Source organism: Aplidium turbinatum, chromosome 10 (assembly GCF_918807975.1).
Source record: "Aplidium turbinatum chromosome 10, kaAplTurb1.1, whole genome shotgun sequence".
NCBI classification, from domain to species: Eukaryota; Metazoa; Chordata; class Ascidiacea; order Aplousobranchia; family Polyclinidae; genus Aplidium; species Aplidium turbinatum.
In genome coordinates, this window is record NC_137481.1 from 7,074,962 (window position 1) to 7,219,140 (window position 144,179).

At 37.6% G+C, this 144,179-nt stretch overlaps 6 protein-coding genes and 1 long non-coding RNA gene across 10 annotated transcripts in view; 5 read left to right on the plus strand and 2 right to left on the minus strand.

Moving 5' to 3' along the window:
• The window catches only part of LOC145778346 (GATOR1 complex protein NPRL2-like), a 20,161-nt gene extending 18,030 nt beyond the window's left edge, over positions 1-2,131 (plus strand). For both annotated transcript variants that reach the window (XM_082589814.1, XM_082589815.1), the window contains exon 8: positions 1-2,131. This exon is cut by the window's left edge and continues 557 nt beyond it. The gene's annotated coding sequence lies outside the window, so the exon portion shown is untranslated.
• Positions 2,132-10,842: 8,711 nt separating this feature from the next.
• LOC145778345 (elongator complex protein 3) lies at positions 10,843-15,906 on the plus strand. Its single transcript, XM_082589813.1, has 2 exons — positions 10,843-11,964; positions 14,584-15,906. The coding sequence occupies exons 1-2, from the start codon at positions 10,874-10,876 to the stop codon at positions 15,137-15,139; spliced, it is 1,647 nt and encodes a 548-aa protein (XP_082445939.1). The 5' UTR covers positions 10,843-10,873; the 3' UTR covers positions 15,140-15,906.
• Positions 15,907-15,912: 6 nt separating this feature from the next.
• On the plus strand, positions 15,913-26,571 carry LOC145778347 (putative tRNA(His) guanylyltransferase). Of its 3 annotated transcripts, XM_082589816.1 has the most exons (7): positions 15,913-16,259; positions 16,397-16,566; positions 16,744-16,829; positions 19,367-19,474; positions 20,640-20,676; positions 23,017-23,109; positions 25,925-26,571. In XM_082589816.1, exons 1-7 carry the CDS (start codon positions 15,913-15,915, stop codon positions 26,041-26,043), a joined length of 960 nt encoding a protein of 319 aa, XP_082445942.1. In that variant the 3' UTR covers positions 26,044-26,571. The 3 variants fall into 3 exon arrangements, with proteins under 3 accessions (XP_082445942.1, XP_082445943.1, XP_082445944.1); XM_082589817.1 differs by lacking the exon at positions 19,367-19,474; XM_082589818.1 differs by lacking the exons at positions 23,017-23,109; positions 25,925-26,571 and adding an exon at positions 21,217-21,865 and having other exon boundaries at positions 20,640-20,706.
• A 16,584-nt stretch (positions 26,572-43,155) lies between these two features.
• On the plus strand, positions 43,156-51,368 carry LOC145778264 (centrosomal protein of 41 kDa-like). Its single transcript, XM_082589720.1, has 11 exons — positions 43,156-43,274; positions 45,163-45,226; positions 45,352-45,399; positions 46,803-46,864; positions 48,049-48,103; positions 48,806-48,947; positions 49,416-49,576; positions 49,657-49,724; positions 50,076-50,190; positions 50,604-50,813; positions 50,885-51,368. The coding sequence occupies exons 1-11, from the start codon at positions 43,236-43,238 to the stop codon at positions 50,980-50,982; spliced, it is 1,062 nt and encodes a 353-aa protein (XP_082445846.1). The 5' UTR covers positions 43,156-43,235; the 3' UTR covers positions 50,983-51,368.
• A 46-nt stretch (positions 51,369-51,414) lies between these two features.
• Positions 51,415-71,957, minus strand: LOC145778883 (protein kinase C delta type-like). Its single transcript, XM_082590473.1, has 17 exons — positions 71,805-71,957; positions 69,599-69,693; positions 69,197-69,310; positions 68,927-68,987; positions 67,762-67,950; positions 67,117-67,202; positions 65,325-65,454; positions 62,361-62,476; positions 62,031-62,145; positions 60,269-60,471; positions 58,914-59,087; positions 58,320-58,461; positions 57,923-58,074; positions 56,436-56,624; positions 55,110-55,238; positions 52,607-52,672; positions 51,415-52,286 (listed from the first exon to the last, which is right to left on the minus strand). The coding sequence occupies exons 1-17, from the start codon at positions 71,920-71,922 to the stop codon at positions 52,179-52,181; spliced, it is 2,187 nt and encodes a 728-aa protein (XP_082446599.1). The 5' UTR covers positions 71,923-71,957; the 3' UTR covers positions 51,415-52,178.
• Positions 71,958-79,399: 7,442 nt separating this feature from the next.
• On the minus strand, positions 79,400-95,202 carry LOC145778247 (uncharacterized). The gene is made up of 10 exons (XM_082589703.1): positions 94,982-95,202; positions 94,496-94,654; positions 94,116-94,246; positions 89,481-89,571; positions 87,617-87,753; positions 83,337-83,589; positions 82,134-82,254; positions 81,297-81,429; positions 80,577-80,734; positions 79,400-80,093 (listed from the first exon to the last, which is right to left on the minus strand). The coding sequence occupies exons 1-10, from the start codon at positions 95,175-95,177 to the stop codon at positions 79,931-79,933; spliced, it is 1,542 nt and encodes a 513-aa protein (XP_082445829.1). The 5' UTR covers positions 95,178-95,202; the 3' UTR covers positions 79,400-79,930.
• Positions 95,203-122,246: 27,044 nt separating this feature from the next.
• Positions 122,247-126,887, plus strand: LOC145779128 (uncharacterized). The gene is made up of 3 exons (XR_014290510.1): positions 122,247-122,437; positions 124,501-124,574; positions 126,401-126,887. It is a non-coding gene; the product is annotated as an uncharacterized LOC145779128 (long non-coding RNA).
• The last annotated feature ends 17,292 nt before the right edge of the window (positions 126,888-144,179 follow it).

Genomic DNA, 144,179 nt, shown 5'->3' on the forward strand with positions numbered 1-144,179 from the left:
CTGCACCGTTGTTTTGGTTTTCTTTTTGAAAGAGAAAGTAAACTTTCATTGCGACTGTTGTGAAAATACTATAGAAGGCCTACAGTACAAGTAGGCTACAAACAATACGAACAAAATAGCCTACACTGGCACCATAAAAAATTAATTTTACAAAATACAAAAAGCAGCGTAAAACTGTAACTTATCAGTGAGAGAGTAAGTTAACTAAAATTAAAGCTACAGTTTTTTAACGTGGTAACATTCGATATTTTACGTTGAAGTAGTTGCTGCAACAATCGATATATTTTACGTTGAAGTAGTTGCTGCAACAATTGTGTTTTTACGTCTGAAATTTAATATTATTAGCTGATAGCCTGCTCTATTGCAAACTTGTGTTGTTGCGATCACCGTACCGTATAGCCTAAGTTACAATCTCAATTTTTGCAGTGCCAGTGTTTCATGTCTGAGCCAAATATAAAGGCTGGACTACAATAGAATAGCAAGTCTGGTTTGATCAGCATTAGGGAAAAGAGAACACTGATTTTCAATGCCGTTACATGAGAAAATTTGAAGAAAAGAAACAAAGTAGTGCCGAATAGCATGCAACGGTATTGCAAAAATATGCTTACTCAAGCATAGGCCCACAGTAAATAGCTTTATGGTGCACCAGCACCCATGGCTCAGTGGTTATCGTCTTCGGCTCTGGTGCTGGTAGCCCTGGGTTCGATTCCAGGTCGGGTCATACCAAAGACTTTAAAAAGGGTACCGATTGTGTTCTTTCTTGCATAATGCAGTGAGGATAAATCGGGTAATAATCTGGTGACATATCACCCTCTTCTAATCTGCCTTGAGCGAGCATGGAAGCAGTACGGCTCATAAAATCACATGGAAGTTGTCAAGTAACCCATGTTGATGCGCAATCTGCTGCAAGCGGAGATAGCGAATGATTAAATAGCTTTATTGCAGTTTTTGTAGCTTACAATTTTTTACTTGCTAGAAGCACGTAGGAATCTGCCTGAAGCACGACCATCAAAATCTTACAAACGCTGGAAACGCAGCCCTACAGCAGAGGTGTACAGATCCATGATTTTTAACTTTGAAATTCTGATCCTGTTTTTGCTTTGAGATCCGCCAATTTTATGTCAGAAATTTTATTATAAAAATGTTTTATCTCACGACAGATTCAAACTTTCTAAATTAGCTTATTACAAAGTAGATTCATGAAATGGTGCTTAGCTTAGACTACTACCAGCTCTGCTACTACCACACATCATCAGGGCCTCTGAGAGAAATTTTCACTAGGGGTACGAAGAGTCATTCCGGGCCCCCTTTGTCTTGGGCAAAACGCGTAATGTTTGCTTAGGTGTATTGCACACCATACAACTTTACAGCAGAATTGGACATCTGTGCGCAATAATAGTATCAAGCTGCAATAAAACTATTATTTAGTGCTTTGTGTTGTGCATATCATGTGATTTGTCCCACGCCAATTTGTATATCCTGCATTGAATTCGTGTGTCAGTTGTTGATGGTGCTATGGAGAGATGTCGCTTGTACAGCTTTAATGTAAAATTTTAAATTCATTTATTTATTTCTCTTAGATGTAGCCTATAATTATTCCTGAATCCTGATACTATAGTGGTGTCGAAATCGTTGGATTTGCAGGGGTCTTAGGTTTTGAATTAATCTGAAACGTTGAATAACCCCTTGGTAATAGCAGAACCGCTGCTGGGGTAACTACATTCTGTAATTACCTCTGCACAAGCATGTTTTACATATAATTCTTACTTCCAAGTTCAAAGCTCTATTCATTCTAATCTAAGAAACGCTAGTTCAAAAATTGGTGTTCTAAATACTGCAATTCGAACTCATGACATTGAGATTATGCATATTTGACGTAATAATGTAACGTTTTGCTAAAACGGAGAAAATTGAGCCATCAATCGCCATTGAACAGAATCACTGTTGAAAGCTGCGGTTGTGTTGTTGAGTGGAAAACAATTTATCAATGATATTTTTTCATAACACGTGAGTTTTTTAAGAAACACAAATATTATAGGAAAAAAGCATTTTGCATAAGGTTGAAAACACTGAATATTCATTATGGGTCCCTACTCCCTACCGATTTAGTAGTTTTTTCTTGTTTTTTTTTTGGTGTGTTTAATAAAAAATGTTAATCCGTCAACGTTACTGAGTGATATATGTATCTGGTACAACAAGTCAAGTGATTTTAACAGAACATTTTTGGATGTAAAGCATTAAAACACCACTTTGGGCCCCTAATTTGTGCGCAATGCACTCAATTATCTTTCCGGCCCCTTTTGCTACATTGCAGGGGCCCCCAGAACTAAAGAATAACAACTTTTATGCTTGATGTTAGTCGTTTAGGATGGTTTTAACCAAACATTTTTGCGCGTAAACTATAAAATCACAATTTCGGGCTCCCCAACAATCACAGGCCTGGGCCCTCAAGGGTACGCCGTACCCCCCTCTCATAGGCCTTGCACATCATGCATCACCTCTTCTAGCGTTTTTGGTCCAGTCCTGACTTGCCATGTGTGATCTGTCTGACTGGTATCCTGACTTTCTTCAATCAATTGCATGCTACATGACACAACCTCGAGTCGATGGTTGCTGAAATAACCATTCAGTGCAAAGCAATAACTAAAACATGTAGGCTGCATGGGCGTCCGCACGTAGGGGCAAATGGGGTCAGCTGACCTCCCCTGGAAAATTGTTGGATGAAAAGCGAGAATAGGCAATTTTATGAAAGGGGGGGAAAGGTGAAGGTGATACGAGTGATGACTGGCTGGTCAAGCTCTCCGATTGTGATCATCACCCTTTTTCGGGAGTATCCCACTTCCTCTATTGATTTACGAAGATGCCTACGAGCTACCCGTAATCGCGAAATTGAGCTCCTGTACTCTCAGAACCACATTACTAGTGCGGCACTGGCTTTATCTCACATAAATCTGAAGAAGGATAATTCACAGTTTCAGATAAAATCATCTCGTATTTCGTGAATTCAATGAAGCTGTTCGTAACATTGAATCATACAGAAAAGAACAATCAGCCACCAGTTTAGTTAATCAATTCTTGAATAAAAAGTGAAGTCGACGTGGGTCTTTGCCGAATTTTTCGATGACTTTTCGGATGAACGAATTTTGTCCGAGTTTATTCGGCTTCTGTGGACACTCATCATACACAGCCCGGATAGGCTGTCGTCAGACATAGTTGATCTGAGCCATGTTTTGACCCGCCTCATTGTGCTGAATGATCTTTCTACCGTACAAGTAGTGGCTGGGAGGGTCAGTAATGTTATCATCGCTTGACGTACAGCTGGAAAAAGTTTCATAGTTTCCACCAAGTCCACAAATTCCAATTCTTCCTGGTCTTCGGACTGAGGAAATTTTCCTTTTATGGTTATGTCATACCACGACACGGCGTCCTGCTGAAAATTGTCAAAGTTGTAGAATTGGTGTATGGTTTTGACCAGGGCTTTGTAGTCTGAACGGTCAATTTTCTCCATCTGCGCTGGATGCAGTCGGTATAACATGAATGCCGGCATGTTCGTCTCTGAGAAGCGGCTTTTCAGAGACTAGATTAAAGACTCCATGTCATCATCATCATTTTCAGCCTGTGAGAGCCCACTGCAGAGCGTAAGCCTTCCCCTTTTCATGCCAATTTACATGATTATGTGCTAGTTGGTACCAGTTGGTTGTATTGCATTGTTTGTCAATGTCGTCCCTCCATCTCATTTTCGGTTTTCCTTTCTTTCTTTTGGTTTCTCGTGGTGTCCATGTTGTTAATTTTTTAGTCCATCTATTGTCCTGATATTTTGCTATATGACCTGCCCAGGACCATTTTAGTTTCTTGATTGTGCTTAATATATCTCGTAATTTCGTTTGATTTCTGATCCATTCGGCTGTCTTTTTATCTCGCCATGTTAAACCCATCATGATTCGTTCATGTGCTCTCTGCATAGTTCTTAGTTTAAGTGTTAATTTCTTTGCAAGGTTCCAAGTTTCTGCACCATATGTAGCGGTGGGAAGGATGCATTGATCGTAGACTTGTTTCTTGAGAGAAAGAGGCAGTTTTGACTTAAATATCGAACTTGCTCTTCCGAAGGCTTGCCATCCAAGTGATATTCTTCTTTTGATTTCATCTTCTTTAAGACTCCATGTAAGGAATGTAAATGGTGCGGCGATAGTATTCCTCACTGGTGCCACCAGTAGGCTATTTGCTCTGAATACTTGAGACTAATTTTCAAGTTTGCTGTTGATATAATCACAACTCATAACTTTTTTCTGTGTAAGGTTTTAAAGATTATATAGACTCCCAAATACCATCGCGTAATGGAAATGCTTCTTTTTCTCTGTTCTTACTTTTCTTTGCTATTTCTACTTGGAGCTACTAGCAGTCGGTCGCTGCAGAAACCACACAGTTATGACAAAACAAAGTGCATTATTACCCCAAATGTATATATTACACTTTACGCAAGGTTCACTTGAGCACGATAATAGTATGCAATAAAACGATTATATAACTCTGATAATTTTTGCTCTGGCCAATTTGGATAAAAATCCGTAGAAATGTAAACACTGATAAAAATGATAAATTGTCTGGATAGTGTAATGGTCAAATTTTTAAAAAAATTTTGCCTCCGGCCGAAAGGGCAGAGTGAACCCACCTTGACCCCCCTAACCGAAAACCTGCGGACGCCCTTGGTAGGCTGCAATCTTAATGATAAAATAAAGTCTATCATCATTTGTCAACTTAATGTATAACTTATGCCTATAGTAGGCTACTTTGTAACCCATGCATATTTATAACAACATCTTAACAAGCAAAAGTGATTGAATCTTTATCCTCGGAAAGCTTAATCCTGGCAGTTTCGCATACTTGTAGACAGGGGCGCCGGAACGATTTTGACTGGGGGGGCAAGATTACGAAAAAAGGGCACTTTTGTTTACTAAAAGGCCAATTTTTTTTTAAATTGTAAGATATAGCGATAATGCTAATCTATCAGCTCAATTTTTACTGAGTAATGATAGCCTACAAGTGTTCGGTATACAAAGAAGGGCATCATGCTATGTTATAATGATGTAACCTACTGTCAAGCCTTAAAGCAGCCGGCGGCCATGGCCGCTAAGTAGTGCTTGAATGACCGCCGGTGCTACCTCCTCAATCGGCCAAGTTTGGCCGCCGGTCTCTTCTAGCCAATTATTTAATTTCGCAATAGAATGATCGTGGATTAACTGTCGAAAATATGTAGTATCAATGAGTGACGCAAAATTAGGTCAGCGCGTCATAATCGCCACTGTTGCATTGTGCGGGAATATTTGTTGTTGATGGAATATATCCATCTGCGATCACCAGCGCTGTAAGTCTTGTTTGTAGTTCGCGACGTTTATTTTAACACAGTCTTAATCCGAAGTGCTAATTTACATTGGCTGGCAATATTGTCGTTTTTATGTCGATTCGATGTTGTCGGACATTGAATCGTTGTTAAAAAGGAGAACTATAGGTTAGTTGACATCCGAGGGAAAAACATTTTTTGATCATATTTTGCAAAAATTATGCTTCTTTTAGTACCGGTAATGTCCTTCACATCATTGAAATAGCCTACTTATTTTATTACCTTGCCATCATCGTCAACACATGTCGAACGTTGTTTTTCGTTGCTAAAAAGAATTCTAAGGGAGTGGCGAACTTCTTTAAAATCAGCCACATTGGAGACACTCGTGCGAGTGTCGTTAGATGTTCCACAGTACTGGATTACAATCCCGATAAAGCAGTTCTGCAATGATAATAAAATATAAGCTTTCCCTAACCCTACTTTTTTTGAAAAGCTCTTGTGCACCGCAAAAATTAATTTAAAGAAAAAAAAATGTTTGACTTCGACGGGCGTCGGACCCTCGTTCTCACAAACACTAGGCAAAAGATGAAACCACTGAACCAATTAACCGTGCCAACGAGAAACTGTTGCATTCACACGGTTTTAATGCAAACTTTTACCAAAATATGTAAATGAGACAGAAAGTAGCCTACGTGGGAAAAAAAATTCGCGGCCCGGTCGAGGATAGTCTCGCGATTCAAATTTGGGTCGCGACCCACTATTTGCGGACCCCTGGCCTACACCTCTGTTCTACACTTATTTGTTGTAAACGTAAAAAAACTATTATTTGTGTTCAAGCTTTTGTCGTATAAATTATGGTTGCTGAGTAAAGGTTTGACTTTCAGCACTTGGGTCATTTCACTGATCCTACCGAGCATCGCCATGTCATCGTCAACACGCACACGCTATTCCAATCCAGTAAGTAGGCTATGCAGAGATTCTCTTTCTTGCACAAAGTTAGATAAACTTGGCAACTCTGACTCCTTATTAGAAAAAAAATATACCAAGCGGAAAATTTTGAGATTTTGGAAAGAAAAGGAAGAGGCCTAAGCCACCGATACCAAAAGTAGAAAATGCTTTTCATAGATTACGTCAAAGTTGGCGGAGTACCATCAAAGAATAATTTCAAATACGGTGTGCAAAGATTCGTTTGACTGCGTCTGGCAACACTTCTTCATGCTAAGCTCTAATCTTGCTTTGCCTTTTACTACTCGTAGTCGTAATGTCGTATATGTGAAATTTCAGCATTTTGACTGCCTGTGAGAAGAGTGATTGATTGAATCTTTATCCTCGGACTGGGAAAGCTTCTTGCAGAGCTTAATCTTGACAGTTTTGCATACTTGTAGAGGCTTTGAATCACTGACGCAGGCCCGGTCAGTGAGATTGGCAGAGTAGAGTTTCCGATTGTTGAAGTCTTGTTGCCAGGATATTGTTCCGTCCATTAGATGCCCCTGAATGGAGAGCAGTCCTTAACGTGCGTTGTTCAAGCGCACACCCCGAGAATCGAACCAGCGCCGCTTGATCTTGGAGCTTCTTCTGGTTGAATTTTTCTCAGATTGGGAAAGCTTTTTTGAAAGCTTAATCCTGGCAGTTTCACATACTTATAGAGGCTTTGAATCACTGACGCAAGCCCGGTTACTGAGATTGACAGAGTAAAGTTTCTGATTGTTGAAGCCTTGTTGCTAGGAAATTATTCCGCCCATTAGGTGCTGTTAAATGGAGAGCAGTCCTTAGAATGAGTTGCTCAAGCGCACACCCCGAGAGTCAAACCAGCGCCGCTTGATCATGAAGCTCCTTTGTTCACATGAAGTCACGCGCTATCGCTAACCAACTGAGCTATCGGAGTCAGGGTTGGTCAAGGAGGTTTCCCCCACTTTAGTTTTACCCGGGTAAAACCCTGGGGGAAACTGGGAAAAACCTTTTGGGGGAAACTGGGTAAAACTTGAGTTGTTGAAATTTGCAAATGTGAATGACTAATAATGATTACTTCTCATAGTTAATGTTTATTACCATCATATTTTGAATGAACCTATAAGATTTCCTGTGCTCATCCTACAAAAAAAGAAAAATACTGTGATTTACTAATATCTAATAATAGATAGGTCCAATCATTAGTTTACATAGATGAACATACGTATGATACTAGTATGTTATCAAGTTAGATGCTCACCTGTGCCTAACATGCAGTCAGCGAACAAAATTGTAAACATTGAACAACAAAAGCCAAAGAAAGAAGATTAAGAGCCGGTATAATCTCAGTCATTGATAACATGTCGACAGTCTTCATTGTCGACATTGAACAGCTCTTCATCTGGGGTTTCAGATTCTTTCCATCCAAAGTGTCTATAAACATGCACTAATTTGGCAACCCTCTCATTGCCCAGTCTATTTCTTTGCTTTGTGTGGATTAAAGCCATGCTACTGAACAAGCGTTCTATTCCAGCACTGGATGGTGGGCATGATGATATTGCAATCATCAATGAACAAAACTTCTTTACTGGCTCATTGTTTGCAACTTTTCTTATGTATTGCCAATATTTAAGCACTTGGTGACAATTTTTTCATTGATTTGATAAGAGATGTTTGGAAAAATGGATGTATCCTTAGTCCTTAGTTTCATATCCTGCCAGTAGGAGAATAAATTGTCATCTTTTTCAAAAACAAAGTTGCGTGCAGCTTCTTGCTCATCTGCAGACAAAGTCATATATTTTTGAAACTGATCAACATTGTCTCCTTCATTTTTCTCCATTTTTCTTCTCACTTTTCTCCTTCCCTAAGAGTAGCACACTAGACATCGTTTTTGAGGCCTTTCTTTTTTTTCTGTGCGAGGAAGCGTTTTAGGAAAGTGCTTACCACTGAAGGACTCGGACTGGGAAGGCTATGTGGACGACCTCTACTGCTTTCTGGCAAAGTGCTGGAAGATATCAGTTGGTTCGCAAGCTGCAATTTAAACTGAAGCAATTAGTCACAACAGCACAACACTGACTGGCGTGGTCTTTGAGCTGGGTCCACGTCTTTTAGGCGCTGACAGTTAGACGCTGGTCTAATAGGCGCGCACACTGTGGCGTCTGGATATTTAGGTGCGGAGCACTGTGGCGTCCGGTCATTTAAGTGCTATTCCTAGTGAAGTCTGTAGATTGTATCAGCTTGGCAGGGAGGGGCATAGGACAATGCTTTTCACACAAAATATTATATTGAACAGGAAAATATATTGTTTTGTTAATGCGTGTGCGTTGTTGGTCATGGCTTCAGTGAGTGAAGTTGCTTAAACCGGCAATGCTTTTTCACACAAAATGTTATTTTTTTGAATGCTTTTTCCGAAACCGACAATGCTTTTCACACAAAATGTTATATTGAACAGAAAAATACGTTGTTTTGTTAATGCGTGTGCGTTGTTGGTCATGGCTTCAGTGAGCTGCTTACGGAATGGCCCGATTCGGTGAGTCCGATTCGGTGAGTCCGATTCGGTGAGAGCCTTATTCGGTGAGAGCCTTTTTCGGTGAGAGCCCTATTCGGTGAGTATTTTTTTTAAATTATTGCGCGCCGTAGCCTAATTTTGTTTGTTTGTTTGTTTTATTATCTTTATCCTGCATTGCGGGAAAGCGGACTTGAGCGCTATGCATCGGTGTACGCCTTCCGACGTACACCTGACCCACGCTGCAGCTGACTGCAATGTCTGTTTCCGGTTGTCTACTCTACTTATCACTTAAATTTGGGACTACCCAATTATCATTGCCGTTATAGGGGTTAGGGGATAGAGGTTGGGGGTTGGGGGTTTTTGGGGATAGGGGGTTTTTGGGTTTGGGGGTTTTTGGGGGTTGGGGTTGGGGGTTTTTGGGGTTGGGGGTTTTTGGGGGTTGGGGGTTTTTGGGGTTGGGGGTTTTTGGGGTTTTTGGGGGTTGGGTTTTGGGGGGTTTGGGTTAGGGGTTTTTGGGTTAGGAGGTTAGGGGTTTTAATTAGGCTACGATACCCGATAATTTTCAAACAAAAATTAAAAAAAAAACACAAAAATCCCCAACCCCAAAAGCCCCCAATCCCTATCCCCTAACCCTATAACGGCAATGATAATTAGGCTACGGCGCGCAATAATTAAAAAAAAAAACTCACCGAATAGGGCTCTCACCGAAAAAGGCTCTCACCGAATCGGACTCACCGAATAGTAGCAGACCCAGCTGCTTAAACCGGCAATGCTTTTTCACACAAAACGTTATATTATAATTTTAAGCAAAAAGTTTACGTAATTTAGCCTACAGTCTTTTTGATCGAGAAATTCCAAAGTAAGGGGTTGCCTAGTCAGTTTTGACTGCCAATTCCAATGAGTGAAGGAAAAAAAATCCACTGCGTCCCCATCTTTAAGAAGTCCTCATCTGATAACTGCGCCGCCAAAATATTTTTTTTTTAATTAGCCAAAAAAGGACAGGCAAAGACTATGGATCTGCCATCATTTACATTTTTTTTGCTTGAAATAGGCTACTTTTTAACCTTGGACGTAGGGATACTTCCTTGGTCATCATGGCAAAAATCCCAAGGCGTGTGTATACGTCCGTGGTCGCGAAAGAGTTAACTAACTCAAATGAACTCTAATGTTCGGAAGCTTGAATAATTTATTGATAAAGCTTTCACCAACGCAAACTTGGACTAACAACAAATAAAACAATAATAAATCAATAAAACAACAACATATTTTTCTGTTTAATATAACATTTTGTGTAAAAAGCATTGCCAGTTTAAGCAGCTTCACTCACGAAGGCCATGATATAATTTTCTGGCAAGCTGCCAAGCTGATACGATCTACAGACTTTACTAGGAATAGCACTTAAATGACCGGGCGCCACAGTGCTCCGCACCTAAATATCCAGACGCCACAGTGTGCGCGCCTATTAGACCAGCGCCTAACTGTCAGCGCCTAAAAGACTTGCTCCCTTTGAGCTGGGGGTAGACCATCTGAATTCAATAAGAAATTACTATTGGTAGTTTGGTACTGCCAGCAGACAGTGGGTCAGTACGCATTGAGAAAGTGTCAAAAGAAAAACCTGAAATATCACTCTGTGATGATCCGAAGCTTTATCTATTTTATCTAAGTATTGATGCAATTCAATTGGAAAATGTCATGAGATAACAGCTAAACAGCTGGCTAGTCATTATATTGCATAAGAAACTCCGCAAACAACACATTTAGAAGTTTTAAAGGTTTCCCCAAGTTTTACCCAGTTTTACCCAGTTTCCCCCAGTTTTACCCGGTTTCCCCCAGTTTTACCCGGGGAAAACTGGGAAAAACCTCCCAGAGGTTTTACCCAACCAACCCTGATCGGAGTAGACAGTGTGGCGCTGGATTCGCTCGAAATGTGGCGCTGGATTCGCTCGAAATGTGGCCCAGGTGCAGTTTAAAATTTATACCATATTATCTTTGAAATCAAGTGTTGTTGTGGCCTAGTTAAAAATACCTATACCATTCAGTGTAAATTTATTATTACTGTAGTGTTGTAGTGAATAATAATGGGCAAAGGAAGTGCACCACTTGCAAGTCAGCAAGAATTATTAGCGATATCAACTGCTGAAATTGTTCGTGTACTAATTGAAGCTCATGACAATGGAAAAGATATCAATCTGAACAAGTTAAAAGGTCAAATATCATCCAAGCATGGACTGAAATCCCAGCCACGTCTTACTGATATTATTGCTGCTGTACCTCAGCAATATAAAAAGGCTTTGCTTCCAAAATTGAAGGCAAAACCAGTTCGTACAGCCAGTGGAATTGCTGTAGTTGCTGTAATGTGCAAGCCACACAGATGTCCTCATATAAATATGACTGGAAACATTTGTGTATACTGTCCCGGGGGCCCTGATTCAGACTTTGAATATTCAACACAGTCATATACTGGATACGAGCCCACTTCAATGCGAGCCATAAGGGCAAGATATGATCCATTTCTGCAAACTCGACATCGTGTGGAACAATTAAAACAGCTTGGTCACTCTGTTGATAAAGTTGAATTTATAGTAATGGGTGGGACATTTATGGCTTTACCAGATTCATATAAAGACTATTTTATTCGCAATCTTCATGATGCACTTTCAGGCCACACAAGTAACAATGTTCAAGAAGCTGTGAAATATTCTGAGAGAAGTCGAACTAAATGCATTGGAATAACGATAGAAACAAGACCTGACTATTGTCTCAAGAAGCATCTTAGTGAGATGTTATTGTATGGCTGTACTCGATTAGAGATTGGAGTTCAAAGTGTGTATGAAGATGTTGCTAGAGACACAAATAGAGGCCATACTGTCAGGGCTGTGACCGAATCATTTCAATTGGCAAAAGATGCTGGCTTCAAAGTTGTAGTGCACATGATGCCTAACCTGCCTAATGTTCCTTTAGAAAGAGATATTGCGCAATTTGTGGAGTTTTTTGAAAATCCAGCATTTCGTCCTGATGGCTTGAAACTGTATCCCACTCTTGTAATCAGAGGTACAGGTTTATACGAGCTTTGGAAAACTGGACGTTACAAGAGTTATCCACCTTCAACTCTGATAGATCTTGTGGCTCGTATCTTGGCGTTGATACCACCGTGGACTCGAGTGTACAGGTAATAAAAAAAAGTTGGTTTTGTAATTATTCATTGATTATGAGAATATCTTCTGACTGAGACAGTTTTTTTTAAGCTTAATCCGAGCAGCTTCACATACTTGTAAACTGTAAAGACTTTGAACCACTTTTGCAGGCCCAGTTACTGGGATTGACAAAGTGAAGTTTGTTGATCATAGGCAGAAACAGTCATACAGTCATAGGCGCCGACTTTTATTTTTGCTCGGGGTGGCGGATAGCACAATATGGCAACCTAAAAGCTTTCAAACTGCATGTTTTTGTTTGATTTATACTAAGCGTGTTTCGTAGATGCAATTGTCTTTTCACACCTGATTTGTAGCTCGATAATTTACAAAGTAAATTTAAAACAAAGCACAGGAGGTATGTCGTAAATTTTATTGTTACGTTGCTGCTCTGACACTTAACATTTGGCAAAAGTATTTTTGCGAACAGCAACTCTGTCAATCCAACTGTTAATCAACTGGTCAAGTTGTAACCGTGAAGCTTCAGCTTGATAAACATTTAAAATTAGGACGTGGTTCAATCGCTGTTGCGTCATGGTAGATCGCAAGCAGATTTTTATGCGCCTGAGTGCAGAAAACGATTACTCCGCCTCGCAGGTGGTGGAAGGCAACGATAATCTTCCACCTCCCTGATCGTGCTAACACCTTTTGGCAGTGGCACACTTTCGTTTCGTTTAGGAGTTTGGTCACTTTCATACTGGCGGAAATTCTGACTAGACTCAACAAAAAATGACTCAATGCCAATGGAGGGCTGCAATTTTGAACGCTTTTTCGGTGGCATCTTTAAGCTGAATTAAACTGGAATGTCGGCGAAAACTTTTACTGGACGACTTTTCGTAATTTTTTCTTTGACGTAACCAGCAACTCCTACGTCAGACCAATAAATTCCCGCCTCACAGTTTGTCACGCATTGACACGCAATATTACTGCATGAAGTAGATTAGTAGATAACAAAGTAGAAATTAAAGCATGAAGTAGATGACAGTTCACTCCAATTAAAATCGAAAAATATTTCAAAATGCAAATCTTGAGTAATTGAAAAAGGTTGCTTTTATTATTGGGAATTGGCAGGGGGTGTAGCTTTTCTCGAATAGAATCATGTAAACGTGTAAATTTGCAGAACGTTAAAACTGCTACTTTACTAAGTGCACTTTTTAAATAAAACTCAAAAAGTTTCAAAAATTGCATTTTTTTTAATAAAATTTGAAAATAGATATTGATTTATTAATTTAGGGGGTGGAGCTATCAATCATCGAGATAATTTTATTTCCAAGTATTTTATAGCTGTCATAATTTATAGCGATATTATGAGCAGTTTAAAATTAAAAAAAAAAGATTTTTGAGGAAGGCAATGGAAAGATTGTATTTTATTGATTATGATTAATAAATCCCTTTGTAAACCTAACAAATGTAACAATGACTTATGACAAGTAACAAATAAAACGATCGTAACAACAAGGAAAAAACTCGTAGTCCCGTGTTGCGTAATCTTCACGTAGCGTGCTTGATGTTACGCGAGTATCATGCTTGTGACAAAAACAATCATTTTCTTCGCAATACTGTATTGGTTCACCTCTTGCTTTACGTTGACTTGAAGCGAAAACCAATCATCAAAAAAAGATTTAAACGTCCGTTCAAATTACATGTATTTGCAGTAAGTAATGTAAACCAAACGGGGTAGCCGCCACAGCGGTTACGGGGTGGCGCGGCCACCCCGTAAGTCGGCGCCAGTGCATACAGTCATAGCCTAACTATCACTACAAAAATTGTAACCTCTCTGTTATCAAATAAACATAACATTTTAAGTGTATTCAATGTAAAATACATTTTCAATTCATTTTAAAAAAACTATGCAGTTAATATCTCTCAAATTAACAATGGTATGATTGTTTTATTATCCTATGCTTTGTCTGTTTTTGGTTTTCAAGTTTTGTATTCACCTAAATATTGATCTTCTACCTTTTTGTGCAACTGCGACACCCTGCGGGCCTGACTTTTTGGTTAACACTGATTCGGGTCTACAAAGCTGAACTTTTATTTAAATATGCATCTACTGTAGTTAATTTATTTGAAACAGAGCATGCATGAATAGATTGTTCGTGTGTTTTTTTAATCTGAAAATTACATATGAGTACTACACAATAAACATCCTGTGTTTTCATGCATTCATTTTTTAAAACTTGTCCAAGTGACTTGTTAAACTTAACATTTAAATAGCTAACACATAAAACATTAACCAAATCATATCTAGGTCAAATGTACTAATTTAGACGAAATGCTGTAGCCTATTTCTTTCCAAAAAGTATGTATATATGTATATATATACAGTAGGCTCTTTGCTGTGGTATCAAAACTTGTAATTTCATGTTTTGGTGACAATTTCATTCAATACATATCGTGTTTATCAATTTTTAACTACTAATTTTTTGACTAGGCAATCACTCATGTTCTATTCTGAGTGTGATATGTTCATGAAGTTTCAATAAAACTATCCTGGTTGTCATAAACTAAATATACTGCAAAAATTAATGATTATTTGCAGGGCTTAAATTGTTATTATACTTTATTACTTCACCTTCATTTGTCTTTGTTTTCAGGGTGCAAAGAGACATTCCTATGCCTTTGGTGACCTCTGGTGTGGAACATGGTAATCTTAGAGAGCTTGCTTTAGCTAGAATGAAAGACCTGGGGACTACATGTCGTGATGTTCGCACTCGAGAGGCTGGCATCCAAGAAATTCACCATAAGGTAAAGCCATACGATGTTGAGCTCATCAGAAGAGACTACACGGCGAATGGCGGTTGGGAAACGTTCTTGTCGTACGAAGATCCTACGCAAGATATTCTCGTTGGACTTTTGCGACTTCGAAAGTGTTCTCCAGATACATTTCGACCTGAGTTAAAGGATAAGGGTGCATCTATTGTGCGTGAACTTCATGTTTATGGGAGCGTGGTTCCTGTCAGCTCTCGTGATCCTGGAAAGTTTCAACATCAAGGATTCGGAACTTTGCTCATGGAAGAAGCAGAGAGAATTGCTGTAGAAGAACATGGTTCCAACAAAATTACTGTCATATCAGGTGTTGGCACGAGAAACTATTATAGAAAGTTGGGCTATGAATTAGATGGCCCATACATGTCAAAAGACCTGGTTTGATAACAAGATGTTGTTATGCTTGATTGATGCATTCAAATCGCAATACGAAAGTGAAAAATTGTTTATTTTAAATTAATAGGCTAAACGTGTTGTTAAAATGGTTGACCTCAATTGATAGAACAACACAAAATTGTACACTGAACAAATGCCTAGGATTAGATAGCAGTGACCTGTAAGAAACTGTTTAAAAATTCATTTTTCAAAATTTTCAAATGTTTTTTTTGCCATGCATGGAGTTGAAAAACGAGAAGTTGATATGCGAATACGCTAGCTTTAGTTTAGAGAGTTAGTTAATGTCATCTTGCAAAAAAAAATTTTGTAGCCAATGTCAAATTTCGTCGTATTACGCAATGCTTTTACTTTAAAAAGTACCGTACGTAAATCACTCTTTAAGCAAAACTTGTTTAAACTAAGCATTAAAAGGAGTAGTATATTGTAACAAGCTATCGCCTGCCATGTGTAATGTTTTATTGGTTTCATTGGTTTGATGGGCAACGTTCATTCGTACTTGGACTACAAGTCAAAGTTAGGCCGTATCTTATTGTACAAAGTGTAGGGCCGACAGTAGTCCCTGTAACAACAGGCATCTTTTACGACTGCCAGTTTTGGACGAGAGCGCAATACGTGTGAACTATGTTTGCGTTCTTTTTTTGACTGCTTGCTATTTTTTGCATTTTGAAGATTGTTTAAATTCTCTTGCTTCATCATGTTTAGTGTATTTTAATGACTTTTGCTATGGTGGTAATAAATTGAATTGTTTCCAGGTTTTCCTAATGACATGTTCACGTATAACTTCTTCAATTAGGCAATTTAGCTTGTCTTCCAAGGCCATTACCAAAATGGCGAATAGCCAGTTTGCTTATGTCAGAAAATTTGAAATTCCCGATCCTTGCCTGTTGAACTGCTGGCCTGTCGTCCGAATTGATGGAAAAAATTTCCACAAATTTTCTGACTTCCATGAGTTTCAAAAACCAAATGACGAAAGAGCTTTGCACCTGATGAACAAATCGGCTGCAAGCGTAATGAATCTGTTAAGCGACGTCATTATTGCCTATGGTCAAAGTGATGAATATTCTTTTGTCTTTAAAAAGTCAACTGAAACATACAACAGACGAGCAAGGTAGTAAAGGTACATTGTTAGATTTTACTTTAGATATTTCTTACGTATGTTCTTGTGTATTTCTATAGAGACGTTCGAAAGTATCACTTATTTGCTAATAGTTAGTCATTTGTAACTATTGTTGTTTTTCTTTTCAGCAAACTGTCTTCTGTTGTGGTGTCAACATTTGCGTCGGCCTATGTTTTTCATTGGAAAGATTTCTTTCCTGATACAAGTTTGCAGTATCCTCCAGCGTTTGATAGCAGGGTAGTTCTGTATCCGTCTAACCAAAACTTAAGAGATTATCTGAGCTGGCGACAAGCTGATTGTAAGTGAACGGTGTCTACCATGACCATGTGTCTACACAAATTGAATGGTTTGAATAATTTGATCAATATCTCCCAAGATGGAGCAGCAGCATATAGTTTATAACTTTACTCAGCATATACTACAACTAACTTCATTTGCCGCGGTTGTGTACTGCAGCAGCTATTTTTACTTCTAGGTCATATCAACAACTTGTACAACACTTGCTTTTGGTCTTTGGTTCATTCTGGAATGACTCCAAATGATGCACAAATAAAACTTAAAGTAAGTTCTGAAAAATTTTTACATCATAATCTCGTCCTTTTTATAAAAAAAGTTAAAAACCGCTAGGTAGAGCTATTAAGTTGTAAAAAATAACAATGAAAGTTAAAGGGCGGGGAAACCCAAATTAACTTTTTGTGAGTTTTTTGATTCAGCGTGATGTCATTGTGTACAACATGCGTTTTAGCAAAAAAAAAATCCAAATTTTGTAGCCCTCGTCTCGCTAAGGCCGCTTTTGTTTGATACTTGTTTGCGAGGTCTCGCGCGCATCAAACTGTGATGCTGTTCGCTGTGACGTCACAAGGTACATATAGTTGTGGCCAAAAGTTTAAGACCAAACTTGATTTATGACCATTTTTGCATTACTTTAAAATACTGCATCATATATTGTTTTAGTTGCATCATCTTTATGCATCATCTTATATCTGATGCAGTATTTTGAAGTAATGCAAAAATCGTCATAAATCAAGTCTGGTCTTAAACTTTTGGCCACAACTATATGTACCTTGTGACGTCACAGCGAACAGCATCACAGCTTGATGCTCAACGAGACCTCGCAATCGGGTATCAAACAAAAGCGGCCCTAGCGAGACGAGGGCAGCAAAATTTGGATTTTTTTATTGCTAAAACGCATGTTGTACACAATGACATCACGCTGAAACAAAAAACTCGCAAAGTTAATTTGGGTTTCCCCGCCCTTTAAAAGGAATTTGTCCGTATTTTGCTCAGTGGTTGCGTTGGCATATGGAGCCATGTCGTAACGAACCGGTGCCAGAGTTGCATGTTTTCAAAAGGTCAAACATTTGGAAAATCAGACATTAAAAACAGAAGAAGCGTGCCCCATTTGAAAACCTCACTTTTGATGCGTATTGTGTTAAATCTTTCGCTGAGTTATCGAAAAAAACCTTAGTCATGCTCACAGTTAAAAACTAGACAACAAATTGGTCCTTTTTACATTGATTGAACGTCCGCCGACGTTGTTCGTGAAACTGAACTGCAAAACTCCACATCATAAAACATGGGCTAGAAATGTTAGACCACTCGTCGAGGTAATAGATCGCAGAGTTGATTGGTGGTACAAAACCTGAAAATTGCGAGTAGAAGGTTGCACATAGCTCGAAGCTGCAGGCTTTCGTCTGACTGCAGCTTTGAGCTTTATGCAACTTTCTACTTGAAACAGATTGCATTGGATGTACTCAAGCGAAACGCAATAAGCTCAAACAAATTGACCATTACAAATCTACAAGAAAAGTTAATGTATTAATATGATTACTTATTCAGCGAATGATCATTCCGTTGAGTATTTGCGCTTTGAAGATTTTACTTTGAAAATGAACATCATCCTGACGTATGTGGTATTACTTGTGGTTGTATGTTTAATTGTTTATGGTTTTGTTTGTCGTATCCAGGCTTTCACCCGGTGGTTGAAGATTTAGATTAAGTGGACGGGAAGGCAAGGAAGCCAATCTTCGTGCCCGCCTTCAGGCATGCCTTTAAGTGTCCTGCCACAGACACAGCCGCATGCTCTTGAGCGGTGTCGAGCGGCGTCAAACTGGCGCCCTCTCGATTGCCGTTCCAGTGTTCTCACCACCATTGTTTATGGTGAAACTTTCACTTAAGCTTGATTGCGTTTGAAGCATGCTAAGTTTTTTAAAACAGATTAGGAGAAAAGCCATCTTATTGGCAAACCTGCAAGCGTGCAATGAGGTACTGCTTTGTACACAGATTTCATTGTTTACAAATCCAGCTAAAGAGGATATGTTATGGACAATAGGCTCTCTGTTACTTAACTGTGTGCACTCTAACCTGCAGCATTAAGAGTTAATTCTCACGCTGTGAGAATAATCATCGTTAATCGCCCAATAGTGAGTTTGTTTGTGAATGCGGTTGCAATCCGGCTTAGCACATCCTGTTTATATGCGCTTTCACACCGCGATCATGGTTAACGAAAACTCTTCTGTCAACCTAAGTATCTTACTACGATACATCTTTCAACTTTGGTGTTTTTGCATATGCAATTACTACTTCTATTGCCGGCTATACCATAAATAGAGACTTGCTGGAAATAAAACTTATCTATAAACCTTAAACTCAGTATAATGCAAAAATGATTTATCGTTTGAACGCTCAATGCAAACCCACACCGTTACTCAGAAAAATACCACCCATACAAATTATATCAATGAAGTTTGTAGTTTCCTTTCCAGTTCACCTTAACTTTGTACATTGCTTATTCTGAGTATATGCTTGACTTGGGACCAAGTTTCAGCTCGCAAGCATAGATTATTCTTTGCTCTGTCGGCGTCTTCATGCTCTCACTGTCGTTGCCTCGCACAGTAGATTTATTTTACAGACGTTTTATAAAAAGTTATAAAAACGATAGATTTACAATAAACACTAAATCTGAGCAGCTTGTTCGTGCAAGCAGAATCAACCACTTTCCAACTAATTGTATTTTGCCGTTTAATTAATAAGTAATTGTGGGCTTGAAGTAAGTTAAGTGTGCTCCTTTCTTTTACGAAATCTATCAACGTTTATAGGGCACTGTATCTGGAGATAAAAACGAACTGCTTTTCAAAGAATTTGATATAAACTACAACAATTTACCACAACTCTTCAGGAAAGGAACAGTAATAATAAGAGACAAGGTAATTAATGTTATTTGTCCGCTGCGTTTGATAGTAAACTACTGCAAGCTTCAAATTTCGAGTGCATTTTTTGTAGTTTAAAATTGTAACGCAGTTAGAATTGTTTCACAAAGTGGTTCAATTAATAATAAGTCATGCAAGTGGCCAATTGAACGTCGTTGCCAATTGATTTTTGACGATTAAAACGAAAAAGTACAAGTTGGCATGGCAGATTTCATCCACAAAGCGTTCTAGTGCGGACAATTAATGTATTTTTTGCGTATAGTGTAGCAGTGTAGTTTATACTTTTATGTTAATACCTTTCCGTAGTACGTTCAAGTCGTTCATTTAACCAGACATTTCTCCGAAATATATGCTAATATATGCTATCTCGCTAGATGGGATAAATACAAAGGCGTGCTTTGTAAGAAATATTAATATGTTTAGTTTACAGTATTTGCAGTGTAAGTTTTGCGTTCAGTGACAACAATCCAATTCTAGGATAGATTAAGAGTTGACATACTTGACAGGGTTACTTATAATGTTTTCACTCAGCGTATTGTATTTCTCATTGTTATGTAATGCTAACTTTATCGGAAGCTGAAAATGGATATACAGTCGACTCCGCTTAATTCGGACACTTTGGTTCCACTCACTTTTGGCCGAATTAAGCGGAGAAACGGCTTTGTCCGAATTAAGCGGAAAATCAATTGTTCGTTTCATGGTATGCGTAAAGGCAGACAACGCATTAAAAATACCGTTCTGTTGCGTAATAAATGAATTGCAGTTGCGATATTCTGCAGTAATTGGCACTGATCGCATAAAACGCACAAGAATTATACCTTCTGGTTAGATGTACTGTACAGTATTTCGATACCAAGCGATTCAACAAATATATTACTGTGTAACACACACATATAGGGTTGAAATAGTACAGTAATTCTTTAAATACTGTGTCCTGTGTCCGAATTAAGCGGAGAATTATCCGAATTAACGGGAGTTTTTTTACGTGCAATTTTTACTTTTGTTCCGTTCCCGAGCAGTTTGGCCGAATAAAGCGGTTGTCCGGGTTATCCGGTGTCCGAATTAAGCGGATTCGACTGTATATGCTATTTTTAATTAAAATATGTGTATTTATGAATAGTTTATTGATGCGTGTTCATTCACAAAACAAACTTGTTTTAAGGGTTCTGGAAAAGACACTGAAATCGAAAGTACAGAAGGTGATTCATCGGACATTGCTTTTTCGAAGCGTAAGAAAATGTTGAAGCCATTGTTGACTTTAAACGTTGACATAATTGGAAAAGATTTTTGGAATTCGTATCCGCATTTATTGGACAGTTAACCGACAACGCGCAATCAATTTAGCAGTTGTAGGCTACCTGTAGTTTTGTATCAGTCAGGACCACAGGCAAATAGTTCAAGCTAGCATGGCCTGGTCTTGCAATAATCTCCACATCCCAATTTGTCACTATTTCATGTAACATACATACTTGAAACATGGGTAAAATACATCTCTGACACGTAGGGCGTACGCCATACAACCGTACATCTACTGTATCGTGAGTAATCCAATCGCAGTTTGTAAACATTTTTATTTTAAAACATCACTTTCATGTGATAATATGTGACTTTATACATGCACTGTTGATTCTCCACATTGCGTTGCCATCAGCCCTTGACATTACAATGCAGATTGTGTCAGCTCAGTGTATGTTATACTTGCCGATTGGTGCTCAGTGCTCACACTCAATGTTTTTTAGATGGTATATCTTCACCTTAAGAGGAATCATCAACAAGTGGCAAATTAATATTTTTAACGTGTTTTCTGAGCTAATGCTGTTTTTGGAGTATAAATTTTTGTATTCATTGTGCCAGTTTCTTGCTTGTCACAACCATGGGCTGATAAAGGATAAACCTTCGGCGCCAGAATCTAAAAGGAAGAACGGACTCTTACACACGACATTGACATGACAAGATTTAAAACAAAATTAAATAACTTGATTGTTTGATCTTAATCTGTGTTCTTCATTGCATTCAAGACATTTTATTGATAGGAAAAGTTTATTCGTTAACTGGTAACAAACAACATAGGTGGCATTCGACCAGATTTGCAAAGAATTAATCGCTTTACCTGTAAAGTTTTTGCGTTGGAAATACCGAATTAACAATAAACAGCTTTCGCAAATGCAATGAATTGAACGCTTTGTAAACCAACGTTGACATTATTTTCGGTTTTTATTTATCTGCTTGCCTTCGATGAGGATGTTATTTGAAAAACTGTTTTAACGCCTAAATCTGGCAATTAAAACATGGCTGTGAAGTCGAAAGGATTTTGGCGTGTCCGGAGTCGTTAAAAAGGCCGAATCCGGCTTGATACAAAACGATGAACAATAAAATGTTAACAGACGAAATAAAAGGTGTCTCTCTCTCTCTCTCAATCTTTTTTCAAAATATTGTTTCTTGTTCTTTGTATAGAACTCTACAACTTCACCAGAAAATACTGTAGAAGGCTTTGTTCTTGTTAGTTTGTATGAAAGTTACCGTTTCAATTTCGATAACAACATAGGGGAGATTAAACTTTTTAAAAAAAGGGCAATGTAGCAATGCCATAAAACAGTGACCAAGCAAGAAAAATTGCCCAATGTTAAAGTGCTTACCGTGTAGGTCTATCTCGCACCCACTGAAATATAGAGGACAGCCAGATTTGGTCGGACAAAATGAATTTCTACAATTTTATGTGGAAAGCTTGCTATATCGCACTTTTAAATGTTTTTCAGCCTGCTAAATAACAGGAAAAATAGTAAGATTTTTTGCTGTGTACTTACTGTACATTGTTTTTTCTTGTTAATGCACCAGTAAGGCCAAGCTTCATTGAAAGTGGGGTAGCGTTTAAGTTTCCGCCCTGAGTGGTCGAAACCTACACTATACCACTGCAACAAATATAGTAGACTGCGGACTCTTGCGGAGATTATAATTTTGGCTAGCCGCTGGGTTGGTTTGAAGTTATTTGCTTGGTCTAGACAACATTGATAACAGCCGAACCAACCTTAGTCTACTGTCAGTGCCTTTTTCTTCTCAACACAAACGGCATAAAACTACGCCAAAAGCAAATCTTCGGTATTAGCACAGCTTTAATTTTAATCTCGGTTGAAACAAACCTTGCCAAGGTAAAGGTCTTTAGCAGCGTTTGAATTACTGTAATAAGGTAAGCAATAGGCCTACGCCCTACATATTCCTGGGAGAGTATTTTTGGCTTGATTGTATAAATAGAATTTAGACTCTTGCAATAGTTACCAAAAAATATATTTTTTGAATAACTCATTGTTTAGCATTAGAAAATAGTGAAGACGGCCTCTGCAGGCCACATAAGGTAAAATCCTGCAGAAGAAAACATAGTCTATTAAAATAATTAAACAGGCCTAGGATATTAGGATAATGATTAATTTAAAAGTGATTTGACTCAAACCTCTCTGGTGGAAATCCATGTAGGCTACTTCCTTTTGGAGATAAAAATTGACAAGGAAATAGAGCTTTAAGTTTAATTGAAACTTTGCTTGCAGGATGGTTTGGAACGTCAGATGCGCTTTTTCTGCACTCGTTCTCATCGTGGTTGTTGGATTACAGTTTGAAGCAACAAATGCTTACAGGCTTGGGTAAGATGCTTGAAAGTCTTTCTGTTCAAATCAGTTTTACTTGAATAAAAAATAATTGTCACTCGGTCTGAGCCTGTAAACTGAACAACATAGCCTACCTTGTCACTTTTACATTAGACTAGTTTATCATAGAAACAGTCAGTGGCGTAGCCAGGAATTTAGAAAAAAGGGGAGGGGGTTGACGGGCGGCGGGCAAAGCCCGACAGCGTCTTCGCCAAAGGCGACACTCAGCAGCGGGGGGTCTGGGGGGACCTCCCCCAGAAAATTTTGAAAAATTACTTTGAATTTGGTGCATTCTGAGAGCATTTTCAACAAACATGTGGGTATAAATATTCCTGTAAAATGGTACTGTCCGGTGGCATAGCAAAATGATAAGATCATGTTTTCTAGGGCATTTTTCGGTAATAAAGCTAAGTCTTTATGTTTTCTTGTTGCTAATTCCTGGCTGAGATGTTTGGTATTGGCAAAACTCGCTCTTTTAATGCAGTTTCGTTTAAAATTAGGCAAACTTTGTTTTAGAGACAACATTCTACCCAGTAGCGTAGCCAGAAATTTTGAAATGGGGGGGGGTTGACGACCCAGCGGCGGGGGGGCCTCCCCAAAAATTTTTTAAAAATTACTTTGAATTTGGTGCATTCTGAGAGCATTTTCAACAAAAATGTGGGTATGAATATTCCTGTAAAATGGTGCTGTCCAGTGGCATAGCAAAAGAATAAGATCATGTTTTTTTCGGCATTTTTCGGAAATAAAGCTAAGTCTCTATGTTTTCTTGTTGCTAATTCCTGGCTGAGATGTTTGGTATTGGCAAAACTCGCTCTTTTAATACAGTTTTGTATAAAATTAGGCAATTTTTTTTTAGACTAAGCATCAATCTCAATATCGTGACGTCACACGTGTGACAAAGGGGGGGGGTTGCAACCCCCAACCCCCCCTGGCTACGCCACTGATTCTACCACACCCTTAAACACACAATGTTTACAATTAAACACAAGAAAATTGAGTGTAAAACTGAAAAGTCAGCAAACAGAGCTAATTTAACATAATTTTTTCCAGGGGGTGCCAACGTTTTTGCAGGGGGGGCTTCGCCCCCCCTGCGCCCCCCCTAGTTACGGGCCTGGGCCACCACTAAACAAATAATCAAATAAAAACAAATTTCCTTTAAAAGACGTTTCGAAGCAAAATTCTTTTCTACAAAATAGGCTAGCCTACGTTAAAGGTGGGAAGGCACAGCTGATAAAGCGTTCGCTCACCTCTACCCAATTGGGTTATATTGGTGATTTGAGGCCAATTTTTGTAGTTCTTTTGGGCTGTTCTCCAGTAGCGCACTCAGAAAAAAAATTAGGGGGGGGGCTAATTTAGAAATGTCGGCCGAGTGATTTGCGACGATAGTGACAGTAGGTCAATGCCCATCCCTTAAATTAAAATTTAAAGGCACTCATGGCCCATATCCCACCGGTTGGCGATACATCAGGCTTCGTTCTCTCAATCAGATTAGAAGTTGGCCTAGTGAACCCCACGCTACTAGCACCATCAGCTTCCTCATCCCTACGTCCACTCTCGCAATCTTCTATAGACTCGACTTTTTCGTCGTGTATGGCAAAATAGAATGCCAACACAAACAAGTGCGAAAACAACAACCAGCACGAAAACAGTTTGAAACAAAACCCTAATGTTGAAAACAGTAAATTTGATGTGGACATTTTTCCTACTTACAAAACATTCAAAATTAGTTCGTATTTTCAATTAAAGTCTCAGACGTCTTCGTCTCTCTGCTCAAATGTCGTGTACAGTTTTACATGACCGTGCGATTTGGCATTGACGTATGGCACATCGGTATGTCCACCAGACATTTGACCACGAGAGTACGGAAGCATCTGAACTTTAGGGAGTTAAAGAAAAGTGCCATCAAAGACCATATCATGGAGTTTTCTTTTTGCACAGATCAAAAATTCTCTGCTGACTCATTAAAATTTTACGCAAAAGTAAATCCCAATTTGACACCAAAATTCAGGAAGCACTGTTAACGCTACAACCCAAATTTAAATAAACAATTATTTGCTGGAGGCGCGTCCATTCTCCTCAACAATTACTTGATGTAGCCTATCACGTTCCCTGTGGTGCAAATTTTTTTGTAGTTATTTATGTAGTTGCCTTTTCCTAATGTAAATTTACCTTCAAGAAGTTAAAATTTATTGCATTTTTTAATTATTTTTAGATTCCTGATGAGAGCTTAAAGTTAAGCCGAAAACGTTCGACTGTTAAAACTATTTGTAAATATGTAAAATATATTGTTATAATGCTCAGCCCTGTTGTATTGTTGTGTTTTATTCATATCTAAGCTGTAGGCTAAGCAAAAGGTATAAATGGGGAACATACAAAAACTTCATTTTTGGTGGCGGGTTTGGGGGGGGCTTGAGCCCCTTAGCCCCATGCTGGGTGCGCTACTGCTGTGCTCTGTAGGGGGATTAAATTATTCGCATGAAAGTTTGTGCTGGTCCTCCTTGCCTTGGTTTCATTTGCTTTTGATCACTTTTTATAGTAGAAGAGTTTCATTATAAACTGAGTTTATTAGATGTCGTATTCCATCTCCCACCAGAGACGTTTGCTGATTTGTTGAAGCAGGGAAGTTTCTCCTGCGCCTGCAAAACAAAAACCAACCTCACCTCAATGCGGTGCAGACGTAGAAACGCCGGAACATGTTTTTATCAGGCCAACGAGGGTCTTGTGAAACTAATAGAACCAATCCCCTGGTATGGCAAACCAATTATTGAGAAACGTCAGTTAACTAAATAAGTTAAATATTATTATTTTGCAGAAGACGCCAATCTGGGTTTAATTTTCAGCTACACAAAGAACGTCGTGAAAATGACATTGAAGCAAATCGGTTGCTGCTTATTTATCAACTCAAAAACATCCAAGAAAACGCTAACCTGATGAAACCGGTTCAGATTTTATCGCCTCAACCTGAAACAGAAGAGATACGTCAAATCATAAGAACTGTCAATCATCCGTCTGAAACGCTTCCTGATGAACAAATATCAGCTACTCTTTCAAATTCGTCTTCAAACGCATCTGAATCAAACAGTCCTAATGATGATGACGTTGGGAAAATAGCAAAGGAGCAGTATCCTGTTTTGATAGTCGAGTTAAATACGAAGGGTACCTCTCGCACCACCAATCGACGGAAATTTAATGGAAAACTTCACAATGGCAGGAATGGTCCATTGATACTTGTTGGGAATGGTTTGCAGGCGCGAATAGAAAACGCTGGAGGTGTGCCACCTCAATTAACAGCTTCTGTTCTACAAAAAGTGAAACAGCTTTGTCTTGGGGTTAATAAAAGAATAAGAAATGTCACTCCTGGAGTTATGGTACGAAGGTGTAAATTGAATTAATGTTTTGTAATAATGCTATTGTCATGACTTCTTGTTTGATTTGTAAATTTAATAAATCCTTGGCTATTGAAAACCATTGGGAAAGTTTTGTAACAGCCTTGACATGAAGACTTCGGGATTTTGTTTGAATCGAAAATATTTCGATGGCAAGGCTATATTTCGTGTCAAAGCTAAATTCCTTGGCTTGTTACATTTTCGTTTCAAAAATCAAGCAGTTAGTTTTGATATAAACTACCTTCGAAAGGAAATGCAAAGTAGAATCATAAAGCGCGGAAGACAACAAATGAAAATCTTTGTGAAAATCTTTGCTCATGCCGCGTCTGAATGCTGCTGTAGCCTGTAGCCAGAGATGGGCGTGATCTTGATCTTCAAGATCACTGTTTTTTTGGTGATCTTGATCTAAGATCACTTTTTTTTGTGTGATCTTGATCTTGAAGAACAATAAGATCAAGATCACTTTAAAATTGAAGTTTACTTACTAGATAGAGGCATTTTTTTAGAACTCGTACTGTACAAAATAGTTAGTTGCAACTACTAACATTAAGCCACTGTTACTATGATATGTGTCCAACAAAAAACGATTTAAAGTCTCCATCTAATCTGGTCAGTGTTGCCATTTCAAAATTGAAAAAGTTTTCTGTGTTGGTCATAATAAAGAAGTCAACTTCCGTGTACTTTATGTTGACGTATAATAAAAAATGGCTTAACTTTGTTCACAATTTCCATGTGTGAATTTTAAAGAAATGTTTGCTTTCTTTGAACCAATTTTAGATGTTTCAAAAGTCTAGAATGGCGGTGTTAAAAAAAATCTGGACTCTAGCCGACTTTGGTCATGTAAAGTGGATTATTGCAGCAAATCAACCAGACCAAGACTTGTTTAGGGTCTGAGTATGGAACGGTTTGTCCGCCCGCAAATCTCTGAACTTTTTTGATAGTAGACAACAGTATCAAAGTTGCCAGATGGGTAAATGGTGCAATAAACATTGACATAATAGCCTATACAGTGAAAGTTAAAACTACTTAGTAACACGAACGAAAACTCCCACATGAACCAGACAAAAATTTGGTAAAAAATGATGCAGTTCAAACTAATTGCAAATTTTGCGTCTTTTTCAGTAGGCTACTGCTGTAATTAATCTCGGCCTTGGTTTAACGTTGCGATTCTACGCAAACTACGTCAACAATTGATAGGCATAATAGCAACAGTCACTAACTTATTACAATTCTTAGGCCAGCGATCGAATAGTCAGTAGTTAAAAGTAAAAGTTAGCAATAGGCTACCAACTAGGCCTATACAGTATACCTTTACCCAGGTTGCTTATGGTAATTATTTTTTGCAACATCATTAATCAAAAACTTCATTTTTTTTCAAGTACACAAAAAGTGATCTTGATCTTCAAGATCACATAGTTTGATGATCTTGATCTTGATGTTCAAGATCACCTATTCTTGGTGATCTTGATCTTCAAGATCACCAATACTGGTGATCTTGCCCATCTCTGGCTGTAGCCTATGGCAGTGCTACTCAAACTTTTTAATGCAGCGTAGCCTACCGGCAGAGGCCTTAGCCTATTAGGCCCAGTGCTGTATTCGTAAAAAAAGCACAGGGTATACTGTCAGATTTGCCGAAATGATAAATAATACACAACTTGCAAAATTCTAATCTTTATTCTACCATAACATGAATTATCAACATCAAAATTGGACAAGAGGTACAAAACTATTTATTTTTGGAAAACCAGAGGGCATAGCCTACTATACGTTGCTCGAAAAAGCAGAGAGCATACTGCGTATACCGCCATATACCCTCGAATACAGCGCTGACTTTAGGCCTATCATTTGTCGTAGCCTACCGGTCACACATTTCAAACGAAAAAAGGACAATAACAAGTCCAATATTGCTTTTACAAGTCTACAACGTGCAAATCAGATATTTGGTGAGCTCACTCACTATGTCCTCGGCTTGGCCGTTGGGTGGATAATTTCGGCCAGGTAGGTTACTTCGGCCCCCAATCAATCATTCTTAATTTAAAATACAATATTGTAAATTATTTAGAACGAATAGCCTACTATTAATGTAACTTGGCTAAAATTGAAATAATTTAACTGAAATACGATGATCTCTAATTGACAACTTAAAATGCAAAAAAGAAGCTTTTTCTCGTTTGCTTTGAAGGTGTTGCTAACGTTTGTGGTGACTAGATTTGTGTTTCACATCCGCACAGTGGCGCCTTTGGACTATGAGACTGAAATCTTGGTCAGTGAGAATGTTAGACGTTTTAAAATCACTTGTGTGTTATGCGATTGGGCTAGTTGGTTTTGAATCTTTATCCTCGGACTGACAAAGCCTTGATTGTTTATTCCTGGTAGTTTCGCATACCTGTGCAGCCTCTTGACACAGGGCCGGTTACCGAGATTAGCAGAGTGAAGTTTTCCTATTGTTGAAGTGTTGTTGCCAGGGAATTAAGTTATTCCATTTACTAGGTGCCGCTGAATAAAAAGCAACCCTGAAATGCGTTGGTCAAGTGCACACCCAGAGAGTCGAACTTGCGCCGCGTGATCTTGAGCCGGGCGCGTAACCGCTGAGCTAACGGGGCGAACAAAGGGGACGGTAGTCATCAGGGCCTTGAAATTTGTGAAAATATTAAAGACCTGGTACTTTTTTTTTCTTTTTAAAAAAAACAACCTGGTACTAATGGCCTGATAAAACTTAAAGGACCGGTACCAATAAAATCTTCGGGTCCCAAAATAAGACACTTCTGAGAAATACGTTCTATATCCAAAGAATACTCAGGGGTTTCTTCAAGCTTCCGGGACCCTCCAACGCTTAAGAAGGCAATTGCTTCCAGAAATAGGGGACAATTAGTATAGCTTCATGAAAGAGAGAAACAACCAACGGAATCTTTACCATGAAAATGCTTGGTGCTTGGTGAAAGAGCAATCTAAGTCCAATGTACAAGACCTATATCTAGCATTTGTAGATTTCAAAAAAGCCTTCGATAAAGTTCGTCACGAACAGCTTTTTGAGATACTGAACAACATTAACGTTAATGACAAGGACCTGCGCATAATTAAGAATGTGTATCACCAACAACAAGCTGCAGTTCGCCTACCGGAAGGTCGGTCTGGATATTTTGAAATTCAACGTGGAGTCAGAGAAGGCTGTGTGATGTCACCAGATCTGTTTTACTTGTAGGCCTACAGTGAAATAATTCTCAGAGAAATAGAAGGCATTGATGAGGGAGTTTTAGTGAACGGCATCTCATTAAACAATATTTGCTATGCTGATGACACTGTGCTCATAGCGACATGTCCGGACGGTCTGCTAACACTAATTATCAAGACATCAACGCAAAATATATAACAGCGGACGCACTATGTAAAAAAAAAACAGATACGAAGAAGAATAGGCCTAGCTAAAGACGCTTTGAATCCACTTTCTGAAACCATGCATGCCCATTGCCCAATGTCACAATTTCTTCTAGTTTTTACACGTAAAGAGACTTTGAAAAGATTTATGATGAAGTTTACCAGGATATCAAACATTAAACTATTAAATCGTTGGTCAAATAGTTTTACTTGTGAGATGATAAATGAAAATTCTTGAACTGACAAATGGTTCACCACTTCCAGCGCATAAAGAAATCAAATTCTGAACACCAAACGTCTTCGTCGATGTCAAAATAGATATAGGCTACACTACTAACCTACTTGCAACAGCTACTTTACAAATTCGCAATAACTTCCATTTTTACAATCTAATCAATATCGGTTAGAACTCTGCAATCGTCTTCAATATACTTTTCATTACAACTTCTAATCCCCATAATAAACAACTCTAAACACATATCTCAACACAACTCTAGTAATTAGTTAATCATAGGCTACTTACATCACGCGGCTTTGCTTGGACCACAAGCTTCCAGAGACTAGGCCCCAGGGTAATATTATATCACAAGAACTCATTCTTCTGGTCAACATGTCAAAAAAAATTCCAGAATGTGGCCAACACTAAAACTTCTAGAAGCAGATTTTACTATGTTAATCTATATTCTATGTTATGTCTCGGGGTGTGCGCTTGACCAATGCATTTCAGGACTGCTCTCCATTCAGCGGCACCTAGTGAATGGAATAATTCTCAGGCAACAAGACTTCAACAATCGGAAAACTTCACTCTGCCAGTCTCGGTAACCGGCCATGCGTCAAGATCCTCTACATGTATGGGAAACTACTAGAGGAATAACCTATCAAGGCTTTGTCAGTCCGAGAATAAAGATTCAAAACCAATCAACCTTTACAATAAAAAATTGAGTTACTAAAGGTTACTATAGGTCAGTAATCGACAAAACACAACAAGAGAATTACGCAATAAAATAGTTCACCTATTCCAGAATAAAAATGTAGCCTAGCCTGCCGCCCGAGCTACGCACATTGATTGTGACACCCAGGGCCTCCGAGAGAAATCATGAATGGTCAGGAAACAATACTAAAAGTGGGCCCCAAAAAACATTTTTCAGCAAAAGTACAAGTAACGAATTTGTATCATGCATTGCATCATGTGTCTTAAGCAGATCTTGGCTACTTTCCTCCTCGTGAACTTGAATTCCTTTAAAGTTTTGATTTTAAACAAATTATATATCCATAAATGAAAAAACTTGTTTCAATAATTATGAAAATCAACAAAAATCACTCGACTACACTTGCAGCAAAATTGCCATTGTTGCTCAATATTTTCGCTTGAAAGAATTGCAGTGAAGTTATATGATCACCTCATAGCCTACATGGTGCCTTTGGCCACGGCCGTTGAGAGGAGAATTTAGGTCCCGTACCAAAACGATTTTCCGGCCCCAAATGAAGACACTTCCAAGAAAAATGCACCATATCCAAAAAATGCAGTATAATTTGTTCAAACTCTCTAGTGTTAAGGCAGTGCGGGCGAGTTTGCTGATGAATTCTTGTCTGTTCGTTGTGTGGAATCCTGCAAGAGCCGCTTTTGGGTCGGTGATAACGTCTCCTCCCTTGACAAGTCTGCGTCTGCGTTGGTTCCAGTCATGTTGTGAATCAAAATTGCAATAGGTGGTAATTTTAGTATAACCTACTGTTACGGACAATATCTGTACAAATTAAACGTCACATAAAACCGTTCAGGTCTACTGAATCTTGGCGTCTGACGTAATGGAATATTAGGCTACTAAAAAATAAGCAAAGATTGCATCACCTTTGTCACACCTGTTGAAGCATTACATCATCGTTAAATCTTGAATTACGAGATATGGTGTAAGCCAGATTGAACGGGTGCTTGACTAGCTTCATAATGCTTATCATTATTACGTCATAGAAGGTGGTTACGTGCGTTTGGAAGATTGCAATCTATTCTCCTCATTCTTAAAATTGTTGTTTGAAAAGTTGGTCGCATATTAAAACGGTTTTTTTCTGTGCTTTACCAACTAGACGAAATTTCCGTCTTTATCTCAGTAATTTGTATTGTAGTGACAAGTTTTAGTGGGTACGGTGTTGCCTCCATTTTTCGACAGCCTTGGGGCTATTTTAACAGAAAAACAATTCTTGAATAGACGTTTTCAGAAGAGTGTTTCTTTCGGTCATTGCATACAGATGAACGGATCCGGGAAATTTATGTTACAATTTTCCCACGAAGAGATTATGGTTTACCGTTGTGACCACCTACAGTAGATAAAGGAAAATTTGTAAACACGCAATGCGGGCAATGAAAATAGCTCAATAAAGCATTCAATCCATTCCGAACCTTTGCCATGCAAAGTTACGAATCACAGCATCAAAAAATAAAAATTTTGCAAGGTCTAATTTGATGCACAACATGCATAAACTGTTGACTCGATTTTGAGTCGTGGTGGTGCGTAAACAAATCTTACAAATTTCTATGTGCTAAAACCACGTTTTCAACTCACAACCGTTGGAGGTAGGCTACTGCTTTAGGTAACAAATTTTCAAAGCAACAAAAATATTTGAAAAAGTGTTTCGAAAGTTGCAATCAATGATTTCCTTGAGTAGATATCATGGGGTGATGCGTTCCGGTTTGCAGCTTAAGTTTGCTGGGTAGCTTTTTTTCAAAAGTAGCCTACCAACTTATCCAAAATGTCATTGTTGTACAACTTGTTTATATTTGTTCCACATGCCTACAACTACACATCAGACATAGCCTACAATGATATTTCCAGAGGACTTCAAACTGATCGATGATATTTGAGTTTGTTGATACATTTGTGAATTAACTACCAACAGCTAGCGAATCCTTTGCAACATAGCGTACAGTAGAATAAATTTCGTTTGTAAGATTGAGCTGGTGAAGCGAAGTTGTTGGAGCGTTCCGTCCCCAGAAAAAAAAAAAAAAATTTGAATGCATAGTTCCTACAACAACTTAAGCTTGCGAGTAGCCTACTTTCCAGCTTTCTGTAACTTTGATTACATCTTACTTTAACTTCATTAAATTCATCAGCTTATTGTCCATTTGTCGTGTGAGCCTCCTCTGGGCCGAAAAACATTGAACAGTTCTTTATCGCTGCATAAATAGGTTAGTAGAGTGAATCTCGCTTAGGATTGTAATCTACATAATGCAGAGAAGCACAGGTTTGAAACTGCTCAGGTAGGCTGCTTGGAAATGGTATAGCTTTCTTTAGAATTTCCTATCTGGCTTTGGCTGCAATTGAAAATGACATAAGCTTAGTCGATCAATTACACTACTCAAAAATGATATAATATTTGGACAACACTGCACACCATGAACTCCAACTCTAGTGCATTTAAGCAATGACATCCGTAAGCAGAAAATAGGCAAGAAGGGTTAACTTTCTTCATTCTTGCTTGGACACTTTACCAAATATGTTGGGTCCATTATCACTATATAGGCTACCTGGCAAACGCAGTTTTTCATGTCAAGGTACAGTTGGTCAAGCAAACATAATACACGCTTAGCCAAAGCAGCACTAGTTTTCAAGTTAGAACAACATAAAAATGATCGAAAAATACTTGTAAAGTTGTAACTATACGCATTTCATTCAAAAATTTGTTTACTTTTAAGTTAATAAATTTTTATTTTAGTAGTAAAAATGAGCCCCCTCAAAATTGACAAAACGAAAAACTACTCGCTTTTCCTTTACAATGATATGCTAGGGGGGAAAGTAGCCCGACTTCTCTCCCCTCTCGGAGCCCCTGGTGACACCCAACATCGCTGGTTAAGTGAATAAAATGTGGTTTTAGCGAGCAAAGAGAGCAAAGCAAGGGAAAAAATTTTGCAAAATCCAAAAAAAATAAAATTACGTACCGTATTAAATGTTGTATGTAAAATTACAAGCCGCAAAACGCTGCACAAATTAAATATAGGCTACTTGGAGCCCCTAGATAGATGTGGACCCCGCTAGAAGTTTGGAAGTAGGAAGTAGCCTATAGTGGGCTACATAGACCTTGCGTGATTTAAGCTATTTATTATCAATTAAAGCTTTTGTAGCACCTATTTTTTTGAACTGTCAAAAAACATTAAGCAGACTAAAATGAGTGGGGCTCCTCGTCCGGGAGCACAGACGCGGTTAACACGGCCCAGTCTACAGGTTAACATCGGTGTTGCAAAGCGTAGGTTATACAACATACAAAAGCATCTGAGTCCAACTCCAACGGACAACTTATTTGGCCTTTAGACTCCTGATTGGTCTACCAACAAAACTTTGCGCGGATCCAAACCGGCGAGATTTTCCAAATGAGAAGTCTTATTGTGCAAGTGACTTTTAAGTTAAGAAACCCCTCAGCTAGTAAGCGTAGGCTACGTGGGACTCACATGAGTTTCTGTGGGAAGCATGGCTCGGTGGGTTATATGTGGGCTGCTGATATAAAAATTTTATGGTTTTGAGATGGAAAACATATAAAGTGTCAATATTAATTTTCCTGAGGTTTTTAGATAGAAAGGGGGATAATTTTTTTTTCTTGTTAACAATTTTAAGGATTACCCATATCTTCACATCAAAAATTTTAGTAGGTTAATTTTCTTTTAGCCCAACACGTCATGTGTTTTCATTTAGAGGTGGACAACATCGGAGAGACGGTGACATAATTATGCAAGCAACTGCATTTCAACAAGAAAAAGCTTCTCTTTTAACTTTGGTAACCAGGCCTGCACATAGCATCTTTTCACAAATTGGGACTAGGTGGGCAAAGTTTTAAAAAAGGGCACTTTTAGCGCGAGAGTTATGTTAAAAAGGGCACTTTTCGCGCGTAAATGATGTAAAAAGGGGCATTTTTTCCCGAGCGTAAAACATGTAAGCTTAAAAATTAGATTTCTCAGGAAAATTGTGGGTGAAAAGGCATATTATAACTAGACTAAACTTTTGAGACACCTAATTGATTCCTATATTCATCCCCCTTACAATATTTTGTAAATAATCATGTAAAAAAATTTCATCTAGCAACATTTAGTTGCAGAGGTCTCTTGTACTAAAGTAAAAAGAAACAACTATGGTAATAGCCTATATGAACACAACTGCTAAGATATTATAATGAGTTGAATCTATGCAGAATTAGATGATTCTAAAGAGCTGGTATTTTATTTTGATAAAAATCAGGAAACAAACTTCGAAAATTCAGACATTTAGAATCTCACACAAAATTTGAGGTACGGTACTCACAACACAAATTGATAGGCTGACTAATCTGCTTGGATGGAACATTAAGGATATTATAAGTAAGGTCAAAGGTAGGCTCATAAGTTCTAAATGTATGCTAAAGCTTTCCATTTAGCTCAGTGGTTCCCAAACCGGGGGTAAATTGTCCCCGGGGGGTAATTTGCCTATTTTTGGGGGGTAACGAGACCCGATTTGGAAACAATGAAGCAAGTGAAGGTAATGAACTTTATAAAAGCGAAGGAATTGAACAGCCGTCTTTTTATGGAAATGTGCAAGAAGATGGGAGAAAGATAAGAAGCATTACTGTACCACACACAAGTACGATGGCTGTCTCATGGCAAGGTGATCCCCGCCTGGTCGAAATTCGTGAGGCTATCCATGTTTTTCTGATAGAAAAGAAGTCCGACTTGGATGAATATTTCCCTAGCCAACAGTGGATTTCCCAGCTGTGTTACCTGGCTGATATCTTTGGTGAGTTAAACAAAGACAATCTTTTAATTCAAGGCAAGAATGTAACTGTGATCGACACCAAAGTAGCCGTAGCTGCATTTATCGCGAAGGTTAAATTGTGGAACAACCGAATTGGAAGAGGCACAGTTGTGCAGTTTCAGACGTTTGACATGTACTTCTAAGGCAATGGACTTGAGCTGACAGCGGCGTTGAAGGAGGACATAGCTGACCACTTAGGCCAGCAAGCCAAGAAGATGGACATTGGCCAACTACTTTCCGAATTTAGACACGGCTAATCTCTAATGTTGTGTTGAGCCCTTCACATGTGATGACAGCCAGGTGGATGATAACGACTTACCGGCCAAAGAAGAAATTACCACTCTCCGAATGAACGAAGCCTTGAAAACTTGATTTCAAGGGGAAAGGCTTAGATTAATTGGAACCCTTCTGGTTTGGCAGACTCCAGGACGCACCAACATTAGCGACACTGCATTAAATATCCTTGTTACGGCCAATCTCTGTACAAATCAAACGTCATATAAAACCGTTCAAGTCTACTGAATATTACGTCATGGAAATTCCTAAAGCATGTGCCAAAATTGCACCATCGTTCATAAGACCTGTTTGGACCTGTTTGGGCCTGTTTAAACAGGAAATATTACATCAGCTTAAACACCTGTTGGAATGACTTCATAATTGTCTTTCATTTATTGCGTCACAGTTACTTTCTACGTGAATTTGAGATATTGATATCTATTCTGGTCATTCGTAAAATGATTGTTTGAAAGTTGGCCGCACATTTAACTGTTGGCTTAGTGCTTGCTAGCTGGACAAAGGTTCCGTCTTTTAACCAATTAATCTGTATTGTAGTGACAGTTTTTTTAGAGGTGTAGGCGTTACACCTATTTTCGATAGCCTCGGGCTAATTTTACTGGAATACACTGTTTGAATAGACGTTTCGAAAGTGTGTTTATTTTTGGGTCATTGCATGCAGACGAACGGATTTGGGAATCTTACGTTACAATTTTCCCACGAAGAGATTATGGTTTACCGCTGTGACCAATCCTGACATCTTTTTCAACAACGTATCGCTGTGAACAAAGGTTTTCAACTGTCTCGGGAATGAAGACAAAGAAGCGCAATTGCCTGGATGTCGAAAGCGACACAAGAATCGCCCTCAGTACCGCAAAGCCCAGGATCACAAAGCTGGCGGCTGAAGCCCAGGTCCAACCTTCTCATTGAATGTTTATCGCGCATTGTTATCTTGTATTCAGTATTGTATTGCATTTTGATTGTCATAGTTAGCCCTTTGAAATGCATAGCAATAAACACTTTGTTTTTGAAAATTGATATTGGGAGTAATTGGCTCACTTCAGGGCGGAGATTAGGGTAACAGCCAAAAAAAAGTTGAGAACCACTGATTAGTCGTTAATTCTTTAACTTGGATGTAATTTAAACAAAAATTAAGTCTTAAAAATTGCCCACCTAGTTTTAAACTAGGGGGGCAAAAAAAGGGCCAGGGGGCAAGCAAAGGGACTAGGTGGGCAAGTGCCCACCTAGTTTGTAGGCCTATGTGAAAAGATGCTATGGGCCTGCACCCAGGGCCGGATTTAGCTGATGGAGGGCCCGGGGCACTTTTAGATCGGAGGGCCCTCTACGTCCAGCACTGCACAGCATTTTGCAGAAACTTTAAAGGCTGAAAGAAAAAAAAGACATAGGCTAAACACCAAATCACATTTTGTCCACATAGGAGGTCTTTCAAAATTCGGGGGGCCGGGGCACCTGCAACCTCTGCCCCCCTAAATCCGGGCTTGTCTGCACCTGTAATGCAAAACAGCCAGAACTAAATCTTTTAAAAAAGCTTTCTCATTTGGATGATGTAGGTCCAGTACCCTAGCCTTCTGTTCCGATTTCAAGACAGGCAGTTGATACCAAGCTGGATTATTTTATGTTCAATACAACGTTTAATCTTTAATTTTGAAGCGTCATTTATTTTTAAGCATTTCATTGAGCGTCTTCTTTAATCTACTCAAATGTTCATGATAGACATCGCAACGACATCTTTTTGAATGTCTGGCTTGTGCTGTGCACTCACTTCTCGCATGTAGGCTACCTGACCTGAAGCTATGAACCAAAGTTAGGTTCTTTAAAATTTCAATTTTATACAATTCAATTGAGATCTAGAAAAAAGTACATGTTATTTTAGATGAAAAAGTATATTTTTTACTTTGTAACAATTTGGCACATTGCAAAAATTACATTTATGAAGCAACTATAGCCTTTTCAAAAATAGAATAATAATAATATTTTATTTATATTATGTGGCAACACTTTTGCAAAACGTTTGTTTGCTTTTCAAATTGTTAAGGATAAAATACTAAAATTGAAATGGTTAAGAATGTGTTCTGTGGATTGACAGTTGACAACGGTTGCTTACGTTTGATATTTGTGATATTGTGCATTTCGTTTTAAAAATGCACATCGTTTAATTCGTTACAAATATGTATACGAGGGGTTCAGAAAGTAATGCATACTTTCAAAGAAAGTATTCAGCATAAGAATTTCATAGTTGCTTGCCAATGTAATTTGGAAGTGGCTATTTTTCCACTCTTAATGCCATGGTTAGAATCAGGTGTTGCCGGAGTTAGGATTAAAGTTAGGAAGGATTAAGGTAAGGGTTAGAGTTAGGAATAAGATTAGGGTTTTGATCTTCGCCCAGGGCTAAAAAAAATTTCTAAATTACAAGTTTTTGTTTTCAACAGCTTTAAACTTTCCTCAAATTAGGGCAGAATTCCTTATTGGGCAACACTATTGAGGCTATTATTACACTATATAGTGTAAATATAGCCACAGCCATGTAATTTTACAAGGCAGCATTCTAAGGCAGCACCTTGACTGGTTAACCGCTAGGTTGTTTGTTGCTGCCAGACTTATCTATTGATATATTTTGATTTGTATGTAATTGTGTTTCTTTTTCTCGACTCGTATTAGAAAGGCAAATAAACAAACATCTCTCTCTCTCTTTCCTGCCTTCAAAATGCCTTTTCCTACTTTTTAACAGGCGAACATATTCTCTCACTGCAAATTTTTACAGATTGAATTTAGAACTGGTTTCTGTCCGCTGTTTTGAACGGGACACACCTACGATGGGTTATCGGGACACACCTATCCTAGTTGGATACGACAACTGAATAGAAGTCAGATGGGACCATATCTGCTTAATATTGGGAATGTACAAATATTGTCCAGCCAAAAAAAGCTGATGAAGTACGTGTTTTGAGGCCTGTCATTATCATGTTGTGAGTCTTTTTGGGACCCACCTTGCATACGCTTTGAAATACCTCAGTGAATCAATGATCTTGGGTCAATCAACCTAAAGACATAGATGGCCAATTGGCCAGCTTGGACTTTGAGTGACAGATTGCTGTAGTTAAAACTTTTACTTTTAAAACAAAATCTGCAAACCTTAGTTGTATTTGTAACAAAATCCGATGTTAGTTAAAGAAGAATCTATGAGACTGCAATTAACAACAGCTTCTTTGTCTTGAGACATGAGCGAGTGGTTAAAAACAGCATACTGGACACCGAAGTGCAATGTCGATGGAGGTTCAAATCCCTTTCAAGTCAGAGACGTCCACGATTCTCATTAAGTTTGAAGTTCTATTATCGCTCAAGGCACATGGATAATAATGATCCTAAACGAGGGTGAAACTCAAGTTGGCGTCTTCCACTTTTGTTCGATTGAGGTCTTAATGACTTTACAAATCCCCACATCCTCTCGAAAGTTGCAAACATTTAAAAGTTTAAAGTACCCTTAAGCAAGTAGCCCCCACCTTCGCAGATAACAACAACAGCCATCCCAGTGTTCCCCCACCCCAACCTCTATGCTGGCGACTTTAACTGCCACCACACTGACTGGGGCTACAACTCCATAAACAACGACGGAGAAAGTCTGGCCGCTTGGGCAACCAACAACAACCTTGCCCTCTTATACGATCCTAAGGGCGCAGCGAGCTTCCTCTCCGGTCGTTGAAACACTGGCACGAACCCAGACCTGGCTTTCGCAAGTGATGACCCCGATGATCGCCAGCCGGACAGACGTGTGCTAGAGAAGTTCCCAAGGTCTCAACATCGACCCTCGCTTATCACGTCCCCCTTGCTCGCCACACCTATTCCGAGCAAGCCTGTCAAGTGATGGAACTTCAGAAAGGCCGATTGGGAATACTACAGCTTCCTCACAAACGAAGCTATGCAGTACCTCCCATCCCCACACACCATCAAAGTGGACGAAGCCTACCAGGACTTCTGTGATGCAATCATATCTGCGGCAAAAGACTCCATCCCGCAAGGTCGGCGAAAAAGCTACATACCTTGCTGGGATGTGGAGTGCGACAAGCTCTACCGCGACTTCCTCCGTTCCCCCCAGGGCACTGCCACCTCCAACTTAGCAACAGGCCTGCTGGCAAGATTGGATTCAAAGAGGAAGGAGCGTTGGACAGAAGCCATCGACTTCACGCACTCCAGCCACACAGTGCACAGAACGAGAGACCGTGAATCAGACAAGTCCGTCCTCAAAGAAATGACGGACCTCTGGAAGGTCCCAACACCTGTCGAGGGCAACATCTCTGGTGAGTTTACCCCAGAGGAATTTGCCTCCGCCCTTCAGCACCTAAAGCCAGGCAAATCCCCGGCCTTGACCACCTATGCTCGGAACTAATACTCCAAGCTGCCCCGAGTGCCCCCACTATGAGGTTCTGGTTAAAAGACTTCCTTTCCTACTGCTTGCGTCACCTGCGCATCCCAAGAATCTGGAGAAGAGCCCTAGTGGTTGCAGTCCCAAAGCCGAAGAAGCCCCCAGGGGATCCGAAGAGCTACCGTCCCATCTCTCTGCTCTGTATCCCCTTCAAGATACTCGAAAGACTTAGCTACGCCCGTGTCGAACCGATAATAGACCCTCAGCTCCCTCGGGAACAAGCCGGCTTTCGCCACGGAAAATCAACCGTAGACCAGGTCACTCTGATGACCCAAGACATCGAGGATAGCTTCTCGGCAAAAAAGAAGGCTGGCGCTGTGTTTGTCGATCTCATGGCTGCCTACGACACTGTATGGCACAACGGCCTTACCTGCAAACTACTCCGTCTCCTTCCTGACAGGCACAAGGCACATGGTCCATATGATTATGGAACTTGTGCAAAACCGCAGCTTTACCCTTTCCACCGGTAGCGGCTGACGCAGTAGACTACGTCGACCCAGGAACGGCGTCCCACAGGGCTCTGTCCTGGCCCCCCTCCTCTTTAACACTTACATCTATGACCTGTCTGACACCATCTCCAGGAAGTATGCTTACGCAGATGACCTGGCTCTCCTACATTCAGCCGGAGATTGGCAGTCAATGGAGAGGAACCTAAGCCAGGACATGTCAATTATATTAACATATCTCCAGAAATGGAAGCTACAGCTCAGCAAGGCAAAGACAGTGTCGGCGGCTTCCATCTAAACAACAAGGAAGCAAAACGTGAGATCAACATTACCACCGATGACGACCGCCTGCCATACTGCGCCGAACCCACTTACCTCGGCGTAACCCTGGACAAGTCACTCACGTGCCGACGACACCTGGAGTCACTGCGCAAAAAACTATCTGCACGCGTTGCACTTTTGAGGCAGCTGGCGGGTTCCGGTTGGGAAGCTGATGCAAAAACCCTTCGCACAGCTACCTTGGCCCTCGTCCACTTTACCGCTTAGTACTGCGCACCAGTGTGGTGCCGCAGCTCTCACACCCGCCACATTGACACCGTCATCAACGACTCACCACGCACTGTGACTGGATGCCTGCGTCCCACTCCAACGGAATGCCTTCCCATCCTTGCAGGCATCCAACCTGCTGAGCTTCGCCGTAAAGGAACCATGATTTCTCTTGCTCGTCGCGCACTGGACCCTGACCACCTCCTCCACAGTACATTCCAGCGCCTACCTGGAGAACAGCAGCGACTGAAATCAAGACGCCCATTTGTGCCCGCTGCACGACAGCTTCTGAACAACGTTGAAGATCTTGGAATAAGTGCGGCACATTGGACGAACTACACATGGAACACAGAGTGGTAAAACAACACCTCCCGACTCCGTGATTTCCTACCCAACGTCGATCCCCACCCTCTGGGAATGTCCCTCGCAAGACTTGCGTGGGTCCGGCTTAACCGCCTACGAACCGGCGTCGGTCGCTTTCATTCAGACATGTGCAGATGGGGCCTGGCTCCCTCACCGGGATGCGAGTGTGGTGCCACAGACTAGACAATAGACCATGTCGTCCATGACTGCCCAATCCATCAACCACCACATGGAACGCTTGGACTGAAGGCCCTGGATGATGAGACTGTCGAGTGGCTGATGACCTCATGCCCAAACATATAGTCCGGAAGAAGACAGCTCATACGACGAAGCAGGGTGATTTTGTTTAGCGGGTGACATTGTTCACATTTATTTTTATGCATTGGTTCGGCGAGATAACTTTTTTCAGGTTAAATTTTATCTTTATTAACCTACAGCCCCTTTTTTACACAGTAAAACTTTAGTTTTATTTAAAACTTTATTTAACATAGCGGAAGGAGCGTCCCGATGGCAAGGAAGCAGGGTAGCTCTAGGAAAGGTTACGACAATAAAAACTTTTTTGAAAATCAATTATTCTAGTCTAACCTTTCCTCAACGTTAGCAGCAAATATTCTTGGAAATGTTAACGATTGGGTGTGCTATAACTGCCACAAACCATGGGAGGAGAATAGAAACGATTGTTTGATTGCGTGTGACAAGAAAAATATTTTGTTTTATTACACTACATGGACCATTTCAGCTTTAATACGAAATACAACTAATATAAAAGCCACCCTGCACAAGCTTTATGTTTATTGTTTACTTTTGTCAAGTTCAAGACTGTGTTCAAGTTGTTCAAATATTCTATGCTCCCTTTGACATTTTCAAATTCAAGAACTGTGTTTTCCACATACTTGTAAAACCATCTCAAGCTCGCGCAAGAAAGGTTAAGCATCATAAGAAACTTCCTCAGACCAGCAACAAAGATTTCCACAAATATTTTAAACCCCAGTTTGTCCCTTACTGATTTAAAAAAAATTAAAACAGGAATAAAGTCATCTCACTTGGGTGCAAGCTTGATCAGAAGTTTAGTTTTTGTATGTGAAATAAGTCACCCCGCTGGCAAGGTGACTTTGTTCACATACTAACCGCAGGATGATGCATTTCAATCAGCTGCTATGAAAATCAGTAATGTCTGATTAGATAGGTTAGACCACATATGTTGTGATAACTGATAAGACAAATATCGGATTTCCATCAGTTGCAGTTCAAAATTTATAAAATAAAAACTATCATTTTTGAACAAAGTCACTCCAGTTGATGGACTGGAAGGTGACTGAAATCATGATTACGAGCCTGCATGGGCAAAGGAGTGTTGTAAACGCAATAAATTTTGCAGAAAAGTGGATATGTTTACAAGCACATCGTTTCAGCGACTTCCTATAAGGAATCCTATTTATGTTTACAGGATTTGGAGTGCTCTCTTGCTAAAATTTTGTTGATAGTTTTATAGTACAGTAACAGTTGTTTCCAGAAGATTAACACAATGTCCAGTAGTCATAATAAAGCTATTGGCGATTCAAAGGTTAGTAGTTTACTGAATCAAGTGTACATTGTAGGACGTAGGTGTTCAAAATTAGAAAGTAATCATGCAGAGTAACTTTCAAATTTTGTATAACCAGATGAGTATACAATGTTAATTGTATACTTGCCTACTATGATGTTGGAAGCATTCTAATTTGAGTTATAATTTCTGGACAAATCTGGAAATGACGTCAAGTCAATATAACTTGACATAGAAGTTCCTTTTACAAATCATGAGAAAACAAAACCAGGCAACAACACTGCATTATCAATCACATATTAAGTTACTGCAAAATTGCATACTGTTCTAAATAAGTTCTACTGAACAGTGAACAGTAACATAAACAAAAACTTAGTTGTAGAGTTAAAATAACCAATGATGTAGCACATTTTATTTTAAGCTTTGAAACTTATTTTTATTCAAAAACTGTCGAAATATCAGAATTAATGTGGTGAGCTATTAGGTTGAACTACTGTTTAATACTTTAATGCAGTGCTTTTCAACCTTTAAAACAACGGTTTTTTATTTCAGAAAATAACAGCACAAACCAACCATAGTTATTTTGCATCTAACTGTTTTCCTTTTTTGTGGAATAACAATGGAAGAGTTTATTCAATGAAATTGTGTAACGAGGCTGATTTTTAAATTGATAGCTTAAGTTACAATGGATTGATCTGAATTTAACTTTGACTTGCTTCTCTTTCTAGGCTACTGCTCTAAGTAAGTTGGCCTTTTGCACTGAAGCTCAAACAATCTTTTGTTTTATTAACAACCAAAACGAAAATTATACGTTAAGAGAATTAGCCTTGTATATTCAACTATCCAAGCATACATTAGGCCATCAAGTGTCTAATTAAAAAGACTAATTATTTTTCTCGTTTTGGTATCAACTAGCCGAGCTGTAAAGTCAGAAGGATTTTTGCCTGTCTGGACTAGAGTCGAGGTCGTTAAAAAAAGGACTGACTCCGGCTTGATACAAAATGATGAACAATAAAGTTTGTTTTTTCGCAATTGTTTTTTTTTTCGTATTGTGCCCTAAAACTTTACCAAAAAATAGAAGGGTTAGTTCTTGTCATTTTTTGTGAAAATTGTTTGTTAAATTTCAATCACAACATAGTGAAATTAAACTTTAAAATTACGAAAAAGGGCAATAATTATAAAAAATCTGATAACGCTGAAGTCGAAGTCGGCCAGTTATAAACGGAGGAGTTTTCGCCCGATTCCACAGCCCTTTTTACTGGTGCACTGAACTCGTTTTTATCCAAGTATAGGTACTAGGATTTTTCACAAGAAGTTTGAATGCTTGCATCATGTGGTCTTTTTAAAGTCCATCAAGAGCTCCTACCTATTCAGCGTATTTTCTACTATTAAAAATATCATTCACCTCGTAAATGTGTTGCAAAACAGCCGGCACTTCAAATCCAAGTTTTTCCAACTATAATATTCCAACTAGCGGAATCAATCACGTGAAAAGCCTGAATTGACATAAGGAATCGAAGACAATACAGCTAGTTTGAATTATTGCACATAATAATGAAAAGTAAAAATTATGGACATTGGACAATTTTCATTCTCCTTTTCCACACCATGTTTTTCATCATCATGACAAATTCTTTAATTTGCACAACTGCGTACCATCCCAAAGGTTGTGAAAAGCACTAATTGAATGTATATCTTTCACGGTTTAAATCTGTCATTGATCCAATGCATTGTGGCAACTGGTCGGTCTTACAACTCAATTAATATCAAAACATTTTACAATGATCATTGGCTGAAATTAAGGTTTGTTTTGCACTACAATGGATCTACTGTATAATACTAATAGTACCAGTTGTTGAATATTGGTTGTATTTTACAAAAGTAGCAATTGACATAAATTTGCTTTTAGATACTTCAGAGAAAGATACCATCTACTGGTCGATACAATGATATAAAAGCTAGAGTTAACACAGGTATGGTAGTATTTGAAATATCAGTGATTTCTAAATGGAATGGTAATGCCCTTGATGTGTCACACAGATTTGGAAAGTGTTATAAAGTTTTGAGTATCATAATTTACATTGTGTGTAAATTTCAGGGTCAAGCATTTCCAGATATTTAAAAAGAATTGAAGACATGCAAACAAGTAAGATTTCAATATGAAATTAAGGGGACACTCCTGATGGAAATATTTTTTTATCAATGTTTTTTGTATCTAAAAAGCTGTAAATTTCATCTGGATTCTGAATATGGAAAAATTTTGACTCTATTTATTTTTTTTTTGTGTGTCAAAACTTACAGTGATAAATGTGAGTAATGTAGCTTGTTTTTCAAATGCGGTTTTCTTCAAAAGTCATTTTTTGATGTTTTCAACTACTCATTTATTTGTTGTCAGAATGGCATGAAATTTTGTAGGCATAATCAATATATACTGGAGAAGTGATCTATGAGAGGATTTTTGCTATTTCTGTGTAGTTTCAGGTAAAATTAAAAAGCAATTGCCAGCATAAAGTTAGGAATGATATAAGTTCTCTCGAGACTTATTAAATTTTTTACTGGTGGTAAAAATTAAAAAACTTTTGCATTTTTTTTAACATTTTTTTTCACAACAGAAACGTTTTTCTCCTATTTTAGTGCCTTATTTTGATTGCAATTTTTATACTCATTCCAAAGATATATATATAGGGTTTTTTACAAGTTAAACACATTTCCATCAGGAGTGTTCCCTTTTAAAAAGTTAATATATTATAGTAAGTTAAAATGAGATGTCGCTTAAGGCTCAAGTTGAAAATGATTTCATTTGTCTTTACAGATTCGGCAAATTTCAATCTCTTCAAGCTAATAAACTGTTTAAAAGAAAAGAATATTTTGTAATAAGCCTAGTGTGAGGATAAAAAATGTTTTGTGCTTGTTTGAAAAGATGGCATGTTTGTTGTTTTAATGTGAAAGCGTTCGAATTTAGTAGTTCTTAGCATAAGAGGTGAAAGGAATTTTATTTGTAAAACGTATGAGCCTTTGATGACATCTACTATTGTTGAGATCAACTTCACAAAGGAAACCGTGTTTGAGTAATCTTTTATGACAACTCTCTATCCAACAAATCTATTGCTCTTTTGTAGTTGATAAAATAACCTCAATGAACTATAACTTTATACGCGCTCTGCATTGTAAGTTAGATTTCATTTCAGGTTTGACGTAGCAAAAGTTTTTCATTTTTAGAAGGAAGTTTGTCTCTATAATGCAAAGAAGATTGCCTCGCATATAATTGACACTAAAGCTGGCTATTTTTTTAAGTAACAGATGAACGCATGTGTTTTATATTACACAATTTATAAGATAATGCAAGGGCATAAGTGCATGATATCTCAGTAATAATGGCTGAGAAGCAGTCTGTGATAAGAATTGTCAATGAATTGCTGAAGGTTCGTTGGGCCAAACAGCATGGTAAGTTTCCCTTTTAGTTCAATTGTTTCGCATGTTGCGATTTGAGCTCGCTTAACTTATGAAAATGTTACATGCATCGATTCAACAAAAATTATGTCTGTTCAGATTATCGCTTCAAAAACAACGAGTTGTTCAAACGCATGAAAGTCACCACATTGGCCCAACTGGTAAATATTTTTTTGCATTTATAACTGTGCTAATTTTGAATTATGTTACCGATAAAAGGTGTTGTAAAGACCGAAACTATATAATTAGTTGCACAAGTTGTATTGTTTCTGGTTGCAATCTTAGTTTACAATTTACATTGTATTAATAGTTCCTTCAATAACATATCGTATGTGGCAAGTGTCCTCACTTCAACGATAAAAGTTTATGTAGTCTTTCCAAAAATAAATAAAACTGAAGCTAAATTTTATTGGCTGTGCGCGAAGGTGAAAACGTAGATTAAGTTTAGTCACGACACCTTGAAATTTCACTATAATGTTTCTCTTTGAAATTAAAATTTCCGTAGTAGTATTTCACATTGGGCTGCTTTCTTTCAAAGTCATAACTTTTACAAGTTATCACTGTATCAAGTGTCAGTCTCTGCCATTGTGTTGTTAGAAGGCATTGTATGATATCGCCTCCATTGTTGTTCCCCAAACGTTTAGGAGAGCGACTGTGGCTTTTCATGTTAAGTTTCTATTCTTTTACATTAAAACTCTAAGTGTTGCAGCGGTGGTAGAAGTTTGATGGGAATTGTATACAATTGAATTTCAAACTAACTAACCGACTAATTTTATTTGTTTCATGCATTTTCTTCGTTAAAATTTTCAGTGCCTGCTACTTGGAATCCGAAATTTGCGAACATTGTCAATTTACGTTGTAGTTGATCGCATTTTGCATCTCAGACAGCAAAATCCATCATTTTTCCATTGATTCAACGTCTGCAGACGTTGAATTTGCTGTCTGGGATACGAGTGAATTTCGCCGTTTTGTATGCGAATCTTGAAGATGACGGGTGCCACCTGACATTTGTTCAACTGGCCAGTTTTGTCTGAAGAACGTTTTCACGTCATATCTAAACACACAGGCCTCTCCTTTGTGACACATAAACATTTGTTGTTGGGTGTGTTACGTGCCACACATTCATAACCAATCAATTTCCAGAGGAGAAGTTTAACTCTCTTTTACATTGATTCAATGTCATCTGCAGACGTCGAATCAATGTAAAAATGACGGATTTTTCTGGCTCGGAGCCGGGTCATACGATGTATTGCATAAGTTTTCATTGTTTCCCGTACACCTACAAATGCATCGTTTTAGTGTATTAATGCAAGCCATGTAAGCTAAATAAACATTTCTCTTTCAGATATTACAGGTGGCTAACGTCTCCATGCAAGACGACGCTTCGGTGTTAGACATGGGTGAGTTGGGATATTGAAAAGGCATACCTTGAAATTATCACTATAAATTTCTGGTCTTCAGATTGACTGCAATGTAAAATGTCATAATGGAGTTGTAAAAAGTAAAGTTACTAATATGTGACATCAAATAGGTTTCCATGTGACGATGAAATTGTTTTCCGCAGGAGATTGAATAATTTAAAGTTATATACTTTCATCATCGTCATTCAAATTCGGTTTTGTCTCCACTAGTGGCCGATTCTGTAGTTCAGTTTAATTTATTTGCTTTATGGTGTGTACAGTAGTGTAGGGCAACCACACTTGAATTTACGCATTTTACGCATCAAATACATTTAATCTTAGCGTAGTTTTTGACTATTATGATTACCAATGGCTCATAGGTAATTGCTTTGTGATTAATCCATGGAACTTGATTGCTTACAAATCGACTGCGAGGCGGGAGAATTTATTTGACATTTTTGAGACGTACAAAAGACCTGCAGTTTTATCAGTACATTCAATTGGTATTTTCTTCACCAAAGAATGTTTCTCCGTGGTTAAAGCGCTTTATTTGTTTATTGGGGTCACGTCAATGTTGGTACCCAGAGAGCAGAATCCATCATTTTTACATTGATTCAACGTCTGCAGCCGGTGAATCAATGTAAAAAAGGCGGGTTTTGCTTTCTCGGATCAATATATTTCCAATTTATTCATTACCCGTAGAGTCAGTCCGCTCAGGCACTACTGTCACATTGAACGGGGCGATCGTGTCGGCTCGGGATGAACTGACGACTCCTGACGATGTGACGATTAAAAATAGCGACGATGAAGCTGAACCAGCGTCACCAAGATCGTCACTACAAAGGTGAATGAAGATTTACATGGCTGAAATTATGTAATAAGCAATCCGTTATAAGTACGCAATTCCAAGTAGATAGAAGTAAATAACCAAATACAGTTACAGATTGTTGAGGTGTTTTTTATCTAAAGTAATTTCACCATTGGTGGAATCTTCAAAAGTTTCTCATTTTAACAGAATAGCTGACGTTGTATCGTCTAAATATTCATACGCACCATGAATCCATGATGACGGTGGTCGGTGGCAATGGTGTGTGCGTAGACACCTAAAATAGGTTCCTTTCTTAAAATTGGTGCCACTTTCACTGCATTAAATAATGTCAGACGAGTAATTTTGATTTTCTTATCTTCTCTTCGCGAGATATGTTTTCTACCAGTTAGGTTTATGTGGCTGGTTCAAAAGCAGATTATATGAAAGCAAAACATGGCAAGTTATTGGTTGTTTGCTGAATGATCAATATTCGTGACGTTTTAGTGTCATCCGCGGAGTTGGAGAGGTGGACTTGATAGGCGGGAAAAAAATCAACAGAAAACACAGTGAAGCATCGATTCTGCAAAGGCCGTACGAGGAATGTCCTTACCTGATCCTTGATGTACGAGATTCTGATGAATTCAGTGCCTGTCACATCGTTGGAGGTACGATACAAATCAATCGGTAAAATGTTAAGAGTGCTCTGAATAACTTCAACTAACTTAATTGGAACACTTTCTTACAGCGAAAAACTTTCCGATAGCGATGTTGTCGCGGACAATGAACAATTACACGAACGATATTCTTGCCTTTGTATCCTTCACTGTTGTGCTAGTTATTTAGCGTTTTATTTTTAAAAACTAGTTGTATTTTAAAGATTGGTTACACGCTTGTGAGACTGAGTTCAACAGTCTATGCTTACTTATAGTGAAGTAAGGCCATTGACCAATCATGCTATTGTTTAATAAAGTTATTGGATTGCGTTTTGAAATGTGTCACTAGACAGGCTTTTTTCTTCTAGTCTAGAGTTTAATTTCATTAATCACTAATGCGTAGGTGTGATGATCTTGAATCACTGGCATCGACTAGAACCTTTTTTGGCGCTTTTTCAATTAAATTCAAACATAGAGTAAGTGACTATCCCTTAACCCACACGCGTATCAGAGGAACTGTCCGGGCCGTATCATTATCCTCTATGATGAAGATGAAAGACTTTCCACTGTTGCTGCAACCACAATGGTAGAGCGGGGTTTTGATAACATCTTCGTACTTTCTGGAGGTGAGTTTGTTGTTGCATTGACAAGGTCTAATTCGCTTGGTGCAGCCGACATGGATTTTGTCATCTTCACATCCCTGCCAGGTAGCATTCAGTCGGAAACTGGGAATTTAAGAGCAAAATGGTTGGATCGTCTGGTTAATCTAATCCAAAAAGAAAGAGCCCAAAATGTAGAAACTAAACTATGCTGAACATGAGTTTAGTTTCTACATTTTCGGCTCTTTGTTTTTGATTAGAGCAGTAGCCTAATTCTGTTTTATTTTTACTGCTTTCCCGAGGCAGAAAAAGTGTGAAAAATCAACCCGTATTGGTATATTTTTTTGTCGTATCCAGGCTTGTTTCCGGTGCCGTTAGCTGAAGGTTTGACCGGCGTCGTTCTTGGCTATGTAGCCAATTCATGGATGTATAATTTGCAGGATTGAAAGTTTTGGGGCAGAAAGTACCTGAAGGAATCGTAACCGGGACTTACCCCGCCGGCTGCCGGATTCAGCCGACGAAGAAATCGCGAACAGCCCTGTCCTATGAAGGCATCCCAGCGGATTTAACTAAACAAAGATTCTCGGCTGAAGACCTTGACAAGATAAACCACTATTTAGATGAAAGCCTTGTCCCTCAAGACACTGGAAGTAAGTGATTGGCTTGGTGAGTTTTAAATGCGAAGTCTTTTGTGCTGATTGGTTTGAACTTATGCTTTTAGGTCGTCTCAGTCGACAAACCAACAATTCACGGCATTCAAACGTGTCCAAGGCGAGCAGTGCCAACACCTTCGTAGGATCAAGACGAGCTTGGAGGTGATCCAACAAGGCTCGATGCTCTGTGGATAAATGACAAGCGACGATTCAAATCACAGCACGAGGTGGTGCAGAAACTTCACATTGTGCATTCCCAGACGACGGATTTATGTTTTTTTTGTCACTTTGTCACAAACTTTTATATGGTGCTTTTGTAGTGAATATTTTTTAAAGCCTTTTTTATTGCGTTCGGGATTATCCCACGTGACCTTTGTGTCCACTGTTATGGCACGCATCGCTTTCCTGTGACATCATCTATCGTTTGGAATGAACAGCGCACGTTATGTACAAAATTCATCAACACTGTGCGATTTTTAAAGTGCACCATTGATGGTGCTTTTATGATTGTCATAGATTTCTGTATAGTTAGGTTGTAATACAACTCAGCAAGCCCAACTTGGTGTCGAGTCCCTGCACTGCAAGCAGACAGGCGGTAAAATATTTATTGCATAATTTACTGTGATTAACGTTTTATAGGCAGACTACAATATATACGCAACAGTCAACACACTCTTCGAACGGCCTTCTGAAAGTAACTTTCACTATTTTTCAACCACCCACTCGTAGCTGATGAAATATGACGAATTTGACCTTCATTTAAAGAATGTACGTAGAAAAGCTAAATATCCGTCAAATGTAGCGGGCCGTCAGGGACCTCTATAACCAAACCTTTTCACAGTTCTGTAACAAGCAACCACATTTATGGAACTTTAAATTATTAAGTCCATGATAAACACACGCTGGTTTGATGGCCTATTGCACAAAGTGTAACCAATTGCATAGAACAACGCATATCTAAGGGTTTTTCAGAATCACCGAGGCAGCAAAAGAATAAAGTGCATTTGTACAGTCGAGGAAAAAGCTCCTTGTCATTAAGACAAAACGATCACTGGTTTATCAAGCGAGAATCATTGCCGGCGTAGTGCAAATTTTGGGATAATACAGTGGGATCTGAATATAGAAGTTTATGACACAACATAAATAATTAAATATATCTTAACGTAACAATCGATGAATAAACACATGACCATTCCCAGATTGAATACTGAATAGCCTACTCGGTAGTCTAGACAACTCATTGAAAGTGACCGGGAACAACTGGGATACGTGACATCAACATAGTCAGATAAGTGCAAGCGCTGAACCAAATTCGAGGGTGAAGGTTTCAATATCAAAAAGGTAATGAAGACGAAACAGTTCTCACTGTTTCCCAGGCTTGGGTGTGAGCCATTTCTTGCTTTCTGGATTCACGAAGCTGAACCCTTCAAAGATGTTTTGATCGAGGCTGGAGATCACGGCATTATCACCCTGAACAAAAATAACTTGTTGTGCAACCAACAAACATATGAGGACGATCAAAGCCCGCAACGTTTGCATCAATGTAACAAAGGGCTAGCGATTGCTAGCATCCGAAAAAACAACTGCTTTGTGCGCCATGGACACAACCGCTTCGGATTATTGTCATTCCGTAATCGTATCAACTTAAATCAATTCACTTCTATAGAGGTACTGAATCCCATAACATTATAAAAAAAAACTCTTTGGGTGTTGATTATGGCAGATTAGCCACAGTGTTTTGATGAAACCAATGAAAAATTCTTGCAGACACTTTACAGCCTATCACTCACCATAGTCAGTCGTGGTTTTGCTTGTAAAAATTCTTTATCGAAGTTGCTGTAGTCACTGGCCGATCGCTGCAGAGAACAACAGAATCAACGTCATAAGTCCTAACCAAGTTAATTGGGAAATACGAGCTTTTCTAAGAGTTAATTACACAGGTCTACAAAAAAACGTTCTCTGATCCTACTACTGTATGTTATGGAAAGTGATATTTCTATTCATTAAAACAAAAAAACAATAACACATGAAACTGAAAAAAACCCAGAGAGAGCACCGCTCTTTTGGTATTTTGAAGCGATCGCGCGCTGCTTTTAAAGTAGCGGATGCCCACCTCTGGTGATTATATTTGTGAAGTTTAGTGAGTAGGTCAAGTCATATAAGTGGACGTCAAAAACACTTATTGAAAAGCAGTGTTGTACGTTGACGCTGAGGCTAGCGCCGTCAATTTATTTTTCAGTTGACGGAAGTGTCAAGCGCTAAGCGTCATTTTTTGTTTTCATGGAAAATCTCGTTTCACAATAAGAGTTTCACAATGTATTCTGGCCAGCGCGACTCATCCAAATTACCAGTTTTTGCCTTGGTTGGAATAACTCCCTGGAATACATGCGGAAGAAGTTCGCCAAATGGTGATCACTAGGGCAACCAAATTTTTGACCTAAAAACTTAAAATTTTGACTTTATAATTTACAAATTTTGACCTAATTTTGACCAATAACTTTCTGCGTTTGCAACCCAAATGCGAAATACAAAGCATGTTAGAAATCAAACCATCTTCTTTTTCTAATAAAATAAAAGAAAAATGTGGAAGACTCAATGACACCACAGCTAACGAACATGTAGGCCTAATGAAAATCACTCGAAAAACTGCAAAAGATAAATATGGAGTGTCTTTAAATATCCCGAAATTACTGAGAGGGTTCTGCAGTATTATACTTCAACATCAAGTAATGTTTCACATTATCGCCTTTGAAATTCCTGTCTTTCGCCAATTTTTTTTCTAAAATGGAAAAACTTCTCACTACTGATACAGAAGTTGCTTGGGAGTTCTTCAGCAGGCTATATAAATATGGTGAAATATCATCTCGTCCCATTTTCCAATTTGGCAGGGCGAAACAAGACTATTACCACAGAAATTGCAACAAATGGATTATTACGTCAGAGTAGCAACATAAATTGCAACAAAAATTCAGTATCTGTGTAGCTTTAATAAAATACCAATAGAGAGAAGAAAATCTACGTTAAAAGAAAATTTTGACCTAACCAAAAAATTTGACTTTTTTTTACTTAATAACTTTGAAACCTCTCTTCGTGTCAACCTGAAATTTAGTTTCTGGACGTTTTATAAACTTTGAACAAGGCAGAAAAATTTTGACTTTATTGATTTTTGGTTGCCCAAGTGATCACCCATGTATTGAGAACGAGGGATCAGAGACAGAAAGCGAAAAATCCATGAATGGCATCGCGGACGTTGAATATACTTTATTTCAAGAGCTCTATGCCCCTGAAAAGAGTGATGTTGGTGCAGTGGACCTCGTTAAAAGATTTATACATGCTAAACTATCACAGCACGCTTGGAACAGTGATACCTTTCCGACTAAACGTTTTCAACTTGTTTTTGAAATACAACACACCAATGTCCAATACCAACCAACGCTGCTGTGGAACGCATGTTTTCACTTGGAAAGGACAATATGCGCAGGGGCGCCGGAACCGGGGGTGGAGCAATGGGAGCGGATGCCCCTCTGCCCTCAAATTTCTGTGGATGGGGAGGGAAGAGGGGGCAATGGTGCCCTTTTAAGGTCATGTAAGCTACTGCACACTTTGCAATATAACAACTTATGCTATTCGCTTTTAGCCTAATTATAATGTTCTATTTTTGCCTCAAAATAATATTCACGACACAAAATTCTCCATCACAGTAAGTTATATTACATGATTATAAAATAGCATGATGCCTTTCCGTGCCATTGTTCTTTGTATAGCGGATACTTGTTTCATTACTCGATAATGAGCTGATAGATGAGCATTATCGCTATATCTTATCTCAAAACTCTTAAAAAAAAATTGGCCTTTCAGCAACAAAAGTGCCCTTATTTCATACTCCTGCCCATCCAGTCAAAAATCGCTTCGGCGCCCCTGAATATGCGTCCCAAACGCAGCAGATTGTCAGACAAACGTTTTGAAATGCTTGTTTTTCTGCAAGGAAATAACTAATAGGCTGAGCAGCTAATTACAATACAGTCTCAAAACATAATACCTGCTTTTTATTTATAGCTATTGTTAGCCTGAACTTGGTTGAAATATTTGCGTTTTATGAGACGCTGGCAAAAAATAGCGCTAGAAATTAGCGCTGACGCTGACACCGTCAATTTCTTTAAGAGCTTACGCAGTCCTTTACGCCGTAAAGTTTTTAGGCAATTCGCGCTGACGCTGTCAAATTATTTCAATGACGCGTACAACACTGTTGAAAAGTAACTGCAGCTGAAAAACGCTTTGGATGTAGTAGCTTACCACTTTTGGTTTGAAAGGTGGCTCTATTAGTCTTTTTTCAAGCAAGCCAAAATCGATTGAACTGAAGAACTTGTGCTTCTTGATATCGCTGACAACACCCAATCTCTTGGATGGGTCTTTTTCCAACAGCTGCGACAGAACAGACCGACAGACGCATTAGTCTTAAGTAAACGACGCATGCGTGGCCAGGTGTCGAGGGCACTGGTTGGTACGACGTTACAAAACGTCGGTCCGACAATTACCTAATGCACACGGGTGTGTGGCGAGACACTTAATGCCATGCTTGAAGGTGGACACGAGGCCGGGTTCTACCCCGTTCAGTGCCCAGATAATCTTTACCAATCGAACATTAGATAAGATACGTCAAAAAAGAAGCAGTTCTTGTTTAATGTGAAGTCACAAGTAACCAGGCAATTAGTTTTATTTTTGGTACTGCTATTTTGCATTCATCAAATGCTGGCATTTGCACAACAATCTAACCTGTTAGTGTTATTTATTAATTAAGAATCGATTTCGCTATAGTAATAGCATCTTCAGCTAGCATATGTAAAAAAGAAAATTTGAAAATACGTAAAACGAACAAATAAAGCAAACTCCGATATTATCAACACGCATAAAATTCTATTCTAAATAGATGGTTACATAAAATTAAAATCAAAACCTACAAGCCTAAATCTTAAACTGGTGTTCTTTCTGCATTAAGTTTTATTTTTGACAACTGTTCCACTCACCAACACCAACAAAGTTTAATAAAAACAAATCCTTTCCTACTTTCGTCTTCAAATCAACGTGAAAAAGAACTTAATTTGTTAGCTACCCGTTTGTCATTATTTACGTAAACCAATAGCAAACAATCATTTGTAGGTTTGTTTCCAACTAAACGTGAGAAGATTTCATACGTGAACGAAGTATTACTCACCGAACGACTTAATCTATTTCATCACAGTCCCATGACTCATTAACGTACGTCATAAGAATCGTTACCGGTACCAATCAAAATAAAGGACTTCACTGAGTAGATAATAATGTTGTCCTATGGATGATATGGCAAGATGAGGTTTTCACTATGCTGAATGAACTAATGAGAACAGGTTGGCCAGTTCCTTTCTTTCAAACGTCTTTCCTTGAGCTACTCGGTCACCTAGTGCAATACACCCTGGAGTTTTTGATAATCAGCTTAGGGCCATGTAAGCGACTTTTTGGAAAAAGACTTGCGACCCAACTTTGTGTTACGACTCATAGTTGGAGAACCCCTGGGTTTAATATACCATAAGGTAGAACCGGTTGAACTAAATTCGGGCTGGCACGTGTCAGTCTTTGACCTACCTTCGACACACAATCGGCGGCATCTCTAGGCATCCACTTTGCATATACTGGCTGCTTGTGCTGGATGGCGTTGAAGAGATCTTCCTCTTCTTCTCCATGAAAAGGTGACTGACCCAGCAGCATCTCATAGAGCAGGACCCCGCTAGACCACCAGTCCACGCCGAAAGTGTACTTCTTTCCTTGTAATATCTAATAATGGAAACGTGATAGGGTTTAAACCAAAAGTGACGTACCGTAGTTACACAGAAAATTTTAGAGGGACAAACGTTATTGACCATGAATTGCAATGGTATTAAATCGTTATAATAGTACCCCTACTTTTTAACAGCGACATGACAAAAACTACATTACGCCAGTACAGCTATGCTGATGATCTGGCACTACTCCGTTCTGACAAGTGCCGGTACTGGCATGCGGTAGAGGAAGCGCTTACAGACGTCATGGCCCAAATCGCAGATTGTCTGAAGTTGATATTGAGCCTGGCAAAGACCACTGTCACACCATTTCATCTTTGCAACATGGAATCCACGCGCCAATTGTCAGTCTTTCTTAACGGAAACCCACTCCCACACAACCCGTGTCCTACCTACTTAGGACTTAGGAGTAATGCTCGACCGACAATTAACCTACAAACACCATGCTGAAACCCTCCATCTTAAGCTATCAACACGCAACAAGTTTCTGAGATGCTTAGCTGGAACATCCTGGGGTGCTAGACTGCTAGTACCTCCACACTGCGTACAAGTGCTCTTGCGCTTGTTTACAGTACCTCCGAACATTCTTCCCCCCCTTGGTGCCGTAGCGTACACACTAGCAAAATTGACACTGCCCTCAACACCACCATGAGAATAATCACTGGTTGCCTGTGTCCAACTCCCACTGACTTTCTGCAGGTACTATCAGGCATTGCCCCAAGCAGAATGCGTAGGTAAAATCATGTACGTAGTCTGGTTTTACAAGTTACGTCAAGGAATCACCACCTCCTCAACCAGATTGTCCTAAACTCACATTCCCAAAAGCCCCAGCGCTTGAAATCTCAACGCCATGCTGCAGCTATCTGCAACTCCAACTTCCAAATGTCTGAAGCTTGGAACAGTGAATGGAAAGAAGTCGCGAGACCAATTCAATTCAAAGTCCTTACCAATACACCACCTGGAGCAGAACTACCTCGGAAGGAATGAGTGAAGCTCAATCACTTGCAAACTGGGGTAAGCTGTTTCAATAGTAACATGTTTCAATGGGGCCTCGCCGACACATCATCTTGTGCATGTAGTTCAGATATTCAGACTGCGTACCACATTATCTACAAATGTTCTGTATGCGGACCCCAAGATAGACATGTAGACGTAACAACGCTCGATGAACACACAATCCATTGGCTGCTGTGCCTGGATTTAACGTGACCTGCGGCGGCCTCAAACGTAAGAAGTCAACAACTAAAAAACATAATCTGATCATCTACAGAAGAAAGTCTAAACTGTGTTCACCTCAGGTGCGATGTAGTCAGGGGTGCCACAAAACGTAGAGGCCCTGTTGTGGTCTCCTGTATTTTCACGGCACATTCCGAAGTCGGCAATCTTTGTGTGTCCGTCCGAGTCGAGCAGGACGTTGTCCAACTTCAAGTCACGATACACGATGCCTGCAGATAAACAATCAAAAGATTTGTTCTTAAAAAAATATTATTATTGGTGAATGCATCAACTGCTTGATGTGTACTCGATGCTGAAAGGACAAAAGTGCCGCATTCCGCCGCTTATCCAAAACTCCTACAAGTAACGTTTTCTTCATGATGGAAGCCAATTTACACTTTTTTGGCTTAAAATTTGACACCATCCTACCACCCCTTGAAGGGTCACAAAGTTATAATAAACGTGACAATCCCACCTCTAGCATGAAGGAATTGTAGACCAAGTGAGATTTCAGCGGAATAAAACCTTGAGCGTTGTTCAGTGAATCTTCCACTCGCCTGGATGTGAAACATGAGATCACCTCCGTTCAGATATTCCATCACAAAAAATAAATGTTCCTGTCAACACAGAGTAGTAGTGTACTGCATGCTGTTCAACATTCACAAATTCTTTCCTACTACCGTAATTAAAGAAATAGGAGCTGAGGTCTCTCAACATCCGTTCTGGTTCCTCGATGTAATTGAGGATGAAAATTTATACAAGGATCCTTCATTTAGGATGCAACCGAACAATTAAACATAATTAGTTTTGTCCGTAGCGTTTAACCTAACATTTTGTTCACATTGGGTAGCTGAGTAGCACTTAAGACGGCTTCCATCTTGAAGACTTCAACCGCAGTATTACATCATATACGTTTGCACACCACCATGGAAGGTACCAAGTTCTGTCAATGCAAGTTTGGAATGGTTCAAAGTTTGCACCCAGCTAAGGCTCTGTTTGTGGGGTTGCTGAAAGTAGAAACGAATCGTTTTATCTTAACACACACTACAAAAATTAAAACCCAACTAACTTTTGTCTGGTAAGTGCAAAACAGATGCGTAAGATAGGGATGCTGGCAGGATAAAGCAAGAACTCTTCTTTCGACCATAGTGCATTCTATGTCATCGTCCTCCAACACTACATCTTTCTTCAGTGCTTTGATCGCGTAAAACTTACCGTGGCCCTTCAGTTCCGCGAGTAAAACCTGTAGAAAAATTGAGTGTAAAAGAGCTGCATACTACTTCATAAAATATCGCAATGCACTCCAAGCAAGCATGAGATAAATGCAAAAACAACGATGTGGTTTGTTTCTCGGCAGCCGGTTGTAGCAAGAATTGACAGCGATAGACTCGTGTTTCGCCCATGAGACTGGGCTCGTCAGTATCGCACCACTAATTCATGCCACTTAGGTTTTCGACCACTGCTCGTACGAATCCCACTTTCAGACTTATGCCTTGGGCTGTAATACCGTTTGAAATGATAGTAATGTGCGTTTCGACATAGCGCTGAACCTTGGCAGATATGCACTGCTCATAGAGCTTTACAATTGGCAGATAGTTTCAGCGCATTCGTAGCAAGAGCACATATGACGCTGAATTCATTCCCTTAATGCTGAGCTAAACTCAATGCTATTTTACACGTTTTTTGTTTGAACTGTCGGGATTTAGCCATTGTTTACAAATTCAAAGGCAAACACTCAACCCACTCGGCCTCGGAAACGGTTAAAACTCCAGACAAGGTTGACATAAAAGTTGATCATTAAAATGTAAGCGTTTTACAAGCACGTGACCGTGAAGACTGCCAATCAATTGGCTGATAAACGTAGCTAGTATGATGCCGTCTGTAACAACAGAAAGTACACAATAACTTCGTTGAAGATTTCATTTCATAGGCGTAAAAAAGCCATTCAACAGGTTTAAAAAGTAAAAAATGTATAAAACATTATAAATAAAATAAAAATCAATATTAATGATGAAATATAATAAAAAAGTTCAGATTTCTATGACCGTGGCGTCAGATGCTAAAAAATGGATGCGCAATCCACTGTCAGCAAAGCGCAAGGTAATTCTATACATCTATAGCAAAAGACGGTTCACGATTTCCCAGGTTATGCCAGCAGGCAAACATAAACACTTTTGCAGCGCACGGAAACAAACAGCGATGATTAGAGAACAATACGGCGGAAGTCTTGATAAGAGACTCCATTGAATCACCACCACATTGAGTGAAGCAATGCTTTCCATGTCCACAAGAAAGCTTGGCTTGCATACGACACAATGACCCAGACAGCAAATCAACCGTTTGCAGACGTTGAATCAATGTAAAAAAACGGTTAATTTGCTGTTTGTTTTTCGTCTGGTCCAACCACAAATAAAGTTGCCTGACCTTTCCAAAACTTCCCTTGCCGAGGACTTTAAGCAAACGGAAGTCATCGACAGCGAATTTCGGTTCCGATACGGCTTTTCTCGGGGCTGGTTGAGGGGGAGATTTTCGCGGCGGGACGGTGGGGAGAGCAGCTGGGGCTTCTTTAGACGCCTGTCGTTGTGGGGCTGTGACATTTGCATTCCAAGCCATGTCAAAATGAAAATCTAAACAAGCCGCAAATTACTTGCTATTTCATTTTCTACGTTAACAAAAAGTTGTACAGTGGGGGACAAGTTTCTGCCACGCCCACTCCTATACGCATAATTGACTAAGATCGATTGTACCATGGCAAAAGTTGCTAAATCTGTTAACAACGATCCATTCTTTCTGAAAATTGCGTTTTTTGCAAGTTGTGTTAGCAACGAGCCGTGTTTTGTACAACCCAGTGAAATGAGATCCAGGTCAAACAGTTTGTGACGAAACAGTTAAATCAAAAACTGAGTTAGCAGCGTAATAAAGTGTGAAATTTTCGAAAGCAAGACCGAAAATGGTAAATTGTAACGCCTTTTTACACAAATTCAAACAAATGTAATCGAAAATTGGGCTTATTAAGCAGAGTTTTGGGCTTACAAAGCAGGTTTTTCACTACACAAATGAATGGGGGTAATTCCGGACCAGACCAAATTAGGCTTAATAAGCGGGTGAGCCTATTAACCGTGGGCTTAAAAAGAGGAGAATACTTGTGTTTCCACAACAAAATACCAAGGGTGGCCATGCAAACGTTTGACTTTGTTCAAAAGTTTAGAGAAAAAAAAAAGAAGCTTGGCAGCTCTTTACAAACTACTTCTGTCAGCTTTTATACTTCACCAATTGTTAAAAACCTAAATAATAATAATAATCATGTTTAATTTGCTCCCTCAAGATATGCTTCATGCCATGCTGAAAATGCATGTTATTATAGAAGTCAGTGAAAAAAAGTTTTCCTCTATTTCGTTAAACACACAACGGTCATTTTGTAGGAGTACACGGCCTACTAGAACACGGCCAAATATGTTGCTATTTGAGGAAATTTCTAAGAGTCTGAATTGTTACAATTATAGCTATGACAAACCTGTCATCTTCCCATTTCCAGAAGTAAGTAAAATAAGCAATATTTGTACCTGGACATATGTTTGGCTTGTTTAACCGGAAATTAGGTATGAATGTTAAGCACAACTTATGCAATAACAATGTAAAATATGTAAGATTTTCCAACTGCATCCTGGAGGTAGTATCGTTTGGTGTGTCGCTTTTGGTGCAATTGCATGTTCCATTTAAATTATCAAGAATTTTTTGTGAATTCTATGTTGTAAGCGGTTCATTTGACGTGCCAATTTAAATGTTAGTCCGTTTTGTTTTTCACCAAGTTTAATTTTGCAAGTAAAATGTGGCTATCGGCAAAAGATCCTGCTATACAAAAAACCTAACGACTGTATGATGAGACTACCTCCAGGATGCAGTTGGAAAATCTTACATATTTTACATTATTATTGCTTAAGTTGTGCTTAACATACATATCTAATCTCCAGTAAAACAAGCCAAAAATATGTCTAAATGCAAATATTGCTCATTTTACTTACTTTTGGAAATGGGAAGATGACAGGTTTGTCATAGCTATGATTGTAACAATTCAGACTCTTAGAAATTTCCTCAAATAGCAACATATTTGGCCGTGTTCTAGTAGGCCGTGAGGAGTAGCATATCAAAGCTGGAGAAAGGTAGCCTCTGCCAACTAGGTGGGTACCTGATGGTCCTGGCGTGGACAAGGGGCGAGGTTTTGTTGGTGCGACAGCGAGTCTGGACGGATTTTCATAAACAGCTTCTTGGGCTTCGGGAAATTGCGAAGATTTTGGTTTTTGCTGCAACCGAGAAAAGTTATGCGTAATCCAAGAGATATTAACGTACGAAGGCCCAGCCTCTAAAAAAGAAAAGTTGCTTCGCGAAAAGCTTACCTCTACGCCGTCTACGGTGATGAACAGTAAGCAGAAAGATTTAGATATGTATTCCCTAATCTTAATATTTGCAGTTTTTCTAAGCGACAAAGAAGTGAAAAAGAAGAGTACAACCAACCTACCTCCACTGATGGAAGCTTGTCAAGTTTTTCAAGGGCAGCGGCAAGAAGCGCTTGATTGACACCGCACGTGTGAGGCATCTTCTTGTAGCATTTGTGATGAGCATTTGTTTGGCATTCTACAAAAAAAAAAAAACACATCTTACTTGCTGATAGATAGGCGGCTATTGTACACACAACACATTTTACATTAGGTTGAAGCTGTCATATATCTTACGATAATGAAAGGTAAAAATTTCATCAGTTACATCAGCTTTGTATACTCAATGAAACACATTGCAGGCAGCCTTGAATACAAACTCAGTTTGAGTTTTCGAACTGTATTGTGTTTGGACGGTTTAATAAAATACAAACGCAGCATGTGGTCTTTACCTCCCAAATATATTTTGTAATATTACCCGATTCATTTTGATGACAAAAGTCTTGGCTCGAGAGAACGGATCACAATAGCAAATCAAGATATTACGCTTTTGCCCAACACTGCGCCACGGATATCCGTACACGACATAATGCTATAACTATTTACACTACCTTGTATATATGACACATTGCATGCATTTATGTTTAAAAGCGTGTGAACTTCCTTTTGATGAAGCAACTGCGTTTTAGAGTGCTTATAATAACTACATGGAAATAGTTGTGCAATAAAATTCATTCCGTGATACTTTTTCATGGAACAAGCAATAGAAGTAAATGCAGACAAACTCGGAAATCATCAACATTGGAAAGCCGAGCATTGTTGCAAGAGCTTTTTTTAAATTGGGTAAAAAACACGCAAAATTTACACGTGAAATAAATCAAGTACAAAGTATACAGTATATATAATGGTGATATTGCGTATCACAGATTTCAACTATTTACGAACTTTCCAGAGGAAAACTGTACACGCGTGGGGCGTGGGCCGGAATAGAATTCTGCACTTTAGTGAGACACTGACTAACAAAAGGAAATATCTTGCACTCCAATTGATTAGCCTAAATGCGAGGGCTCATGCTAAAGCTTCAGCATCCGGTGAACATAGTGGATTGGACAATGTACAGCAACAAAGTAGGTTTAACAGGATGGGTATACTTTGGAATATAAAAGCAGAGAAAGAATTCCCCAACAACCACAAAACTGACTTTTTATTACACGTCACAACAGCAAACGGCCAATCGATTAATGTAAATTATTTTTATCCTTGTCCTGACGGGACATCAGCTTAATGTCAGCAGGACATTCGTTACATCAGCAGCTTTAAAATCAACATGCTGAGGCTTCAAGCGCCACGCTGGACCTGCCATCAAAATCGATTTGATGAGGAAAACTTGACACTTAATATATTACTTGATACAACGTAAAAACTACCAAAGGAAATAAAGTGAAAGGACATGTGAAGTTTACAACTTATATGATGAAACTAACAAGCCATCACTGAATAAAAGCTGCATGGAACTTCCTGGTTATGAACAAGAAGGATAAATTAAAAAGCGCACGTCAGACGCAGTTTCTCCAAAGCTGTGGCTGCCTATAAGGGTCTGCTACTATTCGGTGAGTCCGATACGGTGAGTTCCTAACCTCTAATCCTAAAACGGCAATGATAATTAGGCTACGGTACCCGATAATTTAAAAAAAAAATTAAAAAAATCCCCCGTTAAGGGATCGGACTCACCGAAACGGGCCATTCCGGCAGGGTCTGCTATTATTCGGTGAGTCCGATTCGGTGAGTTCCTAACCTCTAACCCTGTGGTTGTTAACCAGGGTTCGATCGAACCCCTGGGGTCCGACGAAGCTGTTTCAGGGGTTCGGCGCGAACATCCTCTGAAACATTAACACACGGCCTACTGAATGGTATATCAGCGAATATTTTTGGAAAATATTGTCCAGCCGAAACTTGATGGTAATGCGGCTTAGGTGATGGTAAATAAACATCTGTGTGTTTGACGATAAAAATGTGTTTTGAGTGGTAAAATGCAATAGAAGCTGAGAGCAAATGAGTGCTTTTCAGAGGAAATTGCAGTTGTGGTGGCAGCGATTGGCAATAACAACTTCGCTAACTTTCCACGTCTGGACGAGGTATTAAATACTTCCGATACAGTAATTAATGGCGAACTTGCAGAAGGCCAGTATTTACTGAGCATTTGCAGAAGTTGCAAAACTTATTTCAAAACTACTTTCCTGAACAAACGTAATGTCTAGCATGGATACGTCAACCATGTGCTTATGATACTTCAACAGCAGATATAAACAGTCCATACTTGGATGACATTATCGAGCTTCAAGAAAGCGAGATGCAAAAAAGAAACTTCAACACATCAAATTTTCAATCGTTTTGGTGCCAACAAATGGAAAGTTATCCTCTTATTACAAAAGTTGCCCTTGAAGTTCTCATGCCATTCGTAATCACTTATTTATGCGAGCATGCGTTTTCTATTCTGGTGGATGTTAAAGCAAAAAAACGAAACCGGCTTACATGCGAAAATGACATGAGGATTGCTGTTTTCGAGACAAAGCCTCGAATCTCACTATTAGTTTCAGAAAAACAACAACAGAAGTCTCATTGATGCAGTAATGTATTACTATTAAATATGGTAGATTTTTGTTTTTGTGATTTAGCGAAAATTTGGGGTTCAACGAAAGCTTGCAGATTAGCGTAAGGGTTCGGCAGGTTAGTAAAGGTTAAGAACCACTGCTCTAATCCGTAAGGTTTTTTTTGAAAATTGTTGGGTACCGTAGCCTAATTACCATGGCCGCTTTTACATCATTTTAACGTCGCTAAACGTTGAAATAAGACCCCAACCCTTAACCCCTAACCCTAAAATGGCAATGATAATTAGGCTACGGTACCCAATAATTTAAAAAAAAAAAATCACCGAATAGGGAACTCACCAAATCGGACTCACCGAAACGGGCCATTCCGCTATAAAGAGTATAATATAACAACAATACTAATTTCATCAACAAGAAACGCTTAATGGCATGCCGTACCTTGACATTGAACTCCTTGCCGAAGCAGGCCATACAGCATAGAGCCGCAATGGTCGCAGAATGTGAATCGGGTGTAGGTGTGAACTTTAAACCGATGAGGCATGTTGATTTTGAAGCGTTCTTTGAGGTACTGGAAGATTACAAGAAAATGTTACACAACAGCTCAAACATGTAAAAAAAACAAGCCAACGTTAACCAAAAAAATTATGTTAAGGCTAACAAAATGGTTCTTTAAAAGCTAAATTGACAGTTTGGGGTGTCGGGATCAACGTAACTTCACGTATACTTCTTCAGATTAGTTGACACAAAGAAAACACGTCCAACAGTGAATGAATGAATCCTACAAAATGTTGTGATATTGAAGTGACAATTGGCATACCCTATGGCAGTAAGACGTGAGCTCAACTTTGCCACAAATATTGAGGCTTAGGAAAACAGAAAAAAAGCTAAAATGCATATGCGTGATGTTGCTAAGATGTCAGCTGGTCTACGACATTTCGGTGCGGCAGAATTGGAGACGCCGTTCGGTGGTAAAGCGCTGTTTTGGAGATATCTCGAGACAACCGTTTCAAAATTGTCGTTTCGGCGCGGACGTTCTCGACCATATGTGTCAAGTCCTGCCCGCTATGCAACATTTTTGGGCCACTGATATGCTGCATAACAACTTTAAGTAGTAATCAATAATAAACTTCTATAAACTAATTTTCTTTCGTTACCATGAAAAGGTTGCAGTAAAAGCCATAAGCAAAGAATACAACGACAATTTCTTTGTTTAATGGCCGGACCTCGAGTCCAGATACGACTTGACAAGAAATTACACTTTAAACTTTAATCATGCTTTCGTAAATGCGCTGCCAATGTGTTAAAATCGCTGGAAAAACTATCTATTATTTTCCATGTATCAATGTCAATGTTCTGATTTAATAAATGACAGTTTTCTGAAATAAACTTTGCAATACACATTGAACCAGTCTCGCCCGCGACTGGAATCGATTTCCAACTGTTGGCCGTCGAAGTGCAATTGAGTTTGATACTCTTGTTCACCAGGGATTCCCATACTATGGGTCACAACCCCAAACGGGGAGTCAAATCGTAATTTTAGGGTCACCACACAAATCAATTGTGGGCCTACAGTGGATAGTTTACACTGTAAACTGGGGTTACATACCGTAGAAAAAAAAACAGTTTCTTAAATAAATCGCACAATAACAAAGTTTGAGAAGCCATGTTTATGTTCGGACTGTGTCACAGTGATGTGAACACATTGGTTGTTATCCTGCGACTAACTCTAGAAGCTTAATTATACTATAGTCTAGAAGACTCTAGATAGGTCATCATTAAATCGAACGACAAGCTTTCGATACGCTCATAACGGTAAATGATACAAAAAATTAATTTTACGAAGATGTCCGCACTACAGTGCCATCTCCGAATCGGCGGCACCGAAACGTTCCAGATGTCAGCTGTGGAGTTGTTTGGCATATTTGAATGTGCTAATGAAATTACACGATAAATAAATTGAATATTTACATGACATGAGCCACTGAAAAATCGTGGAGTTCTGCAAGCAACCGGTATTTGAAACCGTGTCATATCACTTAAATGTTAGCTCTTACGTTGAATAACATAGCAAGTTAGAATTCACAGTTTATCAAAGATATAGCTATTCTTTGGTAAAATGATTTAAGATGCGTTTCAGTACATTTGTGTAAAAAATAAGACACATGATAGACATGAGAAAACACAAATGTATAGGAATGTAACGTAATAAGAGTGGATCTGACTACCGTACCATTGTGCTGTCCGTCCTGTTAGCCGACTTACTGCAGGTACAGAGAAGAAACGACTTACACCTTTCGTGGACGGCAATGGCACATTCTGAAAATCAACACCAAGCATGCTGTTGCACGAAAATTAGACAGTTCAAAAAAAGAAACAAAAAATGCCACCTACACAACGTGCAAAAATATAACAACAATGATTTTGTGATAAGTCTCAAAGCAATTTCATTTTCACCTGGAAGTCAGTCTTTCTGGGCAAAAAATGACAACAACAGTGGTTTGGATATTCTTTACGTTAACAGAACACCAGAGTTCATGATGCTTATTTACAGAAGATTGCAGCTAACAGACCACAAACAGAAGCCGTTTTTCATACCACACCGTAACCTTACACCAAACACAACATCATATTTACAAGGTTGATATCCTGGTCACTGCCCACGCATACTCCCAGTACATGCTCCCTGCATCTTTTGTGCAAGGAGGCCTGGCAAACTAAACGCAAAACGATACGTTATCACATTCAACCTTACAATATATTAGTATTATAACAATAATTAATTATCTCTAAATCTGTTGGTCATTCGACAGAAACAGCATCTTTGTGAAGGAAAACAAAATAAGAAAAGTTAATAGAATATCACATCTTCTCATACCTTTGCACTGATATCCCTGCTTGTTTAAACCCCACATGAAGTCTTTACAAACCGAACAGAAAGTTGGTTGTTTGAAGAAACGAGCCACGAGTTCATGGCCTTTGACAAGATGGACTTTTGCCTTCTTTATAGCACCTCGTCGAGGGCCGATTGGACGTTCAGGCAATTCTTCGTTGACCTTGTTGACGTCTGTAAATTACAAACATGGGTAACACTGTGTCAAACTTCCATGTGGGTAAGATGACAAGATACTAGGTAAAACTCTAAGTAATACAGAAAATTGCGTGGGATTTGACACCAGTCACTGTTTTGACACCAGCCTTTATCGTTCAAAGTATTGTGTTTCATTGATATGCGTTCAAGAAAAAACTAACACTTTTTAAAGTGGGAAATGCACAGTTGAATGTTATTCAATTAAAAATTGTGTTTTGTGAGACCCCGTCTCACCACCCAAAGCAGCAAGTGGGATGTTAGAGTTTACAACTCTGTTGCAAAAAAAAAATCAATTTGTGGACCATCAATAGAATTTAGAAGACTTCATATAAGAAATAAAACTTCAAAGAAATCTGCATCATTTGATTAACAATGTATTTAAAAAAAACACACACAACAAGGGAGATTTATATACATTGTACAAAAGAAAATGAGATTACTTTTCAGAAATATGTCAACAGTGAAACCTTTCAAACCATATAAACATTGAATCAAAAATTTTCAATTTTTTCATGTTGAAAAATGGCAACACCAAAGCAACACAAAACCCTCCACAATGCAAAACAGGAGCTTAATCTTAAGTATCACAAACAAATGGTACATGAAATCTATAGGCTAAGCAATATATAGGCTACTTGACAATATCAGATAGCTGATTTTAAACCAACTCTCGACTGCATGGTTATAAATGATTAATTACAAATACAAACTACTTTTCACCTTTGTATTTGTTAACTACTTTTCACCTTAACTTAATGTATTGAAAGAAACTAAAACAGGTAGAAAAATTAGCATGGCTTCTCCTAGCATTGTGTTTATATATACATTTACATACACATGTGGGGCAAAGCTGAAACTGTTTGGGAAGCTAGAAAAAGTAGCTTTAAACAAACCAACGGACATATAATTGTATAAAAAAGATATATTACATGTAAAGCAAAGCGATGTTTACCTTCCTGCTCCACAAAGAGTTTGACTAATAGAAGCAACTTTCCTTCAGGTTTCAAGTCCAACTAAAATAAATTTAATTTACTGTAAACGACTGAGCCACACAGTCAAATTACAAAAAAAAATAACAAGATCACAAAAATGTGTTGCGTTACACAATTTAATAAAGTTTAGTGCGTGTGAGGTAAAATCTTGCCGATGATTTCAGCTGGTAAAGCTAACCTTGAAAATTGACCACACTAAGAAATATTAAAGTTTACTATAAACTCATTACCCAAACATCAGTGCCTTCTCCACCAACACTTTGATTCCGACATTTGTCAGCTAACAACTGTAATCCAATGTTGCATTCCCCAATTTGTTTGTCTGGTTTCTTCATAAGAATTATCTGCAACAAAATATATGTTGAATACAGAAAAGTTTAAATGTTTATCAGGATAATCATCGTTCCTAGCATTAGTTGCAACAGTCATCTGATGAAAGTGAAAGTAAAAGCACAAAAACAAACAATAAATTTTTTCTTCAGTGACGTTTCGCAAATGTGTAAATCAACTTGTTTGTTTTTGCTTTTACTTTCATGAGATGAACATTGCAACTAGTGCTACAAATGAAAATATATGTTGACATAGTGTTAATACTGTCAATATATCATTTAATTATAATCATGGTTCCTTGCCTGGACAACTCGACCATCTTTTAAGTGTGAATCAAAACAACCGTTCCATTCTGGGTAGATGGTTTTCTTTTTCTGCACTAATGTGCCACGGATGCCTACAAGACATAGAATTAATTTTGAGCAGGGTTCGATCTTAGCGGTAGTCCGCTAGCCAATGGCTAGTGAAAATTTGAGCGGACTAGTAGAAATTTTGCAGTACTAGTCCGATTGGCTAGTGAAAATATTCGCCGGTGAAAAGTTTTGGTTTACAAAATGGCAATCGGCGACGTCACTCTGAAATACTGCAAACAAAGAAGGCGGCAAAGTCGGTCGACTGAGCACGTGACTACTTTTTTCTCGCATTTTCGCTAGACACGACGCATGTTTCATCGATTTTTTGTCAAATTAATAAAAAGCCAACATAATTTTGGCTTTTTTTGGCTTAATTTTATCTTTTGCGATTTTTTTTAAGAAAAAATTCGGTCTGCGTTAATTCGAGCAGTAATTTCTACCTTATATTTGGTTGTAGTGTCCGACCGAATTTCGTTTTGAAGCCAAAACTAGAAATTTTTCTAGTTGCTTGTCTTTTCATTAACTATGTTTCTGCGTTGTCACTGAAGTCAAAGTTCGGTGGGACACTATTTGGTTGTGCACTTTTTATATGTGTATGTTTAATGAATACTAATTGGCTTTTTCAGCTGTTTTTTTGCTGGCTTTTTTTGTGACTAGGTCTGGCTTTTTTTGGTGAAGACAGGTTGGCAACCCTGGTCAGCACGGAGAAGTCTGCATCCCAGCAAGCAGCAGTTAGCGAAATTAACGTTTTTTTAGTTGATATATCGTGATCAAATGCTGATTCAACGTTACTACAAAGTGTCAAACGCTTAGTGTTAGCTGGGTAGTTATCGCTATTGAGGCTTCTTTGGATTGCTACCTTGTCGTAGTTGAAGAGCTCGTGTGCCTCCGTGACCTAGAAGGTGTTTTTGTGCGTATTGTTGCTCTCTTGTGCGTACTGAAATCTGAAAGCCTTTAGTTAGTTTCAGTCTAAGCCAAAACACTTATCTTAATACGTCATCAGACAAGTGAAAAGTCAGTAAACTGGTCGGACTAGTGAAAAATTGTGCGGGCTAGTGCTAACGGAGAGCAACTAGTCCGGTGGGCTAGTGAAAAAAAAGTTAAGATCGACCCCTGTTGAGCCATCTAACCAAGAATGAATTTCACAAATACAAAATAGGTAACAATGTTCGAATTAAAGAAATATTGAAATTTGATAAAATTTTATTGACATGACATTATATTAGTTTTTTATAATAATTCATTGTAAAAAAAACTGCGTAATTTCAATGACTTTTCATTGACCTTTTCTTGCAGTTTTATACAATATTGTTTTTTTTGCAAAACATCCATGATAGATTGATGGAATAGCTTTGGGAGAGACGAAATGTTAGCATTCCTTATACCAGAGCTTCCCAAAGTGTGTGCCTGGCAAGATTGTGTGACATGAAAGAGTCACTATTGTCCAATTGTTACACAAAAGAACATGTCTAATAATTTGAATGTTGCAGCTGTAGCGCAAAGATGCAAAGTGTAAAATTAGTGTAGAAGAAAGCATTCGCTTTTATGGTACAATACACAACAATAAAACAATATGAAGCAACAATGCAACATAACACAATTGTTAAACTCAAATTTTGACAAAACTCTCTGCCTTCATCAGGAAATAACCTGTTTTTAGGTGATTATGAATGTATTTGTATAAACACAGGTTATTTCTTGATGAAGGCAGAGAGTATTGCTGAAAATGTCTAAGTTAAGGTACGTTACCGTACTTTGTTAGTTTATTGTTTTGTTTTAATAATAACATTCATCATGCTAGAGTACATTTTTATTTCTTGCTGGAAAACTGCAACACAAAACTTGTATACAGTAGTAACCAACACAATGTGTGATTGTAAGTAATATTCCAAATCCAATTCCTCAAGTCAAATTATGAGCTTCATGCATTTAGTTTCACTGACAAACCCTTGGTACCATAGCAAATTTTTAGTTCTGGGCAGTTTTAAAAAATGAAAGTCAAATTGCTCTTTATACCATAAACAATTAAACATTGTTACAAAACGCAAACATATACCTTCAAGCATTATATTTGTCTAAGTAGGCTATCACATGTAAACGCTGACAATGCAAAAACAACAAACTATTAAAAGCATACCGTGCTTTAGTTATTTACCTTGTTCCATAACGCATTCTTTAATATTGATGGCAACAAAAAAATCTGAATTGCCGCTGTTTGAAGAAGGCAAACCGATTTCACATTTCACTGCAGTTACACGGACAAATGGAGCCATTGTTTTAGTTTAACAAAACCCACACATATGTTAATATAAAGATTGCTCTCTAAAGTGACTCCACATATTTAAGTGATATACCATTACTGTGATCTACGTACGTAGCCTACTGTAATATACTGCTGTGAATTGTCCGCCCAATAGCTCAATTGGTTAGCGCGTCACTTCTGGAACGAGGAAGCTTCAAGATCAAGCGGCGCTGGTTCGACTCTCGGGGTGTGCGCTTGAGCAACGCACGTTGAGGACTGCTCTCCATTCAGCGACATCTAATGGATGGAATAGTTCCCCGGCAACAAGACTTCAACAATCGGAAACTTCACTCTGCCAATCTCGGTGACCGGGCCTGCGTCAGTGATTCGAAGCCTCGACAAGTATGCGAAACTGCCAGGATTAAGCTCTGCAAGAAGCTTTCCCAGTCCGAGGATAAAGATTAAATCAATCAATCTACGAATGTTTATCTTTGTGTCCACCTCCATGTGGTTCAAGTGAGAGCACTTGAAGTCACGTCACAGTGGTTCAAGTGCTCTCACTACTAATTGCACAGCCAATGCAACACAGTAATAATAGTATAGGCAACTTAAACTAAGCTGTATTTTACATTTCTCAAGCTTGCATTTTGACCTCAGAATGATTAGCCTTACAAGTAGGAAACTGGGGTTTTGTACGTTTGAAGCCATCATTACCTGAGAGACAGCTTTGTTCATTTGCTACAATGTAGTGTAAGCTTAAAACTTTTAAGACTTGAGAAATATTGCAGTTTGTTATTTTCAACAATCATATTTTCAACATAAAGAAAAAGATACTTTTATTTAACCAATATCATTGATTATGAGCATTTTCCATATCGTATCCTTGTTGGCTAAGACAGACTCAAAAGTAAGCAATCCCAAACTTTTGAACAATATAAAGAAAATGATACTGTTTTTTAAAATGATTAAACCAATGGCTTTCGTAAGGCCAATTTCAGGTGAAAATGAAAAACCAAGCAACAAACACTAGCCAGATAAACAGTGCTTCCACTTTTACAAAGCTAGATTACCACTTGTATTACCACATTTTTTACTTTGATTTTTTACCCGATCTTAACCGTATTTCGACTTACTTTTACATTAACACAGTGGCTATCTTTACCCACTTGTTGCCATAGTTACTATCAAGTGTTGTCAGAGTTAGGATTAAAGTTAGTAAGGGTTAAGGTAAGACTTAGGAATAAGGTTAGGGTTTTGATCTTTACCCAGAACTAAAAAATTTTCTAAAATGCAAGTTTTTGTTTTCACAGCTTTAAACTTTTCTCAAATTACGACAGAATTCCTTATCCGGCAACACTATTATTTGGTTATATTTACACTATATAGTGTAAAATAAGGCCTAAAACAACTACTCAGTTTATTAACAGAACGTCCGAAATAAGAAAGCAAAGTACCAGTAGCTTAGCCAGGAATTTTGAAAGGGGGGGTTTTGACGGCCGCCAGGCTTCGCCCGCCGGCCTCTTCGCCAAAGGCGACACCCAGTGACAGGGGGTCTGGGGGGCCTCCCCAGAAAATTTTGAAAAATCACTTTAAATTTGGTGCATTCTGAGAGCATTTTCAACAAAATGTGGGTATAAATATTCCTGTAAAATAGTGCTGTCTGGTGGCATAGCAAAAGAATAAGATCATGTTTTCTTGGGCATTTTTCGGTAATAAAGCTAAGTCTTTATGTTTTCTTGTTGCTAATTCCTGGCTGAGATATTTGAATGTTTAGTAGCCTATTCGCAAAAATTGCTCTTTTAATGCAGTTTTGTTTAAAATTAGGCAAACTTTGTTTTAGAGACATAGAGACTGAAAGCATCATTCTCAATATCGTGGCGTCACACGCGTGCCAAAGGGGGGGTTGTAACCCCCAACCCACCCCCTGGCTACGCCACTGCAAAGTACTGTACTTGACACCGCAGCTAGAATCTGAAAGACATCTTGACTATGAATATGATCACATGGTCACCCTACCTTTAAAGTCAAAAGTCAGGACGCATTCCAAAATCAAACCGAAAACAGCGGAACATGCTAGTCACATGCTGTTATAAGTAGTTTTTTGCATATCTGTTCGATTTTGGAGGACAACAGTTTAAATGCTCTTATTTATTGATAGTATTTTATGTCAAATTTTCAAAATTTATAATTTCCACATTTTGGCAACATTTCCACACAAAATTTCCACATTACCACATTTTTACCACAAATTTTTTATTACCACATTTTTACCACAAGCATGATGAAAATTCCACAATTGTGGTAATTACCACAAAAGTGGAAGCGCTGCAGATAAAGCTTTCAACCAGGTAAGACCTGGCAACTCCACAACGGTAGTGTTGCCAGATAAAACTTTGCGCTTGCCAAAACAACGTTAAAAACAGGGACGCAGACACGGAAGGGGGAGGGGAGACTTGGGGGGAATCCCCCAAAATTTATCTTGCCCTCAAATTTTTTTTAATATTATTACCTTTTAATAACATTGTAGTTCATGTTGAATGTTGTTTTCCTACAACAGCTGCTTTTACCGTCTAGAATTTTCTTTCTAGCTACGTTACTGTGAAAATACGTACTGCCAAGTAATTGTATTTTCAGAGAGTAAGTCAAGAAACTATTCAAAGTGGTTTGTACTTTTCCACTGTAGCGCCTGCGGCTGTTATTGTGTTTGCTTTAGTCTAATTGCCGTTGTGAAATTTGTGCTTGGTAGGAATTTGAAACGCTGGCTGAAAATTAAGGCGTTTCCTCGGAATTTGCACCACTTGTTCCAGACAATTGTTCACCCTATGACCAAATCAAACGTCATGTAAAACCGTTCAGGTCTACTGAATCTTAGCGTATTACGTAATGCAATATTTCTAAAAAATGAGCAGATTGCACTATCGATTGCAAGACCTGTAAAACATTGCAGCTGCAGCATAACATTACATCATCGTTAAATCTTTAATTACTTGAACAGGTGTAAGCCAAACTTGAACAGCTGCTTGAATAGCTTATCATTATTACGTCACATAAGCTGCCTACGTGCGTTTGAAATATTGCAATCTATTCTCGTCATTCTTAAAATTGTTGCTTGAAAGTTGGTCGCATATTTAACTGTTTTGCTTAATGCTTGCCAGCTGTACAAAATTTCCGTCTTTATCCAAGTAATTTGCATTGTAGTGACAAGTTTAGAGGTGTATCGTGTTGCACCCCAATTTCGACAGCCTTGGGCTATTTTAACAGAAATACACTTTTTGAATAGACGTTTTCAAAAGAGTGTTTCTTTCGGTCATTGCATACAGACGAACGGATCCGGGAATCTTATGTTAGAATTTTCCCACGAAGAGATTATGGTTTACCGTTGTGACCACCACTTATCAGGGTTTGATTTACATACGTAGTTTTACGTTGTTGTAGCGTTGCGCATTTGACACATGCTGCATTGCTTGAAGCAATAAGCCTCCTTTAAATCAATCGTTTAGCGTGAAATACAGTCAGTTTGTCAGTTTTCAGTATGGTTTCTGTCGGCCAGTTGTGTGGTGTCTTATTTTCTCAGTCAGTTTGTCAGTTTTCAGTAGGCTATGGTTTCTGTCAGCCAGTTGTGTGGTGTCTTATTTTTTCAGTCAGTTTTCCACGGATTCCTTTCTTGGAAGTCACGGTGTTAGTTTAATTATGGTTGTATGGGAAACTCGTGTAATTTGGACCCCTTAAGCAAAATCTGTGATAATAACGAAAGTCCTTGATCGATTTCTTCCAAACTTCACTTGTTTATTTACACACATGAAAGATACAACATAACGAAGTATCGGGCTTAAATCATTTAAACTGCAGGTAGTACTGCCAAATTTAATTTTTTCATGTGAGGGTCCAATTTACACAACGGTTGGGTAAAATGGACCCCTTCCATACCTGGCCAAAACATACAACTTAATATACAATTTTATTCGGAGAGCACCTAACATCACTCTATAAGTTTCTAATTCAATGGCACTTGCAGGTAAATAGTCAATTTCATCTTTTTCAAATAAGGGGTCCAATTTACACAGTGTGATTGTGCAAACTGGACCCATCGATAACTCACAAAAATAGAACATCCCATGCACAAGTTTTTGTTACAAAAACAGAAACACACATTTATGAACAGTTGTCGCAGTAATTAATAGGCTACTTGAAATCTCGAATATCAGCACACGCTTCATGGGCCCATTCCTTGCATTTTTTTACACTGAATCCAGTCTTCATTTGTGGAATCTCCACACACCAGGCAGATGGAATTTTGTTTGTTGTCTGTTTTTCTTCCCCTCTTCTGTTCAGTTTTTTGCGCACCGCCTCTTTTCTTTTTAGGTGTTGCAATTGTCATATCACTATCTCTTGTTTTCAGAGTGTTTTTATAAGGAGAACTTGTCAAAATTGTGGCTTTTGATGATTTTCGCCGTTTAGTATCAGGATTTACACATCGGAATCGCTTTGGTAGAGGGCTGATATCTGTTACAGATACATATATGTTACAGATACATCTGTTACAGATATATATCTGCTAACATACCTAAAGTTTAATACCCCAAGAAAATAGTTCATGTTATCTGCCTCCACGTGTAATTTGGACCCCTGGGTCCAAATTACACATTTTATCGGGGTCCATTTTACACAACCCTAAGCTAAAATTTCTTGTCAAGCTCGTCACTAACATCTCAAACTGAGAGTCTAATACTGTCATGGTACAGTATCTGTGAATGTTGTAGTTGTCTCGAAACGTTAAAATTATTTTCCTACCTGCCTCTGGCCTCCGATTATATCGAAATAACGCATGAACCAAAATAAGATCAAGCACCCCTAATAGTTTACTTGCGTTTTCGTAAGTACGCCACAAAAGAAATGAGATCAAACGCAACTGCTACCACGTGGTCTTGCTAACCTCTTCCATGTCACGTGATATTCGTGACGTCACCTACCGCTATTAGTCTCAAATCAGCCGGGGTCCATTTTACACGAGGGTCTAATTTACACCACTTTCCCCTAGTGTAGTTTTTTACGTTCTGAACTCGTTCTATTTGAATTCAAGGCATTATTTGGCTGCAACGTTCCGACGTGGAAGTTCATTCATTTCTTTGCAATAAACTCATACTCGCAAAAAGGAGCAAGGTATTGTTCTCAAGATCATCCCCACTGGCTAATAGGCCTACCTGGGATGTTGCTGTAGCAGCTACAACTAGGTATGGGCGGATGTTCAGACCACTCGACGTCCGCTACATCCACCATGTTTTATTGTAGTTAAGACTATTTCATCATAAAATGCTATCAAATCTCAAAAAAATTACTCAACTGTTTTTTTAAATACAGCTTTGGTAGAGAGTTTACTTTGTTGAACCCGGGGAAGCTCACTATATCCCCGGTTGAACCATTATAGAGAAATATAACAGAGTAACCTTACCGAGTTTAACATACGTTTTTTACAGACAAAAATTGGAAAAATTGCTTTGCAGCTTTTGCTGAAAGTAGGCTACATTTATAAGGATTAACTCGACTTAAAAACTATTTCCTACTAAGTCATTGTTAAATCAAAAGCACAGAAGAAATCTGACCACTTTAACAAAAAAAAAACAAAAAAAACTCTTTTTGATGTCATGCCTGAACTAGGCCTACTGTAGAAAAAGTTTTTCCTTTAAAACTACGTCAAATGAGATTGACTGACCGGTTCAACAAAACGGTAGTGTCCCACCATGTCCCACTGGTAAAGCGTCCTACTGGCCACCGTTCGCTCAGAACAAGAAAATGTCAAGAAAAAGATACCAAATACAAGGGTTAGTCTAATTTCGAATAAAATTAAACCATGGCGACTTTTAGCCTATATCGCTATGGATAAAACTTAGCCTACTGTATAGCCTACTTACAACAGCCCAATAGCAATGACATCTTCGAGCCCAAAGTCAAGGCACATTTTGGAAAAATACACTTCATCCAAAGAATATATGGTGGTTTCTTGTCGGGCCCCTTGGAAAGGTTACGGACCCCAGAAATCATCTTTGTCCCGGGTCCAAAAATGCCTCTGGACCCCCTGTTAACGCTACTCTTCGTCGTCGTGTAAGTCTTTGGTCCCGATAGGGACTGTTCATTTACCATTCCAGATTCACGATGTTCCCGGACTACACTGGAAGGCTACTAGAGAGCAGCCAGTCTTTGGATTCATCATCCAAGACGCGAAGATCTTCCACTCAGTTAGGTGGCTTAAAGATGGAACAGCCGTTGATGGTGTGGTTTGCGGTCTGTTCCTCGGCACCGCATTTACAGAAGGAGGAAGAGGCCATTCATTTCGCATTGGTGCATGGTTGAGCGGAAAAGTCCGACGCCCATGCGAAGACTGTTGAGGCGCACCCACGGATGTCTTTGTGTCAAGCCAATGGGGCCAATCAACGCTACTGACTTTCTCCAAACGCTTGAAAAAGTATCTCGATAGCCTAATAGCATAATTATCAGACTTTACAATAAACGCAGCAACTGGAAGCAGCGAAAGTTCACTTCTCGGAGTATGCACTTGAACAACGCACTTCAAGGTTTATGTCGCAACTCGTTGGTTTACCTAAAACAGCCAGAAACAGCCTTTTGATTGATAAGGCTTTCCCATTCCAAGGATAAGATTCACGTAACCAATCAAAGTAGATGGGAATCCAAGAAAGTTAATAGACCAATTTGTTTTCACTTTCCAACAAGCTACAACTGCGGGAGGGTGATAAGCAAAAATGAACAACATCAGTTTGTAGAATGACAATGTATTAAAACAAGACAACAATAATGTTTACAACGTGCAAAAATAAATCAGTTACAACTTCACTTACGCTATACGCATCTTTACGATATTATGATGCCGTAGTCGGTAGCATTCACAAAGTGAAATTAAGTCTATAAACTTTCGATAGCAGTATTTCAAAAGTAAACGATAGGTTACAGTATGAAAGGAAGGTGATGTGAGTTTATTCACAGAAGTAGGTTGTTAGGTAGCTAGTCTAATCTGCAGACAACAAAAGCTCTTAGTGATGGTAACTTAAGTCATCGTCAATTCGTCATCACCCTGAAACATCATTGAAATAAACATTACTAAAAACTTGTTGAATTCAGTGTTCAGCTTGCCAAGATTGAACTGACCTTCTTCGATTTTGCTTTTCAATACTTTTTTTTTCAAAGAAAACATGTGAAATTACGTCACATTCAAAATTTCAAAAAATTAAGGAAGTTCAAGTATTGAAACAACCTGTGCTTTTTAAGCCTTCACAAACATTCTTTCAAATTCTCAAACTTTTCAAGAAACATCACCAACTTTCATACCAAAATGAACGATAGCTTGCGATAAAACGCTTATTTCAACATACAGAAACCTCTTCATATTCAGCCTTCCAGCATGCAGAATACGTGTATCGTTGTCAAGTGGTCTAGGGGCACTTTTGAGACACGGCCCAAATAAATTTAAGACCTCAGAAGCTTTGTAGGGGTCTTCGAAATGGAAGAAATGTGAGCTGACTCTTTTGGTGTATAGTGTTTGGGTACGATACTTTTTTTTTTTTTGAGACAAATTTTCTTTTTGAGGGAAAACTACCTCCTTCTTCTATGATTGTTTGGGGTTGTGTTTGTTATAAGGGCTGGGGTATCTTATTGGCACCTGAACCGATTTATGCTGTCAACGGTCCATCAAAATGCAACTGTTCTGTAAACAGATATTTGAAAGGTCCATTGTAAGAGCAATAGAAAGAAAATCTAAAAAACATTTCTGAGGCCATCCCTTATGCTTTCACAATTTTATTCATAAATCACAAAATTTCAATTTATCAAAGCACTGAAAAAACTTATTAATTTTTGATAATTATTATTTTTATTTACAATCTTTTTTTTTAATTTTTACAAGTGCATGGTAACGTTTAACAACATAAGTTAATTTTGTTTGTGATATTGTAGTCTGAACCTAAACTAAGGGCTGTTTGTGGTTGATATTGATCTGCATAGGGCATCGTTGTGAGTTCGGTTACGATAGGTCATGACTCTGGCCACCACGAACTAAAAGGGAGATGAAGACAGAAAGGATTATGTGCAAACTGATATTGTAAGTTGAGGCCGTACAGCAACATTGTCTCTTTGTCGAAATTGCATTCCTCTGCTGTAGTTTGACGTTGACATTCATTCGCTTTAAAATATTCCCTGTAAGTAGATCATCAAATTACTAAGTATAGCCTAAGCCTATTAAACCACCATCGTACCAAATTTTCTTATTCAGTTTTTTTTTTTATTGAAATTGATGTAAGCTGCTCAGTAGATTACTATTGTATGTAGCGTTAGATCGACCGCCATATGCAGCCTGCCCTGCCAACACATGTAAAAAGCTGACCTGCCCTTATAAAATGAAGGGTTAGGGTTAGATAATACGTTTTTTTGCTATTTAAGCCTTAAGAGATGGACATTACTGTACAGAGGTATAGACTTTACGTTATAGTGCGGCAAACCTCATGTTATAGTAGCAGCCTCTTTTGGATACATGCTAGCAATAGCCTACGTAAATCAGTGATTTTCAAACTAAGTTTTACAGACTCCTAAAGGCTCTTGTAAAATCTCACAGTTTTTGTAGATCCGCACTGACTGAAACATAACTCATGCTAATTTTTACCAGAGACTTGAATACGGTACCTGCATAAATGGGGATCTCCATGCTGAATATGGAACATGTTACTGAATGAACCGCTGCATTCGCTAAGCTTGATGAAATATCTGTCTCCACAATGGATTGGTAATTTTTCGACAGCAAACTCTGGATATACAAACGCTCCCTCTTCTTCGCAGAACACCTGCAACAATGCTACAGTTTATTTTTTGTCGGTTTCAACAACCATTTTTGGAGAATGAAGGCTTTTCAGTTCTATGGTTGCTTCCATTTTATGCTCACATCGTGACCAAACTCATATTCGCAGTTTAACAAGAAAAAGCAACAATAGAAGGCAAAACCGCTTGATTTTTTTTTTCAATCAAATAAATGTTTTCAATAATTTTCTGTGTAATTTGTCATTAAACTACAAGCTGTCAACATAGTGTAAGAGAAGCAAAAAACAACAAAAAATTTAGTATTCATGAATGCTTCATAAATTCTAAAGTTTAAGAGAAAAAATATTTAATAAATTTCACTTTGATTTTTTATACCTTGCTGTAAAAATATGTAGGCTAATTTTAAATGTAGCCGACAAGTAGTCTGTCTGAGCACCAGGCTTAGAAAAAAGAAAGGTAAGACCCCGGGTAAGACAAATGACTTTCCTAAGTTTTCTAAGCATTAATATTAATATAATTTTGCTTAAAATTAACAAAAAATTTCTGATAAAATTCAAAACTAAACTGATGTTTGTCGATACAATATACCTGCTCAGTTTTGAAATTATTTTTCAACGTGCCAATCACAATCTCTTCGACTCTCATAGCGTCAATGTCACGTGGTTGGACGCATGAAGTGGCAGCAGTTAGCACGCATGACTCCAACGTCAGGTATCTTTGGCTGCAAACATGTGACAAGAAAATGTAAATTTAAATAAAATTGACATGCCAGCCAGTTGTCAACAGGCTACTCAACTAGCAGACTGCGGTTTAAATCCGGACTTTATGAGTGTTGACTGTTGATGTCAGGCTTCTGGAAGAATAACCTCATTGCCACGTTTCAGGGCCCCTTTAAACAAATTTCTATTAAAAGGAAGCAATTTCTTTATGATTATCTTAGTAGCAGGGGGGCTTCGCCTCTCAAACTTCCCAACTTTATCAAAAATCTACGTCAAGTTACCTTTTACCTGAAAAAATGGCTCGGTACTGGAACGGATAGTTTAGCTTTCGTGGTTGCGTGTAAAATAACTTATTCACCAAATCGCTAAAAGTATTCAACTTGTCAAACTGGACCTTTGTTAACATTAGTCGAGTAAGCCTAGGGCCTAGGCTACAATACTTTTGATAAAATTTTAATTAAACTACCGTACTTAATTCAAACTTAGACTATGATAAAGCTTTTAAGATCTCGCTTTCAGCTAATCTACTGCCAAATCAAATAAATAAAACAACATCACGTTTCCATTGGCTTAACATAAACTAATCAGTAAGCTTACAATTCATGTAGCCTACTATTTGCAGAATGTTTTGGATCATGTGATGTGCAATAGGTGCAATAATAGATGGAGAAAAATTTCAATCACTTGAAATCATACAAACGCCTACCTGCATGCTGTTGGTTTTTTACGAAGCATGGAGAAAAAACTTCTGAAACATCGATGAAGCCTTTGAGTGTATTCAATAAAATCGCAAGAAACAGGGGTCGAAAGCGAGTCCATTAAATTGTCTAATGAATGAACATAAAGTGAGTGCAGAAAATAATCAGCAGACAAAACCCAGCTTATAGTTTAACAAAGGAACCCTTTGAAAAATGTTTGAACTAAATTATATCGAAGGAAATTAGCAGATTTAAATTACTGCTCATCCTTTAATCTTATAATTTAACAATTCTTTCATATTGTATGTTTGGGGCCTGTTTAAACGTTTCAGGACGCTTTTGGGAATGAGTTTTTTTCCAAAACTATCATATTGTAATCAACAGCGCTGACAGGGGGTAAGCTACAGTACGTTTAGAAACGAACGGGTAATTTATTTGCTTGAAAAAGTTTCTAGGCATCTAGCGAATTGAAGGAAAATGCCGTGCTTGTTTGGAGAATCTTGTTATTTCGAATGAGTGCGGCCATTTCTGCGTGTTGTTCTACTTTATTATTTAACAAAAACTTTATCTTTACATTCTTTGTTGTCCGAGACAACGTATTTTTTAAAAAGACATATCTTGCTTCACGGGTAAACGTTCCAATTTTACACTTTGAAAGTTTAGAGGTCGGAGTTTCTCATTGCTACCTGGCTCAAATTATCCTTTCAATGATCCTGGTTTGTGATATGGAATGGTAGAAAATGTCATGCTGGGCTGCATACTTGTATAGGTGAATGAAAAAGCAAATAAATAAAATGCACTACAAAATCAAACAACTCCTTTACTTTTTCATACGCAAAACTGTATGAAGCCTACATAAAACCTATGTCGGCCACTGAGAACGCAAAAAAAAGAAGGAAGAAAGGCATAAAATGTGTTGACTGTAAAAACTTAAGATAGTATTCTAAACAAATGCTATGATAGGCTAATATAATGAATGCTAGTAAATAATCTATTCTTCAAAACTTTAATACAATCTCAAAACATGTAGCTAGGGCAATCATGTTGAGAATACGTTTCAACTGCAGTATGATTTTTCAGTGCACCATCCATGAGTGCATATTGAAAAATTTTGCTCTCCCCTTTAAAAAACCAACTTTGATAAAAATAAGGAAAAGTTCCAACCCCATAACTACTTTACAATAAAATAAAATGTTTTACGTGGTTAGCACCTTCCAATGTAACTGCTCCGAAATTGTTGTCTGGCGGTGGTTGTCTGTTTTTCTTATTTTTCCTGTTCTTTCGTAGTCGCTTTTTGTTTCTCTGGCGTTTCCCCTTTCGCCTCCGTTTCTTTTTAGAAAGAGGTAGCCTGATCAACGCCCTTTCAGATTCCTTGTTTTTGTTGCCTTGAAGAACTCGAGCTGGAGTCATGTCAGCATCGTCGCTGGGTGGCGCTACGACCACTCCAGTTGGAGAATCTTGAAACTGTACAAACAATGATAAAATGGATTTCCTTGGATTTTGTGTCTATGTCAGCTACAAACTTTTAGCTTAGCCTACCTTTTTAAGACAAAGAACTGTTTGAGTACGTTTTAGAGGGGTTAATTTTTTAAATCATTAGCAGCAACACAGCATTTAGGATGAAAGATGAAGCAAAAACTACAATCGTTTTCGACTACACATCGAGCCTTGTCGAACTTTGAAAAAATATTAAACGTTGATGCTGTTATAACTCTAGTTTGTTAGCTCATTATTTTGAAAGTATGCAAAATTTCCAGCATCAACTTTCCAAACAGGATTTCTCAGTCTGAAGATAAATGTTTCCACAATCAATCTTAGAAACTCAACTTTATACAACTCAGCATATCTGGTTTATTCTGTTTCCACAATGTATCTTACAAAAGCTCACCAACTACACTAATGGATAAAACCTTGTTTTTTTTTTACAAACGCATGTTTGAGCTTGATTGGTGTAGGAAAATGAGAATGTTATGGCAGACGCCTAAGTCGACTTATTCAGAACAAACTGATTCATCATTTGAAATAAATAATACAGTGCATTGTCACATAATTATTCCAAAACTACTTTTGAAGGAGATATTTCAATAAAATAAGTTACAGTTTCTTTGCAAGGTACTCAGGCCCAAATTTGTTTTTAGGTTGTATTAGATTTTGATGGGATGGCGCAGAAGATAAGGCACTCGCTTTCCAATGATGCAATCCTGGTTCGAGGCCCGGCTAAGCTGGTTGTTGAAAACACCCAGGGGCGTTGACAGGGGGGTCTAGGTGGTACTTTTGGACCCGGGCCCGGAAGATTCAGGGGGCCCGGATTTAAAAGATTCCCCGCGACTTCAAACATTATCAAGATCTTAATATAATCAGATCCAAAGGAATTGCCATCAAAGTTTAAAACAGCCACTTCAGCCGTCAGATGGTAAAGTACCGGGCCCCCTTCCGGGTATAGTGATTTCCCTAACCATAATTTTTCTTTTCAAAAACACGACATATTTATCTTCACCCACTTTTTAATTCTGAATATATATATTTTTTGGTGGTAATCACTTGTAGCTACTTGCATCTACATTACATAGCCGTAGGAGAGGGGGGGGCAGTCGCTCCCCCGCTGAAAAAAAATGTTGCAAATTTGGGCAAAAAATGTCCAGTTATTTGGGCAAATCAATCTTACCACAATGTTTCGACGCCTCACCAGTTTAGAAACTCTACATAATTGTTTATGAGATACATTAATATTCTTCAATGAATGTAAATGTATTATCACCGACTTTGAAAACTGTTGCATGTGGTATTGCAATCTGGGCAGAATGATAAGTTTCGATTCGACAACTGCAAAATAGAACTGTAAAAAAGCACAGTTGGGAAACAGCGGTAAGCTTATTACTGATATTCACTAACATGTAGGCTGCATTTCTTCATGGGTAAAATTAAAAAGCCTACTGGGTACTGGTAACTTTATGAGGTTTTTTGTTTTTTCTCAATATCCTACTAATGTAGTTGATTATAAAAATCATTTGGGCAAAAATGTCTAGTAATTTGGACAAATCAATTCTTACCATAAGTTTTCAACATTCTACCAGTTTAATAACTTTATAGTGTTGCATTTTGTATAAAAAAAACATTTTGCTTTGAATGTATAACAGAGTACAGTATCGACAATTTTGAAAACTTTTATATTTGGTATTAAAATTTGGGCAGAATGTTAAGTTTCGATTCAGTATTTGCAGAAAACAATGCTTCCACAAGCTGAGATAAGCTTATTACAGATGTTCATTAGAATATCACACTAGCCTACATTCCTTCATTGGTAGAATTTTGAAACCTTGCTGGGTTCTGGTGAGCTTATGAAGTTTTTGTTTTTTCTCTATATTCCACTAATGTAGTTGTTTGTAAAAGTATTTGGGCAAAAATATCCAATTATTGGATAAGTCAATTTTACCATGAGTTATGCTGTGCTCGCAAAACTTGACTGAAATACTACATACAAAGATAGCTTATCACTTTTAGATATGGTCAAACAAAATAAACATTTGTTATAAACTTTAATAATCAACAGTTGTGAGGCCACATGTACCCCACTTTTGTGAGCATTGATCCCGGCCACTAACTATAGTTATGCACAAAGTGAAAAAGTATATTAAATGAAAACAACTTGTGAATTTTCCTGGATTTAATTTCATGTTTTTGTGAGCTATGTTGTTTTCTATATGTATTGAATGTTTTAGTATAAACTGCTGTTTGTCTTTGCCAGTCCCAAGGTTGATATGCTCAGCTATTTACTATCTATGACACAGTATTAGAGCAACAACAATCAAATATAAAGACACATGTTTTGTTGTTTTGTCATCCAGTTCAATTTCATGCAGTTAATATATCAGGCAATGTAAACAGTGCGATTTTTGTGTCATGTTTTGGTAATGTGGTCTTTATTTTGTGGCAACGATTGAGTTTGAAGTTATTATCCGGGAGACTGGGAGTCATTTTTCTTCAGTGCTTGTGATTTGAGTAGGCTTAGCTGCTTCATTGTGAAGTAAGATTATCTTTGTAATGATCTTCTGAAAAAGCGTTGACTATGATTTCATTGTAATATAATATCAATATTTTTGGTATCAAAAGTAGTTTTGTTCAAAGGTGGAAGTTTGATGCACATAGCATGGTAAACTGTCAAATTCTTTTCTTGCTGTAGGATTTGAAGCAGCATGGATTAAGTATGTAATGTTACTGGTTTGATAAGTAAACGGATTGTCATTTTAGTTTTTTTCAATGCAAACTTACTAATATATTGAGTCTTTGAACTACCTTTGAATTGAAAAGATTGAGCTACTTTTGGTCAGGCCTTTTATTGAAGTTGGGCTGGAGATTTTCATATAATCTGGTGACATGAATATTCAGCAATTATTGTTATCCAGTTATTGGTGAAGTCTCAGTTCGAATTTTTTTGAATCCAGTTAGGCTTAATATAAATACTGTATATCATATAGTTTTGTGATACACAAGAATGTTTTAATTTGATGGTTTATTTAATTGGGACACAGACAGGTCTATGAACGTAAATTATAGTAAGTTCAGCCTTGTTTTGCTGTTGCACGTCTTTTTTTGCTTGTGTTTCGTACATGGCCAAGTTGATGACTCTCAGAGATTGTGAGTAATTTTGTATTTTTAAACATATATACGCAAAGACAAAATTTGGGCAAATTATGTTCGCCCTCCCTCCAAAATGTTTTACTCTCCTACAGCTACTCTACTTTACAAAGAATTAATTCCTAGCCGAAAACGTGATTGAGAGCAAGGATTTTGCAGTTTACGAAGAAATCCCTAATGCGTAATTGCACAGTTGGGGAAATCCGTGCATAGCCTACGGTACAAAAAATTTTTGAGAATATATAAATGATATTCCTCTTAATTTTCTACTTTGAACGGCATGTGTCATCCTCATTTTAACAGCACATCAATAAAAGTTTGTACACAACCTTTATATATTCATAACATTGTCGATGAAGGGGGCCCGAAAATAAATTGGTACCGGGCCCGAGAAATCCTGTCAACGGCCCTGAAAACACCGCTCACCTCTACCCAGGGTATAATAAATCGGGTGGGCGCAGTTACTGAAGGAAAGACGGCCGAGAGAAAGGAACTGGCCACTCTATTCTTGTTAGTGCCAAAGGCTTAGTATAATAAGAACCTTATCTTCTCATCTCCCGATTCTTGAATCAAGTATGGGACTCACCTTGATACGAATCGAGTTTGTGTCATACTAAAGCTTTTAAAAGTGACAAGAGTGTGACTGGGTGCTTTTTACTGCTCCTACTTGGTGTAGGCTATTATAGCCGTAAAGATACGTAGAGATAATAGTGTGCTCAGATTGCAAATATGACAAACAAATTTCACATTTTGCAAAATCTAGCAGTTGTAAAGGTAAAGGTGGGTCCCATACTTGTTGCATAGTTGTGAAAGCAACGGTATTTTAACCATGCCACTACTAATGATAGAAAAATACCTCAATGATTCCAATCTTTGATCTTTTTGCCGGCAGCATCAGTCTCATCAATTTTGTTTTGACGTCTCTCATCTTCATGCTCGCTTCTTCGTGAATGTCATGCGAATAACGATATCGATCGTTGTTGCTTGTTTCGTCTGAAAATGATCAAAATTTACAACCTTAGTTGAGAAAAATAAATAACGTTAACATTAGCTACATAGTACATATTGATTGGTAGAAAAGACAACACTACTAACAGTTTACCAAACGTTTTTCTTGTTTCATGATAAAGCAGTGAATTGCTGGAAAGAAAGTCAGTCCAAAATACCCGATTCTAACACCCGCGATTTTAGAACTGACTCAGCCTCCGAAAACATCAAATTCTTCTAGCTCCACATAGTTCCGTACGGCACACAGGACCATATAGTCGAAACAAATATATCTGAGTCCGACTCCGACCACGTAAAACTCAAAATTCTTTCTGCTCAGACTCGACAGGCCATTACAAAAGCAGCTACGGTATACAAAACCAACTACTCTAATTGATAAATATTAAAGGGCATAAAGGCCTGAAAAAAGGGGTAGCTACAGTGGTAGCGAAAATATAATGATCATTTCTCAGTTGTTCATTGCTAAGTGAACAACCACAACAGGCATTTAACATGGTATAGAAAAAACTGCGAACGTTTCCAATTAAACGCCTCGCCCATGTCAAGCTTTGCATAAACTGCTCTTCTGTACGTTGTATAAGAAAAGACAAAAAATAGATTACATAGCAAAACGGATCAAGCATTTGAAAACAAATTTATGCTGTCATATATATTTGCTCTACCAAAATTGTTTATCGCTAAAGCGTAAAGGTGAAACATTCAAACTCAAATTGTCACGTGACATCAAGCAAAATACGTTTATCAGCTAATTAGGTCTAGTTACTGCGCGTACTACTGCTATGGCACGCATGCCAAACCCGCGCATTGTGAAACCGAGAAAACATTTTCTTGTAAATACACAGCGAGGTAAACAAATTGCTTTCCGCTGGAATCTTTCAAACGGTTAGTGTCATTTCCAAAAAAATGTGGCATGATTGAGATCGTGAGATATCACAATGACGCAAATGTTGAGCAATGTTTTGTTGTGGGTACTGGGTTGATTGTGAGAGTCTTCGTACTGGGGGCGAGAAAGCTTTTTCAGAAGCTTGGTTTTGGTAGTTCAGCATAATCGCTTGTTAGTTTTGTTGCCAATTGATTATTCTATTCAATATGTGCCGTTGATAGGTTATTCCTGGTAGTTTCGCATACTTTTAGAGGCTTTTGATGCAGGGTCGGTATAGACAGAGTGAAGTTTCCGATTGTTGAAGTGTTGTTGCCGGAAATTATTCCATCCATTAAGTGCCGCTGAATAGAGCAGTCCTTAGAATGCGTAGCTCAAGCGCACACCTCGAGAGTCGAACCAACGCCGCTTGATCCTGAAGCTTCACGAAGTTCACTTCCGTTCACGAAGTCACGCGCTAACCTGCTGAGCGCTGTCGGAGCGGACAACTGAACTACGGTATCGGGGCGGCAAACAAAAGCCAACAAAAAGTTGCATTTTTTTTTACAATGCACCTTTGATTCTCCCTGGTGCTTAAATTTTTTCTGATTTTGTTGTAGTCAGGCAATTGTTAAATTGCAGCGCAAACTGCTCGAACAGATCGCATTCTAATCAGCAAATCAGTTATTTTTCACAGTTATTCGACGTCTGCAATGGTTAAAATATCAAGCCGGCTTCAATGCAAAATCATCCAAAAATCAAATCTTTTGCTTGCAAATCAGGCAATAAAACAGTTTTTCAAACAATCTTTTGAGGTTTTAATTTTTTATGGCAGAAGAAATTCAGTACTCACCACATGACTGAAGTGTGGCATCATCAATTGCAACAAACGACTTTTTGGAGTTGCCTCTGATGGTTTCGATGACGATTTGCACAGAAACATTCTGTAACGTCAATACTGCGTAATGTCGGTTGATCCAAAGCAACGTAACAGCAAAAAAACAAATTGAGGACTTTGCAACAAATAAAACTTCGATTTCAACCAAACTTGATCAAATGTTTGAAGATCATGTGATATCATCACAAAAAGTTGGTTAAAAAACCATAATTGTAAAAAGTAAATTTTCAAGTTTAAAATTACTACAAACAGTTTCATAAACTACGCAAGTAGACTAGAAGGCGCCATCTTCTCAATGGTTTTTGCGTGTGATCACTTATGTTTTCGATCTAAACAAGTTTTGTCGTCTTTAAAAATATTTTCATCAAGTTTTACCCCGCACACCTAGTTGTGCGTGGTCACTGGTCATGGTTCTGTCAAAGAATGTTAAACAATATCTTCACTGTTTTATAAGAGTTTTCGGAAAACGTTAATGCAAAACGTGCTGCAAACTGTTCGGTACGGTCACGGCTTGATCCAGGAATGTAGCCATGGGAGGCTTGAAGGGGCAATCGCCCTCCAATATTTCATCTCGCTCCCCACAAATATGTTTTCATACCATTAGAATGCTTTAATACTATTGCAATTCATATTGAATGACCCCTCCAACAATCAAAGTTTTTTGCTCTTTATTGACAAAATTTACATTTTTTTTTCGGTGAACTATTGAAGATTTCAATTGTGGAATAAAAACTGGTTGTTTAATGCATGGATAACTCTCCCAATATGACGATTTAAACGTTTTTTGATGTTCAATTTAATTAGCCACCATTTCTCGTATTAACTTAATTGCTCTGAAGATGCAATATCATCATGGTTTTGATCTTGAGCAGGCAAGGTCGCAAGATAAGGTTTTTTTTTTCGATGTGCAAACAACTGTAAGTTTTGCAATGGCATTCGCACAAACTGTGTTGAAAAAAAAAGCAATGAAGCATCAAATTTGTAAAATTTAGCTTCGAAAGACAAAAGGTAACTTGTTGGCATATTTAAGGCGTTGGACTTTTGCATTGTTATTTGAAGGTTGAGACTCGGTTGTGTATGTCCCGATAAAACAAAACAAAATGTTTTTGGACGCAAGTAAAAGCCAATAACTTGATCGGTGATCATAATCGTTAATATTTCTGTATTTACAAAAAATAACCTAACGAACTGCTGTACAGTAGCTTTAACCATGGCTTCAACTTAAACAAATATTTACACTGAGGACATCTAAAGCATAAAAACATTACGAACAATGCCGGTGGCTGGATGTTGATTTCTATTTTAAATTACTGAACCAGAACTACTGTCGTGCTTTTAACTCAAAACTATGTTTATGAGATTTTTGTCATTCATGTATGTCACGAACTAGAATTTTCTATGGGGCGCAGCTGGCAGCACAGATTGCACTCACATCAATTTAACATTATTTTCAGTTAAAAAAAACAATTGTTGGGAAGAAAGCTCAGTGTTTGAAGTAATTCTTCAAGTTTAAAAATGATAAAAATCACCTGATAGCAAATGCTTTTAAAGGTAAGCTGGCAGAAAGACAACAAGGGGCACATCTGTTGCATACAACGTCGGAGGCCTTCATCTTGTGTAAACTTCAAGCAAAGTTTAGACAACCTTTCAGCACTGCGACTTCGATTACATGACATGCTTGTCTTTTTCAGACAAGGTCAAGGTTGTATACGACGTTGAGTTTTCTGTAACGTCAAATCTCAATTGGAGGCCTAGAGAGGTGCCAGGTGGTTTCTTACCGCATTCAAGAACGGAAAAAAAACTACTTCTCAATCAAAAGTTAAAATGTTTACAGCAGTCCAAATGAAGAGCAAATATCTAGACGTTTCATTTTGCCTTAATATTGGATTCACTTATTCTTGGTTTCGTTTCAAACTACACTCTTTGCCAAGAATTTCGTTCGGATTAAAAGTCGTTTCAAAAACCCCCACCAAAAGTTAAATCTTGATAAAACAGAAACCATCTTTATATAAAAAGCACAATAACGTTCTATGAAAATTGTGTCATGCAATATCAAGGAGTAGTCCATTTTTGTTATATCGTTAAAACGAAACTGCGCCAGCATCTTTGATAAAACAAACTTCGACTAGGCAAGAACGTGGTAATTGGTTGAACGGTTGTTAATCTAGGCGCAGTGATGACTTTTTTGACGGTTTGAGCGTCACAGTGTATTGTGGGTGTGAGGTATTTCATTGTTCAAAATATAAGCGAGCACAGAAAAGCAACAAAACGCAATACATCATTGCAATATGAAAAGATACCAGTAAAACTGTTAAAGTAATACCGTTAGCTTAATAATGATATTTTGCATACAGTTTGTGATAGTTACCTCACCTGTACGTGGCCAAAGATATATTTATTGTAAAGTACACATTATTTTTATATAACCCATAATTTGATAAATTCATACCAAACTACAAAATTTAAAACGATACCAAAAAGTTTTAAAATGACATTGTCAGTTCGATAATGGTCTAAATATAGGACAATTTGCAGACAGCAAAATACATCGTTTTTACATTGATTTAACGTTTTCATAGGTTGAATTAATGTAAAAACAACGCATTTTACTGTCTGGGTTGCAGTTGCTTTTTGCTTATATTGCTGCCCAGTGTATGTAAGATGATGAAATAGAAAATTTGTAGTAAAGCTAACATCAACAAAAAGTTTTATTTTCGAATAGATCATAGCGTTTTACTGCAATGCGGTTTATAATTCGCGCTTGTATAAAGAAATATGTCGACCTTTTTGTCTGAAAAATATGCGTTTTACACTTCTTAAAATATTTTGGTTTCGAGCAGCCTTATGTTAAAATCTACAAAACTGCTGGTGAGAAGGATTCCCCAGTGAGACTGCTTCTGAAGCAAATTAGCCATTCCATTGCAAAAACCTGTAAGCTGAGCAAGTTTGATCAACATTAAAGCGTTAGATTTTGCTTGAAAAGAATGATATCAGCCTGTGAGAATCAGTTTACCGAAACAACAATGGAATGTAAAAAAATACAATAGTTTGGCCGTGTCGCCATATGTTTGTACTCAGACATTGCCAAATACAATCAAATAGACTTGACCCTTTTTTCCAAGAAATTCGAGACTTCAAAGTTTTGATAAAACGTCAAAATGCTTTGATAAGTAAACACTCTGTTAAACTATTTCAAATACTTGAAAGCAATTGAGACCAGGCTAGCCGGAAACGGCAAATGGTGAGAACATAGTTTGATGGCCAAAAGCTATAGTTAGAGGGCAAAGTATCATATTTATGACAAATGTTATTTTGTTACAATGTAACTTCTTGACTGAAATTATTGTAAGTCTGGTTTTGTACGTTCTAACAAATACATGGACAAGAAGGCTGATAAAATCTGATACGTGGGTTGGCGTATTATTTTGCAGAAGCGCATTATTGTGATGGTTAAAGAAATGCAATTCCGCTTTAAACGTTCAAATTATGTGCACATCTAATTCACCGTTGCCTTCAGGCAAATACTCGCTGCGCTTTCAATATGAGAGTCATAAAGCTTTCAACTCCGATTCGAGATTAAACTTTGAATAGCCCTTGTCTTGGACAGTTTTGGGCTTGCGTCTTGTAGTACAGTAGCATCCACTTGTGTTTGGAATTCGTTAAACAAACATGTGATTCACCACGGTTTGAGATTGAAATTCGTGTGGGAAATAAATGTTATCCTGTCTAAGCCTGTAAATTTTTTCAGCAAGCTTTGCACGAGAGAAAAATATTAAGGATCCCTCGCCAATCAACTACTTTTTGTGAAAGTCTTAAAGCAGCAATATCACAAACTTACAAGGTAAAATAACAAAAAAGAGAGCAAAGAACTTTTTACAAATATCAATACAAAGACATTTGTTGATATAGTAGTTGGCACAGTAGCGTAGCCAGGAATCTTGAAAGGGGGGGGGGTTTGACCACCCAGCGGCGGGGGGTCTGGGGGGCCTCCCCCAGAAAATTTTGAAAAATTACTTTGAATTTGGTGCATTCTGAGAGCATTTTCAACAAAAATGTGGGTACGAATATTCCTGTAAAATGGTGCTGTCCGGTAGCATAGAAAAAGGATAAGATCAAGTTTTCTTCGGCATTTTTCGGAAATAAAGCTTAGTCTCTGTGTTTTCTTGTGGCTAATTCCTGGCTGAGATGTTTGGTATTGGCAAAACTCGCTCTTTTAATGCAATTTTGTTTAAAATTAGGCAAGTTTTTTTTAGACTGAAAGCATTATTCTCAATATCGTGACGTCATACGCGTGCCAAAGGGGGGGGTTGTAACCCCCAAAACCCCCCCCCCCCCCCTTGGCTACGCCACTGAGTTGGCAATGCAAATGAGTAGCTAATACGTTTTCGTATTACGACATTGGCAAAGCGTTTTCTAACTTGGCGCGTTCCGCATCAAAATCTTAGACTAAATATACCAAATGACTCCATTAGTATTTGATTCAGTTCACTCTTCAAGTCACAACTCAAAACAAAACCAAAAGTCAAAACAAAGCAAAGTGACTCCGTAACACGAGAAGATTAAAAAAGATCGTAAATTTTTATAACTTACATTGAGGGCTGGAATGGCCTTATGGAGTGGTATAACAGTTTTATGAAATTTGTTATCTTTCGGGGTGCTGCCGCCTTTTATCCAAATAGGAGTCGCCTCTCCAACTCGACCACTCTCGCCGACCAAATAGACTGGAATAAACGGGGTACATCAAAATTACTGAATTGTTACTGCACACGAATGGTGGAACAGAAATTTGAACTGTTTGTTATCATTACGTATCAAGCAGGTTACATCGTCCTTGTTGAGAAAATACTTTGTGATGCCAAAAATATACTATAAAGTAAATACTAATGGCAATGGTAGTCTGGTAGATTATTGTGAAAAATATTATCTCTCTGACATTATAGCAGAAGAAGTATTCATATCGTATACCATACTTCTTAGGTCGGAATTTCCGTCAGGAAAGGGCTTTCTCACTCCTCCCATGGCTAGCCAGAACACAAAACAAGATTCTTTGGTCAAAACAAAAGCGGAACTGCGCAGTCGTGAACGGAATCCGATTGGTCGGCTTCGTGCAAGAAAGTAGGCAAATTTTCCTAAAGAAAATAAGATCAATTAACGTACTGTACAGAATGGTTTGAAAGAAATTCTACGACCAAAACTAAAAAGATTTGCAAAGAATTTATTTGAAAACATTGCGAAATATTATGCTGCTGAGCAGCCAAAGCTACTTATACAAAAAAATAATGTGCAGATGCAATCTTTTGATATCGTCCGTAACCTGTAATTTATTATGAAAACTCGCATACTTTCAATAATCTTGTTTACTTATGATTAGATAACCCATTCACAACACACTGAACTAAATTACTTCTGCAATTTTAATTCTATGTTAAAGCATAGCTGATACATTAACCGCATACCATTCGAAGTGGAAGGATCTTCCAGCTCAATGCGTCGCATCTTCTTCCCACTCCTCCACCCTGCCCGTCTCATACCAAACCACTCTCGTTTCCAGTGACAGAAAGATCTTTTATCATTAAAATGACAGTCCAAAGAAGACGACGCCCATGTCTGCGTGGCCATCGCCACCAACATAGTTATAACAATTAGCTTCATGGCAATTGATGCATTAAAATTTACTTTGTATTCTGCAACGAATCAAGAAACTCTTAATGAAAAGTAATCATGATGTTAATCCTGTCGAGCTCACGTACTTTAATATTTTTTCTCATGCTAGTTCTCAAAAGCAGTAAATTTTGCTGATTTGCAAACATTCATTGTTCTAGTTTTTTTTTTCATGTTTGGTGTCTGATAGCAGACAAGAGGAAGCATACACGTTGATGCAAGAATGTCCTCCCTTGAAATATGGCCAATGCAGAGCACTTGTAGGAATGAATGACATATAAAACTTTAATTGCATAGCTTGCTTGCGGATTGCAGCTCAGCGGATTCGGAAAGCATTAGCCAACCGCAAACACATGATGACATTTATTTTGAAACCTTTTTACTTACACGTCCGACACTTTCTGCAAGCCCGCACAAACGGAACGTTGATATAACGTTAAAAAACAAATTGAAAAAGAAAATGAAAAATTATTCAGCGCTGCCACTGAGCTATGATTCACGAGTTTTTTTTCGAAAGAAGCAGCTCTGCTACAAAATAAGTTTGCGCTACGCTCTCATAATATTTACAGGTAAACAATCTTCTACACTACGTCACTGCGCAGGCCACTGAACTTGAAGTTTTTTCCTGCACGAAGTTTCTATTTTAAATTCCACCAGTAAAAATGTTCTGCCAAAGTCACAAACTTTAAAGTTCAGCAATATTTAGCAAATTGTTGTTCGCACAACCAGCTCAAACGGCAATAGCCGGAAAGTCACCAAGAATCTGGCTATCGTTTTCTAATTCAGCTAGTTTATGGGTTTATGTGAACAATAAAAATATAACCTTTTGTCCAAACTTAGAGATTTTCAGGATTTATCTAATCACAGCAACTCAACTTAAAGCACCTTTCCTTATTTTCACTAGCTTAAGGTTTCCATTTCCACAAGTAAATGGCATTTGACGTCTTTATTTTGTAGAGTTTTCAGCGAAATAAAAGTATTAAAAAAAGGTGACACGGTGCATGAAAAATTTAAATCAGGCGAGTGACCCAGTTGGAAAAAGGCCAAGAAACCGACATGCTAAATCCCAATAAAAACAATTGCTAGCTAGAAAAAGTTATTATCTTTGCACCATTAACCCTATTCGGATTAACGAGTAAACGGGCTCCGTCCATTGACCTTCAAAGAAAGCCGATATAACGAGAAAATGTCAACCTTTCCGGCCTGTGTTTTCTACTTTTTTATACAGAAAAACCTCAAACAAGTTTTAAATAAACGGTAGTATTTGATAGGCTAATATTAAAGCTAATAATTTTCTTATTCACAAGAAAGAAACTGATTTGATCCTGTCAGGCAGAAATACAAGAAGCGTTTTTCTCTACTTCGCTTGGCTGTATACCATCACATCACAACTGTCAATGTATGACCAAACATGAGGTCACTAAGAATGGCAGTTTTTGTTCTGAACAAACAGACTTCCCAAACGTTTCAAAACGAAACTCGTTTACAAACTGTTCAGAGAACAATAAGAAGTACAACAAAAAAAGGATTGACATTATTACTGTACAAAACGACTATGTAAATTGCAAACCTGTCATCAAGATAGCCTTCATAAATATAAACCGAACTCAGTATACGACCATCACAAGTCACTCAATACCTCGATCACATTTTAATTTAGACACTCAAAACTTTTCATTTCAGTATATTGTAAGCAAGAACAAGATATTTGTCAAAATGTTGATTCGAAAAGTTAAAAGAGCGAGGAAGGGTTTGCGTATTTTCAACGCTTTATCAGAAATTGATGAAGCAAACTTGATAATCTACTTAATCTAATTTTGAGAAAAAAGCCTTTCAGTATTCGCAACCCTTATTGTAATGGTGGTTTGTATTCCAGAGGTGACGAACCTGCGGGCACGCGGGCCGCATGCGGCTCGTCAAAGGATTTTGTGCGGCCCGCAAAACAATTTGACGTTTACTGGTACACATTTCCTTTGCTATTTTCTTGCCCTGAACACTAAGTTTCAGGGTTTAATGCTTCAATGTTATTTTTTAATATTTTATGCTTCAATGTTGCATTAGATAGCTTCAGCTGTATGATTCCCATGGGCTTTTGTTTGTTGTTTGAAAAAGAAATTTCATTAACTGATTTGTTGTTTCGGAGCATAATGGTCGAAACATTTAGTCAACTTGAGCAAAAAGGATAGAGTCAAACAAAGAAGAAATCATACTCATATGAAAGCAAACGCTTCGAAAATTAAACTGTCTTCATTATCACTGCAAGTACTGTTGCTCTATCCTTTTTGGTCAAGTTGATTTGTTTTTATTTTTTACTGTTGTATGTTTCGATTCTGCGTAATATGATTTCAAGTGTGTGGGTTTTATTACTTTCATCTGCCGTTTGTTACTTTTCATAAATAATGTCTTGAGTCGCTTCTAAAAGATTTCAAAGTAGGTTACGATTAAAAAGTTGTGTGGCCCGATAACTCATGTGTAATTGACAAAGTGGCCCGCGACCGCAAAAAGGTTTGTCACCCCTGTATTAAACTCTGTTTAAAACTTATCAATTAGATCCATCATCGCATTATTTTTTTTCAACTTTGCTCGCAGATAACCGCGCATAGCTTTCAAAGAGAGTCTGTTACCTTACAACAAACATATACAGTAGATTATCATAACCTAAAAGCGACTTTCACTAGTTTATCAAAAGATTCTAAGCAAGGAACTTCATAAGAAGACCGAAAATCAGTCCAACTATTTCAGCTTATTCTAACACAGGACAATTTTAAACAAAAAGATTCCATAGTTTTCGACAAACTTCTTTCTTCGTCATGATTAACAATAGCATTTGCAAAACAAGCTTCATAATGTTTTGCATCACTCATCAACAAAATAACTTCTTAGCGATTAATTATGGGAATTACATCAGTGCCTATAGCGATTGCGTCTTTGCCATCACGAAAATAAAGTTGCAAACAATTTCGATTCTTTTTCTAAACAAAATGTCTTATTTCCAGGTAGGGTACAACAAACGCTTGCCTGACAATACAACTGTGTCGTAAATAAATCGCTCTTCGAGGTTCAGGCAGTTGACCTTTTTCTCATTCTAGTGAAACGATCGGGCCAAAGAAAATATTTATCTAAAACGGTTTGTTTCAAAACCGTGATCGCAGTGCTTGATATATTTGGTTAGCGAGAAACTGTTAAAGAGAAATCGATTACTCTTTTGATTGATTTTTTTCTATGCTTGTATTGATATATCGCAACCATGTTTAGACACACAGATAGACTAGTTCAGCAGGTTAAAAGCATGGTCAGCGCTGAAGTTATGTTTTTTTAAAACCCTTGTTCGAAATATTTCATGCGAGGGGCCTAAGTTATGAACCACATCAGCAAATACATTCTAAGCTCGAGCCTCGATGGTGGCTATTGTAATCACAAAGTGCTGATTCTTAAGCAACGTTCTAATTTGAAGCCCTTTAAAATATCCCTTCTTTTTTCTTCTAATAGCTAAGGCCAAGAAGTTTTCAGCATAGGCTATGTTGTCAAAACAGTCCCCACAACGATCAAGTGCTTTGACAAACTGTTTCATTAGTCCAAGTTTGATGTGCAATGGTGGTAGAATGATCTTATTCCGATCAACCAGCGGTTTGTTTGTGATATTCTCTAGATTCCATCGTGTTTCTTGGTCGCCATTCTTTTCTGCCCAATGTTCTCCGTTGGCCCTACTATCCCGCTAGCATAAAAAGCAAGGATACTTGGTGTGACTACCTTGTTTTCCCAATAGGAAATTCACCGTCACCGCTTTTGAGGGTTGTCGACAGCAGGTAACCTTTCGTACGCCGAGTCAGGGCTCTGACTAGCGTTTAAGCTAAATTACGTCCGCCAAGATAGCTCAGTTGGTCAACACGTGACTTCGTGAACGAAGAAGCTTAAAAGTTCAAGCAGCGCTAGTTCGACTCTCGGGTTGTGCGTTTGAGCAACACATTCTAAGGACTGCTCTCCATCGAGCGGCACTCAGTAAATGGGATAATTCCCCGGCAACAATCGAAAACTTTACTCTGTCAATCTCCGTAACCGGCTCTGCATCAAAAGCCTGTAGAAGTATGCGAAACTACCAGGAATAACCTGTCAAGGCCTTGTCAGTCCGAGAATAAAGATTCAAAAACCAAACTAAACCAACCACTACAGAAGTCGATACTGCGAATAATATAATCTGCGTTTATTCAAGTTCTTTGTCAAAACCAAAAACATAAGTTTTTTTGTTTATCATTAATTTTGTTACTGACTTCTGTAAATCTGTATGAAGTCCTATAGATTTTTTTAATATTTTTAAGGTTTCAAGTTTGAGTCACGATGTAGAAATATACCAAACTGGTAGGCACTTTGACATAGGACAGTTTTGCTTGCCAATCCGCTGATTTCAGTCATGCGACTCAGGACTCAGCACGTGATATTCTGACCGGTCTACTTGAAAGATTTTAGATAAACGACAAGGAAATTAAGTAAATGTATCGCCACAAGCAGCGTGGCCTAATGGGTTAAGGTTGGGGCAAGGAAATAATCATTTCGATCGCATGGGTTCGATTCCCACTCTCTGGTAATGTTTTTTTTCTTCTGCAACTGAACTGAGTGCAAGAAGGATCTTAATGACTGTAATCAATTGAATTTATAAGGAAAATTGTCATACCTTTCTTAACCAATGCGCCGCGGCGCAATGGTGGTAGCTGGTTCGCACGGAAAACTGTCCTATGTTTTTTTTTTTTTTAATTAACGGTAACGTTTTAATAGAAGAATAAGAAAATACACATTGAATTGACAGAGGCGAAAAATCAGACAGTCCCAATCAGCAGCATTGAAAATTCTGTCATAGAATAGACAAGCAAAAGGTTTAAACATTGGACCAGAATTGTAGTAGGATCTGAACAATCAATTTTATGCAAAAACTGTCTAAATGCACACATGGGGCAATATATTGCCTTCAAAAAGCGATAGGTCTCAGTCTCATGAAAAACTGTCCTATGTTAAAGTGCCTACCTACTAAACTACGCATTTAGCGCTATCTACTGGCAATAATAATCGCTAAAAAAAGAAAGCACACGTGACACGTCCCTGATCATATCACGAAAGTGAAAACGTTTTCGGCTATAGGCGACATCATCTAGCTTTTGGAAAACACTTAAATGATTAACTTTTCAAAATCTTCTTTATGTTTTGAGTTTGTTTGCTTACACTGTAATTCACTCTACCAAAGTGACATGAAACTTTGTGCTCGGTCAGTGTAAATAAAACTACAAGTGCCAAACATTGCGAACACTTGGGAAAGGCACTTGATTAGCCTACTGTAGCAGACGACGTATCACACAAAGAAAACAAAACGGAAATCGTGAATACTCATCAATAACACACAACAAATATAACTTAGCCTACATATTGTGAAGGTGGTGGTAAGGGACGCTTAAAATCCAAGTTCAGCCTCATTGGATGAGTCGCTTTGATTAAATTACTTTGGATGGGTAACGTGGCTTTACTTCGGCGCTCACATTGCACGATTCACATATTCTTTTGATATCAATTTGGTTTGGTTGATTTTTGAATCTTTATTCAGGGACTGACAAAGGTGACAAACAAAGGGTATTCTCGGACTGACAAAGTTTTCAAGTACGACAAAGTTTTCGAAAGCACATAATGCAACAAACAAGTCACCCCAGGGCAGCACAATTTTTTATGAATATCCATCAGACTTTTAATGTTTAGAGCAGGTACCGTTGCACAAAATGCTCTCGATAAAGTGTCGGGGGCTATATTATCTTTGCCGAGACGGTAACAAATGGTATAAGAAAACGATGGCAGTTCGAGGCGCCAACATTGCACTTTAATATTTTTTGACTTCAGTCCGGTTTTTACAGTCGAATATGAAAGCTACCGATTTTTGATCCGTAATTAATGTAAAATGCCTGCAAATCAGAAAATGGGACCATTTTCAAACGGTTTCAATAATACTCGTAGCCTCTTTTTCCATGGCCGGGTAGTGTAGCTCGGTTCCCCGACATTGATATCGAGTATATGCGGCTGATGGATTGTCGCGTATTTCGTTGTTATCACTGACGATTATGTCACTCTTAAGAAGCTGATGCTAGCACGTCCTTTTCAGAGAAATCAGCTTTGTGGCTGTTGTAAACTTCAAAACATTTGGCTACGTTTTCCGCATCAGTTAACGATAACGCTTGGTTGACAGTCGACTCAAAATCCAAACTTGTATTTTCCAAAAAACGCTGCATGATATTCCGTGAAAATATCCCATTGATAGAAGCTTCCCTCAGCATAATATTTTTACGTTTTGCTGCAGATACGGCTTTAAAATTGCAATTTTTTGCTAAATTTTCTAAATGTTGCCGAAACTTAACTAAGGTTTGATCTGACTGCTGCTTTACAGATGTCAACACATGTCGAGCATGCATTTCGTTTGGTTTCTTGATATGAATTTGTTCCAAAAGCTACTTGGCTCCTTCATAAGTATGGCACTTATCAATATATTCAAAAATTTGCGGCGAAAACATGCTGATCAATGCTTATAATAGACCTAAGCGGTTGACTTCGCTTGCTTCGTTTTCGGTAGGCCGCTGTTCCAAGTGCTCCTGAATGTAGGGCTCAAAGACTTGTCGCCAGTGTTTGAATTCTCTCGACGTTTGTAGCCTACATTGCAAGGCTCGATGTCTAATCGCTGAGGTTTTAACAATTTCTCCATTAATTGCGATTTTCGGTCTTTAAGTTGGTAAAATTGTCATGAAACTAAAGCTGAATTTATTAGTAAGGTTTTAACCAACTTAAAATGCGCCACTCCAACTTAAACCGTACTAAAAATGGAGACGGGTCGCTCACCACAACAAACAACATAAAATAAAGAACAACCCAAGAATGAGACACACCAGCAAAGTAATCATTAAAACAAGGAACAACGTACATAGAAACAACATTTTATAACATAATACAATAGAGTTTGAATCAAATTTGAGTTGCAGAAGCCTCCGCGTAACTTTTCATAAAGTAGTATAATATTATTATATAACGTAATATTCATGAAATACATTTATAACCATAAAGTAACAAAAATAAATTTTGTATTAACACACATCACAAAAATATTAAAAAAGTGCAAAAGCATTTGAAATGCAAAAATAAGTAATAAAGCGAAAAAAATGGCAACATTTTTTCATCTTAAAAGCACTAAACATCTCAAGATTTTCACATGGTTAGTGGTTACGCTACCACGATTGCAACAATAAGCATAAACTACAATATTTAAATTTTTTGAGTTTACAAGCTATATAAGGACGTCCTATGTTGAAAGTTAAAAGCAACATGCTATGCCACACTGTGTCAGATTTATTTTGTCCGATGAACAATATGATACATAAGACACAACGTTGCCACATGCCGTTTATTTCAAGTTTTAGATACACTACATTTTAACCAGTGCGCTGAACAAAAGTTGATCCACTCGTTGCAACTCGTGCAGACACAGTTGGAACGACACAGTGATTGTTGCTTTTCGTATAAAGCTCAATAAATGAAGATGCGTTTGTAGAAGTGGTTTGAGAACTTTTTAAATTATATCGCTGTTGATGAGTACAGCCACAAAGACGACGTATCTTAACTTTTAACTTGACAAAAATAGGTTTCCATATCCTTGAAGAATATAGATAAGGATTTACACAGCTGTTTATTGGCAAAAGAAACATCAACAAAGCAAAAAACCAAACACTAGTTTTGTCACGATATTTAAAATAGGCACAGATCGTCATATTAGCGCTTTTCGCAAAGTACATTAACGAAAGTATGCACACCGGAACCCAACAGAAAAAGTCAGTAACAACAATGACAAACATTTTTCGATGCATTCTTTGATTTTCTAAACTTCTACGCTGAAGAGTGTGGTTTTGTTTCTGTTGAGACTTGCAAAACAATCTTGTGATACACGAAACTTTTGCAGTTTTATTTGACATGGATTTATGGGCAATTACAATCTGTGCTAGCAATATAAAGAAAAATGACAAAGTATTGGATGACAATATAAACATTGTAAAAAAAGCAGATTTATTTGAATAATGTATCAAAAACTTTCCTGTACAGACTTTTTGTTCGTTGTAAAAGCCAAGATCATAACAATCTACTAAATGCTCTGCTCGTATAATTTTCAATTTTTTTGCAACATCAAGTAAGGTTCTCCACGACGGCCAATCACTTAGTTCATACGACATGCCGTGTGAAAAATGACATGTTTTGTTTATGCTTTCTAAAATTTTCTTGATTAAGTGATTTAAGTCGTAATAATGTACTTTCTTGCCTTCTCCAAGCCCAGTAAATTTCAGAGCATCGGTAAAGATAGATCGAAACGGTTCGGCTTTCACAAGAGGAAGAACAGCCACTACGACCCAGACAATCCATGTTGTTGCAACAGCCCCAGTTACCGATTTAACTCTAATACTTTTGTATGGGAAAACCACACCATAGAGTCGAATTCCAGTAATTGCAACAAGAGCTGAAACTGAAACCTGACTTGAGATGAAATTCATCATCCCAAGAATATTGCATGGCGTGAAACTCAGCCAAGTGACAGTTCTGTGAGCATGTATGTTCATGGATGAATTCCACTGACGTTCTGTAGAAATAACATAATTTAGAGCACCTGTAGCTACTCCCATGACATAGACACCCATGATAAGATCAGCCGTTGAAAGATGGAGAAGCAATGTGTTGTAAGCTCTTGTTTCTTTTGAAATAAGAGAAACGCCTTGTCGCAGAACCTTAATGCTCGTTACAATCACAGCTACATTGCCTGCAAAGGCAATGAAACCGATCATGAAATAAATCGGTGCAAACATTTTCATTGCAGATCGAATCGGATCTTCTTCATTTTTAGTTTTATTTGTATATATCCCTGATGTGCAATCGTAGTCCAAACGACAAGCAGTTTTGCCAAAAATATTCCATAATCTGTCACTCATACAGCAATCTGAGGTATTGCTGCAGCTTAAGTCTTTCACTCTGTTTTCTCCAAACTTGTTTGCACAATCTTGAGATGGTGATGTAAGGTGATAAAAATCATAGACGAACGTTTCTAAATCTAAACCTTCAAACCATTCCCTTGGATCGTGTGAAGGCGATGCGCAAATTGATGACTTTAAATCATTCTTTGCGTTTCTAGTCTTTATGTTGTTCGGTGCAATCGTTCCACCATGGCAAACGTAGTAGGTTCCCCGTTGAGTTGAATTGTCGCAAGATATTTTTAAGCACTGGTCCTCGAAGGTACTGGAACACTCTTTTGCACAAGTTTGTTCTGAAAAGCACATTAGGTTACTTTAAATCAAATATAGTTAATACTATATCTAAACCCTTTACAGCCTGTTTCACCTAAATGGATCATCAGAAGGTTCTTATTCAAATAGAATAGAATTCTAATATAGTCCTTTTGGTGGCAAGGCGTCTTTTTTTTCCCTTTAAGTTTGTTGGATGTTTTGACGATTTTAATATAATGTAATTATCACCAAGATTAGCTCCAGGATTTTGACAACAAAATATTTCGGTTACTTCTTTATAGGAATAAAAAATTGTTGCGTGTAGCTCCATGTACGCTACAACTGGAAAACATAAGCAATTAAGCATGCAGTAGCAATCGCCTATGCGTTTGACTGGCAAAATCTTTATTATTGAAAGCGAGTATGAACTGATCATGTTGAGTGATTTGGTCGTCTTCGATTTGAAATTGTTAGGCTCACTGGCGCACCTGATTAATTGCGATATAATTTAGCAGTAAAGTCAAAACTTATCCATCAACTTGTTATTAAAGGAAATCTTGGGATATTTTCAAAATTAACTTTGTGACGTGTTACCGGTAATAATGAAAATCAAAAAGTACTTTTAGTTATTAAACGCCTTTAACGTAAGAAAAATGGGGATATAAAGGGATATGCATTGTTATAGCTTATAAAAGGACCATAGTAGGCTACAAAAAAGTAGGCTATAAGCATTTGCATATTGTAGCTTATTGCTCAACTTACCCGACAAGACAAGTTAAAGTTTCTTTTAAAATATACATTACGATCTTGAATAATTTTTTTTTATAGATTTGTAATCCTATTTACATTACTCCATTATTGCAAGCCTTTAACATTATTTTATGACTTGTGTCTGTAGAGCAATGCGAACTGCATGTTGCAACTACACTTAAAAACTAAAGTTTGATTCACTAAGTATGACAAAGAAAATCGCATTATTTTATTCCAATAGTTCACCTTCTTGCAGTGTCCACATCAGCATCATTGTAAGAACATAATGGCGCATCATTTGTTCAAAGTTAACTTTCTTTACTACTATTACATTTTGTAAAATTCGGTAACTCCGTCATAGTAGCCTACCAGAATATTCTACTGTGTTGTTTAGTGTTCAATTTAATGTTGTTACAAATTTTAACTTGCCCTTGCCAAAACAGTCAACGTTAAATAGTTGGACATGCAGCTATTTTTCTATCGAAACTATATCTTATAGGTCTGCATCATGATAAGAATATTACACTATAGTTAAAAAATAAAAAGACCAAAGTGCAGATGCAAAATCCATATTCAGTTGATTCAGCAAATGTGTCGAAAGGAATCTGCATTATCTTCAGTAGTCTGCTATAGAAGTCATCTTTCAGTAAATGGTACTGAATATAAAATCTGTTTAGTTTTCGAAGCGTTTGCTGAACATGCATTTAACATCTACGTTATTAAACTCAATCTTACACAGCGTACTTGAACCCAAAACAAAATTGCAAGACGGCATTAAGAAGAATTGTTAAAAAATAAAAATAAAAAAACACAACTTTTATTAAAACATGATAACCCAGACAGCAAATCAGTCGTTTTTTATATTGATTCGACGTCTACAGACGTTGAACAAATGTAAAAAAATGTTTGCTTTGCTGTCTGAAAATAAACCAAGTACTTTTATATTTTATTGATTATAATAATTATTATTGTTAGTTCAACTTTTCTGCACTTTTCAATTCTCAGCTGGTTTTAGATATCAGCTTGCCATTTCTCTTGTCTCACTGCAAACGAACTAATAGCATGGCTCATCATAACTTTTTCAGAAGCAATTATCACTGTATCCCACGATAAACAATTCATCACAACTTGTTGCACTTCTGAATGCTCAGGATATTAATTTTATATTTAAAAAAAATGTCCGATTAAAATAGTTCAATATTTCTCTGCACAATATCTTCACCTGACACCTTCGTAATATAATGAACAGACAAAAACGATTAACCTCTTCGGTGGACTGATGATTACACGAAGAAAGTTAAATGGCTCTCAGCTATGATATAATTATTTACTCTTTTCTTAGGTGCAATTTGAATATTCACCTCATACAAGTGCTTATCAACTCACTCATTTAGAACTAACTATCTGAAAGCGTAATTTAACAACACGCAATGCTTCAGTAATAACATAGGTCAGTGCATAACCAAGAATTTTCTCATTTGTGAACATGTTTTGCATTCTATGCTTCAACAAAACCGTGCTCTAGCATACTGAAGAATCCATGCCAGGCTCCAATCTTCTATCGCAGATTTTGATTAAGTGGATTGGAAAGCAAAGAACCCAATCTTCGTGTCCACCTTCAGGCATTCCTTTAAGTGTCCTTCCAAACATACACCCGCATGCTCATGGGCAGTGTCATGCTTTTATCACTGTTGCAGACACTCGTAAGATCATCAAACATGACACGAATTACGTTTTATTATGTTAACTCTTTCACCAACTTCTTATTGGGTATTACTTTTGCTCTGCTTCCTATATGCAAAATTTTTGATCAACAGGCTGGAATTTGGCAATTTTTCGATTTATTGGTTAGCCAGCAAATTCACTTTCGGTTTTTATCAGTATGATATCTGGGCCTGTTTGGATGAGCGCAAAGTTAACATTCGGGCAGGAATTGCAGAAAGACAAACGCAAAGGCCTTGTAATTTTGATTTTTGACTGCTTCCGACAGCAAAATCCGTCAGTTTTACATTCATCTAACGTTTACAGACGTTAAATCAACATAAAAATGACGGACTTTGCTCTGGGCGCTGTATCATAAAACACTATAGTCAATCTAATAAATTTCTTGCAGAACACGTGACGATCTTTCACGAAATAAAAGTGCTCTGCAAAACAGCGGTTGCAAATCACCGCGTCTAGCTTACTGAAGAATTCATATCGGGCTGCATTCTTTCATCACAGATGCAGACACTCTCAAGATCATCATATAAGACACGTATTACGTTCTTCTTATGTTCACTGTTTCACTATTACTTGTTGAATATTTCCGTTGCTCTGTTTGAGAAAAGAAATATTGCATGATTTGAATTTAACATTTTCCGAAACTGAAGAATTATTTTTGCCGTGTGTCAATGTAGCACAACTCCCAGAAAGCAAATCAGTCGTTTTTTTTACATTGATTCAACGTCTGTAGACTTCTCGCACGTCTCCAATATGCAAAGTATTTGTTTAACAATCCGAAGTTTGGCAATTTCCCAATTCATTTGTTAGCAGTAAATTGCATATTTGATGACCTTGACACCAGTGACATTTGTGATTGAAAGGCAGGATTTAATATAGCAAAGGCGTGCAAAATTGCTTGAATTTTTAAAGTCAGTCAGTTATAACTTTGATAGAGTGAGTTACAGTATAAGCTAACGATACCAAAACATAATACAAGATTGTAAAAAAGCAGTTATGCAAGGGTTTTCCAAGAGGTAACGTAGATTATGTCCTCTATAGCCGAGAACGTTGATGTATTTGCTTTCATGTTATATTCAATCTCACGTGCTATTGCAGGGTTTTTTTTGTCGCAGAAGCCATTATTATTACCAGTAGATAGCTCTAAATCCGCAGTTTAGTACTCTTGTATCGTAAATCATAAACGAAATCATAAAAATATTTGAAAAATTTCATAAAATTTTATACAGATTTATAGAAGTTGATAACAACTAATCTGGTCTGTGCAAATAATTGACAAACACCGGAAAAAACGCAAGTCATCACTGCCCACTGGCAATATCAGCTACTGTAGTAGTTTAGCTTCGACGCAATCAGTGCCGGTCTTTGGGGTGTGCGAACCGTGCGATCGCACAGGGCCCGCAAATTAGGGGGCCCGCAATTTACTCAGAAAATGCAGTAATTTTTGTTATTTCCAAAGGAAAAAATTTAATTCGATTCACAAGCAAGTACCGGTATCCTTGAAGTCAGTTGCGGCTTTAGGGTGAGGCAAGTACTGAGATTGTCGCGTCGGGCCACCTTTAAAAGCTTACATGCTTTTAGGCCACCCACGACATTTCACCATGTGCCAAATAGTTAACATTGCAGTGTGACAACAGAATTTCATTTTGTGGCAAACGCGTTTAAATAGAATTCATGTTACTTTCAATACAAAACCATCGCTATTATGCCATATATATATATGTAGTTTTAAAACTAAACATTTAAAGGGACCGGATTTTTTAAACGCCATGTATCAAATTGCTTAATATTTTATAAATTTAAATGCATGTTACTTCCAGTATTAAATACTATCATTATTATGCCCTATGCATGTAATTTTTAAAATCTACTATTGAGGGGCCCAGTTTTTTTCAAAACGCCATCTAGGCTACCAAATGTGTAACATTGCTCAGTGACAACATAAACCAAAAATTTCAATCTTGTAGCAACTGTATTTAGACATAGCCTATGTTACTTCCAGTACTGAAATGTCGTTGTTATTCCATAGCTTCAAAATAACATTGAAGGGGCCCGGATCTTTTCAAATTGTTTCAAGTTGATTACTCTGTAGTACCCAACCTAAACAATTTTTAAATCTTAATACACTTGTTACTGTACTTAGATACAGTTTGTGCAGTAGGCTACATTTTACGCTTATTCATTGTTTGGATTTTTTTCACTGAATAGTAATATAATCCTTTGATTTATTGATGATATATCAATGTACTTTTTGTACCAGCAAAGGTTGTTGAGCTCAACAATAGAGTACCATTAGTGATTTATCCATTAGCTATACCTAATCATTGTAAAAGTGGAGCAAAGAAAAAAAAGATTTAAAATAAGAGTTGTAGAGCAATTATGCAAAGCATTCTTCAATTTCTAAGTTTTTAAAATATACTAGTTGCAGTAATGACACCAGTGAGTCTACTTCTTTGACAACATCTTAAATGATGTCACTACTGGTGGTAACAGATTTACTCTACTAAATTTTGAGGTCAGCTTTGCCTTATTCAAACTCCAGCTGCTTCCTATAATGTTAAATTAATAGCAGAAATGCTTGATTTCCTCTAAGTGTGATGTGCTGGCTAATTTTTACCCAAATGACCTGAACGCCAAGTCTTTGCTCGAAGAGCTAGTGTGCTTACAAAATGTAACTATTATTTAACTTACTGAGATATACATCTCAGTGTGCTTTTTCCCTTCGATCGAGTAGCTGTATTTATTTTTCAAAGTTTGTATAACATGAGGTATTTCACCGCAAAGTATTAAGATGCATGGTTTACATACTTGATGCATGATGTCTTCAATAACACCTTCACTCGTCTTCAAAATTTCCCCTTGTTACCTGTTGTGGCTTAGTTTCATGATATACGAATCCATTTCTAGCCTGTTTGATTATGTTTTAACTTGCATTTGCAGGAATGAGGCAAACAATTTAAATAAATGCTGCTCTGTCACTGCATTATATAGAAAATGACTCTAGCAGAGAATATTGCCCATCTTCAGTTGCAGGATTACTTTGGGTTTGACAGCCAGCAGTTTTAGTAAAAACTTTTTCTAAAGTGAACTTGGTGGACATTTTGCAAGCATTTCAGACAACTTCAATCTACCTACTTCTCAGTTCAGATAGATTCCGACAATTTAAGCATAATAAGGAGTCCTTGTTGCACAGGTACATTTGGTTGGGTTTGTTTCTTTTGCATTGTTATAGTTCATGCTTAAATATTCCCAAAAGACAATATGCACACATTTCTTGGAAGTTGAGCATTGTGTTTTTGATGTATTTTCATTCATGCATTCTATCCATACTTATGCAACCAAGCGTGGCCCAAGTAAAAGTAAACCGATTTTCTTAAAACAAATTGGATCAGTAGCGCAGCCAAGTGGGGGTTTGGGGGTTACAATGCCAAAGAAAACATGATCTTATCCTTTTGCTATGCCACTGGACAGCACCAATTTACAGTAATACTCATACCCAAATTTTTGTGGAACATGCTCTCAGAATGCACCAAAATCAAAGTAATTTTTCAAAATTTTCTGGGGGTGGCCCCCCAGACTCCCCACCGTTGGGTGTCGCCTTCGGCGAGTACGCCGTCAGGCTTTGCCTGCCGGCCGTCAAAACCCCTTCTCCCCTTTCAAAATACCTATCTACGCTACTGAATTGGATCATTGTCATTGGGGCCCGCAAAACATATTCTGCACAGGGCCCGAAATACCCTAAGACCGGCACTGGACGCAATACACCATATGCTTCTGCCAGGACTAGTCTTAGAGAAGTGCAATTGTGCATTTAGGCTAAACCGGCGGCAACGCAACCAAACTAGAGATAGTGGATTCCCGAGAATCCTCACTGAAACACGCGTGATGTCCTAATAATTGAATCAATAGTCATGATAATACAATTTATTGAATTAATTATTAATACGATTGATTCCATGGTTGTAACTTCGTAAACGTAGTTTCAAATTCACAACCAGCTTTCAGGCTACATAACTAATTAACTATGCACAATGCACAATTGCACATGCACATAGTGCGAAAATCAAGAAGTAATCAACTGAGTATTTGCTGCATCGCCCTTGCAAATGTAAATTATTGGGCCTATAGTTTATGAGTTGTGTGTACTTAGTCTAAGTTATATAAACTATAATGGGTCTACCACTGCGTATAAATATAGCCTAATCAAATAGCTTGTGTCGTAGCTTCCTAGACAGCCACTTTATCTGGTCCAGATCTTTATCAGATTTGGTTTATCTGTGTGTCTAAGAACACTGTTAATCAAAAGGGTGGAAACCTTGGGGTGGAAATTTCCATGGGTGGAAATCTCTCGCGGCAAGGGTGGAAAGCGAAAAGAATGGTGGATATTTCCACCATCTAGAATTTAATCCACCCTAAACTGTGGAAATACACACGTTGTTAACAAGGAGGGTGGAAAGGTTGAGTTGGAAATTATTGAGGGTGGTTATTTCTCGCGGCAAGGGTGGAACGAAGGAAAGGGTGGATTGTTCCACCCATCTCAAATTTGTTCAAATGTCAAAATAGAGATAATTAGCGTATAGCATCAGTAGCTTTGCGGTATGGTAGGAAGAGCAGCTTTCTACACTGTTTAATTTGAAAAAGTTGCAAAAGCTTTTTCAATTGCCTTTGTAGCCAAATTAAGTGCATTGTTTCTGCAATAAGCTAAACCAGCTCATTAACCCAAAGATAAATACAGATGGTACTGTAGGTTAAAGATTATTTACTTGTAGCGTCTGTGGCATAACATGTGTGTTGTTAAAAATGCTTAGATTGCTGGTGTAGGCTATAGCTTATAAGCTTAAAGCGTATTTGAAATGAATTTCTTTGAATGAAAAGAAGCTTTATTCCATAATCTGCAGTTTGAATTGAAATATCTGTAAACATTAGGCTAATACCAAAGAATAAAGGGAAAACATAAAATTAAAAATTTATTTTAAAACAAAGTTTGATTATGAAAGACCTTATAGACTATTTCATTGAGCGACGTACTTTCTATGTTTAACGGTGCTGATGAGTTCCACTAATAATTCAAACTAATACAAATAACAAAAGTAGGCCTACCCAACCAGCAAAACTGGTTCTATTCACATTGATTCAATGTCTGCAGATGTTGAATCAATGTAAAAAAGACCAGTTTTGTGGGCTGGGGCATGGATTTCAAAAAAAGGATTTTTTTCCAGAAAGTTGAAAACGATGTACAAACAATATCAACTTATTTTTCATTTCGACGTCCTAATCAGAACGTCACCCTATAAAATATTGTGTTAACAATAGCTAAGTGGTAAAACACTATGAATAATGGCATATACCGCACCAAACGCTTTTTGCATTGCTTAAACAAAATATTAGTTCTTGTTTACTGCTTTGCAGTTGAGACTGAACTAATATTTAAAAAAAAACAAGCATGTTTATCGAAATTACCGTTTTGGAAATACGATTCAATGAGAAAGAACTTGCTAAAAGTAATCAAAATGAAAAATTAGTGGGCATGCAATGTAATCATATCCAATCAAAATGTTGGCAAAAACAAACACAAGCAATAATTTCATTGAAAATCTTATCTGAGTGAGAAAACTTGTTGGAAACTCCTTCCTAGCAGTACTTCACAGTTACAGATATTTTCAATCACAAAGACAGGACGTCACCAGGGTCAAAAGTATGAATTGCCACTTTTATTGTGTTGTTGCCTGTAAATTATTTCATCCTCTTGGTGCCGCTAAAGAAAGCTGTTCGTGTAGCGCAATGCTCAAAGACGTGTTCCGACAGCTGAATCATCGCTCTTTGATTTCGAGAAATTTGAGTTTGGTAAACTATTTCCAAAGTATTGTCGGAGCAAACAAACGAGTTCAACTATAACAAATTTATGAGAAATGTTCAAAACAAATTTTTTTCTATGAAAAAACTTTTTTTCACTGGAATGTCTTTTTAAAATAAGTTTGTTTTAAGCAGTACTCAAATTTACTGTACGTTTGTGAACAATTGTAGAAACTGGGCAGCTTAATAGTTTTAGAAATGAGGAGTGATCGAAACGAACTTAGAGAAACAAATATAAGGATTGTGAATTTATGTAAATATCGAATGACTAATTTTGAAATTACAGAATCAAGACCAAAACAAATATTGATTACCAAAGCCTATTGCTCACCATCCCTATGGAAAACCATGTTCTGCTGAAACACATCAGCTCAAATCTTACAAAATGTTGTCAGTAATCTTTTTTGCCCCAGAGCCCGTGATTTTTATCACAGAACAACATAACAGCTGTTAAACATTTACCTTGACATTTAATCCAAGCAACAAAGATGAAAAGAAGCAGACCTCCAACCTTTAGACTGGGGAAGAAAGTTTTTACAAAGAAAATAATATACATTTGTTATAACGATTTCCCCATAGGACATGCACGACATGAAGAATGATGTTGCGAACAATTTTTCATTTGCAAAATGACGATCAGCGATTACAAACTCCGAAACACGAGATCTCTCGTAAATTTGAAAGAATCGAAAAAAAAACGACTCTAAACGTTAATCCATACCCAAGAATTTATTAGGTTTACTAATTGCAAAAAGAAGAAGGTCATGACATATCACCTTATTGAATTCTTCACGCACACTGCATAAGATACAATCAGACTGAAACAGATTTATGTTAGTCGAGCTTTATGTGTTGCGAGAAATACTACAAGTTAATGTTTCTATCTGCAACATGAAAATTTTGATTTGAACCATCAACATTTTGATAAACATCGCTTCAAAGAATTGATTTTGAACAGAGTATTTTCAGAATACCTGAAAACGACATTCTTCTAAAACGAAATGAAATTTCGAAAAAAGGAATAACGATTAAGTTTTCAATGAGACGAAATCCTACAAAGCATGCCAACAGCGTCACGATTAACTTTAATAATACCTCCTACCCTACTTTTCATTCAAAAGTGGACCTCATTTCTTTTTCGATATTTGACTACTGGATTCTTTTCATGTTTTTACAAAGGATTGGTAGACTTTGTAATCATTTTAGCTAATTCATTGTTTTCATAACACACTGAGAACCCTCCCGGAGCGAATCGATTTATCAGCTTTCCGCCGAAACAGCTCTTGCCCCAGACAGCAAAATCCGTCGTTTTTACATTGATTCAAAGTCTGTAAACGTGGAATGTAAAAACGACGGATTTTGCTATCTGGGGCGTGATCATTATAATCTCTTTTGCTTTCTGCTTTTCCTTATTTTCTGTTCGCTCGTATACAGAGTAAGGCTCGTATACAAAGTAATTACGTTTTATAACGTGTTTTAATTGTATCGTCGTATTGAGCTAGCTGGTAATCACAGATGGCTTGGAAGGCTGTTGTTTTAACTTCAGTTCTGTTCAGTTGTTTTTACTTACTTCGACATCAGGGGTCTCCAAAAACAACAAATCACAATTTACAACGATTTCGTAATTTTCAGACCTTTCTCATGATTTGCATTATCGTTTCAAACTGATAACTTGACAAAACGAAATAGCTTGGTTGGACTTGTTTGCGTTTTTCGTACATAATATAGTAGGGGAGAGGAAACAAATTTTGCTTGATCTAACGTTTCTTGAAATGTTGTAGTTTTGTTTCTAATAGCCCCAGTTAGCTTACAAACAACAAATTGTGAAGCTAATATAGGTAAAATTGCATTATATAGGTAGTATTGGATAATATTTGTATAACTGCATTCACAAATATAAGTAATAGCCTGCGACAGAACAACACATCGCATGCAAAACAAAAAGTAGAAATAAAACAAAAACTGACATCAACTGCAGGGCCGTTGAGAGGATAATTGAGGCCTGGTACCAATGAGATCCTTAATCCCCAAATCAGGACACTTCTAAGAAACAAAATGCACTGTATCCGAACAAATCTCGGTGGTTTCTTCAAGTTCTCAGGCCCTTAGGTAGGTTACAGGCCCCTAAAATCATCTCGGGCGTCCAAAAGTATTTTCTGGACCCCCCTGTCAATGCTATTGTCAACATGCAATAAGCTTGTTACACATATCTTTCATAAAGTTAGGAGTTGGACTTTGTTGTCTCATGGCCATGGTTGTCTCTGGAAATTCTTTATGGACCCATTGCTTATAATTCATGAATCTAAGCGTTGGATCCGATCCTCATCTTTACTTTCATCACAGACCAAACCAGTATAAACTTTGTTGAAATATTTTTGAAAACGTGTTTTCCATCGAAGGAGGGGTTGGCGGTTGCTAATAATACTTCGTCCGTTATCGCCAGAAAAAATAATCCTTCAGCAATTTTAGTCGGAGTTGAAGGCTATTCCAGATAATATCGGTGCTGACAATGCTGTCATCGAAAAGTGCAAGTTCTTGTCTAGTATCCTCTGTTACACCTTTATCATTACCTAAGCGTTCACAACCGTTTTCTGGAGAGTATATGACAGATCTGTCATGTCTCCTGGGCAAAACTAATCGGTTTCAAACACAAATCAGTAAAGTGTTGATAAAAAAAATAATGAAATTTCATAAGCCTTTTCACTTCTGTGTCAACAGTAACAGCTTTCTCAATGCTTAGGTCTACTTAGTTTGGTAACTGTATGTCCTTAGAAGTGTAAAAATGTAGCCTCAAAGGCAATGGTTGCATCTTGTGTATGATTGACATGATTTTGGTATATACATTGCAATGCAGAGTTGAGGTCGTGGCTATCTAGTCTAAGGACAATCTTGTGTTTTTACTCGACTTAAAATTTTAGATAACATTTTCACACAATATGCAAATACTGCACAGTATCCTATATATATTTCTTGCGTGTTTAGTTGATTTCAGCAACATGGTCCTGTGTTTTGCCATGTTAGACAGGTAGCCACTACCTGGTCTCGCTCCCTAAAGAAGTCAGTCGTGTCTGATTGACGAAACGTCGGAAGAAAAGCAGATTGTCACTTTATACATCGTCATCGTGTGGTAGTTTATCTTAATTTGCACCACTAGAACGCATCATGTTATTTAACTAAATGCCTGGTGAACAGACTCATTCAATTTTCAACAGCAGCCTATACTTCGCAGTTGGACCATTTCTTTTTTCAAGCATTGATAAAGATATTAACCACAACAAGCAATCAGACGTTCAAGAGGAATAATATCCTGCAGAACAGCTTTGGTAGCTACTGTATAGTCGAAAAATTGGTTTTGTACACAATTTCTTTGTGTATTCAGAAAAAATCGAATCATTGCCTGATCAGCCAGACTTTGGAGCCAGCTCCAATGTGGTAATAAATTTATGCAGATCTGTTTCAAGAGGTCTTGACCATTTGCTTTACTTTGACAGATGGTTTACATCTATTCCTCTTGTGACCCATCTGGAAAAATCAAAAATACACTGTTTAGGGACTTGTGGCAGTTAATCGGCGTGGATCACATTTTCCGGTGACAAAATCTTTTGAAGTCTGGAAGGGGTGCTCATGAAGAAAAGAAAGTTGTGGTTGATGGCACGGAAGTGCGTGCGGTAAAATGGATGGGCAACAGATCTGTCATTTCATTGTCCACCTTTGCCTCTGCTCAATCAATAGGAGATTGCAAACGGTGATTGTGAAGGAGTACAATCAGTTTATGGGAGGCGTTGATTTTCAATGTATGACGATTATCCAGCTTTGGTGAAGAAAGCACTACGAACTATTATCCCATTCGCCATGTCGTATTTATGTGAAGCAGGATTTTCTGTCTTGGTGGTGATGAAAACCAAATATCGATCACGAATAAACACCGAAAGAGAAATGCGAATGGCAATTTCAAACATTCTCCCAAGATTCAATGAACTTTGTAAAAACAAACCAGCCAACAAGTCACATTGAATAATATGCATTGCTTTATGTTGTTGTATCAATAAACACAACTTCAAAAATAAGTTTTCTCGTTAGCTTTTATTTGCTTGTACGCCGCAAGTCCAGAAAACTTATCCAGAGGCGTCGCAACAAAAAAACGTTTGAGAACCACTGTCATAGACATTTTTGGAGTCTTTTAAACTTAACATCGATGGTGGGGTTGGCGGGTTGCTAATAATACTTCGTCCGTTATCGCCAGAAAAAATAATCCTTCAGCAACTTCAGTCGGAGTTGAAGGCTATTCCAGATAATATCGGTGCTGACAATGCTGTCATCGAAAAGTGCAAGTTCTTGTCTAGTATCCTCTGTTACACCTTTATCATTACCTAAGCGTTCACAACCGCTTTCTGGAGAGTATATGACAGATCTGTCATCATTGTCATGTCTCCTGAGCAAAACTAATCGGTTTCAAACACAAATCAGTAAAGCGTTGATAAAAAAAAAATAATGAAACTTCACAAGCCTTTTCACTTCTATGTCAACAGTAACAGCTTTCTCAATGCTTAGGCCTACTTAGTTTGGTGACTGTATGTCTTTAGAAGTGTAAAAATGTAGCCTTAAAGGCAATGGTTGCATCTTGTGTATGATTGACATGATTTTACTTTTAGTATATGCGTTGCAATGCAGAAATAGCCTACGGTAAATTTTGATGTTGTGGCTATCTAGTCTAACGACAATCTTGTGTTTTTACTCGACTTAAAATTCTAGATAACATTTTCACACAATATGCAAATACAGATCCTATATATATTTCTTGCATGTATAGTTGATTTCAGCAACATGGTCCTGTGTTTTGCCGTGTTAGACAGGTAGCCACTACCTGGTCTCGCTCCTTGAAGAAGTCAGTCGTGTCTGATTGACGAAACGTCGGAAGAAAAGCAGATTGTCACTTTATACATCGTGTGATAGTTTATCTTAATTTGCACCACTAGAACGCATCATGTTATTTAACTAAATGCCTGGTGAACAGACTCATTCAATTTTCAGCAGTAGCCTATACTTCGCAGTTGGACCATTTCTTTTTTCAAGCATTGATAAAGATATTAACCACAACAAGCAATCAGACGTTCAAGAGGAATAATATCCTGCAGAACAGCTTTGGTAGCTACTGTATAGTCGAAAAATTGGTTTTGTACACAATTTCTTTGTGTATTCAGAAAAATCGAATCATTGCCTGATCAGCCAGACTTTGGAGCCAGCTCCAATGTGGTAATAAATTTATGCAGATCTGTTTCAAGGGGTCTTGACCATTTGCTTTACTTTGACAGATGGTTTACATCTATTCCTCTTCTAAACCATCTGGAAAAATCAAATATACACTGTTTAGGGACTGTGGCAGTTAACCGGCTACCAGGGATCACATTTTCCGGTGACAAAAGAGGTGCTCATGATGAAAAAAAAGTTGTGGTTGATGGCACGGAAGTGCGTGCGGTAAAATGGATGGGCAACAGATCTGTCGCTTTATTGTCCACCTTTGCTGCTGCTCAACCAATGGGAGAGTGTAAACGGTTTGACAAAAAGAAAAAATGTTCTAAAACGGTACCTTACCCTGCAATTGTGAAGGAGTACAATCAGTTTATGGGAGGCGTTGATCTCATGGACTCTCTCATGGCTCTATATCGAATCAAAATAAATCATTTTTTAGATCTAACTATAATAATCTGCTGGCTGTTGTATAGAAAGGACTCTTTCGCTGTCAGTGGTTCTGAGAAAACAATGATGCTTCAAGAATTCAAGCTTTGTATTGCTGAAGCTCTGCCTCTTGAAGGAAAACCTACGACACCTCGTAAAAGAGAGCTGCTATCACAGACAACGACTTCACAATTCATAAAAAAAGAAATTAGGTGCTGCTACCAAAGCAATACCTCCTGTTGAAATCCGAACTGATGGGTACCATCACTTTCCAGTAGTGATGACAAGAGGAAGATGCAAGAACCCCAATTGTAAGGCAGCCCCTGCGTTTTACTGCGAAAAATGCAAAGTGCATTTTGCATTACCAAGGACAAAAATTGCTTTGTTGATTTTCACCGAAATTACACTGTTGACAACTGGTATTTCTAATATGTTTCAAATGTGGCTTCTAATTTTTTATTGTGCTTTTACTTGGAGATTTCCGTGCGTTTGAAGTGGTGCTTCTTATGACGATGCCATGTGGCGTAGGCTACGCAGGAGCCGCGGTGCACCGTCTCGACGACACTCCTCAACTCAATAATCACCTACGCAAGTCAATAATGGGATTCCTGGGGAGAAGTAGCCTACTGCTAGTAGCCTACAATACAACCACAACCAAATTATCAGCCACAGCCATTCAAAAAGCGTTGTGCCATATGTGTTGACGACATCAGAGGAACGGGATATTCTAAAAAATGAAATAATCTCATCAAAGTTTCTCATCGTTTCTTCAAATGCAATATGCCTTTGTACTCAGCTGGTCATACAGGCAAATGTTAAAAATTTCATGGAATCAAAAGATCACTAACGATGAAGTATTATCTAAATTCAATTCAAGCAAATTCTCTTACAAATAGTCAAATAAAGAAAATTGAAGTATTTCGGACACACAATAAGGCAAAACTCGTTACAAAGATCATTAATAGAAGGGAAGATAAACGGTAAAAGAAACAAAGGCAGACCAAGAATGATTTGGACATCAAACATCACTAAATGGACAAAACTAAGTTATGAAAATGCAGTACGAACAGCTCATGGTCGAGAACAATGGCGCATTGTATTCAACCCTCAATACGAGGAAGAAACAATGATGATGATGATGATTTGTGCTCAAAGCACACGTTGAAATTATGTACCGTATTTTCTTGAATAGAAACCGCGGCTACTTTTATTTTTATTTTTTGAACGTTTTGTGTGGCTTCTATTCGAAGGCGGCTTCTATTATGTTTATATGAAAGTTTTTGTCTTCTAATTGGTGCTCACTGCTCGGTGGGCATTCGAGTTTCGAGTAACAAGAAAACGTAACCAGTAAGTCAGCTGCAATTTTAATGTACCGGTATCTTTTGTGAAACCGCTAATCCGACAGCTGCTATTATGTTCGCATCTGTGTGAAGCAAACAAAACCAAAAGGAAATACCTTTTGCTTTACCTGCCGCCTTTTAATTACAGTACCGTGCTCATCCAACTTTATGCAAAGCACTGAAAAAAAATGAGCCGGCTCCAACGCAATGTGTAGTGTGTGTGCTGGTGTATTATATTATATAGCTTTACGTGCGAATCTTACATCGTGCTTTACTTCTGAAATCTTCGATGCTAGAAGCCCATAGATATTTTACTGGTTGGAAAATCTGGCATTGTTACATTATGTTACAATGTAAACAATGACTAAAATTTTCAGTAAATAATGACGGTTTACATTGTTGTGCAATGCAAAAATGACTAATTATATCGGCCGGATATCAATGGTTTCTATCGTTTTCAACATCAAATTGAAACAAAAATTGCATTTGCTTTTCACAAGCCAATGCTTTCCGAAACTTATAATGTCTAGTTTTCATGGAAACAAGCATCCCTTATCAATAGTACCTAAAGTATTGCCTTTTTTGTTTGTGTTGTTTTGCCTTACAATCGCATGAAAATATTTCGATGTGAGAAGAGCAGCCTACTATTGAAATTATATGAAATTTCTCATTTGCAAATTTGTTGTTGTTTAAATTATTGATTTTCACGACAGCGTCTAACAAAGAAGCAAAAGCCGTTCCAGTTGCACTGTAGCACGTTTATGACTAACCATGTGGGATACTCACTAAAATACAATTATAAATAACGCTAGGTTGGATTACTTCTTTTATTGTCTATTTCTACCAGACAGTTTACTTGCTACGTCGTAAGTAACAACTAACAAAGACAACATAAAAGACACAAAAAGAAAATACAGTTGGACAGAAACTATTACCTGAAAGTGGTAAAACAATGAGTACAAGCAAAGCAGCCATTATCTCAGACACAAGATCCATCCTTTACGTTGATCGTCTTCAGACGTTAAAAAACGTAAAAATGACAAAGTTTTCTTTCTAGGAATAGTTTTTAACAAGAACAAAGAAATTGTCATATGGCTTCAACAAAAGAAGTGATTTCACCGTAGTTTCAAAGTTTATGGTAATAGTTGACATGGAGCTACAATAAAAAACAATTAATTTGTAGGCTACCCGATTATTACCCTTCTTCAAATTTTTCAAACCTTTAGATACCGCACAGGATTGATAGAATAAAGCTGTCACCGTTTATTAGTCATGTTGTAAAGAAGTAATTTTGCTGTACCATAGACAGAAGCAAAACAAATCAATTGGGTTTGAATGACGCTATTGAAACCCAATTACCCATCGGTCTATCATCTGTGTGAGGTGTAATCTGTGTATTGTAGTCTCTTGTTAGTCTCTTGTTATAAAAGCTGAAAATTACGTTTTGTTGGTTACTTGAAAGAGAAGTTATTTTGTTGTACCATAGAGTAGACAACTAATCAATCTCAATTATGACAGTGTGGTCCAAGTGCAGACCCGCGAGCCAAATTTGGCCGCGAGCTCCTTTTTTTTGCCCAGAGAACTGATAGTCAGCTTTGCTTCAATGTAGCAATATCACTTCAATTTTTGTTTCTTTGTTATTGTAATTGACAAAAAACTTTGTGAACGATCCTTTGTGATGCATAACAATGTTTTTAGTTACTCGCCTTGTTGTCCTAGCCTAAAACTTACCAGTTTCGCAAAACCTAAAGGTCAAGATAATGAGTAGACTACTTGTAAAAAAAAGAAAGGTGGAAGAAAGATCATTTTAAAATAAAGAGGAAGAAGATTATTTATTTGCAGAAAATTCAGGAAAACCACTCTGTCTAGTTTGCCAAAAAAAAACAGTTTCAGCTGCTAAAGAGTATAACGTCAAGCGCCATTATGAGTCTTTTCACAAAAATAAGTTTAAACTGACGACATCCAAAGTGGTTCTCTGTGGCCTTTGGCTATGCGATTATGGGAGCCAGATCAGGCCGCAGAATCAAAGTGTTAAACGTAGTAGCATATTTTGGGTGGAGGGTAGAATATTTTAACATTTTTGTTTGTGCTGTATTTTGTGTGCGACAGCATCGCTGGTCACAGTGGTCAGATAAATGAAGCGTGAATTGGATGGTGAAAGAATTGTTTTCGCTTCGTCGACGAAGAGACGCTGACCTAATTTACTGGTATCTCTGTGCGGTCGAGTGTGGCGAGGATTGACAGATGCCTCAGAAATGTTAAAGTGTTAAACGAAAGCGTTGTTTGTACGTTGTAAATTCTTTTCGCTGACCAAGTTTTTATGTGCAGTAGGCTACTTGTTTTGTTTAGTTTAGTTCCAATGGCAGAGCTAGAGGTAGTCATAATGCAGAGAAAAGCACGATTTAAAATGAAGTTATGTTATTTGTTTAATTCACAGCAAAACTTTGTATGAAACCTACTGTAGGGGATAGTGGTATTGTTTTGTTTGTCGCTGTGACTTCATCGTGGATTATCAACAACTAGTGAACTAAGTTGTTCATATACATGAATTTCCCCTTGAAGTAGAATATTGAAATCAACTACGTAATTGCGTTACTTTGGGCGATCTGCACCTTGGACACGAAATGGTTTGGTAAGTAACATTGTGACTTTTTTCTAGTACCGTACTATAATTGTCAAACTAATTAAACCAAAGTTATTGACTTTTTGTCTATCTACAGTAGTATTCTTTATGTTGTGTATATATGCTGTAACACCAGTCTAAATTGTAACAACAAAAAACATGTAGGTCGTAGCAGATTATTATATATATTCTGTAATCTGTGTATTTTTTGTTTACACTGTTTGTTTTTGTCACAACTTATAAAACCAAATGCTGTCAAGGTTAGGTCTAAAACATTTGACCAGTTATCCATTTAAACCAGTGGTTTCCAAAGTGGGCGCCAGCGCCCCCCTGTGGGCGTTTGCAATCATAAAGGGGGCGCTGGCTATAAAGTGGGCGATTGGGGAGCGCTGAGAGTAAATCGGGGCAGTTACAAGAAGATGATAGCAAAGCATTTTTTGTCATGTTTCGCTTCAAGGAAATACAAAAGAAGACGGTGACTATAAGAGCTCTGTGGCAGATTTTGTAGCAATTATGTTGGCAAAGTCGCTTCACAGTGCCTTACAAGTTTGTTGAGGTCGTAACACGTGACTTACTTTGAAGCACTGCGATTACGCAAATCCGATCTTTCAATCCGAGAGTATTTTGATCTAGCGTTCGTCTTAATCTATCTTTGAAGACTGTCATCAAAGCAGTGAATAAAATTAAAGCGCACGCTCTGAATACACGCTTATTCAAATGATTGTGCAATGAGAATGATGAAGCTTTTGAGCGCATACTACTCCACACCGAAGTACGTTGGCTTTCCCAGAGAAATTGATTCACGATTTTATTCGCTGTTTGAAACTATCAAGGAATTTCTGCAGAGTTGTGATCCTGCCCTTGCAAATGACGTCCTGGTTGTGAAAAGTGATATCGCCTACTTGTCAAACATAGGCTATTTTCCTAATTTAATGAATTGAATTTATCCCTTCAGCGTAACGAAATAAGCTCGTGTTGTATCAGCGAAATTTAGCTAGACGAGAATTTTTCCACTTCTCAAGCTTGCATCAACTTGATACCAGTGGCAAAGGCATATCTAATCATCTTCAAGAAGTACGCAAAGACATGGGAGTTCGATTCCAGGATGTATTCCAGTTAGAAATCTATGATTGAATAATCGACCTATTCTGTGATAGTTCCGAACATGAAATTTTTAAGGAGGAACTAATAACATTGTAAAACGATTTTGCACTCAAACCGAAGTTCAACATCTCGTATCAATCGTTCTGGCTGCAGAACCAAATCAAAGAGACATACTCTCACGTGTGGAATCGGATCAAAGTTTTTATTATTGCCTTTCCCAGCTCATACTTGATGGAGCGTGCTTTCAGAGACTTTTTGGTAATTTGTCCGATATGACTTGAAAAAATTCGGTCATTTTTTATTTATTTCGGTCATTTTTTCTGATGAAAATATTTCCTTTCAAGTAGCTGCTCCAAACCAAAATTTGCACTTCCTGACTAGCTACAACATTAAGTTTCGCTGAGAAACGTTGTCGTGTTTTATCTGAGAAAAGTTAGAACAGACAAACGTTTCTTCAACGTTCATCAGCGAAACTCAACCTTGCAACATCCGGCCGCAATTGACCGAATTGACTATATTTTTTTCGGACATTTTGCTAAAAAATAGGTCAATGACCGATAAATGACCGAAAAAAAAAACAGGACTCTAGTTTTGTCATTTGACTAGAAGAAGCAGTTAAACCACGAACCCATACCGGTAACTCTTTATTTAATTTGATTAAATAGGTGAAGCAACTTACATTGCATAGAATTGTCTGATAATATTCTATTGTGAATTATTTAGCGTGAGAATATTTAATATTTTCTGGCAACTTGTCATGTTTTGCACGATGGTTTTGTTGTGTCTACTGTTCTAAGTACATATCAAAGCCAAGAGAAAGTAACTGGCCACTCTCCTTTCGTTAGTGCCGAAGGCCTAGTGTGATGACAACCTTATCTTCTCATTCCCAAAACTTAGTAACTGAGTTTGGCACCACATTTACCTTATCTATTAATTATGCACAGCTCATAGTTATTTTGTATTTGCAGATCGCTGGAGAGCTCTGCTGTGCTTACCACTTGTATTCAAAGAGGGAATACAGCATTTTGTGATAATTGGCGCTGTAAGTCATCAGTCTACCGCTAGCTATAATTGATTACAATTACATTTTTTACTTAAACGGTTTGATGCTGTTACCTCGCAGTATCCGTATCATAATGCACGTAAGCACTATGTAAGGTAAGAGGCACTACTTCACCTATTAGAATGTATCAAAATAAAAACAAAATGGAAAAATGATGATCATCGTAGAATGTGTATGACTGTCTTGCAATATTAGTAAAAGTTATATCTCATTTTATATCCCGCATTCACATTAAGCGCTTGCTTAATGAAACAAAATTTGTCGGAAAATGCTTCACAACTCATTACTCACACCTAGTGGTCAAAATTGTTAAACCGTACATCAGCGGAATCATCATCATTTACAGATGATGATTCCGCTAATTCCGCACCTAGTGGTCAAAATTGTTAAACCGTATATCAGCGGAATGCCAACTCTATTTTCTTCGCAATAGTGCACTCTCCAAGACAGAGCGTTAAAAAAGAGGTGAGATCACGGGCTCTAAGTCCACTGACGTCACAAATAAAAGAGAGAATTTTTTTTCCATTTTTTTGCTTGCAAAAATGCGCATGGTTTTTATCGGGGCTCTGGAATAGGAGTTTTTAAAAAAACAGGCAAGACTGCAACTCCGGCTGCATACAAAACGATAAACAATGTTTTTCAATTTTAAACTGCATGCAATTAGATATATAAGACTAAGCTTCTATTACTTACAACAACACAACTTTAACGCACAACGTTTCATAGAACCACTGATTATTATTCTTTTTGTATTCTTTTTGAATACTCCAAAAAACAATCTGGAGGTCCTAAAAAACCTTACAACACTGAAGCCGGAGTCAGCCAGTTATAAATCGAGGAGTCGAAGTCGTAAATTTTTCTCCCAACTCCACAGCTCTCGTTTTGACACATTAAAGCTTTGGATGTTTTAAAAGAATTTTGTTTGAGCAAATGAAATTTCAAGAATCGTGGTGAGAAGCAAAACTAAATAAAAGAATTGAAACTGAAACGAACCAATAATTTCAAGTAGCTTTAAGATTAATTCGAAGTGTTTGGTTTGCCCTATTTTCTAGAAACGTAAGTGCGTTTGAAAACAAAACCGTGTCATGACGAATTTTTGTTTTGTTTTTTTATGTACAAATTCTGCAAAAAAGTCAAAGTGTTCATGTTAAAAGAGTTTTTTTTAACCATAAATAGACATAACTAAGCAACGAGACAACATTTAACATTGTGAAAACAAAAACGACATAACAATCGTTCTCGGTTATGCAATTTGCATCTAGTAGTCTTCATCAAGCCTTTAAAACACCTTGTACCTTGAATAAGAAATACTAAAGATTAGACAAAAATATACAGGATAACAACAAAACTATGGTCTAATCTAAACAATTGAGAAACTGCTATATCTTGCACACATACGAAATGAGAACTAAAGTTACAGCTCTTAAAAAAAGCGTTTTGTTTTGCCTGATCGAAGATGAAATTAAAAGTGAAATGAAATGCAGATGAGATGATCAAAGTTGAATTGAAATTTGAATTTTATTGGATAAATGTTTTATTAATCAGATCATAAACAGTTTTTCGAGGGTCACATTTTGCTGCTGAATATTTCATTTGCCTGCCATTTTTATATTGGTGCGAAATTGTTACATTGCCAATAACTCTGTAAAGCTTATTTGTGTGCCATAGAGATGGTAGTGTGTCACAACAACACAATTCGTTAGCATCGTATAAATCTATACCTTTTCCAAGTATAATCAGTTTTACCATAGGCCTATAATTCTTATAAGGTTGGATCAATGCTAATGTTACATATTGTTTTACAGGATGACAGTTTCAGCTTGACAAAAGTCACAACTCCTTATCTGGAGCACATCCGAGGGATTTTCTCTACACGTGCAAAGGCAACTGCTATGCCACATCGAGGAGCCTGAAACTGCACTGCTTCTGCACACGTATTGGATATTTGATATTAACTTTCCCCAAGAAGTCGCCGAAACGCTACAACTATTAAATTACCTGTGTGACATTTCCCGGTTTCCGTTGATATTAGCACACCTGTGCAAGCTTTAATAAATCAGTTTTGAATAACAATTTGGTAGTGCTGGTGTAAGGCAGTGATTTTTAACATGATTGTGTTCCTCGGTACACTATATCGTTCCGTAAAAGATCGTCAGGTGTTCCGCAAGAAATTGTTAAAATGGACTAGCGTTCTATGGAACACAGGTCGAAAATTAAAATCACAACTGCTTTGCGTTTGCCTTTCTGCAATTCCTGCCCGTATATCAACTTTGTGCAATTGTGCTCATCCAAACAGGCCAAGATATCGCATTGAGAAAAGCTGAAAGTGAATAAACTGTTGTTGTATTGTTTATTTTATTGCATTATGGATTAGCCCATATTATAAAATCCGATTTGATGTTCCGCAACATTATTTTAATGCATAAAGTGTTCCGTGGCTCAAGAAAGGTTGAAAAACACTTGTGCAAGGAACACTTTTTACGCAACCTGACGGATAGGGAGGCAGAAAGTGCAACAAAAAAACAGGAACACGAATTATTGCGATAAAAAAAACAGTCTGAATTGTAGAGTGGACATTTCCAACTCAAGCAAAAGTAATAAGGTAAAAATTAGGACCATCCTAAAGGGTGGAAATTTAGACAGCCTGAGAGTAAATGCTACTGAGGTGGAAATTTCCACCTCAGATGAAGGGTGGAATTTTACACTTTTTGTGGTGGAAAAATCCACCCTATGAGTGTATGGGCCTAGGGTGGAAAACAGAGACTAGGGTGGAAATTTCCACAGTTTAGGGTGGATTTTGCTGGGGGTGGAAATTTCCACCATTGCTCAAGGGTGGAAATATCCACCATTTTTGGTGGAAAAATCCACCCTACAGAAGCATAGGGTGGAAAACAGAGACCACCCTTAGGGGTGGAAATTTATATACTTTTTGCTTAACAGTGAATGCTCACGGTATATCAACACAAGCATAGAAAAAATCTATCAAAATAATAATCGATTTCTCTGCAAGATTTTCTCGTAAATTAAATATATCAAGTATTGCGACCATGGCTTTGAAACAAACATTTTGGATAATTAGTTTTTGTTACTTAGACCGGATCATTTCACTGGAAAAAGAAAAAGGTCAACTGTCTGAACTGCGAAGAGCGATGTTGACGAAGCAGTTTGTTAGTTAGGCTAACGTTTGATGTATATACATTCTACAGGACTACAACAATGCTCTTCAGCAGGGGTTCCGTGAAATCCTGGTTAGAAAACATGGGGGTTCAATGTTTTCTAACCTATGGGGTTCAATGGGTTTAAATGGATCTGCGAAGGTTTCTCGTTTTTTAGGAAAATTGATTTCTTGCCTCAGTCAGCATATTGATGCGCCATTGTGAATTTTTGCATCACCGTGCTGCATTCACACTTCAAGTAGGCCAGTTATTTATGTCTTTGCACGTTTACTCACTCACATGATGTAAGAAACATACAAAATAGGTTTTTATTACTTTATAATAATTAATAGAGTTTTGGTAGAGAGTTTGTCGAGTTAAACCGTAGGCATATGAAGCCAAGTAACTTAATCAGGTTTAACATATTTAAGTTCATTACAGTAACATTTACAGAAAACAAAAAAAAACTACACTGAGACAAATTTCGAACGTTTTCGACATCACATGAGTTCCTCTTCAGGAATAACATACTCTAATTTTATCCATATTTAAACAAAATACAATGGTTAAGTATTAAATTTATCAACAGAAAAAAAGTAAAAACTGCACAGTGCTTCTGACTACTTTATGATTATACAATAAAAGTACTTTATGAATCGTAGCCTACTTTATGAAAAAGTTACGAGCAGGCTTCTGCATGTCAAATTAGCTTCAATCTCCATCGTATTATAGGCTACAACCTAATTCGCTACTTATCCTAATCCTGAAATTATTTAGTCGAAATCAACACTTTTTTAATGAAACAAAACCCGTTTAAAATTAACAAAGCTTTAAGTTAGCGATAGCGATATTTTAAAGCATAAGTTATAAATGGGGATCAGTTGAGAAGACCTACGTACACAAAAAATTCATACTGGTACCACAGAACTAACAACAATGTCAAGTTTAAAATTTGCTGTAAATTGTTGTAATTGTTACTTTGTTGGAAGACTTTTCTAGAATTAGACTGCGTCACGTTCGCGTTCAGCCACGACTTCGGTTGATTTAATAGATTAATAATCTTGACGTTTTATCATGTTTCAATTTACAACAGTCATTATAGACCTTCTCCTTACACTTTAATGTGATGACATGCCTTTTGCACGTTCTTACTATGCAGTTATATTGTACTACAACTTTTTTTTGTCAGAAGGAAATGAACATTCAACCTCATTCCGATAACTCTCGGTAAACTAAGCGTCTTTTCTCAATATTCTTAAGATAGACAGCTCCATCAGTCTAACAGTAAAAATGGTTTTAATACCTGATACCAAACATCGGGAGATGAGAGGATAAGTTTCTCACCAACACTTTGACACTGACGCGTAGAGTGCCACTTCTGTTTTCTCGTCCATCATTCCAATGAACGGTGTTTTTTCAACAACCAGCTAGTGGCGTAGCTAGGGGGGAGCGGGAGGGGCGGACCGCTCCGGGCGGCACGTCTGAGGGGCGGCACTTTCAGACAGGACGTTTTGTTTTTTTTGTTGATAATGCAAAAGTACACGGAAAATAAAAGCAAACAGAATGACAACGTTCAAAACACTGGCGTAGCCAAGGGGGAGGAGGGGTTTGGGGGTTACAACCCCCTCTTTGGCACGCATGTGACGTCACGATATTGAGAATGATGCTTTCAGTCTCTATGTCTCTAAAACAAAGTTTGCCTAATTTTAAACAAAACTCCATTAAAAGAGCGAGTTTTGCCAATACCAAACATTCAAATATCTTAGCCAGGAATTAGCAACAAGAAAACATAGAGACTTAGCTTTATTAAGTTACCGAAAAATTCCCAAGAAAACATGATCTTATCCTTTTGCTATGCCACCGGACAGCACCATTTTACAGGAATATTTATACTAGGGGATTTATACCCACATTTTTGTTGAAAATGCTCTCAGAATGCACCAAATCCAAAGTAATTTTTCAAAATTTTCTGGGGGAGGCCCCCCAGACCCCCGCCGCTGGGTGGCGATGGCGAGGACGCCGTCGGGCTTCGCCCGCCGGCCCTTAAAACCCCCCCTTTCAAAATTACTGGCTACGCTACTGGTTCGAAACATACAATAATTCCACTTTTAGTCAATTAAAAAAATTTCATTTTCACATGCTTTTTCTTGAAGGGGCGGCAAAATCTGAATCCGCCCCGGGCGGCACATTCTCTAGCTACGCCACTGCAACCAGCTTAACCCAGGAGTCAAGCCAGGGCTGTGTGATTGCAAAACGGCCTCCTAATTCACTGCTCCATTTCACCGTTGTTTTGACAGTAGGCTATCACACAAATCATGAAGGTCTGACAAGAATATGAATGCTCTTAAGCCACGTTCGAGTCAGTTATACTTTCCATTGTAACAGGCAAATTTCTTACTTCTAAGACGATTTTATGTATTTTTGATTAAACTGTTTCTGATTGTGTGATTATTTTTGATCTTGATAATTCTAACCGACCAATTTTCTTTAAATCCGTAAGGTGGGGAAAAGGAAAAGCGATACTACACTGTGAGCCAATTTTCACAATGAAATATGTTTGTTAACTGCTGCTTAAAACACTCTCTCTTTGCAAAGACTCACCTAAACCGCAAATGAATTAACATTAGGCATGCTCTCCGGTATTTTGAGAAACTTTTTTCATGTTACGTCACGCAGTGATAGGCTACGAAAAATGGAAATAGGTCTCAATCAGGAAAGCAGAGAGATCGGCAATGGAACCTGAAATAGGAAAGAATATAATTCAGTCAGCTTGTAGATTAAAAAATGCGTTTGAGAAAAATGGATCCACCTATGTATTTTTTTTATTAATTTTCGTAGAAAATTGAAACCAAGCTTTGTTTCATAAAATTATTCATAAAGTTTTCATAAAATTTCATGAACTGAACTGAACTGAACTTCTTCAAACCAACAACTTTGAACTAAGAATTCAACTAGTTCAGAAAGAAGCATAAATTTCTTTTTAAACTTGTATTTCAGCTTTAAATAGTCACAAATAAAATTGTGTTTCTCTGCTCTATCACACACCGTGTAATCCCGTGTTGTAGCTAAAATAATTTCAAAATTGCTGCAGCTAAAAGTACACAGCAATAAAGTTAATGTTATTCCTTTTTAAGTTAATCAACTGAAAAGTTATTTTTTAATGTGCAAAGAAGTTTAAGATAGTTATTTTATCATCACAAGCCTACATTTGTTTCTGCCGTAGAGGAAAAGTAGCGACCATGGTTACAATTTAGTATCTATACTCCCAGTAACGCACCCAGAAAAAAATTTAGGGGGGGGGGCTAATTCAGAAATGCAGGCCGAGTGATTTGCGACAATAGTGACAGTGACAATAGGTCAATACCCATCCCTTTGATTAATACGGTATTTAAAAGCACTTACAATCCACCGGTTGTCGATACATCAGGATGCGTTCTCTCAATCAGAATAGAAGTTGGCCTAGTGAGCCCCATGCTCAGGCGCGGATCTAGGAGTTTTTTTCGGGGGGGGGGGGGGGGCAGAAAATTTAAAAATCAATCAAAAAGAAAGAAAAAGATAAAACAGATATTAACAATGATACTACGACACAGCTATTTTCATCAATTGTCAATGTTTAAAAAATAATTTTTGCTTGAATAAAAATTGCTAAGCATGCAAAGTAAACTTGAAATCTGGTTTAAAACCCTGTATACAGTGTCCATGATCAATTGGCAAAATACGTATGCGAAACGAAGCTTGTCAAACAAGAGCTAATGAAGACTAAAAACTATAAAACAGCCATTCAAGGTTTCAGATTGTTTCAACTGACGTCATTTGGTTCAACGTTGGTAGCTCAGTCAGCTGAGTCAGCTCCAACAAATGTTGCTATTAAAATGTATTTGAAGTTGTATGAAAGAAAATAACGGAGTCTGATCGATGGATAATTTCAACCATAATAATAACAAAAAAGTATTCCCCCCCCGGGATAAGTTAAGTCCGCCGTGGGACTAAGATCAGCTGTTTAGAAGCATATCAAACCATTTGATGCGGAAACACACAATTTCAACAATTCCTCACGAAATTTCGTGGGGGGGGGCCTTGGGCCCTCTCCATAAATCCGCGCCTGTCCATGCTACTAGCACCATCAGCATCCTCATCCATACGTCCATTCTCGCAATCTTCTATAGATCTCGACTTTTTTGTCATGTATGATAAAACAGAATTAGCTTTCCGTTTGCCAACACAAATAAGTGCGAAAACAACAACTAGCACGAAAACAGTTTGAAACAAAACACAAATTTTGTAAACAGTAGGCTACATATTTTGATGTGGGCGTTTTTCCTACTTACAAAACATTCAAATTTAGTTCGTATTTTCAACTAAAGTCCCAGACGCCTTCGTCTCTCTGCTCAAATGTCGTATACAGTTTTACAGGTCCGTGTGATTCGGCATTGACGTACGGTACACCGGTACGTCCACCAGACATTTGACCACGAGAGTACGGGAGCATCTGAACTTTAGAGAGTTAAAGAAAAGTGCCATTAAAGACCATATCATGGAGTGTTCTTTTTGCACTGGTCGAAAATTCTCTGCTGACTCATTTAAAATTTTACGCAAAAGCAAATCCCAATTTGACACCAAAATTCACTGTTATGATAGGAAGCACTGTTAATCAAACGCTACAACCCAAATTTAAACAAACAATCATTTGCTGGAGGCGCGTCTATTCTCTTCAACATTTACTTGATGTAACACGTTCCCTGTGGTGCAAATTTTTTTGTAGTTATTTATGTAGTTGCCTTTTCCTAGTGTAATTTTATCTTCAAGAAGTTGAAATTTATTGCATTTTTATAAATATTTTCAGATTTCTGATGAGGGCTTAAGTTAAACCGAAAACGTTCGACTGTTAAAACTATTTGTAAATATGTAAAATATATTGTTATAATGCTCAGCCCTGTTGTATTGTTGTGTCCTATTCATATCTAACCTGCAAGCAAAAGGTATAAATGGGGAACATACAAAAAATTCATTTTTGGTGGTGGGTTTGGGGGGCTTGAGCCCCCTTAGCCCCATGCTGGGTGCGCTACAGTATACTCCAATGCGACAAAATCAAATGTACCTCTTTCTCCGATGAGAATTTTTTGTGAACCGGTTGTGTTCTTCACTCAAGCAACAAGCAGAAACAGTAAACTTGGCTTTAATTTCTCTAAGTCTTTCTTGTACTTGAAAAAAACATATGCTGTTAAGGAGTGCAAGTTTTACAAAACGAAGTCCAGTATTGCCCGAGTCTGACGAGCAATTCAAATAACAACGATAGAAAGTACAGTAATTTATTTTTTCGCTCTTATGAGATACTATAGTATTTTTTGTGTTTAGATGATGTGTTCAAACCATTGCCCCAACTTATTTTCATTGCTTCACGCAAAAAAGAACACAATTTTAAGAATACAGGACAATAATGTCCACAGTCGTTAAATCGATGAAAAAAGGACAAATTGACTGGTTGGGTTGCCTCCAGTTTACAATTAATCCTTCTCTCGAGAATCGATTTCATTCAAAGCTGCTTTACCAAAACCAGTGTCGGCGATGCCAAACATTTGAATGATGAGCTATTAGGTTACCACCCCTGTTTGTGCCTTTAGACTCAGCAAAATTAAAGCATTAAAATTTAATCCGAAATAATTAATATTGTGAAAGAACGTTCTTTATCCAACCAGCACGTACGCCACAAGGTTAAGGTAATAATTAGTTTAATTACCACAGTTTAAAAATAAAATAAAAAGAGGTTAACTGTAAAAGTCATAATGTTATTTCAAAACTAGCTACGGGCATATGATGCAGAGAGCAATTATTTGTTTGGGGATCAATTTCAATAGAAAAGATTACCTTAAAGTTTGAATGAGGCTGTTCGCTCAGCTTAAAGTTTGTGTTGACGCGTAAGTTAAGTACGACAACTTGTCATTAAACGCACATTTCAATGAAGATAATTCAATTCCATTTATTTTTATTTATCAGAATGCAGAAGAAACAATATTGTGGAAAAGAAATACAGCAAAAAAACCAACAAAAGAAAAATGTGGCAAAACCTTAATGGTTTAAGATGCATGAAAAGATCTAATTGTACGGCATATGCAACTATAAATACAGTTAGGCATGGCCAAACCTGAAAGGGACTAAAATTGCACTTTGTGTTAAGATTGGAACAAAAATACTAAAAATAAATCAAATTAGGATGGAGACTGATTGATTGATTGATTGATTGACATTTTATTTGTTGCGAGTATAAACACATATATTCAACAAAATCGGATAAAACAAACGATAACGTAAAATGTATTATGTGTGGATACTGCAACGGGTGGCTGCGAAGTGACCTGGAAGGTCTTCTAGTCGAGCAGCCACCCTCAACAAAAGAAAAAGTAACAAATTAAACATCAATGAAGCGAGGCAAAAGAATCTAAAACATAAATTTACGGTATAATTGCTTGAATGAACACAAAATACATCATGTAATATAAGTTCTACATAGTCCTGAAGCCATCATCATTGGTAAAATGATAGTAGTAAATTTTTATAAATTTTTTTAAATGAATTAGGTGATTTTTTTCTTATTTCCAATGGGATTGAATTCCAAATTTCCACTCCTGTATACTTGAAACTACGTTGAAGTTTTGAAGATGAATATTGAGGAACATAAAAATTATCCTTGTCAATTGCATTTCTGGTATTGCGAGAATGTACATTTTTTGCTTTTTTAAAATAATTAGAAAAAGTACATGGTAGTGAATTGTTTTCATATTTGTGCATTAATTTTGAAGTTTCGAGTTTGAACAAATCTTTTATTTTAAGAACATTTAGTTGTTTAAAATATGGAGTCACGTGATCCGACCATCGACCTCCCGCGACTATTTTTATTGCTTTGTTTTGGAATGTTTGGAGTTTGTCGACATGCGTCTTAAAAGTGGAACCCCATATTGTTATTGCATATTGTATATGAGGATGCACAAGCGAGTGATATAATTGAAGTCTTGTTTTCGGAGGAATGAAAGATTTCAATTTATACAAGATGCCGACGGACCGAGCAAGTTTCGATTTTATATCATCAATGTGGGGTTTAAATGAAAGTTGATTGTCAATAGTTATTCCAAGATATTTAGCGTGGTCAACTATTTCTAATTTATCACCGTTGTAGAGAACATTGATTTTATCAAGATTACTGTAGTTTTTTTTTGGCGGAATTACTAATAAGTTTGATTTGGAAGCATTGATAGTTAACTTGTTGGCATTTATCCAGCTATTGATTTCGACTAGATCCGAGTTGAGCTTGTCTTCGAGTTGAGACATTCTGTATACGAGAAGGAATTAAACTAAACTGTGGTTACATGATTTATCTGTGTTGTTTTTATTATATTGTCATTGATTTTGTTGTCTTACCTGACCCTCTATAGTACAATATTTCAGAGGTTTTCTTTTACTGCATGAGATTAAACAAACGATTCCTAGGCATGGTAGATAAAAATACAAATGAAAGCGTGCAACTAAGCAGGCAAGTATAGATGTTGGTGACACATACAGAGAAATGTTTAACGATACAATGATTTAATTTTGTCCTGCTGAAACTGCGTAGATTGCCTATTTTAACAACACTATTGTTTTTAATTTTGTCTTCATGAATTTAAGATTAAGTGGTGGAAGATTAGCAGGCGTGGAAATGGAACCTATTGAGTTATAATCACGCAGCGCTGAGAGCGCGGAAGGCAAGGACGTAGAAATGTTAACAATAATATTCGAAGTTACTGCGTGCATGGTGGATGCAGTGCTATCTAGAGCACAAAGGTCAAATTTCACCACTGCTAGCCTCATCACAGTCATGGCAAAACTGTGATTGCTGATAAATTGCTGACTAACATTTGCATTTCTAAGTTAAGCATTAATCAACCATCTGCTGTTTTAAAAGAATTAAGTTGAACTACACAACCTAATAAAAAGATCTCCTTTATACTGTATAATTTTTTTTTAGTTAGGAACCGAACCTTTGTGCGACGTCCTTTGAAAATTCGAATGACGCACTAGGGCTTCCCTTCGCACACTTTGAGAATCTGTAATACAATCTGTTTGACAATCTGTAAAACTGTAATATACCAATAAAGGACAAACAATTTTTAAATGCCCAAATTTATTAAACTTGGAAACTTTTACGGATCATTTCAAAACACTTTGCTGACCCCAGGTTGAAAACTGCTGTCCTAAGCCTTTAATTTTTTTTTTCATTTTTCTAAGATCTCCATGCCATTTTTAGGCTAAAAGGGTTGAAACAACTTTATTGGCTTTCTTATTCTTTTCAAAAACAACTGCTCATAAAATGTATTTTAATCAAGTATTTTGATCAAACTTTTACCACGTCGTAACATCAAAAACGGCCGCATTTAGATGCAGCGGAATTATTGATAGCAAAATGAAGAAAATTCCTGACTTGGCAGCACTTTTGATTGAGAATGTGTCACGTCACGTTTTTTGATTCAGTCCGGCTCATAAATAAAGCAAAAATACTATAAATGTCATTTTTTAAATTAAATGTTAGTTGTAAAGCAATTTCCTTCTCGCCTAATTAAGCATTGTACATAACCACTACCAAAACATTACCGTAATATCAACTTTGTAACAGCCATTAAAAATGTTAAGGAAAAGAAGATAAGCTCTTGCTCAAATGTCAGTTTATATCTTAATGTTTATTTAGCCATATTTGATTTGCAGCAGTCTTACTGATGATAATAAACGGTTTGGCCTCAATTTTCGATAATGATTATTTTGTCGGTTTTCATACCCGACAATTTCAATACCACATTTTACGAGAAAAATTCGGTTGTGATTAAGTCCTTCTGGCATTTTCTAATGGGTGATTCAGCATCGGCAGCCAGGGTAGCAGGTTTATATTAAAAACGGGAAATTAGATGCTTTTTATTTTTGAACTTTAATTAATTAAATGTTTTTCTTTTCGCCCTAACCAATGGCATAGACATTTGGTAACTTATTAGCACTTTACTCATCGTTGAGGTGTGGGCTACGAAAGTCGAAGTGAACAGTTAGGTTTTGTATGGTTGGACAGAATACTTGATTACAGACAGTTTAATAAAGCACTTTATTTCAACGTTAGGCAGAAGGAAAATATGTTTGAGGCTCACAGGTAGTAATAATAATAAGGTTATGGTTTTATTTATTGTCGCTCTACAACAGCTAAGGTCTTTTAGCGACAGGGCTCATTTTTAATTCATATCAGGTTTAAGATGTTATCACATTATTACCCGACTCATTCTCACTGCGCTATGCAGGATAGAACACAATCGGTACCGTTTTTAAAGTCTTCGGTTTGACCCGACCTGGAATCGATCTCAGATCTACCAGCACCAGAGCCGAAGGCGAAACCACTCGGCCACTGAGCTGGTGCTCACAGGTAGTAGTTTGAGGATTAAACAGCATATATGCCAGTCACGTGACGGTCCAGCTTGTGCATCAATCCTTTTCTACGTTGATTCAAGTCTGATTAACGTAAAACTGATGTCTGCAAAAGTTGAATCATTGTAAAAAGAACTGATTGGCTGACAGAATAGTAGTGCACCTGAGGAGGAAATTTAATCTTTCAAAAATTGATTGCTTGCTCCGCTCATCCTCATCATCATCATTTTCAGCCTGCAGTAGCCCATTGCTGAGCGAAGGCATTCCGGTTTTGCCAATCCAGCCGATCGTGTACATTTGTATACCAGTGTTGTTCCGATCAACCGCGCCGAATTAATCTATTGTGGAAATATAAAAGTTGTCTACGTGAATCTTAGATTCTTAAAACAATAATTGATCAAGAAAGAAAGCGTAGGCCTACAGTTTTTTAAACGACGAACAATTTCTTTACCTAACTGCAGCAAGTTAAATTAATTTATCTCAGTGGTAGGCTACTAGCAGTAAGAGGTTAATGTAGGCCGATTTTAATTATAGCATGGGTGTATACTTAGGTTTTTATAACAATTTAAGTCATTGAAATAGTTTCGCCACAAGAACAACAATGGTTTTCAATAATGTAAAGTTTATACTACTGAGTAACCTATAAAATCAAACATGCATCTCAAACTAATATACCTAGATGGGTGCTTTTCTCATTTCAAAGAAGTGAATTTATAAACCGGGTTATAGCCTACTGTAGTTTACAAATAAATTTCAGACAAGTGAAAACCTATTTCTTTTCTATGAGTAAATTTGGGTATCGTACTTGTAGCAAACGAAAATTATAAATTTGGGAAGAGTTTTCGTAAAATGAACACCTCAAAAAAGTCGCTATCTTATTGAACCCAACCCAAAGTACTTTAGTGTTACATTTGACCAGACACTGACTTATAAAAAACACCTCAGGAACGTAGTTGGAAAGCTTCGAACAAGAAACAATCTTATCCAAAAACTAGCAGAAACGAGGGGCCAATCAACAAGTGTTACGCACTTCAGCTCTGGCTTTATGCTGCTCTGCAGAGTGCTTTATGCAGAGTATTGGGCACCTGTCTGGGCACAGTCAGCCAATGCAAGCAAAATTGATGTACAGTTGCGAACCACAATGCGTCTGATTGCTGGAGCACTGAAGTGTAGGCTACCCCCACACAATGGTTACCAACAATGTGCAATATTCCTCCACCACACATCCGAAGACTGGCAGCAATTTCGAACTTGCATCAATCTCACTGCATCAATCGACTGCAAACCGCATAAGAACAAAACAAATAAAAACAAATGACAACCTTTATTAATGGGGGATGACAACTCAACCAAACTTCCCAAAATGCAACGCCCCAAATCAGTCCACAGACTATCTCATATTGGAATGCTTAGTAATCAAGCTTCAAGGAGGATACCTCACAGCCCACCAATGCAACAACGTCCTCATGGATTGGCTAAATGAAAACTGCTTGGATTTATAACGTCATACGAATCAACACCAAGTTAAAGTTTCTTAAAAAAGCTATCAAGCCCAAGTAAATTTTCGAATTTTGTGTGTGTTTGTTTATCAGGTAGCCTACGAGCTTATTTTTACCCACTTTATGTTCGATTTGTGGGCGCTTATAGATTTTAAATACAATATTTGAGTTTGGTCTTAATATATGACACCCCAGTATGTTTGTGTATTCTACCATGACCAGAGTAGCGTAACTCTTCGGAATGAAGGAAATAAACTAAAAAGCACAATGATATTATGATAATATTTTTAGAAAGTCTAAAGCGTTTTGTGCCTTTCAGTTTAAAGCTCATGACAGGCTGTAATATTCCTGATTTCATTCAAATTGAGATTTAGACTTGTAATTATTACTTATTAGAATGAACTGTTTGAAGTTAACCAAAGTTTTACTTGCTTTAATGGAAATTCGCGTTAACAATTTGCTATTGCTTTCATCTTAGAAATATCTAATCTGCTAAAATTGTCTTGTATATTTCAAGCAAACATAAAGGTATTAATATGAGAAATATCTCTGATTCGTGCTTAAGGTTAACTTGCGATGGAACCAAATTTTCTGAAGAAACGGATGTCATCAATCCTGGAACTTACTTTGTGTGTGAAAGAAATGCTACCAAAAGCATAAAAGAATCGCTCTGTCAATCTCCTGATCGGGACCCGAACAAATGGTTTGAAACTTCAAATTTAGAAACTTTCGTATATGATGTCTATCAAAAAATGAAAAATATCACAAAATGTTCACTTTCAAAAGAAACGTCCTCCACAGATTTATATTGTCCTACCAACGCCTCGTGTTGTTTCAGCGCCGGCTTTTCTCAGTTATTTTCTGAAACCGGATGTACTTTCGATCTAGGCTGCAATGTGTCTCTGTACAGAAAATGGTCCAAAGAAGAAGAAGATTTCGTGAAACTAATTGCTATATTTTTTATACCACTATTTCTTTTGCTCGGTTTGGTAACTGTAGTCGGAAATTTAGCTGTTATTGTGAATAGTTTTAAAACTCTCTATGGAAAGCGCTGCTGTGGAATAGCCAAAGAAAAAAAGATATATCACGTTGTCATTTTAAACTTAGCGTTCTCAGACCTTACAATGGGGTTCTACGTGTTGGGGTTAGTCTGCACGTCAATATTGTACTTTGTAGTCAGCTCTCATGATACTCAAAGCAAGAAAACTGGTAGTGCACTGTGCCAGGCAATGGGAATACTTAATTTTTCTTCAAGCCAAATTTCTGTTACTGCTATCACAATAATAACAACTCTAAGACTGTTTGGTGTTCTTTTCCCGTACAAAACAGTAAAGCTAAAGCTTATAACTGTCATCATCGGTTTAACTTGGATTTTTTGGGTTCTTAGTAGTTGTGTACCAGTTTTAGATTTAGAACCAGTAAAAAAAACATTTGCCAATTCTATTGAGTTTCATAGTTTGGAGCATAAAACAGAACAACTACGGTACGCTCATTTGTATTTCGTGTTGAATAAATTTTTTGAAAAGATAAACTATTACTGTGGATTCAATTTTAGTGACGGTTATAAATTTTCTTCTTATCCCTCATGGAAAACTTTATTAGACATGTCAATAAAATTTAAACTTTTGGATCGTTTTATAGAAGATCGCTTAATATATGTTGGTTATTACAACGAACATTGGGTGTGTACCATGAAGTTTTTAATTGCACATCAGAATACCTCAAGTCGTTTTACGTTACCTGTTTTGGCCTATAATGTTTTATTGTTCACCTTTATATTATTCGCCCAAATCGCAATTGCATGGAAATCTTCAACAGGTTTCAGCTTCAAGAATTGTTCAACATTTTTTATTCGAAAACTCCTTTGCAAATCCGATGAAAGAACTCATGCAGAACTGCAAGGAAGAGAACTCGAGAACAAAAGAATGCATCGCCGAATGTTTCTCATTGTTTTGACAGATTTTTGCTGCTGGATTCCTTTATCCATTCTTTCACTGCAGTATTTTGCAAGATCCATCACTTCCAGTGTGTGCGATTTTCTGAGATACCGACAAAGCATTGAATTTTGGTTCCCAACTTTCATAATGTTTGTTCTGCCAATCAACAGCTGTATAAATCCGTTCATATACTCTTCTCGTATCTGGGGTCCCTTGTGCCGAAAACTGAACTGCTGTAAAAGAATAAAGGACAAAAACAAAGCTGATGCTAAGAATTCTGTAACCGCGACATCTTTTCAAAGCACAGAAAATAGCATTCGACTTGATGTTCTTCCAGGTGAAATTACCCATCAAGCATAATGGGCCCCTACTGTCTAATAGCCTACACCAAGGCAGCATATGCTATGGAATGGAACTAAAAAGTTTCCATAATTCATAATCTGCAAGATTTTCTATTCCATTGCAAACTAAAAGTATTTGGTTTTTGTTCTATTCGTGTTCCATGCTTTTAGGCTCAAAATCATTATCTCAAAATCAGTCATTTAATAAATTGGAAGTCATGCAAATTTTCTAAATTGTTAGAGGGATCAAACCGATTAATGGATCAATAGACTTTGTCGAGATTTTGTAATAAGAAGACAGCATTAAAGTGAACAGCAGGCTGTTGAATAATTGAATATGCAATTATGCATGGATCTATGAATACAAAACTTCAATCTATTTGCGAAATCTTCTATTCCACAACATGTCCTAGTTACGAGAAAAAGATGGAAAACATGAGTGTTGGTACATAAGAAGTCGTAGCATTATTTTTCGCTGTTTCAAATGTGTGCTTCAACTTCAAGTATTTTTCTTTTTTGTTCAAATGTTAAAGATCTGATTTAAGTTAAAATCATTGCAATAAATAAAGTCGTGGAAAATGTGATTTCAATCTCATCTATTCAAATTTAAATATTGCGAACAAGTCATTCCTATTCGGTCAGGGCTGGACTAACCGGCTCCCACAGCCCCCAGCCCCCCACCAATGTGCCCCCACAGGAATGGTAAATAATGGTTAGGGCAGTCGCAACGACAAAGACAATGGTCTTTTTATAGTGATTTTCGTGAAGATGCTCTAAACTACACGTGCATTGGGCACAAAAGCCCATATAGGCTACTTATATACATTACAAATACTTATAACAGTTTGTTGGTCTTCCGATATCTTCATGAAAATAAGCCATAGTGATAATTACAATTTTTGTCGCCTTTTTTTCTTAAACTAGCCTACACTAAATACTTGCATTATTTTACTAAATTTTGGTTTCTATTGTTTAGGATTTTTTTTTATAAAAACACGCTTGGATTCAGAATTTCTGGAACATTTTCAATCACAAAAAAAGAAACCGAATCCATGCATCTTCCTGATTGATTGTGGGAAGCTTTATTCTCTGACTGAGAAAACGTCTTTAAAAGCTTAATCCTGGCAGTTTCGCATACTTGTAGAGGTTTTGAACCACTAACGGACCCGGTCACTTAGTTTGACTGAGTGAAGTTTCTGATTGTTGAAGTGTTGTTGTGTGTGAGTTATTCTATCCACTAATCGGCGTATTATCTCTTAATTTACCATCCTATGTAGATTATGTAGTTAAGGAATGGTGTGATTTGTCACGTTTATGTCTTATTGCACAAATTACTTCTTCGAATCCATGAATTTTGCAAACCGGTTATTAACACTTAACGAGCATAATAACATTTGCGAATGTTGTAATTGTTTTATCAAGGAATGTGGAAGGTGAGCGTAATATCTTTAGCTTGAAATGCATCAGCAAATCTTGATTTTTAACTTATTACTCTGCGCTAAACAAAATCATACTGGATGTAATAACGCGGCATTCCAGCTAAAAAAAGAAAACTTTGGTCATTTCAACGTATATCACTCCGACTCCTGAAGACCTTAAAACAATTAAAAAGATAGTATTTTTAGCTGATTTGCGCAAACATTTTGATATCACAAACTTTTTCTGATAAACTTTATTTTAAAGTTTCTCTAAGGTCCATCGAAGAAAGAGGCTATCGAAGTTTAATCAAAACCAGCTTAGTGGTCAAGTGGTTATCGCCTTCGGCTCTGGTGCTGGAAGACCTGAGATCGATTCCAAGTCGGGCTAAAAACCAAAGACTTGAAAAAGGCTACCGATTGTGTTCTTTCAGTTAGTTTAAAAAGTTAAAATTTAACAAAAACTTCTTAACACATCAACAGGTGCATATTTGCAAGATACAGTATAAGGTCCAATACATATACAAACAGCGGTGTTCGCAGAATAAAAGTATGCAACGGAAAACAAAAGCAAACTAAATACAGCAAAAAAAATCATAAACCATATAATAATAATAGTATTACTAAATCATATGATGATATAACAATTATACTGTATATTATAAATTATTATGGTGGTTATACTACAGTATATTATTGTATAAAATATTATATATTATGTTATAATAGTAAACTTACACAATAGTATAAATTGCCACTTTTAGAATATAGCATTAAAATATATTTTTAGAAGCTGACAAATGCGACCGTTAAACCGTAATTAACATTAATTAGGTTATTCGAAACATAGCAAACTTTCATAAGGTAGCTGGGATCAAACGACTACTAAACATCAACCTCTTGCGTGATTTTTCGGAAAAGCAAATCTGTTAATGAACTGAGTCCTACGACAACACAAACATGCAAAACGAAATTTCGTTTAGTTGTGCGCTTTTACACTAAAACTTGTGTGAACCGGTGTGAACATTAGTCGATGGAAAGTGAAATGCACGATTATATGCAGTGCAGAGATTTATGAAATTATGAGCTTTTCAGTTCAAAACAAAAATACTTGTAATCTTTTCTTGAAAAGGAAGTCCCTTCCTTTTGTTGCATTTCAAACGTAGTCTTATGGTTGAAAAGGAGCGATCTTCCTGGCGTCAGCACTACCTGACTACTCACTATGGAACAGCGAGCATTGTGCTTCGCTAACCATACCGGTGTAGCCTCCACACTATAGTCATCAAGACTTTTCCCAAAAACATGTGTTTCTCAGCAGTCGAGTGTAGCAAAAATTGACAGCGATAGACTCGTGTTTCGCCCTTGAGGCTGGGCTCATCAGTATCGTACCACTAATTCATGCCACAGAGTTCTCACCCGCTGCTTTTGATAACTATGTGGCAAGCAGCGGTTGAGAAGTACATGTGGCATGGATTAGTGGTGCGATACTGATGAGGCCAGCCTCATGGGCAAAACACGTGTTTATCGCTGAATTTATGCTACACTCGACTGCCGAGAAATAAACTTAGTCTTATGATCAAATTTTTTATTGCAAACATCCTTGTACAATCTTCTGACGACATAATTAATCTATCCAAAACTGTAGTGTTAGTTGGTGCATGTTTAACCAGGCCTGTCCCAGACAGCAAATCAACTGTTTGTACATTGATTCAACGTCTGCAGTTGATTTGCTGTCTAGGATGGTTGTGTCTGTGCAGTCAACTTGCAGAATGTTGACAATTCTTGAGATGAAATAGATCCACAAA

Coding starts and splice junctions, on each gene's coding strand:
- LOC145778883 (XM_082590473.1), bottom strand. CDS start 71,922: ATGGCTCCATTTGTCCGTGTAACTGCAGTGAAATGTGAAATCGGTTTG. Junction 60,472..62,030: donor GTCCACGCCAGGACCATCAG/GTACCCACCTAG, acceptor CGGCTTGTTTAG/ATTTTCATTTTGACATGGCT. Junction 52,673..55,109: donor CACCTTTCAAACCAAAAGTG/GTAAGCTACTAC, acceptor TGTTCTCTGCAG/CGATCGGCCAGTGACTACAG.
- LOC145778264 (XM_082589720.1), top strand. CDS start 43,236: ATGTCCAGTAGTCATAATAAAGCTATTGGCGATTCAAAG. Junction 45,227..45,351: donor AAAAGCTAGAGTTAACACAG/GTATGGTAGTAT, acceptor TGTAAATTTCAG/GGTCAAGCATTTCCAGATAT. Junction 45,400..46,802: donor AATTGAAGACATGCAAACAA/GTAAGATTTCAA, acceptor ATGTCTGTTCAG/ATTATCGCTTCAAAAACAAC.
- LOC145778247 (XM_082589703.1), bottom strand. CDS start 95,177: ATGAAGCTAATTGTTATAACTATGTTGGTGGCGATGGCCACGCAGACA. Junction 83,590..87,616: donor CAAAGATTGGAATCATTGAG/GTATTTTTCTAT, acceptor TTGTTTGTACAG/TTTCAAGATTCTCCAACTGG. Junction 80,735..81,296: donor ATAATTTCAAAACTGAGCAG/GTATATTGTATC, acceptor GCATTGTTGCAG/GTGTTCTGCGAAGAAGAGGG.
- LOC145778345 (XM_082589813.1), top strand. CDS start 10,874: ATGGGCAAAGGAAGTGCACCACTTGCAAGTCAGCAAGAATTATTAGCG. Junction 11,965..14,583: donor CCGTGGACTCGAGTGTACAG/GTAATAAAAAAA, acceptor CTTTGTTTTCAG/GGTGCAAAGAGACATTCCTA.
- LOC145778347 (XM_082589816.1), top strand. CDS start 15,913: ATGACATGTTCACGTATAACTTCTTCAATTAGGCAATTTAGCTTGTCT. Junction 16,567..16,743: donor GAGCTGGCGACAAGCTGATT/GTAAGTGAACGG, acceptor TTTTACTTCTAG/GTCATATCAACAACTTGTAC. Junction 20,677..23,016: donor TGAAATCGAAAGTACAGAAG/GTGATTCATCGG, acceptor CTTTGCTTGCAG/GATGGTTTGGAACGTCAGAT.